General features: G+C 42.1%; 1 protein-coding gene and 1 long non-coding RNA gene across 4 annotated transcripts; one reads left to right on the plus strand and one right to left on the minus strand.

Annotated features, from left to right (window-relative positions):
• The first annotated feature begins 8,433 nt into the window (after positions 1–8,433).
• On the plus strand, positions 8,434–90,128 carry TNC (tenascin C). Of its 3 annotated transcripts, XM_058672448.1 has the most exons (30): positions 8,434–8,878; positions 28,423–29,003; positions 30,976–32,385; positions 33,629–33,892; positions 34,855–34,970; positions 35,747–35,903; positions 39,143–39,412; positions 41,161–41,346; positions 41,611–41,700; positions 44,090–44,353; positions 49,802–50,074; positions 50,595–50,867; positions 51,477–51,749; positions 53,898–54,170; positions 56,400–56,672; positions 57,892–58,164; positions 60,866–61,141; positions 65,516–65,788; positions 67,470–67,742; positions 71,691–71,813; positions 73,150–73,293; positions 75,330–75,449; positions 77,742–77,885; positions 78,607–78,737; positions 81,925–82,057; positions 83,702–83,853; positions 84,600–84,696; positions 85,900–86,061; positions 88,312–88,475; positions 89,982–90,128. In XM_058672448.1, exons 2-30 carry the CDS (start codon positions 28,547–28,549, stop codon positions 90,090–90,092), a joined length of 7,155 nt encoding a protein of 2,384 aa, XP_058528431.1. In that variant the 5' UTR covers positions 8,434–8,878; positions 28,423–28,546; the 3' UTR covers positions 90,093–90,128. The 3 variants fall into 3 exon arrangements, with proteins under 3 accessions (XP_058528431.1, XP_058528432.1, XP_036352577.2); XM_058672449.1 differs by lacking the exons at positions 57,892–58,164; positions 60,866–61,141; positions 65,516–65,788 and having other exon boundaries at positions 8,439–8,878; XM_036496684.2 differs by lacking the exons at positions 49,802–50,074; positions 50,595–50,867; positions 51,477–51,749; ... (4 more) ...; positions 65,516–65,788; positions 67,470–67,742 and having other exon boundaries at positions 8,452–8,878.
• Positions 89,994–114,625, minus strand: LOC131481881 (uncharacterized). Its single transcript, XR_009246615.1, has 3 exons — positions 114,395–114,625; positions 113,938–114,029; positions 89,994–90,365 (listed from the first exon to the last, which is right to left on the minus strand). It is a non-coding gene; the product is annotated as an uncharacterized LOC131481881 (long non-coding RNA).
• Positions 114,626–144,179: the final 29,554 nt, after the last annotated feature.

Raw genomic sequence — 144,179 nt, forward strand, 5'->3', positions numbered from 1 at the left:
GAAAGTCTCTTCTCTTTTCAACTTGACAAAGAGTGTTGTGGGTGAACTCTCTGAGTTGCAGAGGAGCAGGTACACAGCTAAGCCTGACATTTGTTGGGGTTGATGGACCCTGGAGAGATAAGGATGAAATGTGTACACTGAGAGTTACTTTGCCCTGTGGGACAACAAAGCCTTGGCATCAATGTGTCACTTCGGAGCTCTCAGGACAGGGTTAAAGGTTACAACTCCAATGTCCCTTTCCTTGCCTTTCCTGTAGCCCCATGCAAAAACGCCACATTAAGAGAGTTGCAACAAACAAAACCTATTTGAAACTATATATACATAGATTTACATTGTAGAACTATATAGAAATGTAGCTCAGTTTCCAAAGGAAGTTAAATGTATTTCTCCCCGTGTCTCACAGAAAAGTAAACATTACCATTAATAAAGCGTTTTGTACACAATAGTACCCCATTTAGTTGTTACATGAGCTTTCTATGACTGCCTTAACAAATTGCCACAAACCTCATGACTTAGACAAAAGAAATCTATTCTCTTACATTTTTACAGACTAGAATTCTCAAGTGAAATTTAGTGAGCACGGACCTGACGCAATAGCATAACGGCTAAAGTCCTCGCCTTGAACACGCCAGGATCTAATCCTGGTGGCTCCACTTCCCATCCAGCTCCCTGCTTGTGGCCTGGGAAAGCAGTCGATGATGGCCCAAAGCCTTGGGATCCTGCACGTGTGTGGGAGACCTGGAGGAAGTTCCTGGCTCCTGGCTTTGGATGGGCTCAGCTCCAGCTTTTGTGGCCACTTGGGGAGTGAATCAACGGATGGAAGATCTTCCTCTCTGTCTCTCCTCCTTTCTGTATATCTGCCTTTCCAATAAAAATAAATAAATCTTAAAAAAAAGAAATTTAGTGAGTTCAAATCGAAATGTCAAGATAATGTGTCTTTCTGGGGACTCTGACGAAGGGTGTCAGCTGTTCCTGGTCTCTAAGCTTCTGGTGAGTTCTGGCATTCCTTGGCTTGTGGCCACATCACTTTAATCACTGTTCCTTTCCCATATGGCCATCTCCTTCTGGGTAACCAAATGCCTCTCTGCATTTCTTTTATAAGAACACTTACATTTCTTCTAGAATAATCTCCACATCTCAAAATCCTTAACTTAGACAAAATAGTAAAGCCGTTTCCACAGGAAACAATATCGTCTTACATGGATTAGAAGACTGAAATCAGAAGGGGATTGTCATTCATTCCCACATAGTTCTCCTACCAACCCCGTGTCGCAGATAGGCCCACTCTGCTCTTTGGTATAGGCATAAGATCGGACTGACATAAATGAAGGGATCTGAAAATTATTGTGTGCTAATCAATGCCAGAACAGTGAACCCAATTCTGTCTAGCTTCACACCGTGAGCTTGTTTTATTACATTACCAGATCCCATAAGACTGATGAAATAGATTCTTTATAAATGGCGCTATGATTTAGAGAGGAATGGCCCCAAGGTGACAATATTAAGCAGTGCTGGAACTATTAAGAGGTGGGGTTTATTTGGGATTCCTTAGGTCAACTAAAGGTATGTCCTCAAAGGGGATTTTGAGATCCCAATTTCTCTCTGGTTCCTTTTTGCAAGATATATTCTCCTTGCAAATGATCCATCCACAATGTGATATAGCCAAGAAGGTTCTCAGCCAAACTGAACCAGTGCCCAGCACTGTACCCTTGAACCTCTAATATTGTAAGCTAAAGAAACTTCTTTATAAAGTTAATTAAAGTTAATTCATTCATTAATGAAAGTACTATCATGAAAGTAGTTAATGTAGCTCATGCTATGGAAATCAAAGAACCCAGGAACTTGCATATAGGGAACTCCTGCCTATCAAACCACACATTGGCTGAGTGATCTAAAGTAGGTATCTTGACCTCACCTACTCTCTATTTCCTCATTAGTAATGGCAAGGCCTGGTGTGGGAGATTATATAATACACAGGCTCTGTAATGTTATTGTCAAGTCTAACTGGGTATAACCACTACCATTTTTGTTATTGGAAGGCTGTGGGGTGGGTCATAATGGAAGTAAGGATTGCTCAATTAGGACAAGGAGACAGCTCCAAAGAGGAGTGTGCCTCAAACACCTGCAATGTTCCTTCAAAAATGTCATCGAATTCAAGATTAAAAGGTAAGTCAATTTTAATGCAAAACACTTTGGAATTCTTGCAGTTATTTCATACTTTACATTTTCCATGAAGTTATGATGTCAGCCCATCAACCTCTAGGCCCTGTCAATGAAAGTTCTAGCTTTGAATCAATTAATGCCTCCCAACTGATGCTAAACAGAGGAAAATTTTCCTCTGGAAAAACAGAATGTGCACTATCTTGGAGAACCATTCAAGAACAAAGCCCTTCTTCAAAGTGTGCTAGTGAACAAATGGGTAAATGAAGGGCCACTTTTCACACTAAGCTAATACTCTTTCTCCTAGAAAAGTAGCCTCTTGGAGCAGCAATAAGCCTCCATTCAGGACAATTCTCATCCCAAAGACTGCATGCTTGTGCATGGGGTGTGTGTGTGTGTGTGTATAACAAGAGAAATTTATTGAGGAAGTCTGAGTAAGCAGAATGACCAGTACAATTGATCAACCATGGAATCATATGGCACATCAGAAAGAAAGCTATTTTTCACTTCCTTTTGCAGTTTTTATTGACCTGCCATGTTTTAGTGAGCACCTTTTTGGATTATAGTTCTGATACTATGTTCTCCATCATTAATACATCAGAAAATAAAGACTCAGACTGGCATAAATAATCAAATATAGTAGCCAATGGCCTCATTTCTTAAGTTACTTAGAGTGTGCAAATAATAATATAGACATTTGATCAAGTGTAGTTGCCTTAATCCGGAGCAGAATTCCAAGATGCATCATTTATCACTGTAGCTATTTCCAGAAGAGAAAACTGTGATGTGAAAAGTTGGGTAATTTTCTCAAGGTTGTGCTCCCTTTCAGAGCTAGTGAGTTGAAGGTTATAACTGAGTCTATTCTACAGTGTTCCCCAGTTACAGTATCAACAAACACAGATCTTCCATTGCTCTCCACTGCCACGGCCACATCCCCACAGCCGTCCCTGCCTTGCTGGGTCTTTGCGCAAACATACCATAACTCTTCAGTATGGTCTGTCTGGTTCCAAGAATGTCATCCTTACCTTTGGGCAAATATTAAAATAAGTGCATTTTAAAATAACCCCCAAAGCAGTCAAAAAGTTGAGAACTGAAGTGCTGTTGGTGAGTTAGCATCCTCTCAGGGCTTTCTATTACTTGTCCCTTTTTTTTTTTTTTTGCACACTTTCTTAACCTCTTCCTACCTCATAGTTCCCATCTTCAAATTGGGAGTAGTGAATAGGACCTGTCCAAGAGGCTCATTAAACAGATTGCAGAACTTAATACATCCTAACTGCCCATATAGTACCTCAGTCACAGAAATACTCGATCAGTGTCAGCATCGGCATCCTTTGTTGTCTACAAAAGAAAGATAAGAGAAGTCCAGGAAAGCAACAAGAGACAACACTTCCTCACCAGTGTTCAACCCAGCTGTGGAAAATCAAGCAAAGAAATTTAGTCTGCACTAATTTCAAAACTGTATATTTCCCACTGTGACTTGCGTGAAATTCAAGATGGTCTGACTCACATGTATTCATCGCCACAGCCTGGGCTCAGACCTGTAAAGATGACTAAGACAACCTCATCCAACCTCTGAAAGGAAGACACAACTTCAGATCTTGCAACTTGACTTCTGACAATGCTTGTTGCAAAGCCCGCCTGCTCTCTGGCCTCCAGTTAGGAGGCAATCTCAAAATGTTCACAAGACAGGACCAGGTGGCTCCTACTCCCTCTCTCCCACCCCCATCTCCTCTTTCCAACTCCTACAGAGCCCAGAAATGTTTCAGACAGAAACTGGGACTCATTCCTGCTTTCATAAAATAAGCACAGATATTCAAACTGTGACCTTTCTTCGGAGACTTAAATTTTAATTGCATGGGAGTTGGGGGTGTGGAAGCAAGAGAACTCTACCAGACCACAGTTTACTTGGCACTTGCTCTTCTGCCAACTTACCTGATCATCACTTGAACTCCGCAAGCTGCTCAAAGTGTGGAATTCTATTTTAGTCTCATGAAAGAGGAAATGGAGCACTCAAGAAGGAGCGTGTTTTTGCTCAAGGTAACTCACATTCCAACAGTCAAGCTGAATAGAACCTGAGACTACTTTTGCCAATCTTATGCTTTTCCCATCGTGCAGCAATCAGGTGGCCTCTCAGTGGCATCGTAGGATCATTAACTGACAATCCAGAGCTTTGGATATGTGGGCTTCGAAAATGAAGTTCTTATGATCAAATAACACTCAAAAATCAGTTGGAGGAGGGGATGAGGAAATAATTGATGGCAATGAAGGACTCTAATTATCTAACAAGTCATTTAAAAATTATATTGTTCATCCCTAAAATAGCTTATGCTCCAAAACTATACTAGAAAGTTGAGATATCCGTAAATGATGCTCAAAATAATTAGCAAACAATGTGGCATCTTTACCAGCCACAGACAGATGCTGGTCATCCCAGATCTGCTAAGCAGGTGGAAAAGCACCGAGACTTCTGTCCAGTGTCCTTGATCTAGTGAGGTACACAGGCAAGGGAAATTCAGTGTGCAACATGCTAAAAATGAAAACTGATCAAACATGTGAACTCAGAGACCAGGCCCTTCTCTTTTAGTATGAAGATCATTGAAACTTTCTTGTAAGTATTTTGAAGTAAATTTCGAAAAAATAATCATTTGTCAGATGGATAAGGCAAGGGTGATGTAGAGAATTAAATCAGTAAAGATGCAGAGGCTTCGAAACTATTTCCCTGAATTTTTTACTGAAAGGTTTTCAGTTGTTTATATCCTGAGGAATTGTCCACTTGGGCGCCAGGACACCGAGGGTCAGGGAAAGGAAGGCATTTGTCCAAAGTCAAACAGTAATTTGGTGCAACATTCAAACAAATCTTTTCCTTCTCTGTGGTGCTGTCTTGACAATCCACTCAGCAGTTGAAGGTGCAGCTGTTTCATCCTGTCCCATCAGACAAGAAAGTTCCCATCTGTCTTGCCACTCATTCAAGTAAATCTTAACTTTTTGTCTTCTGCTGTCTAAGAATAAGTGAGAAGAGGTGGAAACAAGAGCTTTCAACCAGAATCTGCAGATAACAAATTAGGAAACATTTATTGTAAACAATACATCTCGTTGAATCACTAGCCCTCAGCATTGGATCAGAGTTCCTTCATTGCTCGGGAGACATTCCTGGCAATTAGAGTAACAAGGTGCTTTTGGACAGGAGTCAGAACACTAAATGAATTCTCCACAAAGGTTAGAAACAGGGAAGGTGTATGTAATTGGAGTAGAAAACAGGATCCTATGGGGAAATGAACTCTTAACTTCCCCAAATAGGACTCATTTTGGCCAATATTTCACTTGCTGGTGGGTCTTTCTGGAAGTGAAAGGGGAAAAAAAGCCTTGCAGTTAAGTTTTAAGGAAATGGGGATGATCTCACCTGAGGCAACCCCCAGGTTCCCTCTGGCCTCCAAACCACAGCTTCCACCACCAAGTCATGAATGGGGAGCTCTGGCAAGCAATAACAACATCAGGTTTTGGCAGGGAGCTCTGTGCAGAGGTGTATTTACAAGCATTCACTCTGCCTTCTCACCTGGGAAAAGATGTGCTACAGGACAACGGATACAGCCGTGAGAGCAGATGCCTAGAGGGATGACAGCCTCTGCCAAATAGGACAAACGGTGTGCAATGTCCATAAACACCTCTGCTGTAATGTCTGGGATGGGTTGATTGCTCAATTTTGACCACGATGGCCTTGTCTAAGGACCACAACCTTAGTGGCCTGAGAAGTCATTTCTCCTCTCTGAGAAATGAACGTATTGGCCACACTAATCCAATATTGTTAGGTTTTACAGGTGGTAACGGAAGAAAGGCATTAGGAAACACAATCTGTCAAGCGTCCATGTGTTTCTCCACAACTTCATTCATTCAGCTAAGATCTCTTGAGGTTTTTATAAAGCCAAAGGTCCTTGCTATGCACCAAAAAAGCAAGTGTGGTCATTAAGCATAGGAAGTCTAGAATCTTGGCTGGGGTTGTAGAAAACTAGACAGACACACATATAATGATACCTTGCAACAGCCACTCATGGCAAAACAGTAGGTAGCATGCTGTATACATTTCTTGCAGAAGAAATCCATCCAGGGAGCCTCATAGCACAGGTGGGTCAGAACTGACTGAGTGGGAGTTGCAAGGAGACAGAAGCAAGGATTCTAGGTGGAGCATAAGCCAAGGTTCAGGAGAGGAGACTCCACAGCATGTGTGAACTCATCTGCCTGGAGACTAGGTTGCAAAGGGTGGAGGGTTGGAAAACAAGTCCTTGCCTAGGCCATGCTTGTTCAAACACCAAGGCGTGGCTCACGATGCCAAGCAACTCTTTGGAGTAAACTCCCTTTACAAGTGATCTCTTCCTCAAAGGTAATCATCCCTCTATGTTATCAGTCAATACTTGCACGGTAATGGTGAACTGAGCGTACGTTCATACTCTGGTCAGTGTAGTCACCTATTTCCTGCCATAGGTCCAGCCTGGCCCTACATGGTTTTATGTGCCCTGTGATTGGCTAAGCCAATTGTTGCAGACACTAACCAATGACCGCAGGATTCTAAGCTGGTGAGGGAGCAAAGAGAGGGGAAGTTTGGATTTTGAATATTTCAAGAAGAAAACCGTATTTGTCATCTAGTTTTCCAGGATGCTCTGTGGCCTTATAGGTGTACACATAATTAAAAGTATATACCGATTATTTGGTATATGTAAATGTAATTTCCATGCTATATGATATATGTGATGGACTAATATTTCACTGTCACCAGAAGATAAAGTCGGAAGACCTAGAAAAGCCAACAGGCATGGGAGCAGTGGTTACTGCTTGACGGGCAGCCGCATGCTGCTGAAATACGCTTTGGCCGAAGCACTGAATTAAAAACTTCCAAAATAACTAGCATTTGAATCAGCCACAATGGTTTAAGAGTTCAAATGAACTGTTTTATGATGTGACTGTTTATGGACTGTCTTGCTGTCTGGGAAGGTCACATTAGCAGGGAATTCTAGAAGGCTGGAGCAGAGGCAGCCCCCAAATGAGCTAACCTTATCAAACTGTTTTATGATGGCAAAACTGAAGCCACAGCCGAAGATATCATTTAGTCTCCAAAACTGGTGGTAAATTGACATTTTTAAATAGTAGTTAATGAAAAATATTTAAGATCTTTCCCAGTTAGCTCAGCAGGACGAAAATATGTATTTCCCATATGCACGTATGTAACTTTTATATAAATACTGTAATATTCTAATAGGATGTTAGACTGTTATCACACAGTTTTCCTAGACAATCCTGTATACAAGGAGGACTTGCCGAGCTGGATGCTGTGAACAATGCTCCCCAGGTGTCCTCCTCTGTGAAATCATGGGATTCTATGAGCCTCAGTTTGTGCATCTGTGAAAAAAAACTTGTACATCTCCTAACCCATAGTTGCAAAGTTATGGTGGAATACTGTTGCGCGGGCTCCTGCACAAACCTGGCTTCAAAGGGGGCAACAGGTGACATGGTGCTTCCTTGCTCTTCACCATCACAAACTCCTCCGTGCCACAAGCAGCCCAGAAATCCTCCATTGTGTGTATTCTGCTCCTTCCGCACTCCCTCCAATGCCCCTGTGTGCTCTGTGGCTATGCAATGCATGCTAACAGCCAAGAGAACTGAATGGATGACTCAGAGCTGGGAAACAATCCACCAAGGCTGGAAAGGGAGGGCTCAGCTTGTGGCCACAAGCTGATTAAGTTGCTACCTTTATCTATAATTATTACTTTCCCTTTAAAACGCTGCTGTGGACTTCGTTCACCTGAGAGATCCTCCCCCCGCCCGCCCCCGGAGAGGCTGCTGAGAAACGTGTGCCAAACCTAGGCAGGAACTATTACAAGAAGGTGTCCCCCTGGAGGACACAGGGTGGGAACCATGACTCCTCCAGGCAGCTGGGCAAAGCTGGCTCCCACTTAGAGGCAAGCACGGCAGATCTGGGCTTCCCGCAGTCCCCACCTGCTGAGAACTAATCCTGACTTATCTGTGGGCTGGCCCAGAGAAACCTGAGACGCCCCGGCTTTTGAAGGGCTTTATCTGCTCTTTCCAGGAACTCTGACATCTGGAGTTGCCCCTGAGCAGCTGCTGTCCTGAGCCCAGGGAGCCCCAGTCACTGGTTTCAGAGCCAGGGCTGCTAATCCTGCTCCCTCCCTCTCCACCCTGGCTTCTGTTTCACAATTAGAAAGCCCTTTTGGGGAGCTAAGCAAAAATCACACTTCACTAACAGCTACTCACTGGCTGTCTGGGACAGGGGAAGCGGGAATTCCTCCTTTTGCCATAAATTGTATGCAAATGGGTTCCTTCCCTGGCTCAGAGCCTGGTGGGAGTGTGTCTTTCATGAGCTAACCCTGTTCCGCTGGGAGGGCTGTTCCTTTAATTCACCAACTGAAAAAGTGGGAAAGGATGTCTGGAGGCGAGGCGTCCCATTACAGAGGAAGGAGATTGCTATATAAGCCAACCAAAGCTGGCTGCTCTGGCCACAACCTGCCTACTGTCATACGCCATCCTCTCCTCCGCCAGACACAGGAGCACGCCTCTGGCCTCAGGTCTTGCACGAAGACAGCGCCCCGGCTGGCGGGCGGCTGGGGGACTGCACAGCACGTGGGAACCCCACTGCTGCTCACGGCCAGGTACTTCTTCCCGCCGAACTGCTGTGCACCCGCCAAGACCTGGGTCTCTCCGCTGCGGAAAGGTAAGCCCGTTGCACCGCGTCACAAGAGGCTTCAAGTTGATTGCTCCTCGCACCGTCTGGGTCCTGGGGTCTCATTACAAAACCTTTGCTTTATTTTCGCCGCTGCCCAAGAGGGCTGTGACTTGGTAATGATATGAACACACCTTGACATCGCTCTGTCCTGTCTTGGATATTTGCTGGCTTTTCATTCAATGAGGAGTCCCGGTAGAAAAAAAAACCTTTTGGGGTAGGGGGCAAGATTTTATTTCTGGTGTTCTGTAGAGATTTCTTTTAAGCCTCTACCTAGCCGATTCACCTGTGGAAATTTTTCTTAGAGAGGCAGGGAGCAGCGTGTGCCCCTGAAGTGCCTTTCTCTGGAGTGGTTTTAGAGAATGACTGGTAGAAGAGTGTGGTGGGGCGTTACAGCTTTTAGACTTAAGCAGTAGGTATACTTTATAAAGAGTTTTGCAACCTATTCTCTTACTCAGTGCTCATGATAGCCACTCTGTGTTCCCAGCACTGAAAAAGATGAGAGCTGAGGACAGGAGAGAGGAGGTGACTTCTGGGACCAGATTAATAATTATAGATTGCAAGCCGAAGTTCCATTCCTGAGGGCGGGGGCTTCTTGTGAATGCCTCCGGCTTGCCTGAGCCTCAAGCAGCATACACAAGGAAGTTTGGGGTGCTCTTACCCAGCACCAACCCCATTGTCTATGTCTCCCTCCTTACCCACACCTCCTCCCCTGCAGAAGAAGTTTCTTTACCCTGGTAGGTTTTGGTAAGAACACAAAGATTCATATTTATGGTGTTGGGAGAGGATTAAGATCTCAAGTTTTACAGCCAGAAGTAAGTTTTGTATTTCTACCATCACTGGGAATATGGTAATGAGAAAAAAATATGTGAACTGATTGAGCCTCAGTTTGCCCTTCTCTAAAATGGAGCTAATTAGTTCTACTGTCATAATAGAAAAAAACAATGAAGTACAGAGAGATTAGCAATGACTGCTCTGTAACTGGAAGTTTGAACAGTCACTGCCATTGCCAAAAACTGCCATTGCTCTGGAAGTTGAAAGAGGCAGTTAGCCAAGGCTGAAATGCTTCTGGTACCTTACTCACTCCCCCGGCCCCCCACCTCTTTAGTGTGGCTCACCAGCCTGGCGGGTCAGAGACTTGGCTTGCACTTAGAAGCAGGAGGTTGTGTTGGCACAGGTTGGGACGAGAGGTGGCAGACTGGGTTGGACTGAACTGTTGAGTTCTGCTTCCAGAGTGCCAGAAGGTTTTGCGTTTAAGCACTCGCAGATTCCAGAGCTGCAGGCTACAAGGTGTGGTGCTGCTGAGGCCTCAGGCAAGGCAGGCCAGGGAGCTCTGCGTCAAGAATGGCTGCCTCTGTTTCATGTTTTCCTAAGCCCACTCTCCCTTTTCATATGGTACTTTCCCATATGTGCTTTAGAAACAAAAACTCTACCCACCACAGCCAGTTTTCCTTCTTGTCCTGGGATGTGTATGACAAGCCCCATTTAGGACTTGCAGAAGGTTTACCCTGTCCTCAAAACAGTGGGGAGTTTGCTGGCATCCCAAGCATCTGAGCTGTCTGCAGAAGATGTGAGGCAGGACAGTGACCTGGTACTTCAGCACGTGACCTGAGGTGTCTGGGGAAGAAATGGGGTCCACAGTGAGGAATATGTTCTGCTTTCTTCAAACTCAGTGAGTTCAACAAGGACTGAAAAGGATACTGTCAGGCTCTGTGGTCATTCAATGTATTCCTCTTTGGGTTTGGTTTTAGAAACCCAGCTCCCCTCACTCATCCACCACCAATTCCCCACCCCTACCCAAGAAAAGGACTAGTTCTGTAGTCCTTGACTCTATAGCCCATGCAAATAGGATGGTTTCCTGTGGTGTTTAAATAAGATACTACTTTTTGACGCCACACATGGCAAGTCATAAGAGTTCAATACATGAAGCCTTTTCTTGGTTTTTCTGCTTGTGAATTTACAAGGATCTGTTCAAGATTAATGTTCTAAAATAACAGTTTTCAAGCTTAATTTTAAAAATGGAAACATTTCTTCAATAAATACAGTGTAAACCCCCTCCCCAGTCTATGGTACGTAGATATGGGCTGCTTTCATTAGAATGGAATCATAGATTCCAAAACTCTCTGCATTGTGCTCAACCCCCAGGATGACACAACACAATTGCAAACTATGAAGCCACTTGATGTACACTGCGCTTCAGCAGAGCTTCCCTTTGTTAACATCTGTGAGGGCAGTGACATCCATTTCCCAAATTGTACAACAGCTAGCAATGAGAGTAACACATTTAAAAGGGCTTGACAAAGCTTGATTATTTTAACGAATTGTAAAAGTAACCACAGCCAAAATGTACTCTGAGCCTAGGTTCGAATGAGTAGGTCCCCCTTGAGCACCCTCTCACTAAGCATCCTCAGCCTGTGCCTGTACCCATTGGAAAAGCAGAAGACTTGGAGAGCAGAGAGATGCTGCAGGCGTTCTCAAGCCCCCAAGTCCACAGTGATGGAGCCGGCTTGCAAACCCAGGTTCCCAGGATGACAAACTCAGAGACGCATTCTAACTGTGTTCCTTTTGAATGCTTCTGGTTTCTTGCACTGCCTTTAGAAGGAAAATGCTTCCTTTCTGACTAACTGTGACCCTCCAGGCAGACTGTGGCCACCCATAAATACAGCACTAGCCTGATCAAATAACCAGAATGGAATTTGGAAAGAGAATTCAAGCTGACAGAATGAAAAACATACCTCCTGCCTTTATCCTGCTCTTTCTAATGGTTACAATTGACTACACACACCTTTTTTCCTTCTCCCCTTGGATTTCTTTAGACACAGAGCCATACTTTCTTAAAAAAAGAAAAAAACCAATAGGTTAAAACACAAGCCCCGCAAGACTGAAGTCACTTCAATTTGAAAAGTAAAAAGTAGGTTACAAATATTTGATCATTGTGAAATCCACAAATATTTTGTGATGAAAACACAGACACACACAGTTACATAAAATAGTGAAAATTACAGGCCGACTATGTATAACACATAGAATGGAATGATTTATCTATGGTTTCTCATCCAACTCTCTCTAAACCTGGAAGTAATGAATTACTCTATCTTGTGGATGGAGAACTTGAGATTGAAGGAAGTTAAGTGACTCATTGAGGTCCTTCCATATGTAGGGAAGCATTGGCTTTGAACCCAAGCTTTCTAACTGTGGCTCTTTCTCCTCTGCTGGGTTGCCTCTTCAAGTTAGGCTGGCTGAGACTCAAATGATGTTTTCCAGTGGATGGCCAGCACAGTAGAGCCGCCCCAACTGGCACTGATGTCCACTGGTTTCACAGAACAGTCCTGCATATATCATTTTTCAGAAAAGGTCAGCCCATGATGATGCAGCTCTCTGCCTGGAAACTGAAAAAGTTCAAATTTCAGCCCTGGGAGAGAGAAGAATGAAACCAGAGGTAGCACTTAGGTCATTACCACTGATTTTCAATCCAGAAAACAAGTCACACACTCTGTGTGCTCTATGGGGGTGGGGGAGATTGGATCCAGAATGTAAACTCTACTTCAATCCTTTCTGAGAGCCAGGTGAGCCAAACATCTGGTTTTAAAACAGTTGAATGAGAGATAAAGTGAAATTTGCACGCCCCAACCTTGGCATGGAACATCCCAGGGCAACCGAGAAAAAGTTGTAGGCTTTGAATTCAGACAATTTCAGAAAGAAACATTACAATCCATGTGCCTCTCACTCCTGGAAGATCGCAAGGAATCTCCTTAAATATACAAATTCTGAACCCATTGAACACCTGCAACAGGTGGGAAGCATTTGATGAAGGGTCCTTTCCAAGAGGGAAAACCCCTTCAAGGTGTGATGAAGCAAAACCTCGTGCAAATTCCAGGTAACACTTCTGTTCAATACAGAAGACAAGCAGTGGCCTGACCTACCAGAAGGGACCATGCACACTCTAGGACTTCTGCAAAGGAGGGAAGTCTGCATACTTGTCTGTTTAACCCTGGGGACCATGCTGTTTGCAGCTGTGTCCTTAAATCTAGAAATCCTTTCATGTTTCTTTCCCCTTAATCTCATCTTTCAGTGAAGCCTGAATGTCTATAGACTCACCTGCCCAGTCAACATCACAGTGAGAATAAAAACCCAAAACTCCACTGTTCCTTAGTGCAGACCTCCACTGTACTCTTAGCTACATGACATCCATGATAGGAATCAGACACAAAATAAATTTTTTTTTGAAAAAACAGAATGCATCCAGATAAGGAAGCTATGGCTATCAATCTAGGAAGTAAGGCAGTTTGGCAGTGCCAAACACCTGCTGCGCGTTACTAGTAAGAGATAGTCTATCTACTGGGAAACTTAGGAAGGCAAAACTAGGCCAACAATGGCAGATGCACTGCCAACACAGTCCCCAAAGGGAGTAGGCTGATATCTGAGATGCCCTGGGCCATGTGACTGTCACACAGCGTTCCATGTAGGGGCATTACAGAAAAGGGCTCCAACTTTTAAAAACTTTACTTAACAACATAAAATGAAGCTCACTGGATCCTCTAGACTGTTGAAACAGCACATCTCTCATCTATGAGCTGACATCCTGGTTTTGAAAAGGCTCCTGAGAAGTAAATTGAGAGCTGCCATGAAGAGCTTGGGAGGCCAAACAGGGGGCTCCAGTCAAACTTATTTCAACAAAAGCCACTTTATTTCTATCTGTTTTGTCCACTGAGCATCCTCATGAAATTTCATTAGATGAAAGAGTTCTGTGGCAAAAAAAATGTTTTTGTAAATTTTTGGTCTATTTTATCATCCCTCATTTTTAAAGATGGTGAAACTGAGACATGGAAAATGGAAAGGTCTTCCTAAGATCTCACGCCAGTTGGCAACAGAGTCAAGACCAAATCCTGGTCTTCCAGCTTTTGTTCTTAGAAACTAGAGACAACATAAAAAGTGGCAGAATTAGCACATTTTGGAAAAAAGAAAATGAACATTCATAATCTCTGGGCTCCCAGAGACAAGGATAACTAATTCTGATGTTATTAGTTATAGTTGTATATTCAATTACCATAAAAGAGTAATGGTTTATAAATAAAACATTGATTGATTCATTCCTTCTGTGACTTAAGGATAACTCAACTGGATTTTCTGATTCACTGGGCCTAAAAAGGCTACCAACTCAGTGTTGGCCTGGGTTGGAATTTCATCAGAAGTTTCAACTGGGGAAAGATTATCTTGCAAGATCACTAATGGGGTTATTGGTTGGATTCAGTTCTCAAAGGCTATTGAGTGTGTCAGAAGTGGCCCTTTGGATAGAAGCAGACAATGCTTGAGATATGGAAAAACTAGTACCAAGGACAGAGGTGGCCTGTCACAGGCTGTGGGATTGAGTCACAAGAGCTGGCTGAAAATCTGGGAGTTTGTTTAACAAAGATAATCCAAGAATCACTGGGAGAACTAAATGGCTTAAAGGACAAAAGGGAGCTCTGTATCGCAGAAAACAAGGAAGTATATCTTAGGTGTAGGAATGAATAACAGTTACATGGATTTGTGTTAGAAAACTCTGTATTGAAGAAATATTTGCTGGCCAGGTGATCTTGCTTTAATTAGTTACCTTTCTCTAAGATTGGTTTTCCTGATCCTTACTATAGGCGAAGTGCTAGTACCTTTGTTAGGAGATAACTGTGAACACAGATTGCTTAGCACAGAAACTTGCACTCAACATAAATGTCTTATTGTCACTATTCTCACTGTTGTTTTCTCTCATTGAAACGGTGCCTGGTGACAAGATCCTGCTAGAGAAACAGCTGCCAGAAGTGTGTTCTGTTGGAAAGAATTATCAGGAAATAATCCTATGGCCAAATGAGTTTGAGGAACATTTGAAACTGTGTCCCATTCTTGGAAATGCAGTTTGTATGCCCATTCAACACCTAATCATAAAACCTGGTGATATAACATACAATATAGACCAAATGCTTTTTATGGACTTCACAATAGAGTGAAGTTCTTTAGTTCATATGGGCTACTTTAACAAAATGCCATATACTAAGTGCCTTCTAAACAACAGAATTTTACTTCTTCTGGGTTGAGATGCTGAGATGTGTAACATCAAGAGAGTAACAGATTTGTTGTCAGAGGACAACAAAGCCCTTTTCCTGATCATAGATTCCTTCTTCCAGCTGTGTCTTTCCAGGGTCTCCTTCTTATAGAAACTTACTCCATTCATAAGAGCTCTTTTCTCTTGGCTTGATGATTTCCTCCAAAGCCTCCCCAGGCAATGTTACCACAGTGGTGATTAATTTTCAACACACAAATCTTGGAGGGGTTATAAGCATATACACTGTGGCATGTGGGAAGCTAAACATAAAACAGAATCAAATAAACATATCACTAAGTCTCACATGGTGTATTTGCAGAGAAGAAATATTAAATCAGGTAAAGAAATAAGCAATGCCTAATGCTTCAAGGTCAAGAAGACATCTCAATGAAATAGGGGTCAAGTGCAGCACTCAGCAGCTAGGAGTTTGTGTTTCATGTGGAATGAGATCAGAAGCCAATGGAAGATTTGGGGAAGTTGAGTGTGTGATCTGAGATATCCCGCAGCAATTAATCTGTTCAACTTTGGTGTTCTCAAAATCATTTGACCATAAATACCCTTTTCCACAGCATAGTTGCATAAAAACATTTTGGAAAAGAATCTGAGATATTTTGTACTGGAGTAAAAGGCTTTGAGGGTTTGAAAGGGATTGTAAATTTGCTCTCACTCTTCCCAATGTGTAGTAAAATGCCAAGGAAACCACGTGGGCCAAAACAGGCATGCCCAGGGTAAGAAATCTATCTCTGGAGGTAGAGACATGCAGGTTGTCACTCTAATTAGCAAGAGTTTTTGGCTCAGCTAATCAATGAACCCAGCCAGATCTCAGCAGACACTGGAACCACATCTCCAGCCAAAGAAAATTTGCCAACATCTACCCACAGGCTAATAAGCATTTGCAAACAGCACACCTTGCCTTAAATGTTCTCCAAAGAGGAAGTGTATACAAATTGGGCTCCAGCCAGAGGTTTTTTTGAGAGACAAAGGTTACATATTTTACTGCTGACATGTGACCATCCACCAAAGTGCTGGACATCCAGGAAATAGAAGGTAAAGATATAGGATGGATTCTCTTAAGGAAGCAGGGTGAATTTAAATTTCTACCTGATGTGAACTGAAACAAGTTGCTTAAGGAAGCAGCCCAGTGTACCTCAGTATAGTTGAGTGTGAACTTACGAGAGTCAGGATCCAGAGGCTGGCTCTCTCTCTGGATCTAATTGTTGCATTTCGTTGAGCGTTTCCAAATCAGCATAATAACACCTATCTCCTGGCAAGCTAGAAGATAAATAACAACATGTATAAGAAGCATTTAACTTAGTTTGGTTCAAAGCAAGTGCATAGGGGGCACTAAAAGAAATATTGATTTCCCCTTCCTATGCAGTTTAATGTATATTTAGTTTTATAACAGAAACTGCCATTTATGGAGTAACTACTACTGAGATTGAAAAAACTATTTATAAATAGAATTTTATGGCAGCATAACAACGTTTATGTATTCTCTAGAACTGTATTTTCTACAATAGTAGAACCAAGTATTTGTGACAGACGATCTTGTCATTTAAGATAGTGTTAACTGGCAATGTTTGGATCAGTGTTTAAGACACCTACATGCATCCCATAGCAGAGTGCCTGGCTTTCAGACTCTTCATACTTCCAATCTGACTTCCTGTTGATGTACATTCTGAGAAAGGTGATGACTCAACTATCTGGGTCCCTGCCACCCATTGAGAGATCCAGAAGGCGTTCTGAGCTCCTAGCCTGATCTAGTCCCAGGTATTCAAGTAGTAAACCAGCAGATGAACATTTTCTCTCCCTCTTTTCCTCTTTCTTTCTCTCTCCTTTTAAAAGAAAATATGTGAATTTAAGAATAAAAGTAAAGGCATGACTGACACCTGCACATTGGCATATTAGATGTTTATGCATGATTTCTAGTCACCTAAACTTGGAGAGATACTATTTTACTTATATTTGGGTAAGTATACACTTGCATAAGTATATACATATATCAGTAAAAGACTTTAGGAAAGATAAAATTAAGCTTCATTTAGTAACTTTCCCTCTAGGAACACAATGCCAAATTCTTCTGAAGGAAGCTTAGAAGAGCGATGAAAAGGTTACTCCTTTGTATGATTCATCTTACATTTCTTGACTGTCCTGCCATTACGGAATTAAATGATCCTGTCTAGAAGGCATGTTTCCCTTTTCCTGATTTGTTGCTTGCTTGCTCATACATGCTCACAGTTTCAGAAACAAAAGTTGTATTTTCCAGACCTAAATGTTACTAAACTGTTCTCATGCCTTGACTGATTTCTTGGGAGCCATACTTTTTTTCTTCAGAGAGTACAGAGTGTAAGGCCAAAGTTTCCAGAACTGAAAGACTTTTTAAATCGCCCCTGTCTGCTACTTCTCAATTTATCTTCCTCTCACTTACTATCCTCCCCGGGGCCACTGATGGAGAACAGACTGTTTACTGAGGACTTCACAGGTTTGCCTAACACAAAAAGACACAGACGGCCTGCTCTCAGTCAAATGTGCAATCTGCAAAGTTTATCTCAGAGAAGTTGAGAGTAGAATAGTGGTGACTGAAGGCTGAGGAGAAGAGAAGGCAAAGTGGATTGGGGAAAAGCTGGCCAAGGGATGTTAAGTTAAAGTTCTGCTCTGCTATTGCACAGCAGGCTGACTATAGATAATGATAACTCATAGAATGTTTATTTAATAAGAACTAGATGAAAGGATATTGAATGGTTTAACTACAAAGAAATAATAAATATTTAAGAAAACGAATATACTGATCTTGATTTGAATACTGCACAGCATATACACATACAAAAGTTACATGATATCCCAAATATATTTCCAAAAAATCATAATAAAATACTTGCCTGAGACCTAGGTGTGATGGAGCAGATAGTCTTGCACCCTCCTCTTAAGTCCAAAACTAAGTAATCACGTGCACACCAGTTCTCCAACATCACACTCACACATCCCATTTCAGGAATGTAACCATTCGATTTCCATTGATGATGATGGGATTCCCTCTCACTTTGTTACATAAATATTAATCCCTTAGATTGAAAAAATGAATCTTGCTACAAAAGACAATTCAGAGTGGCAAAAAGGGAACCCCCGTGGTTTAGAATTACAAGACAGGATTCTTCATTCTGATTCAAATACTTACGGACAGGATAACTTACATCTTATAGACTCTTGTGTCCTTGCCAGTTAAAGACAAACGATGTCCTTCACTCCATGGCATCAGGAGTAAATGGCATTTAGAAGGTACCAAACACAGGATATGTGTGACTTCACTTGCCTCACTCACACCAGAGCCTCCATCCAAGGGCTTCACATGTAATCACAGCCCAGTTACAGGGTGATGGGGCATGACTCCCACCTCCCACGAGAAAATGAGGGTAGCAGAAGAGTAGGATTTCCTCTGCCCCAGCATTTTCCCCATTGTGTGCCATCAAATCTACTCCTGGGACTCGCTTCAAACACCAAACAATCAAGCAAGTTTGGGAAACACTCTGTAAACAGTCAGGCTCCTAGAGCTTTCCAATAAACACGAACACATAACAGACCCTGGAAAATCTTGAGGTAAAGAAAGCTGTGCAATTTGTTTGATTTAAAAATAACATTTGGTTTAAAATAGCATTTTTCAAACATGTGTACATAGGAAATATTTTCGCTGCATCAAGAACTATCAGCATATTGTAGATTATACTTCAGAAACTTTTCCTTAAAGTTACACAGTTAAATTCAACCCAAGTCAGATTGAGAGACATCTCCATCTTCCATGCTCTTCTGCGACCCCTTTCTCTGACTGTAAATCATAGACTTTTCATCACCAAAATTTATTCTGGATGCTGACCACTGAATCCTTTTGAAGTCAATTCTTTTAACTTAGTCATGTAAACCAGCATTAGACATCATTAAACCACAGCAGCAAAGGAGTCTCTGACCCATGAGTCAGGCCAGCTATATTAAACCACTGCTCCCCCCCTTTCGGGTGAGTGATCTTGAATGCTGTGAGCCTCCCCTTCCTTATCTGTAAACCAAAGAAAACAAATAGAATGACCTCAGAGGTCTTAGAGTACTCAATGAGAAAATGCACATCAAACACACACAGAAATATCTGCCACATGGTGTTCAATCAACATTAGGTATTATCTAAATGGTCACATTTTCAGAAAGGCAATAGAGATGAAGTATGTTTCCCTTGCTGGCTGTCACACAAATTAATTACTGGCACATTTCCAGTTTTGTCCAGCAGTTCAGTCTTATGCTTCTAATCTTCTAACAAAACCTATCGAACTGTATTGAACTTGGTTCATAAAGATTGTTTCAATTGTCTCTGGCTCCATTTGGCCCCCTCTGAAGCAAATCCCAGTCAAGTCAAGCAGAATTCTATGACTTTGAGTATCAGCATATCGGACTGAAAAAGATTTGAGAATCTGTGTAGTTCTGTAAATCCATCAGAACGCCTTTTCGCTTGAATCTGAGCAGGGCCACAGATATTTCTTCAAAGTTCCAGAAGGTTATATCAACAAACAGAAATTAACACATTATCATCACTCCAAAGCAATTCAAACTCTTAATAAGTACTCAAACCACCTCTGAAATATGGTTCTTTCCATTATTTTTTATTGAGAGACAGAGTGAAAAGTAGAGGAGAGAGGAAAAGAGGGAGCAAAAAAAATTTTTAAAAGAGAATGGAGAGAGAAATGGAAAGGAAATAATGTTCCCAATAACTTATTCAGCACCCCCAAATATCTGCTATGGCTAGGGCTGGACCAGGTTCCAAACTGGGACTGGGCCTGGCACTCAGTCCAGGTCTCCACTGTGGGTGGCAGGAACTTGAGCTAGTATCAGTGCCTCAGAGGGACTGCATTAGCAGGAAGGTAGAGTTTAAGCTGCAGCCAGGAGTTGAACCGAGGTGTGCCAGTGGTGGGATATGAGCATCTTAATAGGTGTCTTTGCCACTAGAGTAAACATTTGCCCATGCTGTCTTTTTAAAAATACGTTGACTCCATTTTGTTTACTGATAAGGATAGAAAAGAAGGAAAAAGGAAAGAATATACTAACACCTGGGTCATGTGTATTATTAATATGCCCAGCATTTCTAGTCCCATGTCTCCACTGACTCTGTCCAAAAACCTTGAAAAGCTTCCCAGGAGTCACAGTTGAGATAATTATAAGATTTTTATCCATGACTCCCTCGTAGGTAAGTTATATCTTATGTCTTCTCTGTAAATGTTACATTCTTTTTCTCCGATAGCACTGACTTCTTATCAATTTTCAAAACCCTATGGGACTTAATCTGTGAAATTGCATGACTGTTAGTAGTTTCATAAAGGGTGCTAGGCCACAGAGTTCTTTTCAGAAATTCTCTTATTTACGGCTCAGGTGTGAATCAGCCTGCAATCTTTCCCTTGTTGATCACTCTAACTTCTTACCCTTAACTCAAGGACTCAAAATCTCTCCCCAGTATGCATGAAAGAGCCAACTGTATTTCTCAAAATTCTGGATGAAGGCTGAAACAGAAGAGGTCATTGTCCTATTTGGAAACGAATTGAAATCTATGTTTGAATTATTTTCCAAAATTTTATAGGAATCTATATTATTGCTCCCTGGTCAGACCCACTTTTTATTTTTATTTTCTGTCTAGGCTAGAAATAGAAAAGAAAAAGCAAGTATTCTGCAGAAATTTTATTTCAAAAATTAAAACCAGACCCTACTAGGTCAGTTTGTGGTCTGAATGTATCAATGCATCCAGTCATAATTCGTCAAAACTTCTCTTAGGTATACTCAACCACAAATATGAATCTCATTATTGGGTCTAGTCGGAAATATTTTATGGATTTGATATTTGTGGATTTAATTTGGCTGGTAGTGAAGCTTCTGTTCAAGGGGTGGGAGAAAGGAGGCAGCTATGGAGCACCACCACGACCTTAAGCCAAGTCACTAAGAAAAGCAGCAGCACTTAGGAGCTTTGTTTGATACTGACCGTTTGACTTTAAACTAACGTGGAATCAAAATTAAGCCCTACAGAAAAGTTGCCAAATTAGCCATGAACCAAGGTTACTAGAACCAAAGAGGTCCTGGAGTGGGAGTCTATACACAATTGCTTATTTTACAGGGAAAACTCAAATCTAAAAAGTGAATGTGACTCGCCCAAGGTCACACGGGGAGTGATCGGCCTTAACTTCTCTTGCAGCTGCTCTATCTCTTGTCCTTTGTATTGGAGAGCCTCAAGTCTCCTGGAGCATAAAGTTAGTAATGAAAAGTTAAAATTTTGGAAGGAGGGAGGTGATCTGATCTTAAAACGGAGGCTTCCTTCACATCAAAACCTGAGTTTCACAGCAGCCCTGCTCAAGCCCACCTCCTGGTAGTGCAGATGATCTTGCTCGCATAGAAAGTTTGTCTCAGAGCAGATAGCCCTAGGATTTCTAATAATGCTGTAAGGATATTGGCGTCATAGAATCTCATGGGAAGAAGACAGGACTGTCTGATTTACTTCTGTAATCACTACACTTAGCATAATGTGTGATACATAATCAGCAATCGCTACATAACTGAGTGAAAGATAATAAACTAACTATAGACTTCAGAATGTGATGAATTTCTTGATAACATTTTGCCCTAGAAGAGATCACAGGAGAACTGCTAGTATTAGAGCCACCAAGAAGATAAAACCATTTTATTCCTGCACTGATTCCACAAATGTGAGAGTCTTATATGTAAGTTCAATCAGAAAATGTACTTAGCTTTATTGTATTCATTTTTGCAACCTTATTGTGCATTTGCTATATTTTATACACACAGTGTTTGGTGTTCTAGGTTCAGGAAACAATGTCTCAGATGTATGAGAGGACTCCAAAAATTCCATGAAACTATTTCATTTTTCTTTCATTGCATTTTAGTGAAGTTTTTGAACCCCTCAAGTTCCCTGCCTACCTGGATCTTATAGAATGAATACAACCTAATTGCATACATACTAATTGCTTATAATATGGCATAAATACACAGCAACTTGGATAATTCTTGAAAGAGTTAAGGATACATAACCAGCTCAACCCCAAGTCCTCCTTTCTAATAATATATAAGGGAAATAATATCAGATCACTTACTCAGTTCAGAAGAGAGTGTTGAAGTCATCTGACGAAGTTTTCCAGTGATTTTTTTTTCTAGCTGTGTCTTGAATGACAGATAGATTTGTTCTTTCAAGGCTTTCTAGAAGCTTCCAATGCATGTTGTTACGTCATCTCTACAACAGCATCGTGTCTGTTTAGAATTTGTTTTGATTTTGCTATTATTAGTAAACTATCTCTGATTTTCCAAGACCTGTTTATCCAATATTTGGATATCCCACATTTTTATTTCTTTCAGGATGCCCACCACAAACTTCCTAGGTCATCATATGGGGCCCCAGAAATGTGTAGTTATTGAGTAGCAGTGCCTACCACGTGCAACAGAATGTGTGTGAGTGCTAGATGTCCTTTACTCAGTGTCCTTCCACAGTTGCCTCTAAGCTCTGCTCAAGCACAACGTTAACTCTACAATCTGGTGTCTGTTTGTGTCAATGGAAAGTGCTGAGAAGGTGGGCCAAATGTTTCCCATTATGAGCACAGCCTTGAAAGACTAAACCACAGGCAATGTGTTCTGGAGAAATCCCTGGCTCAAGAGTACAGACAACCATTCCAGTAGCAGCACTGTGTCTGAGAAACCTTGGCCAGGCTACTGACCTCCCAGAATAGAGCTGCACCCTGGCTCATTCACTTGCTTTTCCTGCTACTGAGTCTAAGTAGATAAGCTAGGGGAGAGACCAGGGCTATAGACACAGCTTGTCTATTCCCGGAAGGATTGCAGGGTGTTCCTGTTGCTTGACAAACTGGAGCCCTAAGAATTATACACTTCCATGGAAAAAAGCATCAGTGAACATGAGGGGATTTCCCAACACTCTTTTATGAATTTCTCTTCCTTCCAACATGAGCCTTCAGCTGTCTTTCCACTGAAACGTTACAAGTAATCATACATACCAGTTTCAAATGGCTCCCTCCTCTCAAGTGTTAGCTCCTGAGTGTCTTACATGTATTATCTACTTTAAACAGTTTTTTTAGCTTGAAAAACTGTGTTTTGCTGTTCAGACTAGTGTTACCACTTTACGTATGAGAAAATTGAGTCCCACGGGGATAATGTTATACATGCAAGGTCACAGCTGCTAGAAACCATATGGAGTTGCCACTACGCAACCATTTTTTTTCTCTTTGAAAAATGGAGATACCATATGGCTTAAATTAATACTAAGTGGCATAGCCAGGATCTAACAGTATTTGACTGAGTCTGCAGCAGAGAGTCTCAAACACTTCATGTACTCTTATGGGGTATTCGTTAATGTTATCACTTGTCATTCTTCCCAACAAGAATATTTATTTGTCTGCTTCCCTTACTGGATTGAGGATTCATTGAGGACAAGATCTATCCATCCGGGCTCTCTGAAACATCCCCCACCACCCCTGGACTATCCTTTAGGCTGTTCTAACATTTACTCAGCACATCTCCATTTAATGTAAGAATAAATAATCTTCAAATGAATTGATCCCCAGGCCTCTGAGATGATTGCTAGCCCCACTAGCATCCTAACTGAGAACTGAATCAGTCATTGTATCACTCAAATGTACAACTGCTACACAATGCTAGAATTTGAACAGCTAAGGTTTGGAGTAAGTCTTTGGTTTGGCGCTTAGGGTTTTCTCAGTTCTTTTACGACACAGGTTGTGCTGGATCACTCAACTTTGGGGATCAGATATCCACGGAAAAAATCCACACTGATGGCTGTTTCCTGGCTCCTCTTTCTTCCTGACACATTCCAAGAAGGAATTTATGGGTGTTGGGAAGGACAAGAAGTGAGGAATTTCTAGAACATCTAAGAATGCCCATGTAAGCAGCTCCATGGTTGACTAACTATGCACAGTAAAATTCTCTTGCCTGTAAGCGAGAAGAAGAATTTGGTATAAGCTGCCTCGTGTGTTTCCAACACAATGTGGAAACAAATTCATCTGGATTTCTAAACGGTAGGAATCCTCTTTGTCCTCCTAAACAAAGACAGTTCTCATCCTGCCCAAGTCAACAAGATTAAAACATTCCATGAGATACTAAAAATGAAGTCATGAGTAACTAATTCAGAAATATGACTCTAGCCAGTTGGATAATTTTATTTATCTAGAAACAAAATTATTTTCTCTCCAGCTGTGACCAGGGCAAAATTCACGGAGTGTGGATTCCTTCATGTAGCTATCATCTTTGTCCTGTAGCCATGTGCCTAAAAATAGCTGATAATTTATTCCATGCTGATTTCCAAAGCCTACCTACCAAACAGCTCTCCTGGGGGAAGACATGAAAGATTTGACAACTAGCCAAAGAACTCCAGTTGGGGTTCAGGTGTCTTAACCAGCATCTTAAACAATAAGCTAAATTCCTGTCCAAATATAATTATAGTTTTAATAACCATGTATGGCTAATACTTACAAAATGAACTCAAATTTGCTAAACTTTCTCAAACCGATCTCATAGGCAGCCAAATTATTAAAGAGAAGTAATTGATTTGGCTGACAGTTTCGGAAATTCAGGTCTGATTTTGGGTAGCCCACTGCTTTTGTCTTCTGGTAAAGGCAGAGGATGACAGCAGTGTGTCCAGGCATGCAGTTTGATCTCAAGCAAAGAGAAAGAAGGCACAGTTCCCTTCAATGACCTGAAGACTTCTCACCAGACCACATCCCCTAAAGGTTACACTCCAGTGCTGGGACCCCAAACATTTAAAACATTCTGTGCCACATTTAACATCCAAACCATAGAACGCAGATTTTTTCCTCCATGAGACATAAACATGGATAAAGACACCTAGACATCTCACTAAAAAGAATTTTGCAATTCATGGTTATTCATTTGGCTTTAAAAGTTGATCCACACATGGGTAATTCTGCATTAGGCATCTTTTGTGAGGCAGGCAGTAGAGCTTAGATATAATCCTTTGCCTGATATGAGACCAACATCTGTGTAAATGCTATGCCTCTTCATGACACCCTTTGTCACCTTCTCAAAACATCCTTTTCTGTTGAGTGACAATTCCCACCTATAACAAATCTTTCTATTGAGCTGAAATTTGCCTCCTCACAAGCAATCGTCTCTCATTGTTCATCTCTCTCTCTCTGTCTCTCTGTCACTCACACACACACACACGCACACACACACACACACAACTGGCACTTATTCTGTCCTATGGAGCCACAAAAAGTAGAATCGGCTTGCCCAGCATTTTTGCCTTGTAACGTTTCCTCAAGCTTATTTATTCTCAACTACAGGAAAAGTATGCACAGGTTCATTGGTATCCCTTCCTCCGACAATGTATTTTCCAGACCTTTCATTCCTGAACACATCCTGTAAACACAATAACCTGCCTGTACTATTTTAAGAATCTCAGTGGAATAAATTACTTATCCTGAAATTCTAAAAGCCATATTATCAGAACTTGATTCTTTATGTCTAACCTGGTATCTCAAACCACAAATTCAACTAATATTCCTTAACTCTATCCTCATAGGAGACAAACCTACAAGTTGTCTGCTTGATAACATTTTATATTCTTAAAAATTATTACTCTACCTAGATCTTGTCCCTCTCTGGTGGAAATATTTACAGTTACAGCACATTCATCTTCATACAGCTTACCTACTCAGCCCTAGGTGATTCTGCACCTCTTTGATCTGGAGCCAAGTTGCTGCCAAATTTAACATTGCACTCAAGAAGAAGGTCAAGCTCAGATGTCAGTAAAAGAAAGGTATTAGTATGCTATCTCACTAGGTTTTGTTCCTGAGGACACAACAAAATAGAAGCTACTATTTAATGAGTACTTACTAGAGCTTAACACCATGTCCTGGGCTTTCTGTACAAATCTGTATTCCTTAATTCTCTCTGAAATGAATTTTATTCCTAGTTTATAAATGAGATCATGGCCTAGAGAAGATAAGCAGCTTGCCAAAGCTACAGGACTAATGAATGGCATTTGAATCCAGGTGTGTCTAATTCCGAAGTCTAAGCACTTCCCATAATTCTGATGATACCATGGGTTTTCCCAAAGCACAAAAGTACTCATTGATCTTCAGACCACCGTGAGTCAATGAAAATACACAACATTCAAGAATAATATATCCCCCCAAAACAGTGCAACATTGGCTGTATCAGCACCCATCTCTTAAATACAGTGGAAATTCCTCAACCCACCCCACATTCTGGTCATTATACTCTAAACTCATTGCCTTGAAGCCTCAATCAACAACTCAAATACCTTTTTAGATGGTAATTTTAGCCATTTAATAGCTCACAAAAATGTGTTGGGTAGCAGTCCAAAATCATTTCATGGAGCTTGGCCCATAGCCCTTTCTCAAAAAAGAAAAAACTAAATAAATAAAAGCTCAGAACCAATGAGAAGAAAAACTTTGTGAAGGCAAAGGGAGTTAAAGCAATTATCCCAAAAGAGTATGCTTTCAATAAATATTTGCCCAGTAAACAGATGGGTCAAATTGGTTCTAGAGAATGGTACATCTCAAGCTTTTCTCTTCATACTAATCTTCATTCTGTGGCTTTACCTACATCACAGACCCACAAACTCTTATTTAGAACACTAATTTGAATAAGAATAAGTGCTGAGAAAAGAGCATTTCACTCTCCTAAACAAAGACAAAATGCCCTAAGTAGACACTACATGGAGAGCTGGTCAAAGCCAGTATGTAAACAATTGGGATGTGGGTAGGACATTCTTGATCAAATGTGCAGTTGTTGTCTTCATCTGCAGACCCCTGCTCAGTTGTGCAGACACCGTGCTCAGTGCGACTTTGCCTGCCACTCTCCCTGTTCTGCCAAGCCTTTCTATCATTGTGAGCACAATGTAGATGTATTCCATCCCTGGGACAAGATCTTGCTGGGGAAAAAACTTAGAAATCTTATAGGAGAAAAGATCTAAATACCGCAGCTAATAAGCATAAATACAGGTAACAAACAGAATATATGAAAGAAGAATAACAAAGATATAGGGAAACGTCCCTTTCAGAAACGATTACTGAAGACCAAGTAGTTTCTCAGTTATTTTAAAAATGGCAATTCTATTTCCTAACTAAAGAGGAGCACAAGTGACTTCACAAACATAGGGACTGTTCTCACATAAATCTATCTTTACTCAATAATTTATACCAATCAGCTTCGACATCCCTGATTCTTCTGCTACCTGCTTGCACCCACAGTTGACTAACTAAGAGACAACTGAGTAAGATGGCGTTAGCAGAACGAGAGGTGCTTCACAGTATTACGTTCCACCACATACTCTGTGTCCATCTGAGCTTTCTTGTCATCTAAGGCCCAACTTAAATTCCATCCTTTTGGATAAGCCAAAACCTATCACTTTTTGACAATGAATTTCTTCTTCACATTTTATTCTATACCACAGCATTCATCACTTATACTCATCCTTACCTTATTCTCCAAGCATGGAATCAATGATCTCATATTCTTTTATTGCTATGTTCTCTGAGAGTAGACATTTGGTCTTTATCTCTGCTACCCACAGAGCTTTGATGACTGCTGCGGTCATCACAACGCACAGTCTAGCAGTTCTTGTTGATTCAAGAAGACTTGGGAGGCTCAAGTACAGCTTTTCTAAGTTATCTCTTGCCATGGATTTCACTGTGGACAACTCCTTCAGGAACACTCTTTGGCTCTTCTGAAAACTGGACTTTTGAAGCTTTGGGAACTAAATCAAAGAAGGGCTCTGGGGTGTAGAAAGATAGACTGTTATGCTGACAGCCACATAACTAGTAAGATTTCAGTTCAGTTTTCCTTCTGGAGTCCTTCATTTTAATCTCTGCCTCCTATGACAGAAGAGAATTGGCAGATGGTGTTAAAATCACTTTGAAGGATCAGTGAGGGGCTGGAGTTATTGTAGACTTCATGCCATCTGAATGACTCATTCAGGAGCCTTATCTAGTAAATATTGATGAAATCAATGACAGCAAGAATAATTTGTTCTCACTTTCTCACTAATGTCACCCTGTAGCCCTGCCACTAGTTATTAGGATTTTCATCACATAGAAAAAGAAGTAAAGCAAACTTGCCCAAGGGCCTAAGGTTACAGCCAAGACACATTCCTAATTCTGTCCTGTTTCAGCACCGAACCACTTCCTCCATGTCTGCCATCTCTTTGGGTTTCCAGAAGTTTAACAGTGGTCAGAATTGCTTCTTTAAGAATGCAGGTTTCTTTGACTCCATTTTATATTAGCACTAAAGTATATAAAGAATTAATATTAGCAAACTTCAAGCACAGGAGATATAAAAGCAATATTCACTGTAATTGTGTTGATTCCAACAGTAACAGGTACTAACAAGTTTGTTCTTTGTTTTCATTTACTTCTAGAAGATAAATTTTTAAAAGATCAAGGACGACTGATTTGGATTCTGTCCTGTGCTTCAGATTCTATAATTCTACTCCAGTGAGACGCCCTAAAAATCTTAAAACTCTAGCAACCCCCACCTCTGCCATGGGGGCTGTGACTTGGCTGTTTCCAGGCATTTTCCTGGCTTTGTTTGTCCTATCTACTGAAGGCGGTGTACTCAAAAGAATCATCCGGCACAAGCGACAGAGTGGAGTGAACGTTACCCTGCCAGAAGAGAATCACCCAGTGGTGTTTAACCATGTCTACAATATCAAGCTGCCCATGGGCTCCCAATGTTCAGTGGATCTAGAATCAGCCAGTGGCGAGAAAGACCTCGCTCCAGCACCTGAGCCCAGTGAAAGCTTCCAGGAACATACAGTAAATGGGGAAAACCAAATTGTCTTCACACATCGCATCAACATCCCGCGCAGGGCCTGTGGCTGTGCCGCAGCTCCTGATGTCAAGGAGCTCCTCAACAGGCTGGAGGAGCTGGAAAGCCTGGTGTCCTCCCTGAGGGAGCAGTGCACCATGGGAGTCGGCTGCTGTCCCCAGGCTGCTGAAGGTACAAGCTGGTGGTTGATCTGGTCCCTCACTGTGTGATGGGGAGACATGATGAGCATGGCCAGATACACCAGTTGCTTCCAAATTGGGTTTCCTGGGAAATTAGCCTTATCAGGCGTTCATTACAAAGAGATTTTATGATTAAATAAGAATCACCTCTCTCCTGTTCTTGGAGAAGTTATGGTAGAAAATGTTGCTCGGGGGATATTTAGGTCTTTGAAAACCACTGCCTTAAAAAAAAAAAAAGGTTGTTTCATTCTAACTCGCAGAAATTTATTTAACCATGAATTCTAACCCAATCTCTACCCCAAACCCTATAAATTTACAATGAAATTCATGTCCTAAATGGCATTCTTAAAAAGCTATTGTTAAAATCTCATGATCATTTCATTGTACAAATAGGAAAGCTGACAAGGGGACCCTCAAAGGTCCTTTGCATAGCTGGACTTAAGTCACAATATTCCACATCTCAGCATTCTTCCAAATGTTCAACATTGTATGAGATGATGCAGACTGTGTGGGCATTAAAAAAAAACTGTCCCAGTTTAATGGCTTGATGATTATGATGATAATAGTGAATTAAGCATCGCACACTGCAATTATTATTTCATTTACTCTTCCCAGCAACCATTTGAATAAGACTGAAAACCGCTTCTATAGATCTAACAATTGAGACCCAAAGAAACTGAACTATTGCCACAAGAAGGCACGGCACATAGTAAGGGATAGAGGCTTTGAATGTGTTCCTATGTTTTCAGAGTCTACACTATGCCACTAGTATTTTATCAACTGTAAGAACTTTGTCTGCTTTCCAGTTGCATCTTTAAATCCATTCCATAAGGTTAATAGAACTACAGGCATTTTGACAGCTTTAAATCACAGATAAAAAAATCTCTATTTTGCTACTCAAAAAAGTTTATCAGGAGATACTTTGGTAATTATTTCAATAACCAACTTAATCACTAAGCATGGAATATGCATGAGGACAAACTGCAGGTTTCTAAGAATCACATGTCGTCAGCAGCCACCAGAGTGGACATAGATTCTAACTACCCACATCTGTCATAATGCAGATAAATGTATTAACACAGAGTGTATCCAGGTGCAGAGAATGTAGAAGCAAGCTGTATTTCTTCTCTGTGGCCTCCTTGAAGATTATGCCACTATTCTTGCAAGTTGGTCCAAGACACTGTTTAGTCAGATCAGCTCTGACTCTGAATTTTCAGATCAGCCCAGCATGTCAGCCTTTAGGAAACTTAGAGGAAAACACTGAGGCACATGAGAGTTCTGCAGAAAAAAAAAACTGAAAGATGTCCTGAGCAAGTTAGAAAGTTTTAGTCATTAACTTACACTTGAGTCAACCTACCAAAAAAAAAAAAAAAAAAGGATTTGGAAAAGGAAACAGAAAATTCCAAGTAATACACGAATTAGTTCTTAATGTCTTTATTTATAAATCCCAGTGAACTTGACTCTTGATCCCCCTGACCAACAAGGAAACTGAGCTCCAAAGAGATTAGATTGTGTTATAAGCCATTGAGTCAGAGTAAGCATAAGCCAGTTCCACAGTTATAGAATGAGCATCTGTTAAAGTCCTGTCCTTGACAGGGTACCAGAGGAGCAGAAACCTAGCTGATCACCTTGCATGCCATAACACAGGGACTCATAGTCCTTTGGGTCATGGGACTCCTTGAAAATGCAATTCATACTATGAAGCTTCTGCTCATAGCTAAACACACACACACACACACACACACACACACACACACACACCTTTGCACTCAAGCATACAATTTCAAAGAATCCAGGTTAAGAACTCCTACCTGTTGTTGGATATGAATCCATCAGATTACATACACTAAGATGTTGATTTTCAATGCAGGACGTGCCTGAATTTGGGTCTGAGTTTTGTGGATAGACACCAAAAAAAATTGCCACTTGAATTCAGCTAAGAGCCTTTGTTCTCTTCATTGCAGGCCGCCTGGACACCAGGCCCTTCTGCAGTGGCCGGGGCAACTTCAGCACTGAAGGATGTGGTTGTATTTGTGAACCTGGCTGGAAAGGACCCAATTGTTCTGAGCCTGAATGCCCAAATAACTGCCATCTTCAAGGCCAGTGCCTCGACGGACAATGTGTCTGTGATGAGGGCTTCACTGGCGAGGACTGCAGTCAGCTGGCTTGTCCCAGTGACTGCAATGACCAAGGTCGGTGTGTGAATGGGGTCTGCATCTGTTTTGAAGGCTACACTGGCACTGACTGCAGCCAGGAGATCTGCCCAGTGCCCTGCAGCAAGGAGCACGGCACATGCATAGATGGCCGGTGTGTATGCCAGGATGGCTTTGCTGGTGAAGACTGCAATGAGCCCCTGTGCCTCAACAACTGCTACAACCGAGGGCGGTGTGTGGAGAATGAGTGCGTGTGTAATGAGGGCTTTACAGGTGAAGACTGTAGTGAGCTCATCTGCCCCAATGACTGCTTTGACCGGGGCCGCTGTGTCAATGGCACCTGCTACTGTGAAGAAGGCTTCACTGGCGAAGACTGTGGCAAACTCACCTGTCCAAATGACTGCCATAACCAGGGCCGCTGTGAGGAAGGGCAGTGTGTGTGTGATGATGGTTTTGCAGGTGCAGACTGCAGTGAGAAGAGATGCCCTGCTGATTGTCACCACCATGGCCGCTGCCTCAATGGGCAATGTGAGTGTGATGATGGGTTCACAGGCGCAGACTGTGGTGAACTCCAATGTCCTAACAGCTGCAGTGGCCGTGGCCGCTGTGTCAATGGGCAGTGTGTGTGTGATGAAGGCTACACCGGGGAGGACTGCAGCCAGCAGCGGTGTCCCAGTGATTGTCACAACCGGGGCCGCTGTGTGCAAGGCAAGTGCATATGTGAGCTGGGCTTCAAAGGCTATGATTGCAGTGATATGAGCTGCCCCAATGACTGTCACCAGCATGGGCGCTGTGTAAATGGCATGTGCGTCTGTGACGATGACTACACGGGAGAAGACTGCCGTGATCGCCGCTGCCCCAGGGACTGCAGCCACCGGGGCCGCTGTGTGGAGGGGCAGTGTGTGTGTGAGGACGGCTTCACTGGCCCCGACTGTGCAGAACTCTCCTGCCTGAATGACTGCCATGGCCAGGGACGCTGTGTGAATGGGCAATGCGTGTGCTATGAAGGTTTCACGGGCAAAGACTGCAAGGAACGAAGGTGTCCCAATGACTGTCATGGTCAGGGCCATTGTGAGGATGGCCACTGCATCTGCCATGAGGGCTTCACGGGTGTGGATTGTGGGCAGCGTTCCTGCCCCCGTGACTGCAGTAACTTGGGCCAGTGTGTCTCCGGCAGGTGCATCTGCAACGAGGGCTACACCGGAGAAGATTGCTCAGAGGGTGAGTGTCCCTGTGCAAATTAGCATGATGATGGCTGCAGTGACGTGTCTACCTGGTGTGAGCTGCAGAGTTATGTTTATCTATCATACAGACTCTTTCAATATCTTAATATATTAGGTTAAATACACACATCTTAACTCTTGGAGGGAGACCTATTAATTCACTGTGACAGAGTTTCCTGGTGAAGAGGCTCAGAAGGATTGTGTCTTTGTCTCAGTGACACATAACTAATGCATCATAGACCTAGTGTTTGCACATGCCAACCTTGAATTTCACATCAAAGTGCCCCAAGGTAGTAGATGAAGTAAAACTTTGTTTTTGCCCAACACTCACCTCCTTTCCTATTTGTTACTGACACTGAATTAATAGCAAATGAAATTCTTCTGTTTGGATGGAAGCAAACGCTCAACTACATTGAATCAACAGTGACATTACATAAAGCAAACTGATTTAAATGTGCACTCAGCTAAAGACTAAATTGTGATCACCTACAAGGTAAACCTGTCTCTGAAACTGTCTTCACATTATCATCTTAGCTCAAGCAATGAGAGCAGTATACCACGGGCATGGCACAGAATGCGTGTTCAAAAAACATGCTTGAAAGGAAAGCACAACACAGATGGTGACAGTTGGATTTGCTGAGTGCCACCTTCTTTCTTCATGCTATTTGACGTTATCTGGAGAATGTCTAACATTGACAGGCAGGAATAAAAAGATGCCTCTGTGTTTAAGATGGCACAGGAAAAAACAAACACTAGGCTGGCAGGGAGGAGCAGCAAGCTCCCAGACTTGATGAGGCATGCAAACTTGGGCAAGTCCCTTTGCTTTTCTTGTATCCAGAAAACAAATGTTAAACCAGATGAACCTAAAAATGCCCTGCCCGGGCTAATGATGTATTACTCACAGTCCAGAGTGGGGAGCCAGGCCCTGACAGCACTTCACACGTCAGTATAAAGTGAGGCCTAACAAGAGGTTAAGTTAGAGGAGCCGCGGCAAAGATCACTGGGGTCACACCCTTGAACTGGAACTTCAGCATGAAGGTCATGAACAAATGGATGACCAACACAGCAGCTAAATATGGGCCACAGAGTGGCATCCTTGGGGGTTTCTATAATTTGGAGACAATGAAAATTGTGTGTCCAAGGGGGGAACTTCAGATTTTTGTTGCTGACAGTAGAAAAGATACATCAAGGCGGCGAAAAGGTATGATATTGACTCCAGTGCTCTTTCTTATTCTTGCCAGTATCCCCTCCTAAAGACCTCATTGTCACAGAAGTGACAGAAGAAACTGTCAACCTGGCCTGGGACAACGAGATGCGGGTCACAGAATACCTCATCATGTACACACCCACACAAGCAGATGGCTTGGAAATGCAGTTCCGTGTGCCCGGGGACCAGACGTCCACCACCATCCAGGAGTTGGAGCCCGGTGTGGAGTACTTCATCCGTGTCTTTGCCATTCTGGAGAACAAGAGGAGCGTTCCAGTCAGTGCCAGGGTGGCCACCTGTGAGTCAGTGGTTCTCCTTGGAGACACTTCACCTGTCCCACTGTGCTACCTTCCCTTTAAGTCACCACCTCACCTTCACCCCACAGTTCTCTAATTGTCGTGGGATGATTATGTCTGTTTAGATTCTCAACCTGCGTAAGCCCATCAAATGTTTCTTATAGAAATGCCTCATTCCCACCAGTTCTTTCCTTGTTTCCCTTATGGCGTTCCTATACCGCAGGTAACAATTATCTGCCATGGAAAAAAATCTTTTAACCACTGTTTATAGTAATTCATTTAACACAATCCAGTAAGGAGTTTTTCTTCAACCCATTTTATTGATGAGGAAGGTGAGATTTTGAATAGATAAGTGCCTCAACCCAATTCATAAAGTTCATGTATACAGAGACAAGATTTGAATCTTAGCAGCCCTGGCTGAGGCATGCTGTTTGTTTCTATGGAACTTGTACTAATTTTTTTAAGTAGAAATGTTAAGTTTCAAGTTGTTCTCTTAAAGAGTAATGCAATCTTCATTATCTACAGATTTGAAAAGTAAGCTGTGGCTAGACACTGGCTCTGTCGTTGATTGAATGTATATTGTGTATCAGGAAACAGGCTCTGCAGCCTGCGTGCAATGTGTCACTCAGAACTCAAGGCATTCCCAGAGGACAGGAATATTTACCTCGTCCAAGGGGAAGAAACCAAGATTGAGGTCATTCTATCCAACTTTCCCAAGAGCACAATGCTTTTCATCATGTAACTCAGATTCCAGCCTGTCTGTCAAACACTGTGTTTTAATCAGGTTCATTCATAATGGTAGTTTTACTGCCTCACAGTAGAAGAAAAATCCGTAAGATTTTTTAAAACAGATTCCAGCTCTAGGCTTCAGCACCTGACTGTAACATCCAATCTGGCATCATGGCTGTGTGGCCCCCACCAGACATCCATCCCATCCTTATATTGTTTGTCTTGTTCCTTATAGACTTGCCTGCTCCTGAAGGCCTAAGATTCAAGTCTGTCAAGGAGACATCTGTGGAAGTGGAATGGGACCCTCTAGACATTGCTTTTGAAACATGGGAAATTATCTTCCGGAACATGGCAAGTAGCACTAAGAAGCTAGTAGAACTAACCTCTGGAAAATAATACAGGATGCTGTAGACTTTGATACTTGATTTCTTTACATCTTGTATGTCTGCATCTATATTTTGAATCGCGTTGGTTTTTCCTTAACTTCATCTCAGTAAGTACAGTGTGGAGAGCTGAGATAAACATAACTAGGGTTCAGTTACTCCTTCTACTCTTGCAAATCTACTCATAGGCAAAGAAGAGAAGAAATGGTATCTCTCTCGCTCAAAATGTCTCCAGGCATATCTTGCCCCACATCATATAATAAGTGATGGAGAAGGGATTTGAACCCTGAGATTTTGCCAGAATTCTGCTCTTAACCCCTGCACTGTGAGCAGAGTTTGAGCACCCCTTTTCTGCAGGTGTTGAAGCACAAGTGAGACATAGAAAATAGTTTCTGAATTTAAGCCTGGGCTCTGTTACCAACACTCCACATGACCATGAAACAGTCTCCCTGCTGTTCGGATATTACCAAAGGAGGGCTGACCTGGGCTTTGGAATTCCCTGGACTCTCACATTGTGTTGCTTGATTTGCACTTCAAAAAGAGGTTTATGAGAAAGCAAAGCAAACTTGAGGAGCATGCTTACTAGGTCTGTATCCTCGGCAGCTGACATCTTGATCTGCATATTATGTGCCCAATGAAAAATAAAATGAAAGAGTCAAAGAGGAACAGATAAGTATAGACTGTCATGTGAGTGAAGGGGCTGGCACCTCCTCTAAGTATCACTATCATGCCTGTATCTTGCAGAATAAAGAAGATGAGGAAGAAATCACCAAAAGCCTTAGGAGACCAGAGACCTCTTACCGGCAAACAGGTTTAGCTCCCGGGCAAGACTATGAGATTTCTCTGCACATCGTGAAAAACAATACCCGGGGACCTGGCCTGAAGAGGGTAACCACTACCCGTGAGTATCAGTAAAATCTCCACACTCCACAGCACCCTTGGTTGACAAAGTGTTCTGTGGCATATCATCTATATCAATTAGCTGTAGTTGATTCTCAAGTTTGGGATTGGAGCTGGGCTCCATGCAGCAATGTGTCTGTTCTTGACTGTGTTAACTCCTGAATCTGAGTGGGACTGGGGCCAGTTGGCTTAGTATAGCAAAGGCAAGATTGGTTCTTCCTGTTTTACATGGTCAACCTTTGCCCAGGATGCTAGCCTGGGCCTGTTCACAAGGCTACCAAGCAGGATGAAAACTGGCATTCCATCACTTCCATCAAAGTACATCCCAAAGCCTTCACAGACATGAGGAGTGGAGAAACAGCCATCTCTTGATGAGAGGAGTTTCAAAATCACAAGGGACACGAAGACATTAAGATAAATAATTGAGGTCACTGCAAACTATCTCACATCATCTAATTTAATCCTCGATTAGAGCCATGCCAAACACAGGACAAAAATTAATGCTATTATATTTCGAGAGTAGAAACTAAGATTTAGAGAAGTTAAATCACCTTAACATCATTTAACTAATACTATCAGAGCCACAAGTTTAAGCCAAGGTTGATTTATAACTCTTACCCCCTTATCACTAGCATTTAGTCTCTGGTTTACACAGAATATTGATTGCATATCTTCAACAAAACCTAAATAAAAATTCACAAAAAGGGCAAGATATGGGTAAAGATGTGGCTTATGATGCTCTACATCTCATATTTGAATGCCTGAATCTGCTGATCCCAGAATCCTACTAATGCCTCCTGGGAAGCATCAGGTTGTTATTTAAGTAGCTGAGTCCATGCCATCGATGCAGGAGACCTGGTTGCATTCCAGGTCCCCAGCTTTGGCCTGCTCCAGACCTGGCTATCATGAGCATTTGAGAATTGAACCAGCAAATGAGAAGGTCTCAATCTTTGTTTTTGTCTCTGTCTCTTTTCTTTTTCTTTACCTTCCTCCTCTTACTCATTCCATCACTTCCTTTTGCCTGCCTCCATCCTCCCATTACATATACATTGAATATGTTTACAATTGTATTCATTACTAATCATATCAAATATTCTTGGAGTAGGATTGGGCATTATTAAGACCATTTGGTGGGCAAAAATTCTGAATTTGGAACTCTTCTACCAGAAAGCAAACTTAAAAAAAAAACTTTCGCATTAACATTCAGGAAAACTTCTGTTTATTTCAAGATAGCATATGGGATAACTCTTTAAGAAATTAATTCTTCTTGGCAGGGCACTGTCGGAAAAGTTAAATCTGTTGACTCATGACACCAAAAAAAAAAAACTTACATTTAAACATTTGCACACTTTGTCTAAATCAGAGCCAATTCATAGAATCATCTCCTTCATAAGCAAGTGTTTTCCACCGTCCTGACAACATCTCTCTGCTGTAGGTAATAGACAGGTAGCAACAGGAAAAATCATTAGATCACCAAAAAGGCACAGGAATGATCAAGCACATTGGAGTCAGCACAATGAAAATACAAAGGATGTTTCTTTCTAGCCTAAATTTAAGGATTGGCTGTTTTCTTTTCTTCTTATTGCAGGACAAACACCCCAACATTTGAAGTCTTATGATCATAAATACCAACAAGAGGGGGCAGATATTTACCTTTCCATTGTGTTGGCACACCTGGGCTTTTTCCAGATTTAAAGGCCATAGGCTTCTGGTGCCAAACATGTGTAACCCTCCCTTTCTCTGACATCTGCATCAAGGTTGAGCTATAACTATGATTGACACATGAGGATTTTTAAAGATAAATTAACATATGAGCGCAAAAGTGTGATACGTTTGGATTCAAGGAGTCCTGAATTGGAGTCCCCTCCTCACCGTTTACTATCACCTTGGAAAAGTCTGCTTCTTTATGTTTTAGGTCTAACATCTGAAAGATGGGTTTACAGCTTTAGCTTTTTAAAACTGTCTCCAGAATTAAGACATAAATACCAAACATATGATATAAGCACAGAACTATGTTAGTCTTCATTACTGAGGAGCTCAAAATCAGTGTCTTTGGCTGAATCTTCTTAATGAAAGGGGAACTAAGGAAGGTAGTAGGAATACTTTGGGTGCCTACTGGCAGCTGTAAAGGATGGGCACGTTCATTGTCAACTTGAAGCAGCATTATCACTGTGCATTGTGAGTTAATTATCATTGATGTACTAACACGTAGATTTCAAAAATAAACTCTGTAGCTGCCTCATAATCAACAATGAATTATTTCTCATTCTCTGAATAAAACCAAATGTCTTTCATGTGATATTGTCTATTCAAACAATGGCAGAAACATGAACTTAACTATTTTAAAATGTAGAAGAAGGGAGTGTTTATACTTAGAATTAATGCTTGGTATGTATACATAGTATGTTCCTGCTTTGATACTGGAGATTAAACAAGGTCCAAGATCCACTGTTGGAATGAATGACTAACCCCATCTAAACTGATTCACACTGTAAATAAATCCATCAGAGAGCAAGGAGAAAAGAGAGACAATGAAATGTTCTTTCAGGATGGACCATTGCAGCCATAGGAAGCCAGTGTGTGTTTGCCTATTGCAGAAGGCTAGAAAAGGTGGTCAGGAGGTGGCATGCATGAGGTATTTTGAAGGGTGCATGCAAGATGTTAAGTGGGAGAAGGGTTGGTATCAGGGAGAAAAAACAAAAGATGAGCTTGTACAAAAACCAGGATATTCCCAGGCTCTGAGGAGCAGGCTGTCAGTGAAGGAAGGAAGTAACAAAGGACGGCAAGAGAAGCATACAAAGACAGGCAAGGCTTGGGGTGGCAACGAATTCTCATCAACAATAGCCTTCCGTGCAACTATCCAAGCAATCTACTGCCTCGCATATATACCCAACACTTCTGATAGAAAATTCATCCATCAAGTCAATTGTTGATCAAGTAAGTAGCCCTCTGTGTTCCCACCATGTAAGAATAGAAACAATAATAACATTCACAAGGGAAGGATGTCCCAGGCTCTGTGCTAGCTACAGCACAAGTCTTGTCTGCACTAGTATTTGAAACAAGGTAGAAATCATAAAGGCAGCCATCACTGTCACCACGTATAACGTCTCAAAGAGGAAACTGGGATTCAGAAAGGTAAAATAAGATCAAACTGTCAGCATCTTATCTACCTGAAGCAAGGTCCCTTCTCTGCACAGTTCTTGACATTGCCCCTGTCTCTGTGTCTTCTGCCCGACACAGGCTTGGATGCACCCAGTCAGATTGAGGTGAAAGATGTCACAGACACCACAGCTCTGGTTACATGGTTTAAGCCTCTGGCTGAGATCGACAACATTGAACTCTCCTATGGCGTCAAAGGCGTGCCAGGCGACCAGACCGTTATCGAGCTCACACACGATGAGAACCAGTACTCCATCGGGAATCTGAAGCCTGACACCGAATACGAGGTGTCTCTCATCTCTCGCAGGGGTGACATGTCTAGCAACCCGGCCAAAGAGACCTTCACAACAGGTAACAGGCTTTCCCCTGCTAACAGGTGCAGGAAACAAAGGATTGCAACATTTCCATTTGCCTCCATGTAGGGTGTTGCCTAGGCTCAGTTGATGAAGAGAAGTGGAGGGAAGAATTTCCACTCTTTAAATTTCACTTTGAAATACTGTAACAATTATTTACTTTTCAAAGAAAGAAAAATGTCCCCAAATAATATTTCAAAGTACTTTTCTTTGCATACACATGCATGAGTCCCTCAGAAGGCTCATGGAAAAAAGTTAAAGATTTGGCCTAGCATTTAAGAGAACCCACATCCTATATCCAAGTGCCTGGGTTCATTTTTCTGCTGCACTGCCAATTTTAGCTTCCTGTCAGGGCGTACCATAGGAGGCAGCAGGTGGTGGTTCAAACAGCTGGACTCTTTCTACAGCTATGGGAGACTTGAATTGAGTTCCTGGCTCCTGGTCAGTCATTGCAGGGATCTACGGACCTCTCCCTGTCCACCGTTTTCTCTCTCCCTCTTTCTATATTTTCCCCTCTCTTCAAAATAAACCAAGTACATAAATAATATTTAAGATTGATTTATTTTTAAAAAGTGACAAACAGATAGAGAGACATAAAGAGATCTCCCACTCATTGGTTTGGATCCCGCATTCTCAAATGGCCAAAATGGCCAGGGTTGTGTGAGGCTAAAACCAGGATCCAGGAACACCGTTTGGGTTTTCCGCAGGGGTGGCAGGGGCCCAAGTATGTAGACCCTCCTCTGCTGCTTTCCCAGGCACTTTAGCAGGGACTGGGCTCCGAAACAGAGTAATCAGTGCTCCAATACAGGATGCAGATGTCACTAGGAGTGGCTTAACTCACTAAGTCACAATGTCAGACCCGAAATAAAGCATTGTATTTGATACAAAAAATTTTGAAATATATAAATAGTTTTCCTGATAATATGCATTTTTGTGAACTTTCTGAATACCTTCATAGATATTTGTTTGATGTTATCAGACAAAAATTCTGATTAAATTTCAGATAAACAAAATAAAATGTTAAATATATAAAAATGAACAGTAAAGCAATTATCTCAGCTCTTAGCTCTTGGTATTACTTCAAAAGTATCAAGGTATTAATCCTTTACTGAACAAATAATTTTTTAAGTGCTCAGTAAGCATTGTGCGAGTTATTAGAAGCTGAAGCAAGAAGGCACAAAAGACCAATTCTCACATTGGGATCTTATTTGTAAATTTGCTGTTGTTCTTCAAGCACAAAAACTGAGAAAACCACAAATGACTCAAGAATCTCCCAACTAATGAGAATTTTTAAATATCTGTGCAATCAGGGGTCATCATTGTGCTGCAGGGTATTTAGCAATCACATCCCAACAGCAGAGTGTTGGCTTGAGTTTCAGCTGTTCTACTTCGCATTCACTTCTTACTAATGTGCCTGTGAAAGGAGCGGATGACGATCCAAATGCTTGACCCCTGCTACACCTGTGGGAGACCTAGATGAAGTTCACGGCTCCTGGCTTCAGCCCACCATCACTCAGGCCATTGCAGCCATTTGGAGAATGAGCCCATGTGTGAAGGACCTCTACCTCTCTATCCCTCAGTCTCTCCATCCCTCAATCTCTCCCTCTACCTTTTATGCATTAGCTATGGAGACTGAAAAAGTGGGAGCAGAAGTGATTTTGTCATTTCTGTCTAGTGGCAGGCTTCTTTCATAGCTCCCTGCTCTCTGGGTTTTCAGTGAAAAATATTGTTTCTTCTTTCCAACAGGCCTGGATGCTCCCAGGAACCTCCGACGTGTCTCCCAGACTGACAACAGTATCACCCTGGAATGGAGGAATGTCAAGGCAGCCATCGACAGTTACAGAATTAAGTATGCACCCATCTCGGGAGGTGACCATGCTGAGGCTGATGTCTCAAAGAGCCAACAAGCCACAACCAAAACCACCCTTACAGGTGAGCTCCATTTCCTCCATGCGGCCAGCCCATAGGGCCTCAAAGGATGAACACCTGCTCTCACATGTCCCTGTTTTGCAACCATCTAGAGGGAGAAATGTCTTTCCATAGCAATTCCTCCTTAATCTGCAGCAAGTTAGTTTGTAAAACATTCCAGACACTGAGAAGTTATAGCCTCCAGGGACAAGTTCAAGGCAGATTTCATGAGCCTCTTCAAGCTTCTTCAGCTTCAGGCTGCATCTCAACATGTACATTCTCTCTTAGGTCTGAGGCCAGGCACAGAATATGGGATTGGAGTCTCCGCCGTGAAGGAAGACAAGGAGAGCGATCCAGCGACCATCAATGCAGCCACAGGTAAGGCACATTTTAGATTTCCACATCATGGGGCTGTTGCTTGGCAGACCGACAGGGCTGATGAGGCAGACAATGAGCTAGACGGAAAAAGCAGAAGCTCCAGGAAGAAAATGGCCTGTAAATCTATCCTAGGTGTTTAAATTCAAAAGTCACATCAGCTCAGCCTTTCTACTGCTCTGTAACCAAAACGCATCAGGGTTGGGGGGATTCTCTTTGAAAACATTGAACTTGCATCAAGTAGCTTGAATGGAGCAGAAGCACAGCTCAGTCTTGGCTTTTATCCATAGCATCCTGAAGCTGCTGCCTCTGGATGAGGACAGAGAAGTACTACATACCTTGAAGCCATTGCGTATTTGTTCAAGTGTTATTTCTTTTGTGGAAAATTGGTACTGAAAACAAAATCAAACAAAACTCTTTCCTCACCTGTCCATCAGCCTCCACCTGAGCTCTCCAGGTTACTATGAGCAAGGGAAAGGTTGAGGTGTTAAAGAGGACACAGGTGCTGGTACATCAAGGTTCCACATTACGTGGGCCTGTTGCTGGGGCACCCTCGCCTGTGCTTGGCTTTATTCAGCTTTGGATTCTAAATGATTCGAGATTCCCTTGCAGCTATGACACGTCATACAAATTCCTATTCCCTTTTCTGAGTTTTTTCCAAGGGATAGCATCTTTCATTAATGTATAACAGTGTCACAGCTGGGAAGTGCACTTTGTTCAGATTTTACCAATGCTACTTGCACCAATTAGTGTGTGCGTGTGTGTGTTTAGTTCCATGCAATTTTATCAAAAAATTAGCCATGTGAATTCATTGCTATAGTTAAGATGCAGAACATTCTGCCTCTGGCAGAAAAATCCCCTGTGCTACCCTTCAAAGCTACAGTGGCCTCGTTTCTCCTCTGCCTGGCATTTGCTAATCTGTTCATCTCTGTAACTTTGCCATTTCAAGAATTCTACACTAATGGAATCCTATGCGGAATGGCCCACTCTGGCTACCATAACAAAAACACTCCAGACTTGTGGCTTTCCAACAGAAAAAAAATCAGTTTTTCACAGTTCTAAAGACTGTAAAGTACAAATCAAGAGTCCAGCAAATGTCCTGCCTCATCAGGGCTCCTTCCTGGTTCACAGACAGCTGTGATTGCCCTAAGCCCTCCCTGGGATCTCTTTTCTCGGAGCCCCAGTCCCATTTGTGGGGTCTTCTAAGATCCGCACATCCAAATACCATCACGTTGGTGTTAGGTTTCAGCACATATATTTTGGAATAAAAAAAAATATCCAGGCTATGGCAACACAGTGTGTGAACTGTTAAAACTGTTTTTTTTTTCCTTCAATGTGATTCTTTTGACAACTCCAAGCTGCTTTTTGTGTCAATATTATATTTATATGAAATGCTCTTAGCTAAGTAGTATTTTGTAATATATATATAATTTCATTATTTTAATCTTCCAAAAGTCATGCAGCTTATAGTCATGCATCACCTAAAGACAGGGCTTTGTTCTGAGAAATGCATGGTGGGGTGATTTCACTGTTATGGGACTATTATAGAATGTCCTTAAGCAAAACAGCCCCTCAATATGGCCTCCTGGGGCAAGGTTTAGATGTGTAAGGCTGCTGCCAGCATAGCATAGCACAGTATTCGGTACGTAGAGTACCCTCTACAATAATGATTAAAAGCATGCTGTAGCAAACACTTAAGTAGCTTGGTAGCTTATGACCAATGCCAAATATTATACCTTGAACATAATGCTATTGCTGTACCTTCATGCACCTGGCAGTGTGGTTTGTTTACAGCAAGGTCATTACCACAGACACAGGAAGAGTGTGCTATTCTCTGACCTGTCGACAGCTACAGGGTCACTGATCAATAACAATAATTCAGTTCCATTCCATTCTTATGAGTGCACCATTCCTATATGAATTCCATCGTTGACCAAATGTCATTACCCTATACAAGACTGGAATGAACTAAAAAAGGGGCATTTTAAAAAGGTGGAGACAGCCTGGCACAGTAGCCTAGTGGCTAGAGTCCTTGCCTTGCACATACCGAGATCCCATATGGGCACCCATTCACGCCCCTGTGGCCCTGCTTCCCATCCAGCTGCCTGCTTGTGGCCTAGGAAAGCAGTCAAGGACAGCCCAAACCCTTGGGAAAATATACCTGTGTGGGAGACCTGGAAGAATCTCCATTCTCCTGGCTTTGGATCGACCCAGCTCTGGCTGTCGTGGCCACTGGTGTAAATCAGCAGACAGAAGATCTTCCTCACTGTACTACCCTGCAGCCATACAGTCCCTATGGAGCAGACGTAGGAGTCTAGCCAGGTGAGCTGTCAGTCCCAGAGGCAGCCCTGCCTTATAGCCTAATGAATGTTCATTTCTGTTTTATTCAAAGACTTGGATGCCCCTAAGGATCTTCGCGTTACTGATACCGCAGACAACAGCTTGACCCTGTTCTGGAGGACACCAATGGCCAAGTTCGACCGTTATCGCCTCAACTACAGCTCCCCTACAGGTCAATCAGCAGAAGTGCAGCTCCCAAGAGACACCACTTCCTACCCGCTGAGAGGGCTGCAACCGGGACAGGAATACACCATCCTCCTGACAGCTGAAAAGGGTAGACATAGGAGCAAGCCTGCACGGGTGAAGGCATCTACCGGTGAGTGCACCTGGGTCCCCTCCAAAGCCCCTGGTGTCCCCAAGTGTTGTGGCTCCTGTCAGCCATGTTATCCAAAAGGAAAACTGTGCTACCTTCTTTACCCACAAAGCCTTGAAATGCTACTTGGAAACAAACAGTTGGTTGTCTTCCATGAACATTAATTTTTCTCTTGTCAACTAATTCAGCAAATTTCCCCTTCTGGCAAATAGTGATTTTTTTTCCTAGTACAATTTGAGCACCAAGGTTTGTGTTTTCTGTTTTAACGTTTTTGTGTTTCATAGAAAGTTCTAAATAGTTATTTCTCTTTTTATTCCGTCTAACAATTTGGTTTACTTTCCATCTGGTTTCTTTTAGAGACGACAAGGATATTGGTAATAATTCTTTTTTTTTTTAAAGAATTTGCTTGTTTTCCATGAAATATGTCCATTCCAGTCCTATTGCTTTCTTCTAGGTTGTCTCTGAAAACTTCCATATGATCTTTGAGCCTCTGTGGTACCCTTCTCACGTTTTTCTTTTCTCTTAGTTCTTAAAAGGTTAACCCATTTGGTTTTCATGGTGACAGCTCAATCCTGACCTACAGTAACCCTTCCGGTTCATTTGTTCTGCTCACTGAACCTGCTATCACATCTCCTCAGTTGTACATGGACAAGGCAAAGGGAAAAATAATGTCTCTCCCTAAACAGATAAAAATGCATTTAATACTTGTCACCAAATATTCAAGATATGTGTTGGAAAGGTTGATTATTCTGGGTTTGGCAAGTAATACTATTTTCTTTCACTAGAAAATATGTCTTAAAAGCCTGTATACACTGAGCAGCAAGGCACGTGAGCAGAAATGGGTCCTCCAGAAAACACTGTTAAGTTGACTCAAGGGCACCTGCTCATCGTCCTTGGGAAAGAGTAGATGTTAAGACTAGATCAGGCAGAACTCAACTGAGGAAAAGGAATGACTGGAGGCAGTAAGGAGCAAGAAATAAAGGTATCACAGCAGAAATGTTGGCCCAGCTGAAACTTGGTAAGCAGAAACATGTTAAAACAGTGAGCCTATTGGAAATGCCCTAAAACAGTGGATGTCTGCAAACACCTTCACTCACTGAAGAGTACTCTCAAGTTAGTCATTAAGCATGACAGAAGCTGGCTTCCTCTTTCACAAAGAAAATATAGAGCTGCTGGTTCATGGATGGCACACCCCGTGATCAAAGACCCAAGCTCCTTTGACTTTCTGGCTTCCATTCTCAAAATCATCTCAATGTCACAACGTGGTTGCTGTAATACAGTCATTATACCCATGTTCCCAGGAGCATGAGGGAGAAAGAAGCAAAGGAAAAGGACTTGAAGGGATAAGTGCACCTCCCAGAGGAAACTTTCTAGAAACCTCACCAATGGCCTCTCTATTTCATTGCTCGTTCTTAACTGAAAGGAGGCTGGGAGTGATAGTCGTCTAGCTGAATGTGTTGTTGTCCATATAAAAGCATGAATGTCTATTAGCAAGAGGGAAATCTGGCAAAGAGAAACCTACCAAGAGAACCTGAAGTCCAAACAGGTGGTCAGTTCTAGACTGCTTCCCACCCAGCTATAAGCTGATGCTTAAGGATACTCTGAAGGGGTGGTTTAACCAATTGTGGAGGAAAGGGGGCAAAATGGAACCAATGTGCACTAGAGATTTGACAGTCCCAGCTTTATAAACATGAGCTTGTTATTGGTACCAGGGACAACAAATGATTCAACAATACAAGAACAAGTCCTCCTCTTCCTCCTACAGCTTCTTCTTCTCCCCTCCCTACTCCCCCCAAAAACAAAGACAAAATCCTGTTTTTAATCACCTTACTTTCTAGTTAGAGTCAAATTACGACCTTTGTCCAGTAGGGAAGCCCCAGGTTTCAGCAGCTGAAGGAAATGAGCCCTTCCCAGCATACCACAGGCTACAATCCCTTTGCTTCAGACTGAATTCATAGTACTGACATCCCCAAACATAGTCATTTCATTACCCTGCTCCATATCTCCTTAATGCTGCTTCAAAGAAATCATTTTCTATATTAAAAGGTTCCCTTTATTATAAAATGCACCAAATCCTTTTATGGGCTAATCTGCTCATTACCTATAGAGTAGATACCCCTGAGGTTTTATCTGCCCCCCCCAAAAAAAGAATATTTGAGAAAAAGTGAGGAAGACAATTCTTTACCTCTCTTGAGTTCTTTATCTCAAGGTTTTCCATATTCACTAAGTAAATACAGCACTGTAAACATGCTGTAAGCTAACTTCTGGAGTTAGTAGAGAAATGAAGACATCTGTGCTTTCAAGAAGTTCTTGTCTGGTTTACAGAGAGACACATCAATATGGCACTCTGCTTGCTGTAATTAAGTGACCACTGGGTGAAACCAGAGCATGGGAGATGCTGGATCTGCCTCCGGAGCATCAGAAAAGACTTCAAATTGGAAGAGGCTATTAGACAGGGAGGCAAGTAGGACTGTGTTGTAAATATGTAAAGTAGAAGCCCAGACGTACAGCAGCCATTTGGCTATATGTCCTGAAATAACAATAACAGATTGAACCCTGAGAAGAATGGAACTCTGAGCATTTCATCATCAACATCTTAATACCAAAGCCTACAAGGCTCCAGTCATCCTTTGTATATTTTATGAAAAAGATGTGGCATTTTGGGACCCATCTCTCCCTTAGGAATTTCATCATCTCCCCTAGGAGTTTCCAGTATGTAGCCATGGTATCAGATCAGCATGACAGCTGTTTCATTGATGCAGCATTAGATTAATAGTATGCATGACCTGGCACCACCACTCAATCACATTTGGACTCAGGCTCAAAGATTACGGAGTGGTGGATGGGCTGCACAGTGTAGGGGGAAAATAAGTAGCCACTTCTCTGACTACTCCCAGCTTTTCTCTTCCTTCTCTTTCTCCCTCCCCCTGCCCAGTATTTGTATTCTGATTCATCCAATGAAACACTGCTTAAAGTGAAAGTAGTGAGTGTCCTGTGACCAACAGGGTTCATAAAGCACAGGAGACAGCAGAAACACAAGCACAGCAGAGCATCTTTCATAGTAACACCCACACAATTGACATGCATTTTGGAAGTAGAAAGATAAACTTTGGCTTGTAGCTAGAGGTAACAGAGAATGTTCACCATCTTGGTATTCTCATGAAGTAATCAGAAATTTCCTCTAGTACTTATCCACTCAACAAATATTTATTTTGTATCTACCATGGGTCAGGCAAAGATGCCACATAGAACAGATACAATCTTTCCTGTCAAGAAATGATGTGAGATGCAAAAGGAAAGGGTGTGAAACAAAGCCAGTGTTATAAAAGTGTCACTTGTCTTCTAAAGAGGCTTACATGGGTTCCAGGAGCATGGAGGAAAGGAGTTGCAGGAGCAGGGTACAGGAGACTTTTAGGAACATGGAGGCAGAGTTTCTGAGGACACAGAGGCAGGTCTCCAACCCAGGCCTGAACCAAAGGGATAAAGAGGAGCCGAGAGGATTTTTAGAAGAGGGAATACTTGCCTGAGTTCTGGAAAGGATAAAAGTCGTTGCACAAGTAGAGGAGGAATATTTTGAGCTAGAAAACCAATATTTGAAAACCTCAAAGGCATAAGATAGTTTATATTGGTGCATAGAATCTGTACAGACCTGCCATCAGATAAAGCTAGAATCGATCGGGGACAGCCTTGAACAACTATGAACAATGCTAAAGAGCTTGGGTGTCATACTTGACAGGAAGAGTCACTGCAATGTTTTAAGATCAAGATGATTCGTTCCTATTCTCTTATGTCTGTAAGATGAGATGGAAGTCGTCTTACTTACTCTTCGGTATCTTCAGACTTGGCTATGCCTGTCCTCTGCCCCCTGCTGCTGTGGCAGAGTCTCTATTTTGCCCTTAAGTGAACATGAATCTAGCCAGCGCATCTACAGGATGATAAGAGTCTGAAGCTGAGAAGTTGCTACTGCCAGAAATTCCTCCAGACCAGCTGCTCAACCCACCGTGAGGACAGAAATGGGGTTTCAAAATTCTGATTTCCCAGGCTCGCTGACATTTTTCAGAGGGTAGATTCCTGTACACAGCTGTAAGAAGGAGACAACAGCCTTTTCATAAAGAAATGCCAAGAAATTCAGTGTGGAGCTATACAATGGAAACCCTTGGTTTCCGGGGACTGAGCCCACAGCTGTCATTTGGCTATGGAAATGTACAGTCAGCATCTCAGCTATTGTCTAGCATATTTTTATTCATAGTATTCTCCCTCCTTTTATAATTCATAACACTTCCCCTTTCACTTATCTTTTTTTTTCATAAACAGTATACATTTTAGTTACTTCTTGGCATTTAATGTACCCACTACAGAAAGGCTGCAATGTTGTCTCCCTGCATAATACGTTGAAATCAAGTTACCTATGTTCTAATGAAACTTTGTGTATAACACCAAAATTGAAACTTCATATGATCTTTATGTGTCATGAAATAACATTCTTCTTTGAATTATTTTATCTATCATTTATTGATGTAAAACTGTTGCTACATTGGTGACTACCAGATTGGGAGGTAGGCCAGATATGGACCTGCAATCGCTGCTGATGAACTTTTGTTCTAAATCAAACAGAGAGTGAAAGAATTTTTTCAGTGTGAAATAGGCAGGAAAATGTTTTTCAGAATTTGGAAAATTTTTAATTAGAAAGACTCCACAAGAGAATTGTTTCTTCCTCTGGAAAAACAAAAATCCTCAAATGACAAACTAAAAATTTCAAGTTAGAAGCCAGTGTTATTGGACACAAAGGGCTCATTTGAAGTTAGCAGCAGTCGGAGGCATAAATAGGAAAATGATTAGCTCTTTCAAATGTGCTAGAGGAAGATGCTGCACTTGTTTACATTTCCAGAACAATACTTGTTTTTAACTAGGTCATGTAAAGTCCACTTGAGCTCCGCCCTGGGAAAATATCGCTTGTAGTCAAATTTCAATAAGTGAATTTGTACTTTATTGAATTTTGTATGTCCAGAATGTGAAAGAAGATGGTGCATTCAGTTTCAGTTGATCTGAACCATCTCTGTTTCTCCCAGGGCCTTAGATGCTCTTTGTGTCCAACAAGGATTGGGTTTTCAAAGACTCATTGCCTCCCTCAGTTTCGTCTTACCAACACTGCAATTCTTACTGGAATGAATGTAAAGAGTTTTCTAAATTACAGGATACTTGTCAATAGGCAAATGTAGTTTCCAAAAGGCAAGCCCAAGCAGGCATGAAAACAAAGGAAGTATTGTTTCTTTGCCAGTGTTGTTATTGGGAGCAGCACCAGCAGGGGATGCAGTGGGGGTAGTACAACACTAGTGGCTGGCTGATGGCCTTTCTGCATTGACCATGGTTGTCCATTTTTGGGTTCTCAGAAGAAAAAAAAAAACGCATTTTGAAGAGTAGTGTCACTGATCCATCTCTATCCTTATTCAGAACAAGCCCCTGAACTGGAAAGCCTCACCGTGACTGAGGTTGGCTGGGACGGCCTCTCACTCAACTGGACCACAACTGATCAGGCCTATGAGCACTTTGTCATTCAGGTGCAGGAGGCCAACAAGGTGGAGGCAACCCAGAACCTCACCGTGCCAGGCAGTCTCCGGGCTGTGAACATCCCAGGCCTCAAGGCTGCCACCCCTTACAGAGTGTCCATCTATGGGGTGATCCAGGGCTATAGAACACCCGTGCTTTTGGCTGAGGCCTCCACAGGTACCACTTAACTTTCTTACCTCTAGCTTTTGCTTCTCCCCACAGGAAACAACCCAAAAGTAATCAGAGGTAACTTACTGTGTTTCACATTTCAATGTGATAGGTTCTAATAATGGCCAGCCAGGCCATCAGATGACACAACTCCAGTGTGGATGATACCTTAGTGTATTAACCAGAGTCCAACTTGGACACATAGTCTCCACAAGGCCTTCGTAGTGGAGACACTGAACTCCAAACACAGCCTCCCTACCATTAAGGGACACAAAGGCACTATGTTTAAAAGGAAAATAAAACCACAAAATTAGTCCTTTTCTCTATTGAAAGTTAGGATAATTCTTTAACAAGAAAGCTTGTATTTACCCACATTCTCCCTCAATTTCTAAAATTTAGCAAGTTGCATGATGCATGCTTACCTAAAAAAAGTTGCATTTTTAAGTTATCTAAATCTTGTTGTATTTCAAGATGTCTACGAACTTGGTGTGTGATTTGGTCATTAAACTAGTTCTTTATCCTTCCCCAGGAGAAACTCCCAATTTGGGAGAGGTCACGGTGGCCGAGGTGGGCTGGGATGCCCTCAAACTCAATTGGACCGCTCCAGAAGGGGCCTATGAGCACTTTTTCATTCAGGTGCAGCAGGTTGGCACAATAGAGGCAGCCCAGAACTTCACGGTTCCAGGAGGATTGAGGTCCATGGCCCTGCCAGGGCTCACAGCAGCCACTCTTTATAAGATCACTATTCGTGGGGTCACTCAGGACTTCAGCACCACCCCTCTCTCTATTGAAGTCTTGACAGGTATTCCAGCTCAATCTGTAGTTCACTTCAACCCTATTACCTCTCTAAATTGGGTTAAGCCCCTACCATGTCAGGGAAATCCTGATGAATCATCACTGTGTCTTCCCTAATGTCATATCCCTTATTTGGCCACATCCCAGTCCCAGCCCAGTAGCTAATTGCATGGAAAATTCCACCCTCCTCTTCATTTGCAAAAGTGAGAAGTGAACTTTTCTTGCACAGCAAGATTCAGTCATATTTCCTTAGATCTTCTTCTTCATAATGACTTCTTAGAAGAAGTTGGAAAGTACAACTTATAAATTAAAAAAAAAAATCTGAGCTCATTTTAAGAACACCCAAGGACTCTGCAGGGCAGTGCTTGCATGTAAAGTATGTATGTGAAGAAGTTATGAACAATTCCTAAAACCACCTTTGATGCTCAAAGGCTGAGTAGAAAGCCTCTGGCTTTAGTGCCAACAAAGAAAGTGCGTCCATGTGATTATAATTCATGCGTCTGTAATCGACACTTACCAGACAACTCCTCCCAATTTTAGCCAAAATGCCATCTCACCTGAACCCACTGTGCAATTGCCTTTTTTAGTAACTCAGTAACTCTGTGTCCTTACACAGAACAGAGGCCAGAGCTGGGAAACCTCACAGTGACCGAGGCTAGCTGGAATGCTCTCAGACTGGACTGGACCACACCAGATGGGACCTATGACCAGTTTGTCATTCAGGTCCAGGAGGTTGACCAGGTGGAGGAGGCTCGCAATCTCACAGTTCCTGGCAGCCTGCAGTTTGTGGAAATCCCAGGCCTGAGAGCCAGCACGCCTTACAAAATCACCCTGCATGGAGAGGTCAGAGGTCGCAGCACTCGACCCCTCGCTGTGGAGGTCATCACAGGTACCCGCCCCTCTTTCCAGACTAGAGACATTAGTGAGTTGTTGTCATAGAGCAAATTTCCCAAGATCAGGGCCCTCTCTCTCTGCAGTTGACAGGCAGCAGGAATGTTTACCTGAAGAAGGTCTGTGGCTGGAATTCCACTTCACTGATTGAACATTCTAGAATACCCCACTATCCATCTTGAAGCCTGCTTTTGTCACACTCAGATCACAGATAACATCTCTACTGCAGTACACCTCTGTGAACACAGTACTCATCACATAGTATCGAACACTAAGAGCTAACTGTATAACAACAGAAGCATACTAAAAAACAAAACAAAACAGTAAAGCTGTGGCACAAGAATAAGCTCAGATCTTTCTAGAGAACCATTGCTATTACCACCCTAAATCACTATTATTCAACTCCTAGATCTCTTCAGAATAACCTTTGGAAATAATTAGTCATCTTCTGCAGAATCCATCCGAGCCTCTTTCCTATACAGAGACTCAAGGCAGGGACATTTCCAAGGACAGCCCATTCTAGTTCAATGTTCTTCATCCAACTTGAAGAAAACACACGATAGAAAACAGATCCCTGTACAAGAAGTTTCTGAAAAAGCTTCAAATGGAACTGTGAGCAAGGGGCCCATATTTTCAGTAGTGGAATTTTTACGGTGGGTGGATCCTAAGGTTGTTATACCTGTATTCTGATAATGGCCACTCAAATCACCTAATTCAAATAGGCTGTTCTTCTTCTTTATGTTTACCAAATAAATACATTTATTACTAGAAATGACATACAATTTCAAAAAAAATTATGAAAAGGGATGGTGTAATAACAGTAAGGTGGCCAGGCTGCCATCACCCTCAGTTTCCTGGAATAGCTTCAAACCAGAAGAGGGCAAAAAGGGCCTTCTGAGACATGAAATCTGGGTGCAGAATACCGGCCATCTGTACCTACAGTCTGCAGAATTTTATTCTTAGAAAAGAACCTCATTTTTTGCAAATTGAGTCTTTTAAGGAACCCTGTAACACCTGAGGACAAACATCTAACACCCAGCTTTTGTTTTTTGTTTGTTTGGTGGTTGGTTAGTTGGTTTTTTTTTATATATAGAATAGATCTTACATATACTTAACTCTTTAACTTCTAATCCATGGCCATTATAGCCTTATAAAGAAAGGCTGAAAGATCGCAGTTGGCCTCAGGAGTATCCCACAAAGCACAGTTTTCCATGACCTGAAGCTAAATTCGCAATAATTATTACAGTCAGTTTCCTTCCTGAAATTAGGCCATCTCTGCATTATTAACTGAGCAAATGTAGTAACTCTTAATTAAAAGTAGGCGCACACTGCACACACACAGCCTTGCTCTCCAAGGAAGCCATTCTTCTTCACTCAGAAACCAAGTACTTGCAGAAGGCTGGGGAAGAATAACCAAGTGAAGAACATATAACTCTTCCAATCCCTGACAGCTAAGAAAAGTCCAGAGCAAAAACATCACACTTTTTCCAGCCATGAGATGGTCTATACTTTATGAATACAGACAGACGGCACATAGATGATCTCACTCATTTCAAGTAATGAAATGAAGCATGTTATTATCTCCTACAAGACTGAGCAGTTCCAAGGACAAATATCTAGACCAAATGTTGCTATTATTTAAGCTTCCACGTATTAGATGCTTACTCCATATCAAACATTAAGGGGTTGATGAATGTTGTCATTTCAACATCATACAATCCTTCAGCTACAGGTGAAGAGGATGGGAAAAGAAGTCAGGTGGCACACCCCACCTGACCAGTGCTAGAGTTCCAACCAAGGTCCATGTGGCACCATGGTGTGCACATTCAAGCTGTCCCCACCTCTTGTACCCTGACCCAAAGCCCACCTTTTCCCTGTGTCCTTTATTGGCCAGGCAAGCTCTGAATGCTCAGGGTCGTTTGTTGGTGCCAACAACTTTGTCATATCCAAGATGAACAATGGACACATGTTTAACTCCAGAAAAATATCTGTGGCCAAAGTATCACATTCAAATTGCAAATATCCGGACACTAGGGATAACCAAAATTCTGTGTTCCATTTTCTTTCCTAGAGCTAGGCTGTGGGACATTCGGTTTCCTCATTTGGGCATTGTAGAACTAATACTTACCTCTCTGTCCTTCTTCAGAGGAGCTCCCCAAGCTGGGAGACTTAACCGTGACTGAGGTTGGCTGGGACGGCCTCTCACTCAACTGGACCACAACTGATCAGGCCTATGAGCACTTTGTCATTCAGGTGCAGGAGGCCAACAAGGTGGAGGCAACCCAGAACCTCACCGTGCCAGGCAGTCTCCGGGCTGTGAACATCCCGGGCCTCAAGGCTGCCACCCCTTACAGAGTGTCCATCTATGGGGTGATCCAGGGCTATAGAACACCCGTGCTTTCGGCTGAGGCCTCCACAGGTACCTCCTCCATCAATGCTTTCTTTCCTTAGGCTCCCTGCTTTTTCCCCATTAGATCATGCAAGAAGTCAACTCCTCTCCATGCCAAGTCCCTTCTGTGTGCCCTTCAGCTGCTGCCCTTGCATGCTCAGAGACTGCCTGTGCTGTGGGCTGTGCCTTTGCCAAGACACCCTGGCCGTCTCAATGATGAATGATGCAGATACTGCCTTCCCTGACCCTCTGCCCCATAGCTTCTCCTTCCCACACTTCATCTGGCCAATCCTCACAATGATGAATGATGGCTTTTTGTTTTAGGAATCAGCCTGATGGTTTTAATTCACTTCTCTAGTGTTGGGACACAAACGGAAGCCTTCCTTTCCCATGTGTGCCCTGGAACACAGATTATTTACTTTCTGGGGTCTTTTGCTAGTTGAAAATGGTGTTTTAGCATCTTCAAATCCCTCAAGGCTATGGGCACATTTAAGAAATATTTCACAAAAATGGACTGGGTATAATAAGAGAACTGAATTACCCTCCTCCAGGCAATTCCCTCAGATACTGAGTCATTGTTAGAACATCAAATTAGCAAATAGCTAGACCAAAAAGGAAAAAAAGTCATACTATTATGACTGGAGACTGTACCAAACAGAAATCCAGTAGTTCACAGAACTACACACAGCAGCACTTGGAACAAGGAATGTCTCGGGCTATGAATGTCAAGGACTGATAGCGGTTTTGTTCTTTTCATCAAGAGCTGTTCCCTGGAGTATTGGCATTTGGATGGCAGACTCCCAACCCCGGCCCCAGCAGGGTGTGTCATGGTTAACTCATCACTTTATAGTCCAGTTCCAGTGTGGTCAGTGCTTCCTCCTGGAGCCTATTAAAGTAGGAAATTTTCCCTAGCATTGTTTTCTACTCCTCATCTTCAGGATGAGCCTCAGTTGGTCTGCAGCTCAGTTTCAGAGGCTGTGCTGTTTCGTTTCTCATAGTACCATCTTTTATGTAATTACTGCAACCAAACTTCCATGGTAAATCTGCACCAGCCGATTGATTCTAGCAAAAGCATGGTTCTGGTTCTAGCCTGGGTCATCTCAGTAACTGTCAGAGTTCTACGTAAAATGTTACCAAACCCTTCCTAGATGGCAACCATGAAATGCCTAGGAATTCCAGATGAGGCTTCTCTAAATGTTCCCAGGAATCATCTGACATCCGCAAACCACCCCATTCCAGACGGCAGGGAAATCACCTACCACTTCTGATCTTTTTTCAGATCTCGTGGTTTAGATGCCATTAGTATTTGTGCATGTGTGCATGTGTGGATACGTATATTTCTTTTAGTTGCCTCTGACAAGTTGTCCTGTGAGGACAAGTTTTTTCTGAATAACCTATTAGGATGGTCAGAGATCAGGAGACGTATTCCTTGCTAAAGTGACAAAGTGTTCCTGCCTGCCCTCTGCTGTCATTCCTGTTTGAGAAAGCACTGACAGGACCATCACAAAGAGAAAAAGTTACATCTTGGCTGAAAAAAGGCCTCCCTGAACAGGCATGTCTTGGCTTAGCCCTCTTGGTTGGCAGTATAACCTCAACCTTCTTGGCCTACGTAGAAGGCGTCAAGTGGGTACATCTATTTTACCAGAAAATGAGAAAAAGCTGACTAACCCTTGTCTAAAGTATGCAAACATATCAAAATTACACTGAGAAATTCACAATTCCTTTTAAATCACAAAATTAGAAGCCTCTAGCTATTGCCTTGGTAGGCTGAAATTGTTAGAATGATTCAAGCTCTCTAGAACTCACATGCCAAAGGATTCTACAGGAGCAATGCAAACAGTCCTTGTCCTTGCATGTAGTTCAAGAGCCTGGATGCTGCCAGGGTTCACATCTGCTGACCCATGACCAGCAGCTCTGAAGTGATGTGCCCAGAGACAAGTGCAGCAAGGGCACAGAAGTTTCTAGGGAGATCATATACTAGGTCTTCATCAAGGGATCATGGCCAGAATATACTCATGTGTGGTGATTGTCGAGTAGTAAAATCTAATTGTTATGCCTTCCTTTTCAAAATAATATTCTTTTAACAAACTCCCTCTTCTCTCACATTGGCATTGATTGATAACCTTGCTTTATTTATACCATCACCCCAAACTATCAAACCTTTCTCCCTGGCAATGGCTCTATTAACAACCTGAATCTGGAAATACAACCAAATAATGACTCAAGTTTGTTTCTTCTCTCTTACCCCTCCTTTTTCAGCCGAAGAACCTGAAATTAGAAACTTAACTGTTTCTGACATAACTCCTGAGAGCTTCAATCTCTCCTGGACAGCCACTGATGGAATCTTCGAGATCTTTACCATTGAAATTATTAATTCCAATAGGTTGCTGGAGACGATGGAATACAATATTTCTGGCGCTGAGCGAACTGCCCACATCTCAGGGCTAACCCCTAGTTCTGATTTTATTATCTACCTCTCTGGACTTGCTCCCAGCATCCGAACCAAAACCATCAGTGCCACAGCCACCACAGGTACATGTGCATTGTGTCATGGCCAAGAGCCTCTCTCCGCAGTCTTGTTTGCAGGGTGAAGCCACTCCTCCCCTTCCAGGGAAGTGCAAGCCACAGGACATCAAATCTTTTAAAATCTGGGCTGCAGCTATATTTAACATGACTCTTTTTCGACAGTAACCACAGTGGTGGATTTCCATAAAGCTGTGAGCTGATTCATCACTGGCAAGGACATGCGTATCCTAAAATGTAGTTTGGTTCTGATTACATTGCAGGATTTGGAGAAAAGATTGCTCACCTGCAACAACTTGAAGGCCATGAGAGTGGCCCTGGCCTTCGAAAGATGCCTGCATGAAGTCTCAAAAGTCACATTTGTGTTACCCTCGTGTTTCTGTCTTCCTAGTGCTTTGATTTTTTTTATAACCAGACATCTCAATGGCTTAATGAGATTATGTTGATTTTTTTCTAAGTGGGGAATTGAAAAGAAAGAGAAAAGATTACTCACTAGATGAATAGAGCGGGTACCGATGTGGATTCTAACATCATCTCCAGGAGAAAATATTAGATCACATAGCTTACACCTAGAGCAGTGGATGATACACGGCAAAATAAAGTTAGAATAGTCAAGTTCAAACAAGATTTTTAAAAGAGTGAAGTGCTCACACTTTAAATCTCTGGTGTCTTTGGTATTTATATCAAGCCAGAAGCTCTAGATCATGTAGCATAAAAGAACCTAATGGGAATTTATAAAGGAGAGTTTTGTCCAATCAAAACAGCATTCTTAGCACATTTTAGATAATGCCTTCTCTTGACAGGTAAACTAAGACATCACAAACAGGGTAGAGAGAGGATTTTGTGGCGCAAACAGAGAAAGGGGTACCTGTACTCTGGAGAATGCAGGACAGAGGTTGACATTGTGGCGTCAAAATGATCTCTCATTTAGGTCACCCATTGTTGAGAAACTGTCCTCAAACTAAATGAGACAACAATTGCTATTTCAGTGACCCAAGCAAAAGGCAGAGCCAGCATGAAGTACTCCCTATCTCAATCACATTGGAGAAAACCTAGAGCGAGAATTAGTCAACCATACATATGTGGCTTCAGTTGGTTTTCAACAAAGGGCAAGTCATTTTCCCAAATGTAAAGTCTAAAGCTTTTTGGATTTAGTCTTTTGTGTTTTGCTTTTGAACCTATACTGGTTTAAATCGACATGATTTCATATTGTTTCTTCTTGCTCTAGTAGCTGAATCTCTCATCAGCCACCTCACTCTCTCAAATGTGACCTGGGGCAGTATGTTCATCTCATGGAAAGCGCAGGAGCCTGCTTTTGATAGTTTCCGTATACAAGTTAGTAATTCTGACAACCCCCAGGAGACAGTGGAGTACTCCGTGCCTGGGGCATCTCGCAATTCTGTCATCACCAACCTCAAAGCTTCTTCTAATTACACTGCCTACCTTCATGGGCTGATTGGCGGGCAACGTGCTCATACTCTGATGGTCCAAACAACCACAGGTATTTCCCATTATGGGTTCATTGCTCTCTACTGAACTTCTGCAGAGTACCATTCCAAAAATCACCCACCAAGCACTCTTGATCTTCCTGAAGTTTGACAGAGCCAGCCAAATCAGAGCTTGAAAGCTTTTAGATAGCTCTCACCCCAAATTAAAGGCCTTTAGTGTCAACCTATTTTTCCTAAATATCTACTCACATCTGGAGTTGCTCTGTTTATTTATGTAAAGTGACTTGCTTCGGTTGAATTTCTAAACCATCCTTTCATCTGATCTTGAATAATCTTTTCCATTACCACTCATTATCATCAGCCTGTGGTCTTTCTAATCAAAGTTGCCTGCATCATGTTCAAAGAGGTGTGTGCATGCCATTTTGATTCAGCCAGAACACTCTAGTCTCTTTCTCCCTACCAGGATTTTAAATAATGATGCCCAAGCAGGTGATGAAGGAATTTGAATCACTCCCTCCCCGCAAGAAGTGCATGCAAAGTTTGATGATATCATCTTCATGAGACTTTCTTTTGTCTGGACTCCTTATGAAACTGCTCTGTTTTGACACTGAGTCTGTCAAGCATGGTTTCTCACCCACTGATACCTTCCATCAAGCATCTAAACCCCGTTTCCATTCATCATATTGTCCAAATCTTGGTGCATGTGGTGGGCAACCAGATTTAGTTTTAGAAAATCTCTACATTCCTAGAAGCAGACAGCATGTCAAGGAAGTATCTGAACTTGTTATAAGTAGTGGGAGATGAATGTTACTTGTTTGCATGGAATATTGCCCACATTTTAACTACCATTCACTTTCTCAGTGTTTTCTTGCATCTTAACTTTCTGGCTTGATTGCACCCCCCTGAGAGGCAGCTGGAGGTCAAGTTGACCTCAAGAACTTAACCTTTACTCTGCATGATGAATTGCCAATCTTTGGTACCAACCTGCATCCTTCACTGGAGATAAGCAACAAAATATAGAGGAAGCACAGAGTTCCACTTGGAGGATTTTATTTTTTTGTGTGGCTGATGAAATTTGCCAATACTGTAGCTGAAAACAATAGTATCATTGGTTTCTCAAACTAATTGACAAGTAGGAAATCCCATGTCACTGCTTGTGACCACATTCTGCTTCTGAAGCAGATTCTTTTTGTCCTTTAAGACTGTGTGGCATTGAATCATGCTGTGAAGTTGTGCAGTTAGAGTTTATCCGTATGAACTTCTTGTTCCTTCAAATTCAGAAACCAAAAGAAAACAACAGCCTAGTCTTTGGAAGAAATACTCTGCCTCCTCCCAACCCCAAATCCTGATCGGGCAATCCACCAGGAAACTTGCCTGTCTCTAAGTCAAAGTCTACAATGGATCCATTTTAACATTAGTATTAGTTGATAAAAAGAACATTTGTGGGCCAGTCCCAAATACACACAAGATTTTAAGTTAGCCATATAAGAGTTTAGCATTAAATAAGTTGATTTCATCATCAATGATTTAGACTTAAGGCGCAATAAAGAATTTAACCTCAATTTAACCAAATTATCCAATAAGTAAGTTTCTTAATCAGAAAATGCAATGTTTAACTTAGTTTTCTGTTAATGTTTGAATCTGCCATTTGATCTTTAAATGCTGCACAGAATTTCTCTTATATGGATATTAATCTTTAACTTACACAATCCATCAACACCAAAGGAAGACTAAGTAAGAAAAGCTAGAAAAGTAGCCAGGACTAAAGCATGATTGGTGGAGCACAAGCTTTTTGAGATATCCGAGGACTATTCCCCAAAGAACATATCTACCTATTGATGGATAAGTTTGTGAAGCACTGGGCTAAAAAAGATATAAAGCCATTTATAGAATATGTCAGTTAGAGCCTTTAAACAGCTAATATACTTTGTGAGTATCTATGATGAGATGTAACTTTCAGTGTTTACCATGTACTTTACACTGTGAAGTTGTTTTTTTTTTTTAAGATTTATTGATTTTTATTTGGAAAGTCAGATATACGGAGAGGAGGAGAGAGGAAGAGAGAGAAGATCTTCCATCTGATGGTTCACTCCCCAAGCAGCCACAATGGCTGGAGCTGAGCCAATCTGACTCCAGGAGCCAGGAGCTTCTTCCAGGTCTCCCACTTGGGTGCAGGGTCCCAAAACTTTGGGCCGTCCTTGACTGCTTTCCCAGGCCACAGGGGAGCTGGGTGGGAAGCAGGGCTGCCAGGACTAAAACAGACGACCATATGGGATCCTGGCGAGTTCAAGGCGAGGACTTTAATCACTACGCTATTGCGCCAAGCCCGAAGTTGTTTTTTCTTTAGAAATTTTACAGAGGTAGTGCTCCAATGAAAATTTGAGGAAACAGAGATTAATATCAATTACATTAACTCTGTCTTCTATCCAATGACTTGTTTACTTTTCTTCATACACAATCAGCAAATACTTGTGTTTATATCTCAAAAGGGTACTCACAAGCAAATACATACATGCCTGTATATGTACACACACACACACACACACACACACACACACACTGCTGAGGAAATGTGTGTGAATATATGTATCATATATATATATCATAATTAGTGCAAGGGTAGACACAACTTCCATTTCTGCAAATATTTGGAGATATTGATGCTTCAAATTCTGTTGCTATATTCTGCATAAATCCACTGCTTCCTCTAATAATGTCTCTCTTTTTCTCTCTGCCCGTGTTCCTTCCCTTCAGAACCAGAACCAGAGTTGGGCACGCTAATCTTTAGCAATATTACTCCTGACAGCTTCAACGTTTCGTGGACCAGTCAAGCTGGGCTTCTTGCAAAGATTGTTGTCAATGTGAGCGATGTTCGCTTGCTGCATGAGGCCCAGCATGTCACAGTCTCAGGAGATGCACAGCAAGCTCACATCACAGGCTTAGTGGAGAACACTGCCTATCACGTTAGTGTGGCAGGGACCAGCTGGGCTGGCGACTCCACCAGACCCCTCACTGCCTTGGTCACTACAGGTACTCCATCAGAGGTCCTCATGGATCTGTTTAGAATTCTGACACAGGGGGAAAGGGAGGAGACAGCCACTTCAAGGGAAAATTCAACTCCAAGTAGTTTTCACTCCAAATGTACTGTCCTTAATGTTGTTAAGTGGCAAATAACAATTAACACTATATTGATGGAATGGAGTAGGCTGCTTTGAAATCTGTATACATTCTGGGATGGTTAGCTCAAGCCAATTAACATCCATCCCCTCACTTGCGTTTTTTTAATATGGCAAGAATGATTACATTTTTCTCTTTCATATTTTGCAATATATATTATTGTAATCTTTGTACATCTTGTACAAAAGATCACTGAAACCTATTCCTCCTGTCTAACTGAAGTTTATAACCTTTGGTCAACATTTTCCTTTCCCTGTCACCTAAGCCATCATTCTACTCTGCTTCTATTCAAAATCTTTCAATTCTACGCAGGAGTGAGATCAGCCATTCCCTGTACCTGTGTCTGGCTTATTTCATGATACAAAGCATCCTCCAGGGACATCCATGTTGGCACAAATAACATAATTCCTTTCTTTCATAAAGTTGATACCATTTCTTTTTGTGAATGTGCCATATTGCCTTTATCCACCGATGGCACTCAGGTTGCAATGCAGCCTTGTTCAGAGCTGCCAAGATATTGAATGTAAACTTGCAGGTAAACAGGACAGATGTCATAGCAAAGCAGAGGTCATTTACAGCAGCTCGTAGAAAATGGAGGCCGTGTTCTCAACAGCTGTATAACATTTTCGGGGATTTTTGTGCCTAATGTTTTAGGTTCTGACTAAAAAAATGAATTCTTAGTAAAGACCTAAGACAGGAATTTTGTCCAAAATTCATGCTAGGTAAAGCAGTAAACAAACTACCTATTCCAGAATTGTAGTAGTCCTTTCCTTGTTTAACAAACAAAAAGGTTCTTGGGTGGGTGTTTGGCCTAGTGGCAGATGTGACAGCTACATCTCACTTTGGAGTGTCTGGGTTCAGTATCCAGCCCCAGGTCCTGACTCCAGCTTCCTGCTAACGCAACCTTAGAAGGTAACAAGTTGGCTCTCTTGTCATCGCATGGGAGAACTGGATTAGATTCTCAGCTTCCAGCTTTGGCCCAGCCCAGTTCAATCCCACTCTGCAGGCATTTGTATAATGAACCAGCAGATGGAAGTCTGGGCTCACTCTCTTTCTCTCCCTCTCTTTCTTTCCTTCTCTCTAAAGCACTTCCTTTAAAAAAAAATTCTTAAGACTAACAACTACAACAGACAGAAGCTCCAAATTAGTAATCTGGTGGATAAATTCTTAGTTTAATGGTATCTCATCCATTCATTGACCTTGGCCTTTAATTTTCTTTGATTTCCATAAACAATGGTTATCTTTTCTTTCCTGTTATTATCCTAAATCATAACAAATGGTGTCAATTTGCCTAATCTATAGCATGAAACCTCAGAAAATAGTTACAAATCTCTTGCCTTTCACTAATTTTTAAAAGACTTTGCCATTTGACTTTCACTTTGAACCAAGTCTCCCCCAAAGTTTAAATTGCTATTAATATGTTAATTTTGTTAATTAGATATTTAATTGAAGACACTATAGTATACAGAAAGAATGAGTATTTTTAAATTAAGCCTACCTGGTTTCTAAATTTCTCCCACATCTTTCTAGTTACATAACCTTAACAAGTACTTAACCTAGTTATTTTGTATTGAAAAAAAGATGCACTCCAGCACCTAGAGCAACCCTCTCAGGAACATGCAGGTTTGCAGAAGTGACATCCAGTATCATTTTATAGATTCTGGATCCTTTCTATTGCCCCTCAACAGCATAAGCAAAACAATGTTCTTAAAAATACCCCAAAAGCCTAAGTGCCTGTAGAAATAAAATTATGCAGTCACAACTTCCTTACTAATTTTATTGATGAGCTCCTCATTATGTATTAATATGAGAGAGTATGAAGCAAGCAGAGAAACAGACTGCTCCCAGACAACTGTTTCACTCCTCAATTGCTTCCAACAGTCAGGACTGCACTAGGTTGAAGCCTTGGACTTAGAATTCAATCCAGGTCTCTCCCGTGAATGACAGGAACCCAACTACTTGGAGCATCACTGATGTTTCTCAAGATCTGCATTAGCTGAAGTCAGACATCAGAGTCAGGAGTCACGCTCAAGCACCAAGGGGGACATGTGTGTCCTAACTGTCAGATGAAAGACCCATATCCAGATGTTTTAATGTTAGGTTAAAAAGTAATTAATTTGTTTCTGCCTAGTTCTGATGTGAATTAAATGGTTCACGGTCATTTTCAAAGGCAGAATCTGTGATTCCTTAACAAGAAAGGGAGGAATAGGTTATGGGATGAGATCCACACTGCCCAGGAGGGAAGGAATGGCCACAGAGTCCATTAGGCCCTTATTGTAGTAGCCTCTTGCAGGACCTCCCACAGAACAGAGGGAAGGAAGGAAAGCTGCTTGAGCTGGGCTCGGGCATCTAGGATGTCTTTACAGCTTTGTCTCAGTTAATCGTGCTGTGAAAAGATTCTGCATTTTAAAAGAGGCATATAAAAAGAAAGTCTAAACAAGAAAGGACTCTAAGAAAGAAACCATTGTGGACTAATTAGCCTAAATACCCTCATTTTCCTTGGAAGCCTTGGCATCTTCGGTGGCTGGGAGGTTCCTAAATAAGGCAGCCATCAAGATATGGAAGTATTCATAATGCTAAGAAGCTGCTAAAAACTACTGAATTGTATACTTTAATATGTACTTCATTTGAAAGGCAAAAAAAAATAAATAAATCAAGATGTTAGCAGGGCTTGTCCTCACTAACAATTCCAGAAAAAAAAAAAAATAAGGCAGCCATCAAAGAGAGGCTCACTTAGCTGAACAAAACCCTGCAACACAATTTGAAGCCCTTGTCACTCAACCCAAGAAAGACTAATTACACTGTATATGTGATTTCATGTTTGCCTTTGATAGAGTTTTAAGTATCTTTACAAGGAAAAAAAATAAACACCAAATGTTTGAAAACAAGAGCAGGAAGTCTCATATCACAGCAGAATTAAGTCCCTGATAGGCGGATGAGGACATTCAATCTGCCATTCTCTCACCAAACCCTTCTTTCTTAAGCATTCTTTTTCTTTAATATCCTATAAAACGAGACCCTGGACATTAGTTAAGACGATTTATCTTTTTTGAAAATTTCCATTCATCTACAATGGAAAAGAATGTTCTCATCTCGATCAGATTTGGCCCTGCAATTCCCATCCCTAACCCTCTGTGATTTAAGAAAAAAAGGAATACTTTTACCATTATCATGTGCCGTTTTACTGCAGAAAAGGTACTGAGCCTTCTCCACTCATCCTGTTTATGACTCAGGGCTTAAGAGCACTGATGGGCTTCACTAATTAGATGTTGGCTTAGGGTATGAAACGAACATGGAATTTGGAGACAGGAGATCCGGCTGTATCCCAGCTTAGCTGCTAGTGGGTGTGTGACCATGGCTAAGTCATGATCTCTATTTCCTTAGCCATCACTGTGAGGATTAAAGAGGATAATGGATGTGAAGCCCTATCACGTAAGTCATTATTAACCGGAACTTGGCGGTACAAGCTCACTGTATATTGGAAATTCCAATATACGAAATAATTCTTTGGCAGGTGAGAAAAAAGAGTGCCTAGGATACAGATGTTTGGTGAATGAATGAGCAAATAGTGATTGCAGACCTTACTGAAGATGTAGACATATCCTTGTTTTCCAATTTTATCCAGGAAAACAGACAAGTAAAGAATTAGCAACTCTTAGCATCCTTTCATGGGACATAATCATAGAGTATTCATTTCAACCTATAAAATGATTTACCTTCATGTCAACTTGTGAGGATATTGCACTAATTGGCCTAACCAACCTGATCCAAAATGTAAATTAGAAGTAGGGTAGAAGTATACCAGCAAGGATAAAAGAAAGTTGCCTTATTTCATGATTCAATCCAGTAAGAAATGGAGAAAGGGGTCTTAATCCAACCTTAGATATCCTATTTGTATCAAACCACTGCTTCAGATTCAGATGCAGTTAAAAACTGTGCTCTGTTTCACAACAGTTTGACTTTAGCCAACTTAATCTACCTCCTTGGAAATCAGTGTTCTTACCTGCAAGATTGGACAAGTTCCTACTAGATAGGCTTCTTTACTATATATATATACACACTAATGCTATCTTGGCAGCCGGTAAGTTCTTACTAAATACTCACTTTTTAAGTATATAACACACCGAATGAATGATTAGATATCTATTTGCGTTCTTGGAAATGGGTATTATCCTGGCAAAGTCAGTGCTGCTAACCTGCGTTATTTTTACCCTTCCCTTCTTTCAGAGGCCCTGCCCCTTCTGGAAAACCTAACCATTTCCGACATTAACCCCTACGGGTTCACAGTTTCCTGGATGGCATCGGAGAATGCCTTTGACAGCTTTCTAGTTACCGTGGTGGATTCTGGGAAGCTGCTGGACCCCCAGGAATTCACCCTTTCAGGAACCCAGAGGAAGCTGGAGCTCAGAGGCCTCATAACTGGCATCGGCTATGAGGTTGTGCTCTCTGGCTTTACCCAAGGGCATCAAACCAAGCCCTTGTTGGCTGAGGTGGTTACAGGTATTTCAATTCAAGTCAGCCATTCTCTCCTCTTCCCAGTCCCCCTTCCATGTAATCTGTCTATAGATCATCATGATTTTAACATCTTCATCAGTGTTCCCTACTTAATTCATAGATGTGACCTGTTTTTTTTTTTTCACATCATCTCCACATTCCCCAGTCTTATGTCTCTGTTGAGTAATCCCTGCTGCCACCCTAGCAATGAAAAGGTCGAAATGTTTCTGCTTGGTGTCTTAAATCCTGTAGACCATGTCTTGTCCATAGCTCTTGTGTAGTTACTCCGTGCCACTTTCCCTTGTGTTCATCCTGGCTGGTCTCCATCAACATTTCAGCCTTCTCAGAGAAAATGTACTGATGAGCATATTTTGAAAATGTATGCGATACCTTTGCTCTCTAAAGAAGCCTCAACAGTGATCTTAACAAGTTTATCCAGAGGAGTTATCACTGTAAAACCATGTGTAAGCTTCTATTGGCTAACGCTAACTTCAGAGAGAATCTTCAGCACAGACTAAATCCATGATTTTCACAAGACTGATGAGAATTCTCAGAGAAATATGGCATTAACAACTTTAATAGAAATCTGTATTTCCCAAAGTCTCTCCAGAAATGAAAAGTCCTACTTGATAAGAATTCCAAGTTCATGTTTCTAGTGTCCTGTTGGGAACGTGGAGATAAACAGAATCTTTGACTATAAAGCTATCCAGAATATCTTAATATGCATTGTGTTGTCTCTAGGAGGGACTTTTCCAGGAAGTATTTCTCATATCTGATAATGGTTGACTTCTAAAGAAAAAGATCAAGTAAGAATAGTTTTCTTTGAGCCCACTTTGGGAAACTCAGTTCTGAATTTACAATGAAGTAGTTTTGTCTAGTTAAGGCAATCCAAGATGAAACCTCAGGGTCAAAGGTCAAGGTGTCTTCAGAAAGTTTATGAGAAATGCGAGCTATGGCAACAGTGCATGGATCTCTGTTTTCACACCACAATTTGCTTATCTTTAATTCTACTTTTGCACAAACTTTATGAAGTACACTCATATGTGTCACACAAGGCTCAAAGCCTTCATTCTACCATTTGAACATACATGTAATGAGTAAAATGGCAAGGAAAGAAAGTCGATGAAGAAAGAATGGCAGGAATTAAGAGCCTTCTTGTGTTGTCTATCAGCTCCAAGAACAAAGGGAAAAGACTGTAGCTTTTTCAAAGCAATTTTGGTCAAGTTCAAGGGAATTATAATCAGAAGTGTCATCATGGGCAACTCCACAGATCATTAATGCTGCTTTATTTGTCTTTTTAAAAAGGTCTCACAGAGAATGGGCACTCAGCCATTGGAAGACAGAGAGCAAATATAAACAAGTTACTGCCTTTGAACTTGTTTAATAATGCAAGGGAGGGCCTAATGCTGAGTCCAAATGTGGATTTATAGAATTGCTTTTAGACAAAACTCACATATGCAAACGCACGTGTAGCCAGTATTGGCTGTATTAACCCCATCTCCCTGTCTCCTATCCCTACTAGACTTTGTTCGTGTTGAGTGACTTTGTTTTTGGTATCTCAGGAGACTTCTGTCTCTGAAAACTGGGGCATCATTGCATTCTGATACCCCAACGGAAAGAGCATTGCACAGGCTGCTAAATGTCGTTCTTCCTTCCTCCCTTCCCCCACTATTTTTTTTCTCTCTAGAAGCCGAACCGGAAGTGGATAACCTTCTGGTTTCTGATGCCACTCCAGATGGTTTCCGTCTGTCCTGGACAGCTGATGAAGGGATGTTTGACAGTTTTGTTCTCAAAATCAGAGACACCAAAAAGCAGTCTGAGCCATTGGAAATAATCTTGCCTGCCCCAGAACGTACCAGGGACATTACTGGTCTCAGAGAGGCCACTGAATACGAAATCGAACTCTATGGAATAAGCAATGGAAGGCGATCCCAACCAGTCAGTGCCATAGCAACAACAGGTACCGTAAAAATCCAGGACAAAACCAAGAATCGAGGCTTTTTTTCCCACAGGGGTCAGTAATCATATGAGCATTGGACACAGCCAAGTTTGCCCTCAGACTCTAGCTTTTTCAGTTATTGATAGGGTTGCTTTGGGAAATTTGACAGTCTTTATGGAAGAATATGATACATATTACCTAATACAATTGTATGAATGAGACAAAATAATTAACATAGCTGGAAGTGACAGCTATTCACATTATTACAATATACCATCATTATTATGATCATTACATTTTTTTAGATTCCAAAGACTCTTGTTTTCTATCTAAGAAGTAGTTAATGAAAAATGGATCTTGGATATTTTTGGTGTAAAAATTTTTAAATCCATACAGACCATGGGTCTTCAAAAAGTTTATTAAAAATGTGCATTATGAAAACCTTTGCATAGAGTTCAATGTGTTTTGTACACCAAAATGTATCTTTTTTTAAATTTTCCATCAACCTTTTAAAGAATGCTTCTACTGTTCCTTCATATTTAATCCAGAAATAGTTTTTTTTACTATGCTTTGTCCAAAAAAATGAAGCTTTACCAAGTGGAGTTAATAGAGAAATATTATTGTACCTGAGGAGATTAAATTACCTGAGATGTCATGTTAATAATATGACGTGGAAGAAGCAGGGAGCTCAAGACACTACCCACATTTATAACAATTTTAAAAAGGCACTGAGAGGGGAAAATGAAAAACCTTTTTCCTTGGGAGCTGTCCCAAGGAGACTAAAGTGATGATTAACACAGCTCTTTTCTAACAGTAATAGTAAGACTAGCATGCCTTCCTAGAGAGAAGGAGAAAGGCAGCAATTGGGACGATTTCCTTCTAGACAGCTTCTTCAAGGAGGAATCAGAAGAAAGGATCACAAAGGCACAGGGAGAGAGCAAAAGACCTGAGAAATGATGGGACTTAACATTTTGTTTGTGCATGAAAAATGCAGTGCCCAGAAAGGTGCAGCGACTAGCCTAAAGCCACACAGCTAGATCTCCAGGAGAACCCAAAAAGCAACTCATTTTAATACTATTTTATACAAGGTAGACTGGATGAAAGGTAACCAGTGACATACATACTTGCCACCTCTGACAGGCAGAATGGGACAGTAGTCCTAACCTCCTCCTCTTCATCTGATGATAGGTATTTGACTATGATAAATTCCAATCTATTAATTCCCCCTGACAAAGAAATCATCATTAGGATTTGCAGAAGGAGAGAAAATGCTGAGAACCAGGCAACAACTCAGTGAGAAGAAAACTTCCCTTTCCTGTTGTCAAGGACAGACTATCTGAGAACAGGTTTGAGGCGCCCCCTTCCTTTGGCTGCCCAACAAAAGCCTTGAGTTCAGAGACCGAGCCAGATTTTGACCTGGTTTTATAAATACCACTCTTCAAAGTTTACATCTGATCATTGGTTTTGTTTTGCTGAATTTTTTTCTAGAAGTCCTGTCGTTCCAAAGCACAATGAATAATCATGAGTTACCATTTTTTTAAGAACAAAAGAAAAGAAAACACAGACTCTGCTCGTTTGCCCTCTCTTTGATTTCCCTTTCTGGGTTCCACATAGATTACAGCCAAAGGAAGAGACAGAGAGAGAAACAGTCACATGTGTTTGCATACTTTTGCTCCAAGACTGGGAGAGGGGATTTGGCACAGCAGATTTCTAATTCCTATATTCACCTTGTCAGCTCTGTAAAGCTTCTATTTTTCAATTCTTTCTCCTCTTCTCTCCTGTATAATGTCTATTTCTGCAAACCCATCTCCACGCTGTCCTGTCCCTCTTCCATCTGATGAGAAACTGCTGTGGCTCCTGCACGAGCTCACAATCTCCTCTCACCCTATCCTGGAGCAGGAGCCCAAGCTGCCCACTCTTGAGTAGCTGGGCCAGCAGAGAGGACAGCAGGTGGGAGTCAGTGCAGCCTGATGGCTAAGCCAGTGCTCTCTGGACAGACTCATGGCAGTCTTATCATGGCCTTACCTGTAACCAGCTGTGTGATCTTGGGCACATCTCTATTCCTCTGAGTCTCAATTACCTCATCTGAAAAAAAAAATTGGTTTTTAACTCAAAGATCTGCCTTCCATGAGGTTTAAATAAAATTATGAATGTTGAGTGTTTAGCAGAATTTTCCTTGGAAAGATATCGTAGCATCTGAATAAGGCAGTGTTGTCCTCTTCTGGGGGCTCCTATAGCCTATGTCATGTGTGCACTCGGGAATACAGAGTGAAGACTCAGAAATGTATCTTGAACCTGTATAAACTCCTGGATGTGCCATTCCCCCAGGTTTTGCATAGCTGTCTTCCCACTGTCACTTTTACCAGTCACTTCCCTCAGGAGTATAATGGATGAGGTCACTGACTCCTCTCGTGTATAAGATGGGGGCAGAAATTATTGCCGTTTTGAGAAAACTGGATCTAAGGGCGAAACCTTTAGCTATAAGCTGTGACAGGGTCTAGAGCCAAGAGATTTTCAGTCAAAGCAAAACCCAGAGTGAGCCAAGTTGGCATAGGGAAACTTTCAGGCTGGAGCTGATAAACCTCAGTAAGGTTTTTTTCCTCACCTGGACTCATCTATATGTTTTCTTTGGATATAGAAACAAGGGTAACCCATGGAAGAAAGCAAATAGAAGGTAATCATCTTTATGGAATTTTCCCAGTGAGCCAGATGCCGTGCCTGGGGGGTGGTTATATTCATTATGCCTGCTAATCCCTAAAACATTCCTGTGGATGGGTTCCACTTTCCCCTCTGGACAGAAGGAGCAACTGGAGCTCGCAGAAATGAAGGGATGTGCCCCAGGTCACCCAACCTCTCAGTGGTATTTGGACAATCAGGATCCTGTAGGCTGCAGAGATCTTGTGGTTTCCAAAACTTTCCATGGAGAGGGCAAAAACCTAGGCAGCCACAGAGTCTAGGGGTGGCCCCCAGGTCACAGAGGAAAGCTGCAGAGGGAGCTGTCTTAGAAAATAAGACATTGGGGGGAGACTAAAGCTCTCTAAATATCTGTGGGTTTCAAAGCTTAATGAGCAGCGTGGGTTAGAGAGAGGAAAATATGAGGAAGGAGATCCCTTGAGCCTGAAAATTGTTTCCTGAATTCTCTGGTTAAGCTTGGTCAACTGAACTAAGCCAAAAAACACAGAAGATGAGCCAATAAAACTGGCTTTGACAGAAGGTATTTGGAGAGCTGAAACTTCCTTCCCTTGGGCATGGCTTCCCCAACAGGTAGCCCCAGTATCCATTGATGTTGGCTTTGGGGAGGATCTGGGACTTCTCTTCTGGGTTGCCTCCCCAGCCCCTAGTCCTAAGAATAGGTATGTCAAGGTCATTTTCCACATTAACATTAGTTTCAGGATTCTGGGCTGTGCTTGAATCTGCTGACCAGACCTGGAACCTAGAAAGGCCACATCTCACACACACACACACACACACACACACACAAGAAAATGTTCACTGGAGAACAAAGCATGATGTGGCTCTCTGGAAAATGGCTACAACCACACCTTCTCAGGGATCTCTGTGACAATTAAATCTTGCAAGTTCTAAAAAGCTGGTAGGTTTGTAAGTCTTGGTACTGTTTGAAAAGAGAACTCAAATGCAAAAATATTTGAAAAAGCACTAAAACCAAACTAAAAAGATAAGGCAGCATATCCCAATCCAGAAAGCCACTATCCCTCACTTACTTGGAAGTTGCTGACAGTGTTTACAATCTTCCTGAACAGATGAACCACTGCTCTGCAGCTCTGGGCCCTGTACCTGGAATGAAGGAAGAGCTGCTTCTATCAAGTGTCAACTTGAACAGATCGCCACTTCTTCATCCCATAGGCTTGACTCAAACATGAAGTTGTCCTGCACAAAGAATCTAGGGAGAAAACATTGGGAATGGTAGCTAATTGCTTCGTTGTTTTTCTTGTGCTTTCTCCTTGACAGCCATGGGTTCTCCAAAAGAAATCATTTTCTCAGACATCACTGAAAACGCAGCCACTGTCAGCTGGCTGTCACCCACTGCCCAGGTGGAGAGCTTCCGGATCACCTATGTGCCCATTACAGGAGGTAATTGTCTCAGGGGTTGGGGTGGGAGTGGAGGAGGAGCATGGAAGGTTCATGTTGAGTAGTAACAGGGACCCAGACAATCTCCACTTAACATCATTGCCAAAGAAAACCATTTCCTTGTTTTTGAGACCATTTAGAAAGATCCCATTTATAAATATCCTAGGAACAAATTACCTAACTGCCTTGTGAAGTGTCATCTTTGAAGACCATTCAAGGCCTTGAAATTCTAAATTCCTTGAGAAATAAAGTTCAGTGAAAAAAATGCAGCAATAATGTTTTCATGCAATGACAAAAGATTAACTACACACGTCTTCCCCCTTTTGAAAACACTCATCTGAAAACCTAGTCTTTCATGTCAAAATCCGTTTCAGCATAGGATACAGACTTATGCCTCAACAGGACCGCAGGTTCTAGCTCAGAGTGTGTGGGCTATAAATATGAGATGGCTTCAAGAAGTTCATGAAAAGGCAATTAAAAGATAAGCTTAATTGAATGCCAAAAATATTGAAATCCATGTAGATAATGAATCTTTTAAAAGTTCGTGGAAAATGTGTATTTTGTAAAAACTAGCCTGAAGTTCAATTTTTGGCCCCAAAGAAATTTAGTTTCACTTGCCATGTTTTTAAAAAAACACGTTCTGACGGAGACAGCAGCACAGTCAAATTTACCTGAATGCACTCTCGCAGGCAGTGGGTTCCCTGTCCCATAAATGTGTAAAGAGAAGATGCTTGATAGCCTCTTGGGTGGGGTGCTGTAGCTTTCCTATGAGGAGTCTGACCAGCTCATATCCAAGTTCTACATTAATGTCGCAGCTCTTTAAAAAAGAAATCATTCACTTGTTAATACACAGAAGAATACAAACTTGGTTATGATCATCTTTCCCTCTCAACCAAAATGTTTGCTAGTAACAGAGACTGCATACTCTTACACCAAAACAGAGGGTCAGATAGATCAGTCATGAATCACACAGGAAACATTCCATATGTTTTGTGGTTAAAAAACAAAAAAAGAAGAAAGAAAGGAATTAAAACTTGCACAACATGCCTACTCTCTGCTGAATGGAAACTTGCCATTTTTAGTATGTTGTGACTTCATGTATTTTCCTCTACTGAACTTCTTTTTTGGCTTCTTCACCAATGGAAAAACCATTATACAAAAAGTAAAACCTCTTTCTTTATGCAGAGGGTAGGACTAATGAAAAGAAGTTTAAAAAAAAAAACCAAGATTGGATAAATATGCTTTTTCATTTCCAAATCAGATACACCCAGCCTTGGGGTAACAGTGAACACACTTCAGTAAAGTTCACCGCTCACTATGTGTTTGTACTATGTTTCAGGTCCACCGTCCACAGTAACTGTGGATGGAAGCAAGACTCAGGCCAGGCTGCAGAAACTCATCCCTGGCATGGAATACATTGTCAACATCATTGCCACCAAGGGCTTTGAGGAAAGTGAGCCTCTCTCAGGGTCACTCATCACAGGTGTGTGGAGTTTTGCCTTTTGCCTTTCAGAGCTCTTGTACACCTACTGTATTGTTTCTTACCTTAAGATGGATGGTTTGTGTCCTGGAAGATGAAGGGAGCTTTTCTTTATGCAACTTTGGTGGAAAGTGAATTGGATTTAGAGAGCCAAAGCCTCCTTTCTCTGGCCCATCCCCAGCCCCTGGGGAGCAGGGAACCTTACATGAGTCTTTATCCTTGCTGGACCTCTGTTTCCTGAATGATTGCAGAAGAAAGAACTCAAGTGTGGGGGTCAGACTGAATTGGCTTTAAATCTTAGAACTGCCAGTTATTTTCTCTGGAGTCCACTTTTCTTCTCCCTGAGTTGGAAACACTCCAGCGTTATGCTCAGGGCCCTGGAGGCTCTGTAAATGTCGCCGGCAGTACACTCTCATTCACCACCTCCTTCCTTTCTTTACCCGTAGCCTGGAATCATTATGAGAATCCATTAAAGCAGGTGCTTCACACAGTTAGGTAATAGTGACAACTATAAAGGATCCCTACTTGGCATCTATTCCATTTAACACGCTGTTTGTCAACCCTTCACATTCAATCCCCTCTATGGTCATCATCATCATTTTACACACGACACAACTGAGACCTGGAGAAATGAAATACCTTAACTAAGGCCACACAAGTAATGAATACTGGAACCAAATTTGAGCACTAAGGGTTATTTTTCCACTATAACCTGATTTGTCGCTAAAGAAGGGGATCTAATGAACTACAATGAAGGAGAATGAAGTGGAACATTTTTCTTCAAGCAGCCATGTCTCCTGACAATTTACCCTTTGAAACATGAACAATAACCCAGTACGATGCATTAAGGGATCCAAATAATAGTTCTTACAGGAAATGTTTTAAATATCCTAGTGACCTAAAATAATTGATAAAGTACAATTTAAATGTCCCAGCTGAATCCAGAGCCCTATTTACCCTTCTGACATGGGCTCTCATGTATCCAAAGAAATCTCTCATTTACTGATTCTCCTTGGCAAGAGATCAGAAAATCGGGGAGCATTTCCCCTCAAGGCCTCACTGTCATCACCAGTGAAAAGAGATCCTTTACATGCATGGGATGAAACTGGAGCAACTCAAGAGTAGATGAAGTGGGCCCTCCAAATTATTCCACCATATCCTGACTCTCAGGTTAGTTATTTCATCTTGACACTAGAATGCCTGCTCCTTGAAATGAACTGATGAGAGCTGAACTCCATCCTCCTCCTGCTGCCAGGGAGTAATTATTATGTATTAAATACAAAAGCTAGGAGGACACAGTCATATCCAGGTTGCCTTCCAAGAGAGGGCTATTGGAGAGTGGAAGTGGACAGTTCAAAGAGGCCAAGGGGAAATAGACCGGAAATGTCCATGCTTTCTCAGGACAAGCTGTTTGGAAATCACAAGCAAGACTGCAGATAACTTTAATAACAATTACAATCACTGAGAATTTCCCTGAACACATTGCACACACATTATCTAGATGATCTTTACAGCTGCCACCCTTTGACAACTGAAGATGGCGATGTCGGTAGAAGGGAAATGAATTTCCCAAGACACAAGGCAAAGGAGCCACAAAGAACCCAGTCTGCAGAACGTGGCTTCACAATATCTGTAGATCAGTTAACCAGAGATGCAGCCTTGAGCTCTTTTAATTCTGTCAGGTCTCCTCTGTTTTTATAAAGTCTTTCCCTGGGGAAAGGTGCCATGAACTGTAATGATAATCCTTGTCTTGGGATCAATCCTTTTCAATTTATACAGAATTTCCATGCAAAATATCCTGTGAAAATCAAGCAACAGCAAAAGGGAAAAACAGCAGAATTAATATTCCCATTTTATAGGTGAGACTGTGGAGTCCCAAGTTAACATAGCCAGCAAGGGAAAAAGCCAGATTCCCGGCTTACGACTCCAAACCATCTCAGTAGATACTATGTCCTAATTAAGAAGTATAGACAACAGAGCAGCTATGGTCCAATGCCCTTCCCTCTGACTACACCCTCTGCCACCATTTTTCTTTGCAGCTCTGGATGGTCCATCTAACCTGGTGACAGCCAACGTCACTGATTCGGAAGCCTTGGCCATATGGCAGCCAGCCATCGCCACTGTAGACAGTTATGTCATCTCCTACACAGGAGAAAGAGGTAAGGTCATGCCCAAGACTCCACCCAGAGATTCCTGTTGCAAACTCTTCCTCCATTCCCTGTGGTGTTTGGTACAGAACTAACAAGGGGCATGGGTAGACTGGAAAGGTCAGTCATGCCCTTAGGACCTTCAACTGCAACCTCAAAGGAGACCAGTAGACCACTGAACAACAGCAATAAGAAAACAATGTCTATCTGCAGCCTGAATGTGTTTTCCTAGCCTGATCCTTCTTCCCTGCTAGTTGCTTTGCCTAGCAAAGAGTGTGAGACAATTTCTCTGGCAAGCAGCTCTCATCCTTTACAAAGAATAAGCATAGAATTTCAAAGCTCAGACTACTTCAGACATCATTGGTATGCCCGTGTTAGTGGCCCCGGAAGAGACCTGTTGAAGCAAAGCTGATTGAAAAATCTGAAATTCTTTTTCTTTGCTTTTGCAATCAACTGTGCCAATTCACCCAGTTGGCAAATTAAACAATTGGTTAGATCACCAGTAGAACATGACTATCGCAAAATAAAAGTCAAATAAAAATGAGAGGAGACGAGAGTCCTGTGCAATGAATCCATCCATAATTTTATAATGAGCTATTCTAGAAAGAACTCTGTGCTTTCAATTTCCTAGCATACATCGGTTTTATGGCTCAATAATGTTGTATTTGCAGTGAAAATCAGAAGGCACCATAACCTGTGCCTGGGTCCTCTGTACGCTTTCCCTCAGCTCTAGTGCGTGTTCTTTATAAAGTCAGAGCAAAGGCAGGCACCTTCGAGTTATTTGTTTACTCCATCTTATTTCTCTGAGCGATTTTTCAGATGTCAGGCGTTTTAGGTCTCATCTAAAATAAGTTGATGGGAATCATGGAAATGGTGTGTTTAGGACTTGGGCTCACAGAGGACAAGTTCGCTCGGAATTTTCCTAGTATTCACACTAAAAGTTCTCCCATGAAACCCATCAGGGCCTTGTAAACCAGGTGATTGAGAGCCTATGATTAGGAAATATCAGACACACCTGGGCCCTGTGATTTCATTTCCACCACCAGACATGATGCAGTGAGCTGGACTGTGGTCCCTTTATTTAGCCATATTCGGTGAATTGTAAAAGGGTTTGTAAAAGCTTCAGAAGAGATGGGAGTGCTGACACATGATTTGATCATTAGACCCCATGTACATGTAATACATTATACTGTTCACCATAATGTGTACAATTAAAACCATTTTTGAAGGTTTGTTTATCTTACTTGAAAGAGGTAATAGAAAACCAGAGAGACAGAGATGGAGAATCTTCCATCCTCTGATTCAAGCCCCAAATGACCCCAAGGGTCAAAACTGGACCAGCTGGGCCCAGCGCAATAGCGTAGTGGTTAAAGTCCTTGCCTTGCACGTGCCCAGGATCCCATATGGCTGCCGGATATAATCTCGGCAACCCTGCTTCCCATCCAGCTCCCTGCTTGTGGCCTGGGAAGGCAGTTGAAAACGGCTCAAAGCCTTGGGACCCTGCCCACATGTGGGAGACCTGGAAGAAGCTCCTGGCTCCTGGCTTCGGATTGACTCAGCAGCAGCCATTGTGACCGCTAGGGGAGTGAACCATCAGATGGAAGATCATCCTTTCTGTCTTTCCTCCTCTCTGTATATCTGACTTTCCAATAAAAATAAGATATATATATATATATATATGTAAAAATAAACTGGACCAGTCCAAAGTCAGTAGTCAGGAGCCTCCTCCAGGTCTCTTACATGGGTGCAGGGGCAATGCGCCATCCTCCTTCACCTTCCCACACCACCAGTAGGAAGCCAGATAGGAAGTGGAGCTGCCAAAACACTGACTTGCATCCAGGATATCAGCACCACAGGCAGAGGATAGACCTACTAAGCTACCATGTTGGCCCCTACTAAAAACACTTTTAAGAGGACTTGTGAGTAAATGACATAGCAGAGAGAGTAAGCAAATGAACAAATTAAATTTCAAGGGCACAAGGCTGGGGGGAGTGTTACCTGGCAACGCTCACCCCTCCTTGTGTCACAGCCTCAGATTAGTCACCACAAGGAAAATAATCTTCTGACCCCAGGTCCCCTTCCTTCTGATATGATGCCTGGGAAAATCCAGACTCCATATGATCCACCTGTTGTATATGAGGTGAGAGCCCATGAGAGAGAGAGGGACATGAGTCATTCCGGAGATCAAACCTGCTTTTCCGTGGGTCACTGGAAGTGTTTCCGTGAGGGGGTGTGTATGCTTTGCCAAGATCACTGATGGCTCAGGCAGGGAGAAGTAACAACCTCACTTTGCTCCATGTCCAGGGCCGGAAATCACACACACGGTATCCGGGAACACGGTGGAGTATGCGCTGACGGGCCTCAAGCCTGCCACGGAGTACACACTGAGGGTCTTCGCTGAGAAAGGCCCCCGGAAGAGCTCCCCCATCACCACCAAGTTCACCACAGGTATGGAGACCCCAAAGCTAAAGGCTGCCCTCTTCTAGATGCCCACTCATTCCTGTCCCTTAGGCAGTAACCCCTAGCCAGCACTTCGCTCTTAAGTCAGGGCCTTGCAATGTGATGACCTCAGCATTGGTTAAACTCACCAGTGCCCACTCAATCAAGGCCTGAAGAAACACACATTTCCTTTTGAGCTGAAATGACCTCAGTCTCCCCATGGGTGGGAAAAAGCTAGCAGGAGGGAGACTCAGTAAGTGGAAAAACAGACCCCACCGGCCCTAAATCTGGCCCTTTATGATCCATATTCCAGGCAGGGAAAAATTTTTAAACAGACAGGCAAGTTTTCCTAGATGTCCATTGAGTATTTATCCTTTGAGACCTCTTTTGTAAACCCCAGCTGGCAGGAAAACGGCCTCATCCCTGATGAGTCCTCTTACCCAGAAACAAGGGGTGGAACTGATGCTTGTAGCTGTGTTGTCTCCCAAAACCCACCCAGTAGCTTTCAACAGCATGCTATGCAAACCTAGCCCTTAGAGTGTGGTGGGCTATAGAAAATCTGTTTGGCGGTCACATGGTTCAACTTCCTCAACTGCAAAAAATGGACCTTTCCCAAGATCACACCATCAGTGGTAATGAAGGGACGGCCATCATTGCTCTAGAAACCCAGCTGAAATGCCTGTCCGTCACCTGCTGACCTGTGAGGTGTTCACTGTCCTATCTTTTCCAGACCTCGATTCTCCAAGAGACTTGGCTGCCACTGAGATTCAGTCAGAAACTGCCCTGCTTACCTGGCGACCTCCTCGGGCATCGGTCACTGGTTATCTCTTGGTCTATGAATCTGTGGACGGAAAGGTGAAGGTACGTTGAGAATGTAAATATGCCGCACTGCTGATCGAAACATATTCATGATCCTTAACATGGGACACAATTCCCCGATGCTGTTTCTATAACCCAGCAAACAGCAAACAAACAAACAAAAAAGTTGTGGGGACCAAACACAGTGCCAGGCCTTCAGAAGAATACCACGCAGCCTCTGTCGTTCTAATCAGACCCCAGCTCTGCCACCAGCCAGTCAACGGAACACCACTTCTTTCACTGCCAGAGGATCTTACAGAAGCTAGAGCAAAAGCTGCTTCTGCATTTCTGCCAAATGTAGAATCTCATCACATTATATATTGCAGTATAGTCCACATGTTCTCATAATATCAAGTATTAATAGTGTGTATATTGTTAATATATTCTTTCTTTGTAATTTATGTGTGTGTGTGTGTGATGCTGCTATACTTCCCAAATGCCTGCAACAGCCAGGGCTAGGTCCAGATGCTGATCTCTCATGTGGATGCCAAAGACTTGAGTGCTTGAGGCATCATGAGCTGCCTCCCAGGGTCGGCAGCTCAAGCAGTGGCATTTAACCTTTCCACCAAACACACAGACCTCCTTTTAATTTAAATAACCGTGGCTCTGCATTCAAGTGGGAAAAGTTTTTCAAATTTAGCTTCTGAATTGATATTGAATTTTTGATTTCAGTTAGCACGCTTGTTTATTTCCAAGATATTTTTCTGATTCGCTGCACATTCATCTTTTTCTAGCATCTTGCTTGTACTTTGTGTGTCATCTATCACAGAAAATACACCTTGATGATATTTTATGCTCCAACTAACAGGTGCTCCTCACCACTTCCATTTTTCTCCATTTTACTGTTTTCGTTTGGTTTGGATTTAGGTCTCCCTCTTTCTAGTCATTCACCCAGTATCTACTGCTCCTAATTTATCCTTTTGTGCTTGAACCAAGAATGAAGGAGCAAATTGGGAGTTCTAGTTGTACAGTCAGGGTTTGCCAACTGTTTGGCGAGTATCTGGTAGTTTTATCAGGATGTTCCAAACAGCAGTACCATAAGCCTGCATTCTGACTGTGCACAACCCTTTAGGGTTCATGCTTCCAGGGTTCTGACTCAGCCTCCCCCACGTCTGAGTCCAGTAGGTTTGAATCCAGAGCTGCTTCTGCGGCTCAGCTTCCCCACATGCTAAACCGCAGAATTCCATCTGGACAGAGGATAAAGAGATCTGCAAATGTGTTCCTTATACAAACCTTTGAAAGAAATCAAGCTTTTGTCCAACTACACCCTACGCTAGCCATCAAAGGCATCTTTGCTTTTGTACATCTTGTATTCCCGAACTTGCAGAACCCCATGGCATCCATCAACTAATGTCCGGTTGGCTCTGCTCAATATTGTTTCATTGCCCCAATATGTCCAGTCTGTCCCTTCTGGAATCTCTGAACCCCCTACTTTCCATCCACCAAGACTCTGTTGATGTTGTGCCTGTGGCCGTATTTCTTTCTTATTACCTTGCTCTTGGTGGATTTGTATCTTATATCCCTTTATGATGAGTATCTTAGTGGGCATCCAGAAGCAAGTTAAATGAGTACACAGAACCCACACATCTCTAAGGTCTTCTTCCGGTCATGCCTCTAAGATTCTCTGTGCACCTGAATCATGAGCTTCCATTCAATCTGCCCTAGCAGCCTAGGAAACAGCTGCACAGCAGCCTGGAGAGCTGACTGGTAATTGTATCCCCAAGTAATTCAATGAGCCCAGCTTTGTATCTGACAGGTGATCCTTTCCCCTGGGGCCAGAGTTGGGGCGCTGCACCAAAGCTGCTGGGTCACTGAAATAAAATAGGCACTCACCCTCGTTGCTTTCCCACATGGCTAGCCCCACCTATATGGGTCTCACTCAAAAATATCAAATCAGTGTAGGAGGAAAAGTCCTGACAAGAACCCTTTGTATCATCATCTTCTATTTATCTCTAAGAATGTTTATAATTGGTATATATTTGGCTACCTGCCTAGTTTTTTTCTTCCAATTTTTTTTAATCTGTTTCATTGTTTTGGTTTGATTTGACTTGGGAAACCAGGAAGCAAGATTATCTGTTGCCACCAAAAAATCATGGAGTGGGAACAATTCTTCTAGCCTCTCTGAAGTTCATTTCTCCCTTGGGCAGAATCAAGATAATGCATGTCCCCAGTTCTCAGGCAGCAGGAGATAATTGCCATACTCATTCATTGCAGCCTAAGCCCAGCTGGCATTGCCTGCAAATGCAGAAAACAAGGCTTAGTTTACCCAGAATGTATGTGTATCTAATTCCGATCCCAGATACCAGGGTCATTAACTTAAAGGAATTGGAAACTAGAGAGAGGATGTTTAAGACTCGGGTTCTCCAGCAGGGAGATAATACTTACTATGCACAGTACTTTACGGTACTTACCGTGCATAGTGACTTGAGCCAGATGCTTCCTCTGAAGAGTAATACAGATACCAGTCACAAACGAAAAGCATTTTCAGAATGACCGCATAACAAGGGACTCGTGGGAGAGTTCCAGGCTGTGCCAGCTCACCGATCGAGCATGCCACGTCTCCAGAGTTCTTATAGTCACCTCGGACTAACAGGTCTCTCACCTGACTGCCCAGCAGAATCATCTGGGAAGTTTCTTATACATGATTCCACTTCTTTGTCTGAAGACTCGGTTTTGGAGGGGGCCCGGGTACCATATTTTCTTAACACTTCCCAGAAAGCTTCGCTAATGATTCATGCTCGTGCAGCTTGATAGTTCTGGTCTCATTGACCCTCACTCCTTGTACAATTCTTCTTACCACCAGATCAAGCTCCTGAAAGCACAACTGAATTCATGTGCTTTACTTGCTCAAAGACCTTTCAGGTATCCCCATTATTTGTGATGATAAACTTCACGTTCCATAGCTTAGCACCCTGTGCAATCTGCTTCCTGTCTTTCCTGATGTTTCTCTACCTAAAACCTGGGGTGGTTGATGTACATCTCTTGGTGTTTTGTTGACTTATCAGCCCCAGGATCTTTGCTCATGCGGCACTTACGTCATTCCTGACACTACAACAGGGCACAGGGAGCCTGGCATAGTGTATTTCTGTTGAATGAATATATAAACATGTAAGTGGAGGAATGACTCCATCATCTATACCCTGAGAATGTCTGTGGCCAAAAGCTACTCAGATCTTCCTTTTGTCTTTAGGAAGTCGTTTTGGGTCCAGATACCACCTCCTACAGCCTGGCCGACCTGAGCCCATCCACCCACTACACAGCCAAGGTGCAGGCACTGAATGGGCCTCTGAGGAGCAAGTTGATCCAGACCATCTTTACCACAAGTAAGAGGCCCAGGGGGCAGCCACCTTGACATGGAACTCGTGAGACTTAGCCACACCTCCACTTCTTCTTTGACTTCGGCTTTAATATTTTTTCAATTTGATTTTTATCAGTTTCTTGATATGATCTGAGAGTCCAGGGAACATGGGTGTGCAAAATTATGGATATCCAGTGGAAAGAAAGAAGGGTTGGCAATAAAGCCACCTGGATTCAATCCCCATCTTGCTGCTTGCTTTGTGTGCCTTAGTATGTCATTTCCATTCCACAAGCCTCAGTTTCGAAATCCCTGCCATGGGGTTAACAACCGTCCCTTCCTTAGAGGGACCTTGCTTGGGTTAACAAGGTTTCATAATTAGTTGCACCCTTGGTGCAATGTGTGACCCACATGACTGAGTGGCCCTTTCATAGGCAGGCCTCAGTATACCTTTTCTTCTTCAATCAATTGGCATTTACAAAGTCCTCCAATTTCAGACTAGTTCAGTGTACCATGATTATTGTGCCCAACCTCCTGGAGCAGGGAGCAAGACTCTGAAGACTAATTGACCTGCTCAAGGCTATCCTGAAAGGTGGTGTCAGAATCAGACTAGACCAATCCAATGCCAAGAAGTCTCCCCTGCACCTGCACCTGCCCCTGCCCAACAGGTAGCCATCATGCAAGTTGTTCTGCTCATAAGAGATAGCATACATTCACAAGGGAAGAGCTGTCACTTGGACAGCCCTGAATTAGGAGCATCTGAATGCATCCCAGCACTGCCCTCTGCCCTCCAGACTTCACTTGACAGTCATTCTGCAAATACTTTCCAAAGATGATGCATCCTCGTGTTCAAATCTTAGACCAGGTGCTTAGAACACAATCTATAAGTATGCTCTAAAGGTACTTTAAAACTAGGGCCCTGAAATAAATAGGAAAACAGCTTCTAATTCAACCTCAAATGAAGGAAATGTCCCATTAGGCTTTGATATTGGATCAGAATGAAGGAATTGCTATGACCATTACTTCTCTGGCCACCCACTAAGCACATGGCCCCTTTCTATCAAATTTGCTTATTTCTGTATCACGTTAACACATTGCGGAATTACCCAGGCACTCCTGGGTTATTCCCCCTTGATTCCAAGCCTTAGATCAATGCAGTGACCTCTTGAGTGTCATCCAGCAAGGCAGCAGCAACTCTTCTCTCAAAATGCTCTGAAGAGTGAGAAATCCATGTTGTGGGTATAAATGTATTTGTCGGAAGAGATCAAAGAGCTAAAGCTTTTTATCAAGCTTTCAAAACAACCTGCACCCTAATAGGGTGCCCTGATCCATTATTGAGCCACTCACTTGGCTAGTACCTGTATGTACAACAGGTGTTAGCCGGGTGTCCCAGGGAAGTCCAGGTCAGCCTGACACATGCCCCTCATAGCAGCTCTGCTCTCCTTCTGCCAACAGATGGCTTTCACCACTATAAGGGCATGTCATGAATCTCTCATGTCCATAACCTGTAACCTTCCTAGCACTCCCACAAAGTAGATTGCATCTGTATCTTACACAGAAAAGGAACAGACTCGGAGAGGCCAAGTTGCTTCCCCATAGGAATCTAACCAAAAAACAGTTGAGCTGCAACCAGTCCCCTTCTCTGAGCTTCACGTTCCTCCTCATCTTGCAGTTGGACTCCTGTACCCATTCCCCAAGGACTGCTCCCAGGCAATGCTGAATGGAGACACAACGTCTGGCCTCTACACCATTTACCTGAATGGTGACAAGGCCCAGGCACTGGAAGTCTTCTGTGACATGACCTCGGATGGGGGTGGATGGATCGTGAGTATCACCTTATACTCAAGAACCCTCATGGATGGGCATGAACAGAGAGGGCCCAGCAACAGAGGCAGGGCTGATAACCCTCTCCCAGTGAACCCTGGCAGCTCAGTACCTGAGCTTTTGCAAAATGGCACCTGTCACAGAGCAGTATACAGAAATAGGAAAGAAACTGGGGATTTCCTTGTAATTCATCTCATCTGATCTTGCATCAAACAACTCGGTGATATATCAATGACAGAGACTGTCAAAACTGTATTTGTGCATGTTGGCAACAGGCCGAGCAGCTACCGCCTGTTGGATACTGTGCTAATAGTTTTCCACGAGGGATTTCAACCCCACTACCACATAAATGGGATAGGATTTTTTTCATCAGCAAACTTTACTTGGGGGGACTGTTTTTGGTTCCTTGTGGAGCTGATCAGAAAGCAGAGTTCTCTCCTACCTCCTGTCCCCCGACTCATACACAGAGTCTCCCCCAGTGTCAGCCTTCTGCTCAAGAGTGGGGTGTTTGCCACAAAAGACAAATCTAGAGTGGCACATCTCCAAAGCTGAGTAGTGCTTTCAGTTCATAGTTTTCAGGTAGATTATCATGGCTGAGGGAAAGAAGGTGACTCAACAAACGTCCCAGGGCAAATTAGTGACACAGCTGGGAGCAGGTGCTCTCGCTGTCTGACATTTCTTCCTCTTGGGAAGATTCCTGCTGTTTGTTTCTTGTGTGTACCCAGAGTCATTGATTATGTTCCTAGGTGTTCCTGAGACGCAAAAATGGCCGTGAGGACTTCTACCGGAACTGGAAGGCCTATGCTGCTGGGTTTGGAGACCGCAGAGAAGAATTCTGGCTTGGTAAAGCAGCCTTGAACTATCTGGAACACCCATTTCCACTCTCCTTGTCATTATTCCTCACCCACAGTGACCACAAGGGAGAAATGAAATAGGAGGGCAAAAGTTCCAGTGGTAGAGAGAATATCATGCTCTGAATGGAAAACATCATCTAAATGCTCTGGGTTATTAAAACAGAGCTCAGGGGAAATCCAACAAGCCGACCTTGAGGGTGGGTGTTTGGCATGGTGGTTAAGAGGCCCACGTTCCATATCAGAGTACCTAGGTTCAAGACACAGTTCTGCTTCTAATCCCAGCTTCTCTGATGTGCACCCTGGGAGATAATAGGGTGATGGTTCAAGTAGCTGTGGCCCTGCCACCCACATCAGAGATCTGAATTGATTTCCTGTCTCCTTGGCCCAGCCCCAACCGTAGTGAGCACTTGAGGAATGAACGAACAGATAGAAGAGTCCTCTTGCTCACTCACTCTCACACTCTCTCTCTGGCCCTGTTGCCTCTCAAGTGAACAGGTTTTTTTTTTTTTTTTTTTTTTTAAAAAAAAGGAATTAACATGGCTCCAAGACAGCCAGTGACCCATTTTGAGGCCTTTCGTTCCTCACTATTCTCAATGACTGTTTTCTTGTAAGTCCACGGGGAATCAGATGATTCTCTTTAAGCTATAGCTGCCAAATGTTCATCTTTCACATGAGGAAAAGGAGCTTCAGAGAAGTTGAGTAGCTCGCCTCTAGGAATTCAGCCACCAAGCACTGAGCCGCCATTTCAAATCTCCCAGTGTAACCCTGCAGTGTCATCATTTGTCCACTTCTGCATCCATACCACTCACATGTGTCAACAACCACCTACAGAGAGCTTCATTCAATGCATCTTTGCCTTGTATTGATGCCACTTCCGTTAGTATCCATTGCCTTATGTCTGTAAAGTACTTTGGATTTTAAAAGGTGCTGTGGTCACCACAGCTCCATTGATCTCCTAATACCCAGGGTATTGGAAGAACAAAAATGTCAACCCGCTTTTACCAGAGGCTCAAAAAATATCACTATATTTACTTGCTGTTGTACTAGCAAGGAGCAGGTCAAGTTTCAAGTCCAAAGCTGTGTGATAGGAACCTCTTTCATACACATCCAGCTACTGCTCTTGAAAGGGCAGAATAAAACCAATAGCCTGAGACATTTAGGCTTCTCACCAAACCATGCCTGTCATCCACAGGGCTGGACAACCTCAGCAAAATCACAGCCCAAGGACATTATGAGCTCCGGGTGGACCTGCAAGACCATGGGGAAACAGCCTTTGCCGTCTATGACACGTTCAGTGTGGGAGATGCTAAGACTCGCTACCGGCTGAAGGTGGAGGGTTACAGCGGGACAGCAGGTATGCAGTAGCTATGCTCAGAACATCCCAAACCACAGAAACCTGGCTGGCAGTGTCTACCGGGCCCTCTGTTGCTTCCTTTGTTCATTTGATTATTTATGTCATCAACAAAGATTTGAGTATCTGCTAGCTGCTAATACGGAAGAGCTTTAATTGAAAGGATTGCATAGGTATATAAGAAAGAAACATGGTCCTTAGGAGTTGACCATTTAGGATAAATTTTTAACTACCTTCATTCAAAAACTAGGCCTTTTGTATCCACTTATGAGCATCAGCTCTTTACAGATGAAGGACCAGTCTTTTGAAGTCTTTAACATTCAGCTAATCTGGGACTTCTTGATTTATGGTAGATATATGACCAATACGGAGTGGGCCTGGGATGCTACATTACTGGTGCTTCTGGTGTTGCATCTCTGTGAACTGCACTTTGAGTAGCAAGTAATCCACTCCATCATTCAACTACTTGAATCTCCTCTGAAACATCCCTGCCATGTGGTCATCCAGTTCATCCTGCAGACCCCATGGTCCGATGCACATTACTTCCCAAGTGACCTTTGTTCCTTGACTGGTTCATAATCCTAGGCGAGGGTTTGAAGATTCCTTTGGCTTGAAAAAGCATTTTTATGGTTTTTCTGGTTCTATATTTGAAGAGAAAGAAATAAGGAGATAATACTATTGGTTACAGGCCTACTGGGAAGCCTCTTCTTTTGTAGGTAATTCATTTGCATCGTCTTAGCATGTTCTTCATTAAAACCATTTCAGTAGCATGCTAGTGTTATGCAAACCAGGAATCAGGCTCAGAAAAGCTGCTTGCCTTGCCCAAGGTGACCCAGGTCACAGAAAGCAGTGCAGGTGCCTGCAGAGAGCTGTTGACAGCTGTGATCTTGGCAACAAGGAGGAAACAATATTGAAAGTGGGGACCACCCATGCAACCCATGCCAACGTTGGGTGGCTTTCTTTTATGTTTATGAAAGCAGAAGGGACAGATGCAGTGGCATGTTTCCAACCTCCCTGAGCCTTGAAAAAAAAACATAAAAGGAGAAATACCTGGATGAAGGCCATTGCCAAAAGCTAGCCTTCCATCTAAGCAGGCACAAAGTTCTATTGATACGGAAGAAGTTCGGTGGTCATGAAGGAAAAAACCCAGGGGCAAATTGTGTCTTCTTTCTTGCATTGTTGAAAACCTCTGATGTTTTATTACCTGATCATAAACACGTCTGTGCTTGAGGTGACTTTAGGTGAGAAGGATATTGTTACACGGAAAGAAAATCTACCCAGCAGCAGGGATGTGGCCTCTGTCCACCTCTCTCTGTATTTCCAATGACGGAATGAGTTTGAATGTTTCCCATCAGTAAGACAACTCCTGCCTTTTCCTGTGTGCTGGCTACAGCCAGCCCTTCCACAAGACAACCTCCTGTATCCTCTGTGTCTACCAGATATTACCCTGCTCATCATTGCAGAAGGAGCCTGAATTGCTTTGGTAACTGTCTGTAGAATTCCTCAGCATCTTGAGTGTTTGGTGTACTTTGACTCCTGTAGGGAGTGAGGGGACCTCAAAAGAAATGGGGCATATTTAATTTAGTACATTAATGCAAACCAGATTCCCAAATGGTGCGATATATAAGTGAGTTTGTTGTCTTTAAGAATAAGAACATGGGTCTGGTACATACTTCAAAGACATAACTGTTTGACAACATCTAATATTTGAAACAGTTCATTGTAAGTAGAACTGGAAATACTTATATGTGGGAGGAAAGTGTTATTAAATGCAGATCTCTCACCTTATATAAGAAGAATGAAAGAAAATCACAAAATAACTAACATTAAATAACTATTTGCATTCCACTCTCCCTGCTTAGAGTTCACTTTTATGTTCACGACACTTTTATGTTCATGACAGCACTGTCATACTGAGGTAGATGGAGTCTGTATGCCTGTTCCATTTTGTAGGTATGAGAACTTTGAGCCAACTAGAGGCTTGAATTGTTCAAGGTTGCAACCAGCAAGTAATAGCTGGGACTAGAAGCCGAGCCCGCCAAAGCCACCTGTGGCCACCTGTACACTTTTTTTTCTATCACCCGTCCTGAAGGTGATACTCATTCCTTGTCCCATTCTGTGTTCAATCTGGATTCTGGGCCCAGTGTGTAAAGACCTCGCTGTTGTCACCTGGGACTCTGCCCTTCACAACCTTGAAGGGAAATGCCACTTGGGATTTCTCAGATCCATGCCTGCTCTCTCTCTCTCTCCTAGGTGACTCCATGGCATACCACAACGGCAGGTCCTTCTCCACTTACGACAAGGACACAGACTCAGCCATTACCAACTGTGCCCTGTCCTACAAAGGGGCTTTCTGGTATAAGAACTGTCACCGTGTCAACCTGATGGGCAGATATGGAGACAATAACCACAGTCAGGTAAGAGGACTATGAGGGTCCAGGGCTGGCAAGGGTTGGGGAACAGTTGGAGAAATGAGAGGGCAACCCAGCCCCTCCCTCCTGGCTGACAGAAGGAGGCAGCATCTAGCACAAGGTGCTTAGCACACTGAAGATTTGGCAAAGGAGAATAGTGGCTGCTAACCTTTGCACATCTCAGGAAGAATCTTTGTTCAGATAGACCCCAAAATCAGAAAGCTTTTTCCCAGCAAAATCTCTGTCTAAACCCCAAAGCAGGCCACTTAGCTAAAGCAGTGATGATGCATAGCCTGGGGGTGTCCTGGCCCACATCTACCATCAGAACCCCAAGATTTCCTTAAAATGAAGTCTACAGACTTTTTGTAGGCACTGAGACCTGCAGAACGATAACATTGCTGAAGTCCCAGAGTGAAACTGGAAGCCAAGCAAAGTCTTACTTTCTGCCCAATCCTATTCTAAGCTACATACAGTTCCTTCCTGACTACCTTACCTACCTCACAGAGGCAGATTTTTAAGATTCTCTTTAGAAAGATAGGAGAGAAAAAACAAATCCTGTAACCCATTGTCTGCTGAGCTCTGCCTGCCCTAGCAAGGACCAGAAAAGGAAGCAGAGTCAAGTGGGAACAGCTACTTTGTCATGACTAAGACCCTGTCCTTGTCCTTTGTCAGAGGCTCATCCCACCCCAGAGAGAAGGCTAGAGGCCCTCACATGCCACACTGATCCCTGATCCTCAAGGATTCTTTCCTTGCACTCCTCAGGATCCCAAGCGGCTTTATAAAAATGCAAAGAGGCAATTCGACCTGACATCCCCAGAGAGTCCCACCCTACACTCTCAGCTGGGATGCGGTGGCTCTCTTCTTGATTGCTTGTATTTTCTGTTCCATTGTGGTTTTGTGAGGCTTTTCCGCTAGGCTCCAGGGATGACTCCTAACTTGTAGCAGATGTTAGAAAGTGCTGCTCCCTGTTTCCTGTCATTCTGAAAGTTGTGTTGCCATGAGTCGACTGCTAGCAAGTGACACCTGTGGCCTGAAATGCAGACCTGACCCTGACAAGCTGGCTGATTCTTTTCAACACATGCTCATCTTCTCTGTCTTATATGCTTTTCACCACGTGAGAGAATCATTACCAGGCTTTCCATGCTAATGTGACAGAGAAGACAAGAGGCAACTCTTGAAACCAGCCCAATGGTCTTTCTATTATCTTTAGTTGCCTCAGTAACATTTTCTCTGGGAGGTTATTCTGTCTGTTTCTTTTGCCCTGTCCCCCTGACACCAATAGAACCTAAAGGCCTTCGAAAGCAAGTGAAGGAGCTACATGTCAGCAAGGAACTTTTCTCCCATCCTTTCATATAATTTCAGAAGGAAAGAATGATGTAGAAGGTCACACAGGAGTCACAGGAGCTTGGTACCAGCCTGGGCTCTGCTCAGGATGCTGTGTGTCTTCTGTAGAGCATCTTTTCCTCTCTGCCTTCAATCTCCATACCACTATAAGGCTGCTCTTTCTTACAGGGTGTCAACTGGTTCCATTGGAAAGGCCACGAATACTCCATCCAGTTTGCTGAGATGAAGCTAAGACCCAGCAACTTCAGAAATCTGGAAGGAAGGCGCAAACGGGCATGAATTCCAGGGACAACTGTGTGAGGAGTAGAGCCCAGAGAATGGAAAGAAGTTTACCAAAGCATCAGTACCACCAGTCCAACCAGCAAGTCACAGCTGGGCCTTTGGCAAGGGTCTGAGCTGCCAATAGAACGCCGATGCACTGGTCTGAGCCACTCTGTGATCCCTTCCTCGGCACCAAAGACCACAGTCTCCAGCAGCTTTCTGTTTTGTTGTTGGATTCAGCAATAATCCTCCAGTGGACACCACGATGGTTTTTCCTTCTCTTGGGTGGCTCTGGGAATGGGAAAGGGGTGGGTTGTACAGTGGTAGTTTGTTTTAGAACCAGTTGTATTTTCCACAAAGCTGTATAGTTAATTATCATTATTTTTATTAGCAAAAATTACATGTGTGTCATTGGAAGCTGTCGTCCCTCCTGATGCCCCTCTTTTTTACATTTCATACAACAGAAACCAGAAAAGCAATACTGTTTTGATTCCAAGGATATAATTGATATTGTTCATATAATAATGATGGTGATGTAAACTAAAGGTTTTTAAGATCTTCCTTTCCAAACCACATCTGGACAGTACCTGATTGTATTTTTTTTTAATAAAAGCACAAGTACTTTTGAATGTGGCTGTTATTTTGCTTTTCTCAATTCCACCAAAGTCAATGCATCTGAATAAAAGCAGTCATGCTAGAGAAGTGTGGGAAGGGGTGGGGAAGAAGCACAGGGGAGACCATAGGCTGGAAGAGAATATAGCATTTGCCATGTAAAGGTTGGGGAACACCTATGATTTGACACGACCTCTTGCTTGGCATTCATGAGAATGATGTTTTAAAAGGTGTTTTCAGGGGACGAGGTTTGACACAGCTGTTAAAATGCCCCTTGCGATGCCCACATCCCACACTGGAACCACCTGCTTCTGATTCCAGCTTCTTCTTAATGAACAGTTTTGGGAGGCAGCGGGTGATGGCTCAATGAGCTGGGTTCCTGAGGTGGGAGACCCAGATTGAATTCCTGGCTCCCAGCTTAAACTTGAATCAACCCTGGCTGTGGCAAGCATATGGAAAGTGAATTAATGGAAGAAAGATTCAGTCTCCTCTCTTTCTCCTTTCAACAAAAATAAACAATGTTTGCAACAAAATCAAAGGTGCTTTCAGATATATTTTCTGATGCAACCTCTTTGAAATAGTAAGCACTATCATGCAACAGTTAAAATCCCAGAGGCCGACTGACTGGGTTCAAATTTTTTTCTTTTTTGATTTTTTTAAGATTTATTTTATTTTTATTGGAAAGGTAGATTTTACAGAAAGGTCAAACAGATCTTCCATCTGCTGGTTCACTCCCCAGATGGTTACAAGAGCCAGGGCTGAGCCAATCCATACCCAGGAGCACGGAGACCCTCCAGGTTTCCCACATGTGGGCAGGGTCCTAAGGCTTTGGGTCATCCTTTGCTGCTTTCCCAGGCCACAAGAAGGGAGCTAGCTGGATGAGAAGTGCAGCAGCTGGAACACAAACTGGCGGTCATATGGGATCACAGCGCTTGTGAGGGGGGGATTAGCCAGTTAAGCCATTGTGCCAGACCCTGGGTTTAAACCTTGAAGCCACCCTTTCCAACTTTGCAGTCTCTCATGCCTTAATTTCCTTTTCTCATAGTCACACTTATTATTTTCATTAAAGAATAAAACGTGCCATGCATACAAGGCCTTTAGCAAGCCACTACACATAAATTAAGCCTAAACTAAGAGTTTGCGCTTATTAATATCCTATCATACAGGATGGACTGGGATTCATAGAAATACACCAACTTGGCTATGGTTGCTTGCCTGAATAATAAGGAAATAGAGATTCACTCCCAGGCTTCCTGGCTGCAGCGTTCCTGCTGTCTCCAGGCCCCTGATGAAGATCGCTCCTTCTCTTGGAAACGTTGCCGTGGCCAGAGTGCAGGTTGCATCTTGAAGTCTATAAAGGGGAGTTCACTGGGATCTCTCATGTAGCTCTCTGTAATCCTGAATTCTTAGAAATAATATCTGTTAGAAATACATGTTGCCCTTTACACCAAATTTCCCCAATGGGGAGAGAGCCCAGGGTTCTCCAGCCTCGACACACAAATGACAGGTGACTCATTGCCTCCCAGCAGATCTGCTGGTCCCCAGCAAATAGGGTGAGGCAGGACCCCCTAGGGCGTGACATCTTGGAGAACAATCCCCAAATTTATTCTCTTAGGCTTTCCATAAATTGACTAATTTAACAGAAACATTTGTGCTGACGAACCTCACTCAAATGGAATGCTTGGGCTCTGAAGTGGAGATCGGAGAAGTCTACAGCTCCAGCCAGATCCGTCACTGTGGAGTTTATCTTGCTTTAATAAATGCTGTCTTGTTATGTACACAATGCCCTCTTCCAGATCATGAGACCTGTTGCTTGCAATTCAGCCATAGCAACACTGTCCTGGCTGCTTAAACTCAAACAAATGCCTCTATCCCCCGGAGGAACCAAGCCTACAGTGAGAGAAATAATTCTCTAAGGACTGTAGACTTGGGGGTTCCTCAGCCTGATTCTGACTGGCCCCCAGAAGAGTAGACATTCAGGCTGCCAACATATACCCCAAGATTCCGGCTGGTGACAAAACCTTATTGAACAGAGGGTGGCACATGACTCCAAATGAATACTCAGGAATCTGACTCCATGGCATTCAGAGCTCTCCCAATACCCTGAAATTAGGAGCTCACCAGTTCTCAAACTCAGCTTCCGACCTAGATTCCCTGGCTTATCAGGATTAACTCCTTCACCCAGAAAGCTCTCTTTACATTCCATGCCATCCTACAGACCCAGGTTGGACCCCATGAGGCAGGCAAGCTGTCTCCACTGAAACATCATTGCAGGGACCAGCAACGAGCGGTTTCCCCTCTGCCTCTATCCCCATCTTCTGCCCTCACCTGCAAGCCCTGTACCCTTCAAGGCCGTACCCTTTGACTTATCTCAATGCCGCCCCTCAGAGCTCCAGTTAGTTCAGAAAGTGGGGAGCGTCAGTGGGACATTGAATTGGAGAAATGAGCCTTGGAGGGGAGTTGGGCATGTACTTTCCCACCACTTCCACAGCATCACTGTGAGCAGAAGGCATCCCCCAGAAGAGGGCGCACTGTGATGGCCTCCATGTCATCCTCTCTTTTAGTTTCAGTAATGGCTCCCCCCACCTCTCCCTTCAGACCCAACCACGGCCTCTGCACCACAGCTGTTGCTAGTTATGAAAAGCTCTGCCGCCCTCCTGTCTCCTCCACAGTGCCCACACCTCAGGGATGAGTCCCTTTACTTATACTCTTCTTGCAGACCCTTACAAACTCGTGCTTTCTTGCTCCGCTTGGGCACTGGGTGCCACAGTTGTAACTTCCAGCTTGCCTTGTCCATTCTCTCTATTCCAGGCCTCTCTCCTGGTGGTCTTTGGCATCCAGTGACTTTCCAGAGTGTAAAGTTGTTTCTACTTTGGGAGAATTTCCCATTGGTTGAGTTCTTGCTTCCCCATGCGGAAGCCATGGGGAAGATCCTTTTTCTTCCTTCCTTGGCAACCAAGATGCTAACTTGGGCTTCGCCAGTTGAGTACCTACAGAGGAACTTGTGACCTTGAGCAAGGAATGCAAAGCAAAGCATCCACAAGCCTGGCTTGCCCATAGCCTTGACCCACAAGCTATGCATCATGGGTTCTGATACCGGCATCATTCTCATGGCGACAGCCATTTTCACCAGGGACAAAGGTACTCCAGCTGATGAGCCCTGTTACCTAATACTCTTAGATGCCTGAAAATTTTCTAAGTCTTATCTCTGACTTCCTCCAAATTTCATAGCTCCCCAATATCTTTCCAGAAAACCCCCTTTCTGCTCAGGTAGTTCCAGGGGATTTCTGATGCTTGCAACCAAATGCTTTGACTGGCAGTCTCTTTGCCCGGACCACACGCCCCTCACACGTATTGATTCTCCCGCATGCCTGGCACTGGGTTTGGCATTTGCAAAATGTGAAGTCATCTCAGCATCACTGTAGCCTATCAGACCAGTTCAGTTATCATCTATTTCACACAGGGAGCTGAGTCTCAGAAAGTTCAGGTGACTTGTCCATTATCACGCATTTGTGTTCAGATCCAGATCAAAGCCAAATTGCCTGATTCTAGAATTCAAGTTTGTTTCATTTTCATTTTATTTCTTTGTTTCAGTGGCAGAAATACTGAGAAACAGAGAACTCCCATCCACTTATCCACTTCCTGAATTCCTGCAAGAGCCAGGGTAGGGCCAAGCTGAAGCCAGTGCACAGGAACCTAATTCGGATCTCCTCCATGGATGGCAAGAACCCAAGAACTATTGCTATGCTGGTTGCATGCTAGCAAGAACCTGGGAGTGGAAATGGAGCCAAGATGGAATCCAGACACTCTGCTAAAGAACGTGGCTCTTAATTGCTAGGTTATCTGCCCGTCTCCAAACGCAAGTTCTTTATCATGAGGCCACTTCCTCACTTCAGCACACCATCCTCAATAGAGAACAGCACTTCACTCATGCAGCAAGTGCTTGCTCAACATCTTTCACACGGAACAGATTCAACTGAAACAAAGAGAAAACGACCTCCACCGTGGTGGAACTTTGGTTTTAACAAGGAGCAACAAGCAGTGGACAAAAAACAGGAGTGGATCAAACTATCTGCTGAAAGGTACAAGGTGCTGTTGACAAAGGGAAAGAGTAGTTCAGGAGAAGGAACTGGCAGGCCAGGGCAGGTGGTGAAGGAGGAAGTGATGAAGGCTTCTATATTAGCTGCATTGAATAAGTGATCGATGTTCTCATATAGATGGAGCAACGTCAGGCTAGGCAAGAGCTGGGGTTCCCCAGATACCACAGCACTTCAGCAGTAGATCATGGCAAGATGTTAGGTCACCTTGCTCCTGCTCTAAGGCGTCCTGACTGGCTGTCCTCTAAAGGAAGTGAAACATGACAGGTTTTCCCTCCCTAAGCCTCTGAGCCTCCTGAGTTCCAGCCCAGTGCTCTGGGACTTCCACCCCACCTCGTCGCCCCTCTTTTCAGCTAGACCCACCCAGCTCTTCTCCACCCCATCATACATGGCCTAACTCCAAAGGATCTGGAGAATTGCTGGTAGGCTATGTTGAATGGGCTTCCCCCAAGATTCTCATTTCTCTGTTCCTTTAAACATCAATGTTGAGCAGCCCATCTACCCTGCCACACACACCTTCCACCCAGGGCACAGGGAGCTAAACAACCACAGTCTCTGCCTTGGAGCAGCATCTAGGTGAGGAAGAAATGGAGGACAGCCATGGGATGACCCAGCAGGTGGGTAATCACAACCTGAAAGCGAAGGCTGCTGTGGCCAGCAGAGCTTTTCTGCGCAGGTCTTTCAGGATCACAATGAGGTTTCTGATGACTTCCTCAAATGCAGTGGAAAGCTTTCTAAGTTTCAAGCAGGGGCATATTACTACATTCATGGCTGTTGCTTGAAAAACCATCTTGTATTGCAGTTAAGCTTTGGGTTGAGGTGCGAGATAGGAGAAGTTTCAGGAGGAGGCTTCTACAAGAGTCTGGCTGGCTGGGTTATGCACACAGAGCCTGTGGTTCAGAGAGACATTCAGAAGGCTGAAACCCTGACACTTGGGGACCCTGGCAGCTTCTCCATGTCCACAGGTCTGTTCTGAGCTGCCTCAGTCCTCAGAGGGCACTTTTCCTAGGCACGGAGGTCAGGTTGCGCTGGCTCAGCCGAGTTAGGGAAATAGGGAGCTGGAATCAAGACCCCTTTAGCACTGGAAGCTGGTGAGGTTGCGGCACTAGAGTGTGGCTTTTTGGAACCCTGGCTGGAAGGATTCCCCCAAGGTAACCTTGATTAAAGCTAAGCCTGGTGCCAAGGCCAAACCAAGAATGGTGATTGGACACAAAGGGTGTTGGCAGTGGGAAGCATAGAAGAAAAGTTATAGGGCCTTGCCTTGAATACTGGATGCCCTCCCAGAGCAGTCTGGCTCAAGGTATTTAGACAGACACTGGCATGATCAGCATGGCTCTTTGAAAAGTACACTTCCCCACTAGGCATTTGTTCCATCTCTGACCTCTCTGGCTCCAGAGGGCATGCTTTTCTCAGGAGCAGAGCATTCGCACATGGTCAGGGTATTTCAGAGGCCAGCAGAGGGCTCACTTTCCAGCCCTCCATCCTTCCCAAGGAACCCTACAAAGGAATCTAGCAATAAGGCAGGAAGAGGCTGGCTTGAGAACCCCTCCAGTCCCACCAGGATCACAAAGCAGAGTTTAATGCCAAGAAAATAAGTTGCCCAGCATGTTTGCAACTGTAGGTAAAGAAACAAAGTCCCCACTGAGTGCCCACTGAGTGTCAGGGATGGGACTTCTAACGACAGCCACGCTGCCCCTTGGGACACCTGTCTGTGCGATTACTCCCTTTTCTAAGCTCCACAGGGACACTTGGAAGCCTATTTTTTGATTCCCTCTTTATACTTTAGAATTTGCAAAGCCAATGTGGTCATTATAGTTTTTTTGAAGTGATCATCTTAGGGCAGGCATTGTGACAGAGTGGGTTAAGCCACTGTTTGCAATGCCAGCATCCCACGTCAGGGCACTGGTTCAAGTCCCAGCTTTTCTGCATCACATCCAGCTTCCTGATAATCTGTCTTGAAGGAGGCAGGTTATGATCCCAGGTCTTGTGTCCCTGCTACTTGTATGAGAGACATACATGGAATTCATGCTCCTGGTTTGGCCTGGATGAGCCCAAGCTGCTGTGGGTATTTAGAGAGTGAATCAGCAGATGGGATCTCTCTCTCTCAAATTAAAAATTTTTAAAAATCTTCAAAATACAATCTGTAACAAGAGCTGAGCTTGAATCCCGGTTTCCTCATTACAACATTATCTTGATCTGATCACTTAGTTTTTCAATGGGTCCCTTAGGATAGAAATGAAAAATACCTGCCTTGGTAAGACTCTGTGACCGTTTAAGCGAGAATGGCAGTACCTGAAGAAACTGCAAGCAAGACAGACTGGGTAAAAGCAAGTCAAAACAGCTGGGTAAATTCCTCACATTCGCCAGCAGGTGGCAGTCTCCACCTGACTTTAGAAGGGTTGAATCTCCGGTGCTCCTAGTGAGTGACTTTGAGCCATGGGTGGGGCTGATGCCTGTGGGATTCCAGGTCATAAATACACCTTAAGAAAACAGCCCATCACCCCGGTCTAGTCTTTCTCATCATAAGTGGTTCAAACCCAGCCTGGAGGCCAGCAGGAGCACTGCAAGCCGTCCTTCCTGATCTTCCACCCCAACTGCAACACAAACCTCCTGTCAACAGCCCCAAATCGTCCCAGCTATGTGCACATGTGTACTGTGTGGTAAACAGGAGAGGGGATGGTTCTGACCCCCTTCCCCGTGTCCAATCTCCATTCAGATTCTTCATTCCTGATGTTTAACAGGATGTTTAACAGCTCCATTGTAATCCACATCCCAGGGTTAATTTATTTATATTCCTGAAGCCCTCCTTGCTGGCTGAGATAGCCAAGCTCACACATTCTCTGTTGCCTGTGGCAGTTCCTTTGGCTGCTCCCTGATCCCTGAGCTGCAAGTCTGCTCTTCTCTGGGCTTCGTTAACCACACAGGGCCAGACCATTCCAAGTCAGGAGCTTGCTTCTGCTGCTGTTTCTTCTACGATGTATTTTCTATTCCTCTGTAAAGCCTGGTCTAGGGTTTGATCCCTGTGGATTATCTCGAACACTGAGGAATCACCGAGAACAAAGGCTGCTCCCGGCACCTCGAGCCAGTCTGTGGCCCCAAGAGCAGAGGTGACAGGTGGAACCCTGAGCCATACCCGCCTCTCCTGCTCAAGCTGCCCATTGCTGGCCTGCAGACAGGAGAGTACCCTTCAAACCCTCTCTCTCTGGGCACGCTGGCTGCTCCACTGCTCCAAGAATGGCAGCTCCTTCCACTGCTCACCCTTTCCCTGAAATGATTTTTGCCCAACACATGCACAGTTCATTTTCTCGCTATCCTCTGGCATCCCAAAGTCATGCTTCAGTGAGATCTTACTTATCCTCGTATAAATACATGCACATGTATGCCCACCCAGGCAACACACATGTACACGTGTACACACACACCCTCTCCATGCCACTCTGGCTTCTTCCCTCTGTTTTTCTTCATAGGATGTGCTTCCTTCCAGCACTCCTGGTTAACAAGTGGCTTCTTTCTACAAAGGAACTTCAGGGCAACAGGAACTTGGCACATGTGTCCCTGCCGGATCTCCAGTGCCAGGCCTGCACTGTCACTTCTCAGTTAGCACTTGTTGGGGTGATGTTGACCTGGGAGGAGAGCTCAGAGGTCCATGGTAGCCTCATTTAGGATCTACTCAACTTGTTTACTTCTGGCTGTATTCTCAGATTGGCATTTCACAGCTAACACAGACAGGATGGTCTTTTTCCCACAGCCACTGTGTCACAGCGTGAATTCTAATTCGGTTCCCACTCACTCACACCACTGCTCCACAGGGAGGAACCTAACAGGTGAGCAAACGAATCAGCAAAGCAATTGCTCTATCGAAATCCCCCTCGACTCAACCTCCCTACGGAGTCGGGCCAGTGGGCTGAGACTGGCCGGTAATATAAAGACCAGCAGGATAGGTAGAGGGAAAACGCATATTAAATATCACTCATTTCAAATTCAGAGGCATGACAGGGTCTTTGGGATGGGTGTTTAGCCTGGCAGTTGAGACGCTAGGTTTTAAGATGCGCATGTCCTATATCTCAGCCCCTATACCTGAGGACCGACTCTGGTTCCAATGCCAGCTTCCAGTCAGTGGACACTCTGGAAGGCAGTGGGATGATGGGAGTATTTGCATTTGATCACCCATGTGGGAGGTCTAGACCTCAGCCTCAGCCGAGCACTGGCCAGTTTGAGAATTTGTGGGAAATGAGCCAGCAGATAAAATAGCATTCTCTCTCTCTCTCTCTCTCTGTCTCCTCTCTCTCCTTCTCTCTGTCTCTACCACCCGTTTCTCCTCCCTTTCTCTCTGACTCTGTGATGTCAAATCAACAGATTATTTTTTCCCAGAAAAAGCCTTCCACTTGGTGCAGCTTTTAGTTTGTAGAAAGCAGGTTGCAGATTCTAAAAGGGCATGGATTGCCCTACTGTGTCTGGCAGTGCCTCCCCGATGCTTCATCCCCAAGGCTACAGCACTTGAACATGGCATCACACAATAAAGATGTGTTTGTTAAGATATCAGTTTAGAACAACTGGCTGGAAGATACTGAGAAAGATCCAGAGATCACCATCAGGCCAACAGATGGGGCTGGCAGTCAGTTAACAGCTGCCGGATTAATATGTTTGCCATCCTTGAAATGCAGCAAATGCAGATCACCAGGGCAGTTGGAAGATGGAAAGAGGAAACAGAATCATGAGCTAAGATTTGTCTCAAAGTCATTGAAAGTCTGATGCAAACAGGAGATAGCAGGATCTGCTGCCAAGGTCAGAAAGGAAGAAGAGAGCCCACAGGAGAGAAACCTGCAGAATACAGACTATGCTAAAAAAAAGAACTTCAAGTGATGAAAGCTATCGGAAGTATGAATGGGCTGTCATAGAAGCCGGGATGCCTGATGCTAAAACGTTCCTACATCTTGGTGTGATTCAGCTATTGAATAAAATGGCATTGCAATGCATCCTTCCTACACACACACACACACACACACACACACACACACACACACTGCCCACAAAGTGCACTGGTTCTGCTCCTCTGCTTCACCCGGTGTTGAAAATGTTTTTGCTCCAGGCTTTCCATCTCCATCCTGGGTGTCAAACTGCAACCCAAAGAAGGCACCTCCAAAAACTGAGGCACCCCAAAACTGAAATACTATCCTCAAGAAGGTGGGGGAGACAGAATACAGAAGAAAAAGAGAAATGGCCACTGTTTCTCTGCTCAGGCTGAGCCCTTCCCCCTAGAAATGCACTGCACAGAATCCACACGGGCAAGCTGAAGAAGCCCTGAAGCCTTTTACAAAGTCTCAGTTGAGTGAGTTTCTCTAAAGCGGATGCATAGTGGAAGAGAAGCTGCAAGGCCAGCGTGCACTGCTGTCAGAGCCTCTTGGTACCTCCCTTGTTAGCATAGATTCTGTGGTAGGTCAACCAGATCCAAACTTTACTTTCAGGTGAGTTTGAGTATGATTTGCACCTAGGAAGTCAGAAGGAGTCTTGCTCAAAGACCAGGTTTTTCATAAATAGACCTTCAGTAAAAAAAAAAAAAAGTGTGATGTATAATTCAGCTAGCTCATTACCACTTTAGTCCCAACAAAATTGGACCATAAATAGCTTACAACTAGTGTATCTACTGTAATTCGCCTTTCTATACGATGCCTTCAGATTGGATATAACAGGATACCTGGACACAGAGTCAGAAAATTCTCTCCCCAGCCACATTGCAGCTTTATTGGAGACATAAAACATTTCTTGGCATTCTTTGCATCAGCAGTACCAGGCAAGGAAGACAACAATAGGCCAAGCCAATGAATGGTTAGATCCGCTGATGAGAAGTCCTGTGTTTGCTACAGTCCTGTGCCTGCGGCCTTGGTTGAGCTCCGTACCTTCACTGAGCCTCAGACTGCTTCATCTATAAGTCATACAGAAGAGCTACCTTGCATGACTGTGACAAGCACAGCAATGTGTGCTCCGTGTCCAAGACAGCATCTGGCATAGAGCTGGTACCCAGGAAACAACATCTCCCTGGTGTGTTTCCCCCGCAGTGCTTCTTCACACACACACACACACACACACACACACACACACGACCAATAACCACCCGACTGGCAGATTCACAGATGAAACTAATTCGTATGCTGTCAGTTCTTTTAGGAAGAGGTTGACAGGTTATGTCAAGTGCCATCGGCTGTATGTCTGCTTATGGAGGAAACAGGATGGAGGGGAAAATGTGATCATTGAGTAGCTCCATTCTCAGTGGGAGAGCATGCAACACTTGCACGTATCTCTCACATACACTGTGACTTCTGTTTGGATATGTGAGCTCCATAAATCCTTGCATCTTCCAGAGGATCAAGTAAGGATCACAACTTTACTAGCCAGCTAAATACAGGGAAATGATACACTGTGTCCCAAGGCACCCATACCTGACATTCCCACAGATAACTGTTGCACTAGGTTTTCCCCTCCAAAGAGCTGATTCTTGCAAATGGATGAATGTTTGATACTGCAACCAGGAAACGAAATATGTGGCACCCAGCATATTCCCCAGCTTCCTCGTTTGCCAGAAGAGTGAGGACAAATTCATTGGCCACTTATTTTCAGTTGCGTGGTTCAGTCAGTGGCATAACTTACCTGCTCAGTTACTTCCGCTTGTCTCCGTTCTCTTCCATCCCGATGATCCTGGTTTTCTTTCCGCTTAATCCATAACCCATTTCAAGTTCCTCTGCAAAAATGTAAGATAACAGAATATCAGCAACACGATTCCCACTTGGCGCATGGATTCCCACACATCAATTGCTCTCTCTGACTCTTTTTCACTATATTCAAGCAAGTGATGATAGCTAAATAAATAAATAAAAGATAAATAGATTTTAAAAACCTCTACAAACACATCCAGCAATTTTTGATACATGCCAGGCCACTGAGGCACAGAAAATTTTGGAAAAGCCACAAGATACAGTTTAATGTGGTCCAATGCAATGAGGACTAAAATGGAATGCTTTTATTTATCTGTAAAGAAAACTATGAACATAGCACAATGCAAATGAAGGCAAGGACTCCTTTCGCACATTCTAGACTCAAGACAATGCTAATGAGGAATAAAGTTTGTAGTAACCTCCACAACCAGGACCTGCAAAACCTGAGTACAGCGACAACCAAAATCAAGAGGTTATTTATTGTAACTCTAGTTTAAGGACACACACTCTAGAGCCCGGCACAGTAGCCTAGTGGCTATATTCCTCACCTTACATACACCAGGATCCCATATGGGTACAGCTTCATGTTCTGGCTGCTCCACTTTCCATCCAGCTCCCTGTTTGTGGCCTGGGAAAATAATAGAGGGCGGTCCAAAACCTCGGGACCCTGAACATACATGGGAGACAAAGAACCTCCTGGCTCTTGGCTTTGGATCAGCTCAGCTCCAACCATTGTGGCCACTTAAGCAGTAAACCAGCAGATGGAAGACCTTTTTTCTCTGTCTCTCCTTCTCTGTAAAACTGCCTTTCCAATAAAATAAATAAATCTTTTCAAAAAGGACACATACTCTACTGTTCTTCCCTGCTTACAAAACAGACACAGCATTCTGCAGCCTCCTCTTGCAGGTCCAAGGTAGCTTTGCTGCTGTGAGGAGACAATTGAGACAGGCATCACACAGTAGTTACAGGAGCTGCATTCCTGCCTCCTAACCACAGCTTGAAGGGTGACTCATGTGTATTCATATCATCTGATCTGCCAAATGGGTTGGATCGAGCACTGGCCTGTTCACCTAAGGATCAGAAACTATGGTCAATGGAAGGTTCCACCAGGCACGCTGTAGTACAATCTCCAAAGCTCCAAGACCCACCAAGGAGAGGTTATCAGATGCCATTTTATTTTAAGGCTAAGACTCCAAAAGCAAAACTAAACTTCTAGCCAGGTTCTAGATTTCCATCCTCTTCAGAGTTTTGAACCAACTACGAGATGGACACATGATTTCATCAAGGGATAGACTAAAGGTCACTCCTCCCAACTTCCAGGCTACACTAAAATGGTAGGGCAGAGAAGGGGTTTTAAATTGGCTTAAAACAGGACCAGAAGGCGCATGTCCATTCCCAAGGGAGCCTCCTGCCAGCTCTGTGCCATGTGCAGAAAATAACACTGGGTCTTGCTCATTTCCTGGGCCCCTCTTTCATGCCACCTAGGTTTCCTCTGACAGTTGCTCCCTGGCTCCCTGGCTCCCTGGCTCCCTGTGCCTGACTCTTTGGAGTTTCTTCGCCTCACCTCCTGAAGCCTCTACACCAGCATGCGATGATCAACCAACGCTTCAATTCTCCCTTTGCTGTCGTTTCCCAGATAGGCACTGGTGTCTTGCCCTATTTCTTCTGTAAAAACACCAGTCTGGTGCAGGTCTTGCTTGAACCTTGCTCTCAAGACCTAGACTGGCCAGACTGCAATAGAAGGTTCATTGAAAGACAAAAGTATGTGATGTAATAACCACAGGTTATATAGGATGTCGAGAAAGCTTTCTTGCAAACAACAGACACATGAATCTGGCCCTTCAGTGCGATTCAGTGCAGAGTACTCACAGACTGCATGGGAAACAGCCTGTAAAGGGTACCTAGCAAATAATTGTAATGGTTCCTGTATTCACATTGTCTCGACATTCAATCACATCCATTCAGGCAGGCTTCTCTTCAACCAAGCGCTTCCAAGCCTGGCTTATTCCATCTTGAGGTTTGTTCAGGAGCCCCAGAAGCTCACAGGAACGCATGCTTGAGTTTCCTGTTCTGCACTAGAATACATCTTCTCAGAGGGACTTGGTGGGACCGAGCCATTGTATCCCAAAGAACTGACTAGATATTGTTTTTTCCTTCCCCCATGTCCAGCCTTTCCCACTCCCTCACTCCTGTTCATAAGAATCACCTGTCAAGCCCTTATCTCAGGCTCCACCTCAGGCCTGGTAAGTCAAGGCAGGGGCTCACTGTGGTTGGAACACATGAAAATCAGGGGTACTAGGTGAGATCAAATCAGTGAGGTCATTCCTGACCCAACAGTAAAGAACCCCTGTGAAACTCTAGATTTCAGATTCCAGTGTCAGAGTAGTCAAGAGGGTGGCCCAGCCTGGGGCCAAGCAGACAGGACTGCAGGCAGCAATGATGGCCGAGGGCAGGGAACAGGATCTTGGTTCACAAGAGCTGGGGATTGTGTATGGGACTCAGCTACAGCGGATGAGGTTTTAGGCAAGGAATTGGGGCTGGAAGAGCCAGACAGATGCTCAGAGAAATAAGGCCAACGGAGAACCCACAAGATAGAGGTCTGACTCAACCGTTAGGCAAGTGCCCAGACCTCATTTCTAGCACTTTGGATCTGGCATGAAAACAACCACAGTTTTTCTGAGTGGGGCTTATTTACTTGAAATCTGTCTGCTAAGCAGTTTTCATAATGAGCTCATTGAGACCTCAAAATCTTATAAGTTATTCTGCCATTTTATAAACGAAGAAAATGAGGCCACCTCATCTCTGAAACTGTGATTCAAATGCTCTGGTCAAAGTAATTGCTCTGCCAGGATCTGATGGTATTACAACCAAGTTCAAGGACAATGACTGACCTTGAAGAAGGAAGGTTAATGGTTACATTTGGGACAGGCAGGGAGAGATTCTCCATATCAAAGAATACATACAGAGCAATGGTTCCACCAATATCACTTGCAAGGTGATGTACCTTGCAGCACAAACTCACAGCAGGTGGCTGTGTCTTGCTGGGTCACATTGCAGTTGTCCTTCCATTCACAAGGAATGTGTCTCAGACTTCACATCCACTTTCAAGACAGGACGGGAAAGGATTCCAGTCTGGGTTGGGCAGGAGGCTTGGTTTCTTGTCCTACATCAAGGAAAACACAGCCATTCCTATGAGGTGCCTACTTATAAAGCATATTCCCTGAGGTGGGCAGAGCAGACCTTATGATTACCATTTCAGAGAGCAGTAAGCTGAAGATCAGAGATGCTGAGAGGGAAGGTGGTGTAAGAGAAATACTAGTTGACAGCTGGGAGTGTTGCTCTAGCCCAAGCACTGCCTCACCTCTCCTTACTTTCACTGGGCTCCCTGCTCCCCATTGGCACTGACCTGCAGGCTGTGTGTTGGAGAGGGAAAGCGACCGAGTCGGTCCACTTGTACAGAGCAGACACCAGCTCGGTAACCCTGCCCCATGATGTTTTCAAACAACACACATTAACAGTGTTGTCTCATTGAAAATATCGGGCTGTTGGTTATAGCCGTTAGCTTATTGTGACCAATCCGTGCCTCTCCGTTAAGTCTGCTTTCCCCTGGGACCCCAGCTCACCATATTCAACATCCTTTGGAGCTTCCGTCTAGCTTTTCTAAGATGGAATCCCCTTATAACACAATCCTGGGTTTCTGTGCTATCCATTCCCAGTCTCTAACCCTTGCCCAGTGTTTTCCTTTATTATTTCTAGAATCAGTAAGAAGGCACAGCCACACACATTCCGCACTGCTTCTAGTTGGGGGAGAGCCAGCCCCACAAGCTAACTCAGAACCCTGACCGACCCAGTCACAGGTGACCTGAGAGTGAGTTCAGTGTGGCTTCTCCTGCCCTGTGTCACCCTATACAAGCTTTCTCAGCTCCACCGCTAAAATTGAGGGTAGGACTTATGAACACAAAGCACCCTGTGCATAGTTTAGAATTCTAACTTGTAGATCCAAAGCACAAGAGAGACAGATATAGGCCATTTATTCCAAGCCGCAGGGTAATTAAGATGATTTCCTCAGACAGGAAGGGGGAAAATCCATTAAAGGAGACAGAATTACTGAAGCTAATGTCATGTTTACAGAGACCTTCGCATGGAGAAATGCCCACTATTTCACTGATAGCAAAGCAGAGTGGCGAGGCCATAGGTCTTGGATTTGGGCAGACCCCAGTTTAAATCTTTACTCTAACCAGACTATTAGATGGGAGGAGTTTACTTCGTGTTTATGAGCCTCAGTCTTATTACTTGTAACATCATGGATCTCAGAAAGCTGTAGTACTAAATAAGATGAAGCTGTGATGGAATTTTCTTTATTCTCATCATGCTAGGATTAGAAATGGAGCTAGTTAGGAAAGTTAGCGGGAGGGAAAGGCATCTCATTTGTGTATTAATTCATGTTGCAGATACTGGCAATACAGAGATGAATAAAACACACCCTTTGACCGCCAGAAACTCATCATCTGAGTGAGGAGACAGGCTCATAAACAAGTTATTGATCCCAAAGTGTGATAATTGCCTCAAACAAATATAAGAAAACCAGCACGTTTCCCTTCTAGAAGCTGAAAGCAGAGAGATATACACAGGTGTCTATGGAAACATCAACACAAGTGTACACTTTGCAACTCTGCATATAAATTCTAAAAGTAGAGAAAAATATCCATTGGGGCAAGGGTTTACTTAGTGATTGCGCTGCCAGTAAAGACATCTGCATTTTGTATTGAAGGACGGTACTTGTTTCAGCTCAACTTCAACTTCCTGTTAATTGCAGATGACAGTGATGATGGTTTAAATGGTCAGATGTCTGCCACCCATATGGGAGCCATGGATTGAATTTCCAGCTCCAGTTTTGACCCCAACCCAATTCCAGCCGCTGAAAGTGTTTGGAAAGACAGCCAGCAGAAGATAGTTCTCTCTCTCATTAGATTTTTTTAATATAAATAAAGCATCTGTCAATTAGAAAAAAATTAAATTTAGTGATTAAATTTAGCAGTTTACCTCCAAAGTTAAGTAGTAGTTAAAATGTAGTGACACTACATGTGTGTATGTATATGTGTATGTGTATATATATATATGAAGAGATCTTGAAAATGTATATGAAACATGTGTGTTATGAAAAAGCATGAATTAGATTTCTAAAATGTTTGCACAAAATAAGCTTATTTTTAAATTCCATTTTCTATGAAGTTTCTAAAACACTCTCATAGAATTGGTTACCACTAAGTTCTGAGACACATAAAATATTTCATGGCTTAAGAATGCACGCAATTATTTCTGAAATAGAAGGATCCACATCAAACCTTTGAACATGATTACTTGGAAGACATGTAAGGAAAATGGACATAAGACCAAGGCTCGAAAGAGACAAACATCTCATTTGCAACGTGTCCTAGATGGTTGAAAAGCAAAGATAAATATATGATGGATATTTCAATTTGGGTTAATTTTCACAGAAACAATGTGTGTGATGTTCTTTTATATCTTTGAGTATTGTATAAACGAACGTATAGCATTGGGTGTAGTGTTGAAATGGCCTCAGTATAAGTCCCATTAAAATAAATCTTAGAAGGCTATGGCCAGAAAGTAGAATTAAGTCCGAGAGGAGCTAGCCGGGGGGTAATGGAAGCTCGGGAAAAACATCGGAGGATCATGCTGATCTTGTCCAGGATACAGCACAAAAGTTGAATGTGAAGCAATATACACCCAGTTTGCAAAATCAAGAACCACTTGCTAACATGACAGGATTGCAAATAAAATATTGTAATATGTATTGCCTCATTAAATCTAACTCCAATTACCAGGAAAATGTGAATTTAACTTTTATCAATTTACACTTAATTTAGCCAGTACTTTAAAGCAAATTCCCTAGATTTGTTGAATATAAAAAAACAACAACCAAACAAGTGCAGTATCAAGAACAGTGGTTCTTGTCTGCTTTTTCCAACTCCTCCCTTAACAGGTGGGGGGAGGGGGCGGAAACATAGAATCTCCAAAGCACAGTGCCTGTTGGGTGCTAGTGTGAGAAGCACTAGCTTGGTCTGCAAAACAACTCCCTTGGCCTACCAAAATGCACATGGCCCTGCTGATAGCAGGTGAAACTTCAAGTCAGCTCACCTGTTCTCTCTCTCTTTATCCATCTCTCCTTTACCCTTCTGAGCAAAGTCCAGGTGTTTGCTATCTCAATACCCTACTTCTAGATCTTTCTGAAATCTAGCTGTGAATCCATTTGGCATCTGTCCTATTGGCTTTCTGTATCTTCAAACTTCTATACAAAATCCCATTAGCCCTGCTATGGTAAGAGCTTCTGATAAATATACAGTTACGCCTAGGTCTTGCACACAGCACATGGGAATCAGGGACAAGTTGCAGCAGCTAAACTTTTATGCACATCTTAGCCTAATAGGCACCTCACTGCCACACTTATTTGGTGTGTTCTGATTCAGTACAGCATCATGTGAGGTGACCCTACCTGGCAGTAATTCAGCCAAAGTTAGAAGCAAGAACCCTTCTGTTGTGGGTGTTGTGTTGATTTACTTGAAGTGCCACCTTTTCTGAGTGAAATGACCAGGAAGTAACAAACTTAAAGCCGTGATTGTTGGATTCTCTACTTCTTCTCTCCCTCTTGTCCTCTCCATAAATTCCTCGTTTGCTGTCACAGTTCATTTTCTGTGTTAACTTGGTGACACCACAGAGACCAGATGATCTGCTCAAGCATCTCTGAATGGTGTAGTGCAGTCATTCTTTCTTCTTATTACTTATTTTTATTGGAAAGGCAGATATGCAGAGAGAAGGAGAGACAAAGAGGAAGATCTTCTGTCCACTGATTCACTCCCCAAGCAGCTGCCACAGTCGGAGCTGCACCTATCCAAAGCCAGGAGCCTGGAGCCTCTTCAGGGTCTCCCATGTGGGTGCAGGGTCCCAAGGCTTTGGACCATCCTCGACTGCTTTCCCAAGCCACAAGCAGAGAGCTGGATGGGAAGTGGAGCTGCCGGGATTAGTACCAATGCCCATATGGGATCCTGGAGCATTCAAGGTGAGGATCTTAAACACTAGTCTACTGCACCAAACCTGTGTAGTTATTCTTCAAATGAGATTATCATTTAAATTTGGAGGCTCTGAGAAAAACAGACCACTCTCCATATTGTATGTGTTGGGGGCAGGAGGAAGCTCATCTATGTAGTTGAAGACCTTAAGGAAAAAATCGACTTTCCCCAAACAAGAGTGTGGTCTGCCAGCATTTGCCTTCATCCACCCACTCTTCCCTTGGTGTCCACCTGCCTGCTCACACTGAAGATTTGAGACTTGCCAGTCTCCACAGTCTCTGTCTACCTTCCTCTCTGTCTCTGTCTCTCCAGATCTCTCTATCTCTCTTTTTCTCCTCCTCTTCCCTACCTTCTTTGCTCCTCATTACCCTGTTGGTTCTGCTTCTCTGGAGAATTGTGACTTAAGCAAATCTCATTCTGTACTGTCTATAATTAGCCTTTAGTATGAGAAATACCAGATAAAAAAGCAGTAAATCATTTTCTTCTCTACAGAAGCCAGTGAAACTGGTAAATCTACCTTGGCAACAGGATCCAATGCTATGATACACTAAGAAGCAGAATGTTGGACTAGTGACTGTTGTCAAAGGACTATACTATAGCAATAATATGGGGAAAACAGTGGGGGGGGCAAGGGAGGGGATGAAGAATGGGATCCCTGTGCCTATGGAACCATATCATTAGAAAAATTTTTTTCAGAATTTTTTAAAAGGAGCCAGATGGAGCCCGCTGAAATAGTGCAGCGGTAAAGGTCTTGGCCTTGAACACACCGGTATCCCATATGGGCACTGGTTCTGATCCCCGCAGCTCCGATTCCCACCCAGCTCCCTGCTTGTGGCTTGGGAATGCAGTCGAAGATGACCCAAAGCTTTGGGACCCTGCACCCGCATGGGAGACCTGGAAGAAGTTCCTGGCTGCTGGTTTCAGATTGGCTCAGCTCCAGCCGTTGCGGCTCCTTGGTGAGTGTACCATCGAATGGAAGATCTTCCTGTCTCTCCTCCTCTCTGTATATCCGGCTTTCCAATAAAAACAAATGAATCTTTTAAAAAAAGGAGCCAGATGGAAGGTAAAGTTATTGCTAGCATTTTGCCAGTGACAACTGGATAGGGTGTTTCGGGCCGTTGGGATCATAGCTGATATAATCATGACTCTTACTCTCTCCTCCTTCTCCTACCCAAGATTATGTGATCCTACTACGCTTGTCTTTGATCCAGCAAAAGGACAGTACTGCAACCGGCTTTCACATTTGCCCTACTGGGTGAAGAATAAGCATTCAGGCATCTTCAACCATGGAGTCTGAGAAGGCAGGGAAATTCCCCTGGAAGTCCAAAGTGAATTTAAGCCAAGTTCTGGGCTTTTTCTGAGCAAACCATCTTGAAAGAAACTGAAGTGGTGATGATGTAGAAGAGCTACTGGGGCTGTCCCCTTGCATAGAGGCAAGGCTAGTGAAAACACAGGGATTAGCACAGATGAATCATTGCCGGCTTGCTCCCCAAGGGCGTCTGCTGGGGGTAATTCAATAAATATCAGAGCCTGAAAGTATTCGGGGCAATTCAACAAACACCAGAACCCTGAAAGTGCTGACATTCACTGACCCGGCCTGGAGGTTAGAGAAATCACTTCTGAAATTGGTGGGAGGAAGACATGGAGGCGTAGCCCTCTTCCAGAATTCACCTTCCTCCCTTCGGTAAGATTATTTCCTACTCTTTGAGAGGTGTGGGTGACTCCAGAATCTAGATGAATATGCCTGCAATTCCAACCTTTTCTCAATTGTTGTGGGGTGGGGGGGCGGTAGGGCTTTCTGTCCCTCTATGGTTTCTTCCAGTGACAATAATTATGAACAGGAAGGAAGATTGACGGATGTGCTGCTTCACACAGGATGAGCGTGAACAGAGCCTTGTAGCAGCAGTCTATACCTTCTGGCACTGTTCTATCCAGTGGATATATGAACTTACAGGTGGAACAACATGCATAGAACTGACATGGGGAGAGACGGATGAGTTCAAGAAAATCCCAATATCCTCATCTCAATGTTCTACTATACTACAACTTATAGACGTGATGGTTTCCAGTTTGTTGCAAAACATAGAATTTCATTATTTTTTATATCTGAGTTGTATTCCATAGTGTATATATATCACAACTGGAAACCATTAAGCTTAGTGAAACAAGCTAATCCCAAAAAGACAAATACCATGTTTTCCCCAGTCTATGGTGACTAATGCAGCAAGCATAAAAACCATGCAGTCTGTATGTTAAGATTTGATTATTGTGTTCAGCCTGTGTCTTGAGGAACTGCAGGGGGTTTCTCTACTGGCTATTTCTTGAAATCTTTACCCAATGGGATGTTAAGCTTGTGATTGTGAAGTGAAATCAAAGTACATCAGTGTAAAAAAAAAATACAGAATGAGAAATAATAAAAGAGGAGAGCTGGTGAGTAACGTGGGCAGGAGCGAAGGATAGGATGGTAATATCCCTATGCTCTTAACTCTATATTGTGAAATATGTAAAATTGGGTCACTTTATTTTTAAAAATGTTCAGAGGGCCCGGCGGCGTGGTCTAGCGGCTAAAGTCCTCGCCTTGAAAGCCCCGGGATCCCATATGGGCGCCGGTTCTAATCCCGGCAGCTCCACTTCCCATCCAGCTCCCTGCTTGTGGCCTGGGAAAGCAGTTGAGGACGGCCCAATGCTTTGGGACACTACACCAGCGTGGGAGACCCGGAAGAGGTTCCAGGTTCCCGGCATCGGATCGGCGCGCACCGGCCCGTTGCGGCTCACTTGGGGAGTGAATCAGTGGACAGAAGATCTTCCTCTCTGTCTCTCCTCCTCTGTGTGTATCTGGCTGTAATAAAATGAATAAATCTTTAAAAAAAAAATGTTCAGAAAAATCAATACATAAAGTTCTAAAATATATAAAAAAGAAATAGTACCATGGGGGGAACATAAAAATGGCATGTGAATTCACTTTTCATTTCTTTTTAAGAATGATTTGTTCATAAATAATTCACATGTCATACAATTAATCCACTTAAACTAAACATTATAGTGTATTCACAGGGTTGTACATTCATTGCCACAGTCAATTTCCAAATTTTCACTGTCCCCCCAAAAAGAAAAAAAATTCATACCTGTTGAACAGCACACATCAATCTTCCATCTCCAACACCTAGGCAAGTATTAATACACTTTTTTCCTCTGCAGATTTGTCTCATTTGACATTTAATGAAAATAAAATCATAAAGATATGCTCCTTTATGACTGACTTTTTGGTTAACATTCATAGTAGCAAACATCAAAATTTCATTTCCTCTTATTGCTCAGTAACAGTCCATTGTATGGGTACAGCAAGCTTTATTATCTAATCATTTGATGGGCACTTGGATATATCTACCTTTTGCCTATTACAGATAATGCTACTGTGAATATTCATGTACAAGCTTTTGTGTGAATATATTTTCAATCCTCTTGAGTCTATACACAGTATAGTAGAAACGTTGAATTATATGATGACCATTCATATTTTTGACAAACTACCAAGCTGTTTTCCAAAACATCTGCATGATTCTAAATCACCAGCAACAGGGTGAGAAAGACCGATTTTACCATACATTCATCAACACTGGTTACTGTCTTCTTTATTATAATTATCCTAGTGGATGTGTATTGATATACCATTGTGATTTTTATTCCCATTTTCCTAGTAGCTAATGAGGCTGAATAACTTTTTCGTGTGTTTTTAGGCCATTTGTATATTTTCTTTGGAAAAATGTCTCTTCAAACCCTTTGTTCCCTTTTTAATGAAGTTATTGATGCTTTTATTATTGGCTTGTATTATTTTTTATAATTGCATACATATCTACAATTATCTTAATAAAACTTTCAGTATTCTTTTTAAAAAGATATTGGGGAAATGGAAGGGAATTAAATTTATAAAAACGATTTTAACATAGTGTTTTGCTCAAGAGAAAATACAGATGGCATTTGCGCACATGAAAAGATGCTCACTATCATTAGCCACTAGGAAAATGCATATTAAAACTATAATGAAATATAAGTATATACTTCTCAAAATGCCTACAATAAAAATAAAAAACTATCAGTTAGTATGCAGAGAAATAAGTCACTCATACTTAATTAGCAGGGAGTAAATAGTGTAATCACTCTAGCAGCTTCTCCGGCAGCTTCTTCAGTGTCTAGGCATGCAAATACCATACAACCCAGCAGCTGCACTCATGGACATTTACCCCTAAGAAATAAGACTCATGTTCATGCAAACACCTATATATGAGAGTTCATGGTAGTTTAAACATAACTGCCAAAATTGAAAGCAACTGGGTGTCTTTCAATAGGCAAATGGTTAACAACTGCCATACATGAATATCATGGGACATTGCTCCTAGTAAAAAAAAGAACAGAGCCCTGCGTGGTAGCCTAGGGGCTTAAGTCCTGCCTTGCATGCAACAAGATTTCCTACTGGCACCATTTCGTGTCCTGGTAGTCCCACTTCCCATCCAGCTTTCTGCTTGTGGCCTGGGAAAGTGGTTGAGGATGGCCCAAAGCTTTGAGACCCTGCACCTACATGGGAGACCTGGAAGAAGTTTCTAGCTTCTGGCTTCGGATCAACTCAGCTGCCTCACATCAGTTGAGGCCACTTAGGGAGTGAATCAGTGTATGGAAAATCTTCCTCTCTATCTCTCCACCTCTCTGTATATCTGCCTTTCCAATAGAAAAATAAATCTTATTTTTTTAAAAAAGGAACAAAGTTGCATAAATATCATCTAGGGAATTTAGCTGGGAGAGAACAAGTCAATCTTAAATGATGATATGCTATGATTACATTTGAGTTATATTTTTAAATGACAAAATTATACGATAAAAATTTGGTTGTTGCTTGCCGAGAGTTAGCACTAGAGGGGTGTGGGAAAGAATAATGGGTGCAGCTATAAAAGGGCAACACCAGAAAATACATCCACAGAGCATTCTGAATTGTGTTGGCATCTATACCGGTATCCTATTCCTGCTATTCTATAATTCTGCAAGAAATGACCAACGGGGAAATGTGGTAAGTTCAAGCTTATACCCAGTTTCTCAGATATCTTTGTATTGTTTCCTATAAGAGCATGTGAATATATAATTATCTCAAAATCTTCAACTTTAAAAAGAGAGTTGTTTGCCCTCATGACTCTAATTATAGCTCTACGAGTTGTTTTGTTTGCTTTGGAACAAGTAATATTGTCTGTTTTTACCTATAAAATGGCAATGAAACATAGTCTTATAATTATGACAAGGATCAAAAGAAACAAAAAGTGAAAGAGCTTGTAACTAACGAGAAAATTACTGCCGCTGTTACAACCATTACCGGAATACGCTCTGTCCCCAATTCCTGTGGATGCCAAGGTGTCAGAAATCTCCATTCATCATCATTGATGTCTCCATTTGATAATGTAGGTGCTGTGACAAACGAATCAGAATGCATCAATCCCTACTCAAGTGGGCTGATAGAGAGTTGCACACATGAACACAATTAGAAGCACTGAAGGGTTCTGGATGCAAGGACATTAGTCATGCTCTCGGGATCTGTGAGGGCCTCCTGGAGAAGAAGGGCAGCAGACAGACCAAGCTGGAAGCCAGCCACGAGTTCTGCAGACTTTCGGTACCTCTCAGTAGAGCCTTGGACCCTTTGAGTTTAAATTTCCTTAATCTTGCATCCTTGGGAAGGCCACTTTCTATTCAGTGTTTTCCCTGCCTGCTAAACAGGCAGGTTAATACAAGGAGCACCCACATGAGTAATGTAACTCTTCACACAGCATTCACACCTGCGGCACTGTCCTCGTTTCTGCCAAATCCATGTAGTGCCCAATTTGTCACTTGTTCACGTTTTACTTTAAGTCACTTCTCTTCTTCACTGAGATAACTGTATGTGTTAAAGGAAACAGAAACAGCAGTGTGTTTCTTCACATTTCAACAGTTTTGAGAGCAATATATTTCTTACAATGAATGACTCATGATGATTTAGTAAGTAGAATTTTTCCTTCTAAATGGAATACATAATAATGATATATAATCAGTAGTAGTTTAGATTCTATTAACTATAAAAGGTCACTTCTTTAAATGAAAAACCAGCTTTCCTTATTAAAAATATAATCATTTAAGTAAATGTATTTTGTTGAATCATATTTTAATTAAGTTTCCAACATAATTAAATTTCAGCTAGAGTATGTTGTCTGCAAATACTTTGGCTCCTGATGTATTTAATAACAGGAGGTTTAGCAAACAAAGTAAATAATGTTTTAGTAACAACAAACTGATAGCTCCCCGGATGCAATCAATATATACATCCCTGTCACTAATGGGCACATTAGGAAACCCCAAAACTATCTCCATTAGTTGTGGAGATATTTCCTAATAAATTCATGCTAGTAACTTTCTATCACCACCCTCTGCCCCCCAGATGGGTTAGTTTGTTCTGTTATCAATTCTCAGGGTAAGTGCATTATCGAATGAAGTAACAAGTGGTTGCTTTTAAGCAAGGTGTAAAGTCCATGGAGAGACACACAAAAAAGTATGCACACTTGTAGGGGCTGAAAGTTCAGGCAACACGCAACACATGCTAAAGAGGAGAGAGGATTGCGAGGTAGTGGCTACACATCGCAAGACATTATGCAGTAGGTAGGAAAGTCAGGTAGATGTATACCTGCTGCTGTGGACATATTCTGAAGTAAATTGGAAATGAAAGGAAAGAGAAATTTGATGAGCTCTATGGGGAATCATCAAAAACACATAATACACATGGAAAGTATGTATTATGAAAAATTGTAGAAGAATTTAAAAAATATTTGGCCCCAATAAAAACTTGTAGCTTATAACTGTAATGAAGGACTATATTGCTTTGATAACTTGGGGGAAATGGTGAGATGGAAACTGGGAGGGAAGGGGAAGGGAGGAGGGAAGGAAGAATCCCTATACCTATGAAACCGTATCATGGAAAAATTGATAATCAATACATATTTTAAAAGAAACATTTTACTGATAAAATAAAAATAAAACAGAGAGGCTGTTTGGATCAATTATAATAGTGTTCCCTGGCATACTGGATATGGATAACGCATCTACTCATGTAAATATAAAAACACAAATACAAAGCTCTTGACAACAGCATACAGGTATAAATAGGTACTCTGTGAATGGCAGCTGCTTGCTTCTGGAACAATACGCAGAGGCTGACCTTGATGTTTGCGAGAATTCAAAATGGTATGAAATCCCCAGTTACCCTCCTTAGGTAGACATCACATACCCTAAGCTTGCTCCTAATATCCTCTCTGCATAAACACACATCATCACTCTACAGTGCAGGATGAGTCATCACCAACAATCTCTCCCAGCAACCGCAGGGCGTTGTGAGCTGAGCTAATTCTCCTAAAACAGATTTACAGACCGTCATGCATGGATCCAGCTGCAAACTGCTCAGGTACCAAATCATTCCAACTCCTGGTCAGATAGGAAACAAGGCAGGAGAAGAGCTGAGACTCAATGGAATTGCATAGGAAGAGGCAGATCCATACCAGAATCAGGCTATTATCCTTCCACAGGGGTATTCATCCTTCTCCTCTCAATGTACAACTTAACCTTTTTGGATTTACCAATAATAAACCAGAAGCAAAGCCACTGACACAGAATTTCCATGCTTGGTGGTGGGTAGATATTCACATTTAGTGTGTTGCCCATCAGCCACAAACTATTTACTACTGTCTGGGAACCCATAGAAGATGGCCCAAGTCTTTGGGTCCCTGCACCAATGTGGGAGACCCAGAAGGAGCTTCTGACTCCCAGTTTTGCATCAGCTCAGCTCTGGGCATTGTGGTCGTTTGAATAGTGAGCCAGTGGATGGAACATATTCTCTCTCTGTAAACTCTGCCTTTCAAATAAAAACAAATAATTTTTAAAAACTGCAATTTCAAGACTCTAGCTAGAAAATAACAACTGATCGTGACGACACCTTAAGATGAAAGGACTCCAATTATTTTTGCCCACTGTGTCTCTTCTTAGCAGCAATCAAAACCCTAAAGGTTTTGTGCTAGGCCTCAGACAGGGCATCACCAATGGCCATCTAGGCGAAGGTTTGTTTTTCATGAAAGAATTCAGACAACGCTGTCAAAATTGGGAAAAGATATGTAGGTTACCAGAAGGAAAGAATATCAATTAGACCCTGAGTAGACAGTGCATTTACCACCCACTCTTCTCTGATTTGGTTCAAAGAGCCAAAACACACAGTTTAAAATCCCCCTGCTTCCCAACCACCAGCTTCTTTACATGTAGGAGTTGTTTATCTATTTCATCCATTGAATGAAGTTCCCAGTAACTTTGCCACTTCGGAAAATCACTGTGTTGCCTGGAGGAACAGTATCCATACATAACATGACCTGAAATTGAAAGGAGAAGGCTGATTGGCAGAACTAGTTAGTCAGCAGAGACTTTGAAGCTCAGGCTGTCTGACTTGCGAGCCCATGTAACAAGGATCATGACAGGTGTGAGCGCAGGAGGTTCAAGAAGAATGTGGTCTTCCATCAGAAGGCAGACACCGTGGCTCTGTGCAAGAAGCCTTGATTGACCCCTAGAACAAGGCAGGATATCTTCATTTTCTAAGTGTGTGGCACACAATTGTTTTTCTTTAGAGTAGTTATCACAATCATTTTTGCCACTCTTTGTATAATGTCTTATTTTCGAGCAAACTCCAAGTTTTTCAATGGCCATGACTCTATCTACAACCATATGCAAACCCATACCTAGACACTTTTCTGTATGTGTATCTAAATTTGAATCTCCATCTCCGTATCTGTCTCTATCAACCCATTTACCTATATAAAACTTTTTATGTAATCCCCCAAACAATGCCTTACAGGAGTGTTAGCAAAGCAAATGATTGATTGATTGAATGAACACATTGAATTAAAGCAGTGAACTGAAATGATTCTGGATCTTCCAACACCTTTATTTTTACCAAGAAAAGCAATACATGGATTAGCCATTACTTTTAAGAACACAAATACCTTTTAAAGATTTAGGGATGGGTATTCAGTGTGTTGGTGTCTCTAGGGCCTTTCTCTGGGCATTTTGTGCACACAGATCACAACGGCGTGTCTGATTCTCTCTTCGAGAGAGCAAAGAGCTTTGGTGGTGAATGAGGCTGTTTCCACCTTCAGACTGGGAATCACCTGGACTGTGATTATTGAAGTTCCTGCTCTGTGCATGGCCTTCACGGACCCTCTCTGACTGTCACCCCACCACTACTCTGCAGACTCAAGGAACAGGGGCAAAAGGCAGCACACCATTCCACGGCTCTGATTCAGGCCTGCTTGTGTGTAAAGCACTGTCAAAGCCACATCAAAGGCTAACTTTGGGTTGCAAGGCCTGTGCTGAGTGGCCTCAGGAGACATACATCAGGAGTCAGGGGCTCCGGAGGCAGCTGTCAGCTCCCTGGGGGACCAGGTACTTTCCTGAAGAGAACACATCATTTAGCTCTTCCTGTGCTTTTACTGTAAATTCTTGGTTTGTTATGCACTTAAGAGGAAGGACGGAACAACAGAAAGAACATGACAGAGACAGAGATGCAGATATTTGATTTGGAAGAAGCACAATAGAAACACATTCTAATAAGCTGTTCAGGTCCAAATTTCAGAAGAAGAGACTTGTCCCTGATCCAATTAGCAAATCAGGTAGAGATGAAACCCCAGGCATATTGAAGAATGTTTCTCTGTTACTTACTGTGATATCTTTTCCTGATATCTCTTTAGAACCCAGGAAAAGGGAAAGAAGCTATACAAATGAAGTCGCAAGCATGTGCATGGGACAAGGCTGTACTCAGTATCATCCATTTAAATGTGTTAGTCCCTGCATGCTAGAAAACACAGAAAGGAAAAACTCTGGGGGTCCCTGTCCCCACAGAATGTTCGGTATTGTGGAAGAGATAGACTCATACTCAGTTCCATCTAACTCTTAGTACACAGGAGAAAGTGTATAGTTCTTAGGGAAGGATCTATCGGTCAGGATGAAAGCAGTGCTGTGGGAATAAGCAAGGATTCCCTGGCTTTAACAGGTGGTCATGCACTCCGTAGAAGGAGCAAAGTCACCAAGACAGACAAGAAAGGCCTCAAGATGCAAAAGTCCATAGTAATATTGGGATATAACCCTTGTGACCAAGGCTCAGCTTTTTGTTAGGGGACAGCTTCAGAGACTTGACTGGGAAGCTAATTGCAAACACAAGTGAAATCCTAACATTAGGATCCAAGACTTGTTAATGCTAGGTCTAGAAAAATTGTGTTCTTAATGAATGGCAGTGAGCCTAACAGTCCAGGCTGAAACCTCTGGGTCCTATTTAAATATTAAAATATACCAGCAACAACTTTCTTTTTTAAAAAAATTCACATTATTTTCCATGATACAGTTTTATAGGATTCCACCCTTTCACCTTGTCTTCCTCCCTCCCCACACCCTTTTCCCCTGTGTTGTTACAATAGTATAGTACTTCAGCAGTCACAAGTTCAATATTCTTCTACTTGAGTGTATCATAGCATTGTAGGTAAAAGACAATGGTAGACAACCTAGTAGCTAATTATCAAGGGAATCCTTTTGTTTGGGAGTAGAAATGAATTCTACAATGCATCTTCTCTTCTTAGTATGAGAGTCTCCATTATACAGTTCACCTTATTTATCTATTTATCTTGTGTTTTGCATGAAGGTTGCCTTATTATAGAGAGAACATATGACATTTAAACTTTGGGATTAGCTTATTTTACTCAGCAAAATGGTCTACAGTTGGGACTATTCTGTTACAAATGGTAGACTTGCACTCTTTTTAACGGCCGAGTAGCATTCCATGGGGCAGATGTGCCACGGTTCTCTATCCATTCCTCCTTCAAACACTATCCGAGTTGTTTACTTGTCTTCACTACTGTAGATTTTGCTGCAATAAATACAGAGATTCAGATTATTTTCTCATATGCAAATTTCACTTCTCTTGGTTAATTTCCTTAAGTGAGATAGCTAGGTCATATGGTAGATCGATTTTCTCTTTCTCTGTTATGTTTAGCTGGCTTTGGCATTTGGGTGATGTTGTTTTCACAGAAAAACTTTGGAAGGATTGCCTCCCTTTCTGTTGTTTTCAATAGCTTGTGGAAGATTAGGGTAAGTTCTTGAAATATTTGGTAGAGGGTGTGGCACAATAGTGTAATGGCTAAAGTCCTCGCCTTGAACGTGCCGGGATCCCCTATGGGCACCAGTTCTAACCCTAGTGGCTCTGCTTCCCATCCAGCTCCCTGCTTGTGGCCTGGGAAAGCAGTCGAGGATGGCCCAAAGCCTTGGGACCCTGCACCCACCTGGGAAACCCAAAAGAAGCTCCTGGTTCCTGGTTTCAGATTGGCTCAGCTCTGGCCATTGCAGCCACTTGAGGAGTGAATCATTGGACAGATCATCCTTTCTGCCCCTCTTCCTCTATGTATATCCGACTTTCCAATAAAAATAAATAAATCTTAAAAAATAAATATTTGGTAGAAATGATTAGTGTGTTGGGAAGGATTTAATTCTGAGTCAATCTCCAACCTGGTCGTAGGTCTATTTTGATTTTTAACTACCTAATGATTTAATTTTGGTAGATGTTATGTGTCCAAAAATCTATCCATTTCTTCTAGGTCTTCTGATTTTTCAGCATATAATTGCTAGTAACAGTTCACGATTAATCTAAGTAGGTCTGAGGTATTCATTGCCTATTTCCATTGTGATCTCTGATTGATTTGTATCTTTCCCCTCCTTTTTTGATTAGTTAGCTTAATGGGAATCTATTTTGTTGATTTTCTCAAAGAATCGGCTCTTTGATTCATTGGCCCTATGTGTTATTCTCTTGGTCTCTGTTAGGTCTATTCCCTGCTTTATTTTGTTTATTTATTTTTTACTATTACTCTTGGGATTATTTTGTTGCTTTTCTAGTTCCTTCAGATGCATGGTTAGCCCATTTACTCAATGCCTTTCTGATTTCTTGACATAGGCATTAATTGAAATGAACTGTCCTGTTAACATTGCCTTTGCTGAAAGCATTGATTGAATGAATAATACCTTCATTCATTTCAAGCACTATTTTTTTTTCTTTGATTTCTTCTATAACCCATCATTCATTGTTCATTCTCCAAGTATTAGCATATCTTCTGGGGTACTTTGACTTGTTGCTCTCCAGTTTCACTCCATGATAATCTGAGAAGATGCATGGTATGATTTTGATTTTTTAAAATGTGCTGAAGCGTCTTTTGTGATTTATAATGTTCTTGATTCTGGAAAAGTTTCATATACTGATGAGAAAAAGTGTATACTATGTCTGTAGGACAAAAGGTTCTGTAGATATCAAGTAAGTCATTGTTCTATTGTTTGGGTGAGCTCTGTTGTTGTCTTGCTGATTTTCTGTCTCATTGATCTGTCCATTGAGGTTAGTTAGGTGTTAAGGTCTCCCCACCATCATTGTATTTGAACCCATTTCTCCCTTCAGATCCATTAATATTTGTTTCTTACTGTTAGGTGCCCAGGCATTTGATGTGTATATGTTTATTATCATGACTTCTTCCTGCTGAGTGGATCTCTTGATCATTATATAGTGTCCTTCTTCATGTTTTTAATGTTTTTGTATGTCAAACTCTACAATTAGCCATCAAATTTTATTTATTCATTTCCATGCTTTTTTCCCCTAAAATACAAAAGGAATGAATGATAAATACAAAAATTTTGAATTTAGGAAAAAGGGAGATTTCTGTAAGTTTGCCTCACAACTCTGGTGGAAATAGGAGGTTAGATACATGAGGTAGAAAGAGAAGATAGAGAATCACATTGCTTTGAGATAGCAATGATTCAGTCAAACAAGTGGCAACTGGAAGTCAGACATCAAAGATCAAGTTGTTCCGACTTGCAACAAGTTACCTGTCAAGCTGTCAAGCAGTTGTCTCTTCAGGGAAAAGATTTAACACTTCATGTTAGTCACTCTTCTATTTTCATATGGAAGAAAAAATGACCTGGCTAAAATATTTTCATGGTCTCCTTGAGTTACAGAAATGTATGTGATGGAGGGAAACCAAAAATAGAATCATATCCGTGTCTGAGTTGCTGTTTTCTGAGACCAGTGTTGCAAAGAAGTTAACTAAGAGACGAGGCAATTAATGTAGAGTGTAGAGTATGCTTATTTGTTTTTATGACATTTCAAGTATGTCTCACTCAGTTAACATTGGAAATCAAAATATGGATAGTAGCTGAGAAAACAGACAGAAGGCATTTATTCCTGGAAATGGTTCACTTCTGTGATTTAATCATTTTGCATAATCACACATAAATTCACTCTTCTAGCAGGGAGCAGATAACATCACTAAACATGAAAATTTCTAACTTTTGCCTTCTTTGCCCATAGCCCTCTTGCCACCTGTAGTTGATATGATGATTAAATTGTAAAAGGAAAGAAATCCATTGTCAGGGGCTGGTGCAATAGCTCATTGGCCAATCCACCACTTCCAAGCACTGACATCCCTTATGGGTGCTGGCTCTGGTACTGGTTGCTCCACTTCTCATCCTGATCTCTGCTTGTGGCCTGGGAAAGCAGGAGAGGGTGGTCCAAAATCTTGAGAGCCTGCTATCGTGGAAGAAGTTCCTGGCTCCTAGGTTCGAAATGGCTCACTTCCAGCCATTTGTGTAAAGGATCAGCAGATGGGAAGAGCTTTTTGTCTGTTTCTCATTCTCTCTATAAATCTGCCTTACTAGTGAAAGTAAGCCAATTAAAAAATAAAAGAAAAAATCCAAAAAACAAAAAAATCCAGTTCCAATGTGGTCCTACCCCATGTGGCTAATCAACAAGTCTAAAATTCAAATAGCAATGATTCATTCACACAAATGATTAGATAAAAGTAGAAAAATTAGATGAAAAGTAGAAAAAATTAAATTTAAACATAGCAGAAAAAAAATTAGACGAAAGTAGAGAAAAAAACTGATGCTGTTGGGTGCTCTGGGCCCAGTGATCTGAGTCACACGACTTACATTCATGGTCCCTATAAATGGAAATCCATAGACTTTATACTAGCAGTGAATTTTGATTATGAGGTAACATTTACAAGAAAATTGAATGTGTTTAACAGTGGATAGAACTGTTCCTCCTCATTCCTCTCATTCTTTTGGCCCCACCCACAACATTTAAAGTCAAATCTATATGCTAGGCATGAATGTTAATGAAGGATGGTAAGCATATGGAGCAAGCAATCCTAAATATGCCTAAGTAGCAGGCATACCAATACCCACACAGCCCTGGGGGAACCAGGTCCCAAGTTTGGGGCCCCCGGCCAAGGCCCTGATGCTTTTCCAGGCCAAGATGCTTCAAGATAAAGTGGAGATCCCCAAATGCCTATAACTCTACCCCAGACAATATCTTAGAGTTAAATAGATCCAGCAATTAAACTTCATATAGGCTGATAATCTTAGTCCATGTTAATCACAGAGGCATTTGAAAAACTGACAGTGTCCTATAATAGCACACAAGGTTTGCTAGACAGGTACAGGATCTCACTTTAAGAAAAAAAGATTTATTTATTTTTATTAGAAAGTCAAATACACACAGAGGATGAGAGACAGAGAGGAAGATCTTCTGTCCGATGATTCACTCCCCAAGTGGCCACAATGGCCAGAGCAGTGCAGATCCAAAGCCAGGAGCCTCTTCTGGGTCTCCCACATGGGTTTATGGTCCCAAGGCTTTGGGCCGTCCTCAACTGCTTTCCCAGGCCACAAGCAGGGAGCTGGATGGGAAGCAGAGCCACTGGGATTAGAACCAGTGCCCACAGGGAATCCCAGCACATGCAAAGTGAAGACCTTAGCCACTAGGCTACCACGCAGGGCCCCAAGATCTCACTTTTTTAGTGAAAATAAACTTCAGGCAGGAGTTTAAACTTTTTGGTTACAGTTACCAAGTTAGTTTTAGGTGGAGTTGAACCCAAACTCAGAGTTTGACACTATAATGACTTTCACATATACACTCAGCGTGGACCTCCATCCATGTTCCTGGGTCTACAACAATGTAATTTAGTTTAGTACCTGGTTTTTCTTTCCTGTCACATACCCAATAACTTACCTGTTCCTCTCATGGCTCAGTGCATATGTTAGTAAGTGAAAGATTACTAATGACATTAGGAGTTGCAGAAAGCATAGATAATTACAATGGTCCATTCATTCATGACTTGAGGGAGGGAGGAATTTTTGTGAGTAGTGTGTTGACAAGCAAGAGGATTTCCCAGCTGAGTAATCTATTGCCTTCAGGAAGATGGTGTTAAGCTGGCATTTGTTCCTGGCGGAATAAGTGGGTTCCCACACTATCTGAGGTTAACAATGAAAGTGTTTACTGACCACAGTGTCATTTTCCTGGGCAAGAGTTTTCTGCAAAATGTGATAAAGTTATATTGGATATCAGTTTCTAGTCCTGATAACTGAAAATTGAGTGCCATTATCTCCATTCATACTGAGCACCAGAGGATAAACCACAAGAGAAAAGGCCTAGGTATACTAGCAGTCCTGTTCCTATTATGGTCAGAATTCCAAGGAAAGAAATGCCTTGTGTGTACCTAGACTGAGCTGCCCTACCAATTAATGTCTGTGGCAAGATGAACGAATTAAAACATATCTTAAGGGTGGGGGAAAAAGACAGATGAAGAAAGCCAGGTATATTTCTATTTTCCTTACTTCAATGACAAAAAAAAAATCACCAAGTTTGGAGAATCACCAAGCTGGGATGAGGAGTGGCTTAGCCTCCAACACTAAGTAATTTCTGGAGACAGCTTTGGTTGTCTTATTTAGGAGGTGGTGGCAACTGACATGTAGTAAGTAGAAACTAGGGCTGCTGGCCGACATCTTACAAGGAACAGGGAAACCCCCTCTCGCCTCTGCAACCAAAGATTACCCAACCCAAAATATCAACAACATATGAGGTTAAGAATCTGCAACCTACAAGAACTATTGTACAATTACTATGAGAATGCCTGAAGAAAGAAGAGGAGAAGCAGGGACTGGAGGATAACAAGGTAATCAGGCCCGTGAGGGCATTTTCTTTGAAGGAACCAGCTTTTTATAAAAGAGGATTGGGATTGAGCACAGGACAAATGCTATACTGTAGGAGTGAAGAACAGGCCTACATAATTAAATATTTTGGGTCACTCCTATTTGATTAATTACATCCTCATATGTGGTTGAATCAAAACTTTTTACTTGTGCCTTAGTTTTTTTTTTTCCAATGGAAAGGAAGGATGTATTTTTATTTATTTATTTTTTAATAGTTTAAAATATGCTTTAATCACATAGGATGTCATAACAACATTAAAATTATAATTAGGAAGCTAATGTATTCTTTGGCAAACAATTTAAGTAGACAAAAACAGAACAGAAACAGGACTTGTGACTGCAGAATATAAAGATGTATCCATTCAGTAAGAATGTACTAAGCAACTATTATGTGCAGGTCTAGTGTTAAGATAAGGTACACAGATCCTGCACTCACGTTTCCAATCTGAAAGGAATAAAGATATGTAAAAGTAAACACTATAATATAAAACACTATAATATAAAAGTACTGTAGTGCTATTCCAAAGTAAAAATGATTATGTGACTTAGTAATTATGTGTGCTGTTTTAAATACAGAAAAGCTATAAAGAAAAAACCTAAAATCGGTAGTACCAGAACTCACAGATCATCGTTTAACATACATTTGTGCCTTAGTTTTCAAAGCTAGAGTACTCCTCATTTTCTGGAGGGAGGTATCGGCAATATAGCAATGAATACATGTATACATAGGACTTTGTTAACATAATATTGTTTCCTTTTTTTTTAAAGGTTGCATTTACTTATTTATTTGAAAGACAAAGTTAAAAAGATAGAGGGATAGGCCAAGATAGAGAAATATTTCATCTACTGATCTCCATCCCTAATTGGCCAGGGATTTTCCTGCTTAAAGTCAGGAACACAGAACTCCAGCCAGGTCTCCCACACAGGTAGCAGAGGCCTAGCCATTGGATCATCTGCCTTTCCATGCTCACTGACAGGGACCTGAATAGATAACAGAGTAGCTGGAACTTAAGATGGCACTCTGATGGTCATGGCCAGTGGTGCATGTGGTAGATTAGCCTGCTGTTGCACAGTACAGGCTCAGATCATTTTCTTAGATTCTTTGTAGTCCAGGTCCCTGCCACCCACACTGGAAACCTTGATTGAGTTCCCAGGTCCTGGCCCACCTCTGGTTGTCATGGGCATTCTGAGAGTGAGTCAACTTATGAGAGATCTCTGTTTATGTATCTGTATTTCAAATAAATAAATCAAAATTATTACATGATGGTATGTGCACATTTTGTGTCTTGTTACATGTCATCCAACTATTTTCCAGAAAGATTCCTCATCATATGAGCACACTTTCATCACCAACAACAATCTCCCACGGTGTTTTGAAATTTTTTTTCAAAGTTCAAGCTAAGGTGTCCCTCACTACCAGACAGATGTTTCTAACTGATCCTTCCTACCCCTTCGCACCTCTGCCAAGGCTGTGTCTATTTAGAACATTGCATTTCTATGGCAGTCTCTCATTTCTGTTTTTCAATTGTCTTCTTAATGAGATTTTTTTGAGTAGTTGGAAGTTGAGGATGCAATCATCTCCCAAGTCATATCCCTGAAATGTGAATATTGTAGTTTTATTCTAATTTCAAGTGATTCCATTTGAAAAGAAATAAGAGAGGTGGCAAGCATCTTATACAACTAAGCCACTTGTCAAAAGGAAAATAAGATGTAAGCAGAAGAATGAGAGGAAAGTAGAAACTTCATGTTCTTTGCTCTTCACCTGATGCCATTTCTGCTGAGTCTAGTTCCGCCCCCCAAAATATATATAGCTAAAGAGATATCTCAATACGTGACATCCTTACATGAGGAAATTGCTTCTCAAAGGGAGTGAAACAGTTTACTCATTACAACAGAGCAAGGAGGTGGCAAAGCTAGATTCCAGTCAGCTCTAGGTGACCTGACTAATGAATGCTGGCATTTGATTAGATCTCTGAAAATACAGAAAGTGAATAATCTATGGTTAATTATTCATAGGAAAGCCTCGGGTGAAAAGATGATAGCATTCATATTATACATTATTGTAGACTATAATCCCTCATTAATTGTGAATTATTTAGTTATCAGAGTCAAGCCATAAAAAAACACCTGATGGTACTATTATTCTGATAGACACAGGCCACAGTATTATAGAGCACTAGACATGCAGCTATTGCAAGTTGAGATATGTTGAAAACATAAACTAGAAACTGAATTTGGGGAAGTTGGTATATAAAATGGAATGCAAAATATTCTAACAACTATGTCATTAAGTTATATAAAATTAATTATTCTAGTTTATCTCTCTTTTTGCCTTTTTTTTGCTTTGGAAGAAATAAATTTTTTAATTACTCTGTGGTTAATATTGTGGTTCTATTTTCAGTCCTGATGTGAACTACTGGGTAATTCTGTGATAAGGGGATCCTGTCACCCAGAAGACAGAAGAACGCTGTGAATAATGGGTGATTTGACAACAGGTCATCCAGAAAATGAACCACACCTAGAATCATATGTCTTTAACCTGGAAGGAAACTGCAGAAATCCACTAGCTTTCTGCAATGTCCTTTCTCCTCTACTCTTAAAATGGTAGAATCCCAGTTTTTAGCTGGTAAGTAACAGCAAAGAATGAATACTGTATTACAGTAATTCTGACTCTTCTTTGGTGCTTAACTGAGACTATGCGACACAGTTCTGCCTGGTGGGAATGGAAGTTGAAAAATGGTATTTGGGGCCCTGCATGATAGCGTAATGGTTAAGGTCCTCGCCTTGAATGCACCAGGATCCCATATGGGTGCCAATTCTAATCCCAGCAGCTCCACTTCCCATCCAGCTCGCTGCTTGTGGCCTGGGAAAAGCAGTCGAGGATGGCCCAAAGCCTTGGGACCCTGCACCTGCTTGGGAGACCCGGAAAGAAGCTCCTGGCTCCTGGCTCCTGGCTTCGGATCGGCACAGCACCAGCCGTTGCGGCCACTTGGGGAATGAGTCATCGGACAGAAGATCTTCCTCTCTGTCTCTCCTCCTCTCTGTACATCTGCCTTTCCAATAAAATACATAAATCTTAAAAAAAAAAAAAAAAGAAAACTGGCATTTGGCTTCCAAGTTACGTGTTAATCAATTGAATGAATGATGTGCTTTTTTTTTTTTTTTTTTTTTGGTTCTCTACACTTACTTCTTTCTCAAAACACATAAAAGGATCCCTTAGGGTTTCTTGGAATAAAAACACCCATAGCCTATCTTGGAGTCCTCTCTATGAGAAAAAAGGGCATTTCTCTTCTAGTTAAGTCATTGTTTCATATAACCAATGTAGTCTTAATATAGACACTAGAGGTCATTTTGTTTAATACACATATTACAGCGTAACATTTACCAGACAGTGCCAGAAACGCACATCAGAACTTGGTATGAGAGCTGGGCCTTGAATTTAACTGGCTCCTAACTTTATTTTTCTACATCACACATTTCACATAACTAGCACATCAAATATACAATGCCTATACAAATACGTAGACAATCTATTCTTCTATGGGCCCTCGAGGTAATCGTATCAGTTTGGTCATGTAATTGGTGTATTAAACTTCTTTCTTAAAACAATGATGTGTGTGAATCATCCTTGATGCAACCACTTTCTTAAGTTAGAGACAGATGGCCATAAAATAAACTTCACAATGACACTTTACTGAAGGCATCAAAATAATAGTTGTATTCCTGATGTCACGTTCTTCCCCTGGTCCTTTCAAATCCAGACAAGGACAGCTCTAGCCAGCAGCTCTATGTTCCGTGGAGAAGCAAAGCCTGCAGATTGCAGGAGGCAGTAGAGTGTCTTGTGTTCTGCTCCATCTAAATCCAAGTTGCTGACTCTACAAATGCTATTTATTCCAGCCCTTCTTTAATTTCTACACATGTGCATATATACCTCACACTAAGAGCTTATCAATAAAATGTCCTCTCTTGGAGATTTATGTAAGAGCTGGGAAATTTACTGTTTATCACAACTTCAAACTCAACATTAGGTGTCTCCCTGGTAAAGCTGATCTTTGACTGCTATTGTAGAGCAGGCTGCCGTAATAAATAATAAAGCATAATCATTTACTCTTTCATTGGTTCCAGAGAATGGGAACAGTTCAAGGCACCAAAATGATGGTGTCTGCTGAGTGTAGCTTTCCTCATTTTGTGCCCTCACATGGCAGAGGGGACAAGATACCATGTGTCTTCTAATTTTTTATTTTAAGATTTATTTTTATTGGAAAAGTAGATTTCTGCAAAGAGAGGAGAGACAGAAAGATCTCCCAACTATTAGTTCACTGTCCAAATAGCTATGTTGGCCAGAGCAGAGCCAGGAGCTCCTGCAACATCTTCCATATCAGCACAGGGTCCCAAGGCTTTGGACCATCTTCCAAGGCTTTCACAAGCAGGTAGTGGGATGGGAAGTGGAGCTGTTAAGACACAAACTGGCACTCTTATGAATGCCGGTGCTTCCAGGTAGAGTATTAACCAACTGAGCTATAGTCCAGACCCCCATCCTTTATTATAAGGGCACTAATCCCATCATCAGACTCTAATTCATACTTTTATATAATTATCCCCAAGAGGTACCACCACCAAATAGAATCACATTGAGAAATGGTATTTCGGCAAATAGATTTTGTAGGGGATAGCCACCTACCCACAAGCCATGGAACACTTTTCCCAGGGTCCCCATCAGGCCATAGGGACAGCCCCTCTGAATTCTGGAAGACCCAGGAGGGATTACAGTTCAAGGAAGAGAACATTGGCCTAATTTCAGCAGCCACTCCTCTAAGCCTGCCAGTTGGAGTAATGGCAACTTGCACAGCCATACATGTGGTGGCTCTAGCTCTATCCTGTGAAGTCCTCAGTCATAGACAACCTCTCTAGACCTTCTTCCCCTCATCTCTTTAGGACCTGGTCTCTCCTATCCCTCATCAGCGTATAGATAGAGACATATGTATGAATTCTCCTTTATTTTCAGACCAAACATTTTAGCCACTGTTTTTCTTTTGCATGAGTTCCTATAAATCCACCTGGCTGCACACACGGTCTCTTTTTTAAAACATAGTTTTATTTATTTGAAATGCAATGTTACACACAGAGAAAGAGAGAGAGGAAGAAATCTTCTATCCACTGCTATACTCTCCCAGATGGCCACACCAACCAGGACCAATTGAAACCAAAGCCAGGAGTTTCATCTGGGTCTCCCACATTGTTAGGAGTGACACAAACGCTTGGGCCATCTTGCACTGCTTTTCCCAGAAAGCTGTGCTGAAAGGGAAGCAGCCAGGTCTCAAACCAGTGCCAATCTTGAATTCCAGTATTGCAGGAGGGAGCTTTACCTGTTATGCCAGAAAGTTGGACCTTCAAATGTGTCAATACAAATAACAAGTATCATTGCTATTGTAGGCTGAATGTTTCTGCCCTAGTCCCAAAACACATGTGTTGAATTAAAATCCCAGTTGCATTTGAAGGTGAAGCTTTGGAGATCCAATTCAATAATTAGGGTAGAGCCCATGGAAGGGAATCAGGATGTCTACCAAAGGTCTCTATAGCCTCCCTTGCCCCCTTCTCCAAGACAGAACACAGCAAGCAGATAGAAGTCTATGAATCAGGATGGGGCCCTAACAGACAACAACATCTCTGAGTACCTGGATGTTGTTCTTGGGAAGTATGAGACACCGATGCTTGCTTTGTATGAATCATCTATTCTATGATAGCAGTAGCCCAAACAGGCTTACGATAATTCACAGATTAATTATGGTATCAGTTGTTATTAAAAATCTCTCTAGCTTAGAAGTGAAACTATTCAGTACTTTCTGTTTTGTTTTTCAGAGGGAAATACACAAACACTTGTATACTTCCCTGGAAACCTGAGGCTGAGCCACTCCTTCAGAAAGTAGAAGAATATAAGCTGCTCTCCAATGCCCTATCAGATAGCTGTCTCTTCATTAATCCATCATCAACACACAGGAGGATGGAGAGTTGTACCATTCCAAGGAAGATGCAATCTGTTCTTGTTACCACTGGGCCTTGTTCTATCATAGGATAAGAGAAGCTCTGATATCTTCTATGGCTTCTAGATTATGTTAAATTTTTATATGGAATTTATGACTCTTTACAGCTTAGAGGTCACCTCAATACACAACTTCTCCCTTCCTCACTCTCACGTTACCTGTGTTTCAAGCCCCTGACTTTTGCATATGTTGCTCTTTATGCCTAGAACTCCTTTGTCACTTTTTTAAACCTAGGAAAGTTCTTTTCAGCCTTAAAATTCCTACAACTTTCCAAGTAGAAGAGTACAGTTATACTTTTATTGTTCTGGAGCTCCCACAAACCTTTATTGTGTCACAGAGCAGACCATATTGAAGACTTCATTAGGTTCTCTATCTCCCTCCTACATATGTCAAACTTAATCATCTATTTCTACAGCACTTAGCAGCTTAGCACAATCCAAAGTGAATTGTGAATGTAGTAAATAATATTTCTTGGTTTGATTTATTGCACAATTGTAATCTCTCTTCCTCATGATACCCGTCAAACACATGAGAACAACAGCCTTGTCTATCTTGAGTCATCCCTTTCTAGGACCTTCCACTGGTCCTTTCACAGCAAGATCCCGGGCCTTTTGTCAATCTTTGACTCATTTACCCAGATATGTTGCTATTACTCAAGTCAGTGTGACAACTCTCTAAGGTTATGCCAACGGACAGCTCTTCAGGGCCCCAAGAACTCTACCTGGTTATATTTATGTAACTCTCACAATACAGACTATATTCTCTTAATAGAATAGATAATAAGAATAACTCAGATAAGGGAATGACAGACTCCCAGGCCTTCCCCAACAGATGAGGGGACCATTGAATGTGTGTGACACACAAATGACATGCTACACAATCCTCAGAGCTCTCATCTCTGTCCTGAACATTCCACTTTCACAACTGCAAAGGATGGTCAATGGTGTCACAGATATTCTTAAGTGGCTAATAAATGTGATTACAGAAATACAAAGGAAATCTATCATGGGACCTGGAAAATAAACAGAGCAAAGGCAAAACCTCAGCATTGGCAAAGACACTATGCACATTTGAAGATGTATCTTTCCAGACCCTTGTTCTATACAGACAAAAAGATCTTCACATTTCTTTCATGAAGTTTTAGCACCCCATTCTTGTCATTCATGTCATTCTGTAAACTTTTTGTTCAAAAATATGCTATTCCTAAAAACCTTTCCTGATGGTTAAAAACACATCTCACATAAGGATTACTAATACAATGTCCTATAGACTGGCTTCAGGAAATGGAAGAGGCATCGTGAAATTGCATGTCAACATAGATTATGTGTATACGTGACCTTCTGAAGGGACAAAACCTTTGGTTCTTAGAACCGCAAAATAGCCCATAAGTCAAAAATTATTAAGAACAAATGACTAACCATGACTTCATTGGCTATATAATATTCCACCATATGGATGTATCATAGTTTCTTTCCAAAGATAGAGTTAGTTAGCTAGTTAATTATTACTCAAAAGATAAATCAATACATGGAAAGAGACAGAGGAAGGGGAAAGTAGGGAGGGAGAGAGAGAGAGAGAAAGAGAGGAGTCTTTCATCTACTGCTTCAAGCAAACGAGCTTCTGCTTCACTACCCAAATTACTCCAACAGCGGAGTCAGGATAAAGCCAAACATAGGATCCAGGAATTCCACCCAGGTATTACAAATGGGCGGCAAGGTCCCTGCTCTTTGGGCCATCAATTTTTTCCATCCCAGACACATTAACAGGAAGTTGGATCAGAAAAAGTGTCTCCTGGACTCAATCCTGTTCTGAAATATGTGATATTTAATCTACTGAGCCACAGCCCTGGCTCCACCTTTCATACTGTAGTTCTAATATATTTTATTATTCAAATCTAGATGGTTTCCACTCTACCAACTTGCCAGAAGTTCTACTGTAGCTAACTTGTGTATATGTGTACTGATATTCATTAAGATTTCCTTCAGATTAAATCCCAGAAGAGAAATTCATCATCTCATAGTTAAGGAACGCTTTTAGGGCACTTCTCTGGTTTTTCTTGGATGTTCTAGTCCTCAGTTCTCTAAGTGTAACTCCATAAATCTCAACCTTCACCCTGACGCTCTCCCCAACTCAACAGATTAGTACATTTTGAGTATGCCTTCTCATGCCCACCTTTTCACTGACTACCCAGAACCAGCAACTGCAGAGCAGGCTCCCCCTAGATTCCTTTTTTAAATAATTGCTTATCTGAGGAGCCAATAGATAGAGCTCCCCTTCCACTGTTTCATTCTCCAAATAACCACAGCAGCGGGGGTTTGGGCTGTACCAAAGCCAGGAGCTTACAGTTCAATCCAGGCCTTCCTCATGGGTGGCAAAAAGTCAACTACTTTAGACATTGTCACTGCACACATTAGCAAGAAGATTAAATCAGAAGCCCAAGGCAAATGTCAAGTGCAGGCACTCCAACATGAGATGTGGATCACTTAGCTAATGGGCCAAAGCCCAGCAAGAGAACCTCCTTCAATGGATCTAAGAGAGTGCTAGACTTTGACTCCAAACAGTTGGGTTCAAGCAATGTTTCCTTTAGAACTGTCCTAGGTTATTGTGGGCAATTCACAAGTACGTGAAGTGACCAAGGCCACTCTTGCCATAATTAACAAGGCGTACCTCATGTTAAAAGCAAAAACAAAAATAAAAAGCAAACAAAAAAGACAAAAAATGTTCTAACCTGACATGACTTAACCAGAAAATAACCTCACCACACAGGGCTACACACGGACAGGTGAGCAGTTAGAAACAGAAGCATCCCCTGGAGTTTCTTTATGAAGATGCTATTTTTCTGCTTTCCACCTGAAAGATAACAAGATGCTTCAGTTTTCCAGGAGCATCTAATGATGTGAAACTACTTGAATGAGTCACATACCCACAAGCTATGGCATTCTGGATATACAGGCAGAAGAATAATTTCCAAGTTTCTCAAAAAAAGAGAAAGAAAAGACTAATCATTTTCAAACTGAAACTTTTAGGGAAAAATTTCTGTGTGCTCCTCCTTGTCCCCTTTTCTGTGCTGAGCTGCATCTGCAAAAGCACTAAGTGAAATCGACAGGTTGAGTTTTGAAGCACATATAGTACGTCTCCTGAAACATTAATCTCAGGTCAAGCAGGTGAAACTATGGCTCTCTGAGCAGTTTCATGCACAGTGTAATTTCTAGCCTCAGCTTAGACTCTAAACAATTTAAGATATTGATAGTATTTAATGTTTCATGACTGAACTAAATAGATCGTAGGCTTGGCTGCGGCAATGAATACTCACCAGTGGTTAAACACAGCATGTTGTTTCTCTTTCTAAGGTTTCTCTGGTGCCTCTATAATCATTAGGGATCTACGGTCTGTCAACCTTGTTGTTTCATCCTCGTAAATAGATGGCAACTAACCATTGAATAGTTGTTCCAATACTCACTGTCAAGTCTGCATTCCAGTTAGCAGGCAGAGAAAGTGCGGAGGGTGTCTATCTTTGTATAAAGTGCTTAATCTAAACATGTATGTCTTTTCTGTGCAGCTGTACTACCCAGTGCTAATTGTATGCCTACATGTACCTGCAAGAAAGGTGAGAACTATGTATGGATGCACTTCTCTTTTTTTCTTAGCAGTTATATTGAGAGAAGTTTTAGTGATAAAAATGAAAAAAAAAGTCATGTATCATTTACCCTTCAATAGAAAAAAGGATAAACAAACTATGTATAGTTATAAAAAATGGTACTACTAGTCAGCAACAAAATAAACAAACCATGGATACAAAAGTAAATTTATACAGGACAGCATGTGATGTTATCTTCCATTTATATTAAGTTCTATGATGGTCATAATTTGTCTCTATTACATGTCGTTTGGGTTCCTATTCATGCCACCTTATTTGTTTGTGTTCTTAGCAGCATCACATTCACTGTCCTTGAAGAACCACCTGTGGTTTGTTCCAACTACAGGTAACTCTCCAGAGATGTATGCATTTCTTAACATTGTATAAAACATCATTATGTATAATATACAACATACCATTATATGATTTTGTTGTCATGTGAGATGTGAGCTTAATGTGTATTTACCTAAATTAAGGTGACTATGACATCACAGGGTGACATAACCTCCTTGGAACACTCTTCTATATGAAGTCTACTCTTTGCTAAAATGTCATAATGTGGCATGTGACACTAGTCTTATTTTTTCCAAGGTCTGCTGTAGCAGAAAGCTAGAGTTAGGAGCCAGAGTCATGAATTGAACCCAGGCACTCTGGTGTGGGTATCTTAACCACTGGAAGGAATAGGAACTTCTTGGAGGTTAGCACATGCAGCAATACTGTAATGGCTTCATTCATTTTTTATTTTATTTTATTTATTTATTTACTTTTAATTGTTTTTATTCTTAATTTTAGATGATGATAACATAATTGGTCAGCGTGGGATGCATCAAGGGTTAGGGAAAAGTGGGTGTGATCATTGTTTCCAATGTTTCTGTTTGTCTTTCTTGTTTGGGGGGGCAGGGATTGAGGTGGGATAAGGTGAGAAGCCATACCCAGCCCCCCAATCTCTCCGGTACCCAGGGATTGAAAAATGTTCACCCAATATCAAACCAGGGTCTCAACGTGCCACACACTCCGAGGGTTCTACCCAGGTGGTTTCGATAATCCTGAAATGTTGTCCATCTCACTGATCCCAGGATGAGGGATCCCTTTCAATGTTCATTGGCCAACATAGCAGGCCTCAGAGTCTCCATTCGCCCAGATATTTACTGTCATCCTTTGGCTGGGGTTGTTGTCCAATTTGTTCTTCTAGACGCCTTATAGGTCCATACCTCCAAGTACCCAGAGCAACCCAAGGACCCTCCCCAAGAAACGGTTGAATTTATCTGGCCAATAAGATGCTAGACTCTATGCATGGTACATGCTTGCTATGAAAGAAGCATGACTGGATTTGAACTGTAATATTGCAATAAGGTGGAGTAATCCACCATGGGAGAAGGGTACGGGGAGGGGTTGGGGGAACCTCAAAGCCTATGAAACAATGTCATAAAATGAAATGCAATTAAAAAAAAGATCTGTCTTGATTTTTCTTTCAGTTCTATTCCTTTTAATTTCATGTCTGAAAGCTGTTAATTGTGTGCAAATTATGGCCATTATGTTTTTTGATGAGTGATCCTAATAGTGTTATTACTCTTTAGTCTTGGTAATATTCCTTATTTTGAATTTCATTTTGTCAGATATTAATATATAATATCTACTTTTGTTGGGATTATTCTGTCATAACTATTCCAATGCTTTTAATCTTAATATATGTATGAACTTATATATAATGTAATTTCACTACTGGCAGCAAATAATTGGTCTTACCTTTTTACAGTCTGACAATTTCTTCCTTTTACTGGGAATAGAGTATTTTTGTATTTAATAACAGCATTAGCATAATTGGTTTTAAATTTATCTTCTTGTTGCTCTGAAATTATATGTTCCTAGTTCCTCTTTTCCTTTCCCATGATTTTTATAATATTGTTATTATTCTGTTTTAATTCCATTGTTGAATTATAAGATTTTTTTGTGTTTTTTACTCTAATCCATTAGATGTATCTTTAGCATACAATTATCTTTATTCAATCAACATGGCACTACCTCACACATAAATGTAAAACCTTGTAATAGTATGCCTCCATTCAGTCCCTTACATACTTTATATTACAATACAATTTACTTAACATGGGCCAAAATGCACAATATATTGGCATAATTTTTATTTTAAACAACAGATCACTTTTAAAATTTTAATGATAGAAATTTATATTTACCATCTCTTATTCTTTAGTATGCTAAAACTGCTTATATACCTCCATGTAAGGCCAATTGATATGTTATAACACATAGAATGAATATGGTCCCTCTTGGTCCCTCCTATCTGGCACTTAGCTATTGCATATGAACAGAATAATTAAGATATGCCTTTTCAAGAGCATTCCTATAGTCTATTTCAGTCACATTTGTGTGTAATGATATTAGGTTTGTTTAATTCGTCCAAATGAGCAATACCATTGCAAAACCACTCCTTGAAGTAATATTATATTGAATTCTCAGCATTATCCTCAAGAGCTAGGAATAAAAAGGAAGCCTCAGAGGGACCTTAAATTAAATGTGTAATTGAATCAAATGACTTAATTAACATTTAATTTAATCAAGGGGACTAATTTTTTTGTGGTTAAGAAAACTGATGTTCAGAGAGAAATGGACTTATTCAATGCCTCCTTCAATCCTTTCATTTATAGAAGCTCATATCTATGTGAGCCCCACAGTCTATTGCAACCCTAAAATTCAAGAAGTAAAAACAGAGCTTCCCCCTCTGGATTCCTAGCTGCACGTGAGTCATAGGGAAACTCCCCTGACAACAGGTACCAAACAACAATCTCTGTAAGAATGAAGCTTGCTAGACACCTTAACTTCTCATCACTAAATGGAACCAAGCCCACCCAGACTTCTGAAATACCTTTCAAACCAGTCTCTGTACCTAGAAAGGAACCAGTTATTTGTGTATTCTGGGCTTCATTCCCAAGCGCTTAGGTGTATTGGCTGAGTGTTCTTGAACACATTGCTTACCCTATAGCGTTTCAAATATCTTCTCTCTCACTTGGGGATGAATACATCCTAGACATGAAAGAATGGCTTCTTCTTAGGCCAAAGTCATATGATCACACCCAAGTTTAAGGAAATGGGGACGAACAATCATCCTATCATGATATCGAGACGGGAAAAATGTACATCTTTAGAGAATAATGGTAGTGATCACAGTCTGGTCTTCTGGTCAGCAGGCATTTGTTCCATTGTCTTAAATGTAAGATGTGCAAGGGAGACAAAACCATGATCCATGCAGTATCTATAATTAGTTAGACATGTCAGATTTCTAGGGGTTGCTAAGAAACCTCTCCACCAAGTAGGCTGTGTCTTCTTTATTATGGAAACTTGTAAACTCGAGCAAAAGTTTCACATCTTGCCCCACCAACATCTAACATGCACAGAGAATGAATCTGCTCATTTGAAAAGAAAGAGAGACACTTAATATTTTATTCTATTGCAGTTTGAAATTGAAGGATATATGTCTGGCTAAAGAATAGCTGCTTATATGAAAGCTAAAGAGTAATTTTCAGTTAGCTTTTCAGTTTAAAGCTCACAGGGTCTCAGAAACAGAAAAGTGACTTTAAGGATTGGGACAGCATAGCCTGCTGAAATTCACTGTGTGACTTGTGGTGCTCATGAACCCTATAAAATCTCCTAGTATCTGATCTCATTCACAAATGCATCCCTTTATTACTTCATCCACTGGGTTACAGGTACAGGCATTGCGTGTCACCATTGTCATCTCCCTGGATGGAACTAACTGCCATGTTCACTATGAAAAGAACAATAAATCCAGAACCATGCCCTATAACACATATAAAAGGTGAACTTTGAAAGAATTTCTAAATATGAAGGTAAGAGTTGTAGCCACTGGAAGAAAACATAAGAGAATATCTTTGTGAGCTAGGGTGGGAAAGGTAAAATTTGAAATGCTTATCCTTCAAAAAACAGCAAATGTGATTATTGGTAGTTAAGAACTTGCATTTAGGAAAGATAATCACAGGGCCACTCCTGTGGAATAGCAATTAAGCCTCTGCTAAGGACCACTCATCTTATACCAGAGTGCTCAGTTTGTTCCTGCTAATACACATCATGGGAGGCAATAGATGATGGCTTCCAGTACCTGAGTCCCTGCCACCAACATGGGAGACCTAAATTGTGCTCCAGACTCCTAGCTTCAGCATGGCCCATCCTTAGCTATTGCAAGTATTTTTGGGAATCAGCTAATAGAGGGAAGATCTCTCTTGGCCTATCTCTGTCACTTTTTTTTCACACAAAACACACACAAAAAAATTAAATAAAGATAATTATGGGCAAAGACAGCAAATATAAAGGTGAATAGGAAAAAAAATATACCAGTAAAGACAAAATCCACAAAGGTATCAGTACAGATCATTGGGATAAATACTAGCTTTTCCAACAGGAATGTGGTTAAAGAATGTGAACAGGCAACCTAAAAGAAGTGGAAGCCTCAAAAGCAAACAATTTTATGGATAGATTTTCAAAATCATCAGCAACTTAAATACAGATGTCATCCTGGACTCAGGAACAATTAGAAAAATTTGCATTTGTCAAAATCATCATACTTCTTGGAAAAAGATCTAGATGGGTAAGGAAGTGGTTATACAAAGATCACCATGCTTATGCTGGATTGTCTTGCAGGGCAATCTAGAAGGTGAGCTGTCAATGTGCAGGTTCATTATAGATGTATAGCTTGGCCCTATTTCCCCAGGAATACAGCTTAGTCCTCACAGAGATTCATTGGAGGACATGTCTAGAGATGTTTGTTGCCATATTTATTTTTTATGGAACAAACATGTGAGAAGAGATGGCAAATTTTTTTAAAGATGTATTTATTTATTTATTTATTTATTTATTTATTTATTTATTTATTGGAAAGGCAGGTTGACAGAGAGGAGAGACAGAGAGTAAGATCTTCTATCTGCTGGTTCACTCCCCATGTGGCCATGATGACCAGAGCTGAGCCAATCCAAAGCCAGGAGACAGGTGCTTCTTCCGGCTCTCCCACAGGGGTGCGGGGTCCCAAGGTTCTGGATAATTTTCTACTGCTTCTCTAGGCCACAAGCATGAAGCTGGATGGGAAGTGGAGCAGCCAGGACACAAACTGGTGCCGATATGGGATCCCATCAGTTGCAAGGCAAGAATTTAGCCACTCAGCTACCACCCGCTCAGTAAATAATTTTAAAGTACATTCCAGAGAGAAGGAGCTGGCAAAAAAAACGGTACACACCTTAAAATGTCACCAAATATTAAACATGAATTCAAAGAAATGACTTAGATTATTCTCATAGCAACGTAGATGATCGTTAAAAACATTGCCATCCATGGGAAAAATGTAAAACAATAATTTATATTATATTACACTAAAACTGCATGCCTATAAAATGATAGGCATTTTGACAGAGTAATGTAAAAAGAGAGATGTAAGCAAAATTGCATTTCTTGGCCTCCTTCCTCCCACACTCTCCACACATCTATAATTTCCATGCCAATGGTACTGACTGAGCTGTTTATAGTTCCACAAACTCAGCACACTCTTGCATTACTTCTGCCCTGGTATATGTTGTTCCTGCCCCTCACTGTACCATCCAGTTCACTGAGGAATGGGCAATGAGTTCCTGTTGAAACTCTGAGCTTAAAAACCAACTTTGAGGGACAAAGTATCTGCCCAATAAATACTGTTGACTTTAAATTCAGTCTAAAAAAGAAACTTTTCAGCACCAAAAACACCTTCAGTCCTCTTCCAATCTTTCTGTGTAGTAGCTAGAAGTTAAGTGCCTTACAAATCCCAGATTAATGCTATCATATGCAAGCATGTGCAGGGAGGTCAACATTCTGGGAATTCAATATATAAAGACGACTAGGGATGTAAAGGTTTATTTCTTCACTTTTATTCAGTACTCCCACTCAATATATGCAAGGCACTTCTTTTTACACCAGTGCCTGATGTTTACCAGTCCAGAGTTACCCTTCTAACTTGGTGTCTGCAGACAGCAAACCTCCAGCTAAATACTGGGCATAGGAGAAAGGATCACAGACGCACTGGAAAGGTTAAGATCATGCTTGGCCCTTGTCTTTATTCTTATTACTCAACCCACTCTTTTCATTCTACCCTGTTTAGAAGCTCTAGAATCCAGAACCTAGAGGACAAGCCTACTTACTCTTCTGCTTTTTTTTCCTAGCTTCTGCAACAGAATTTTTCAGTTCTGCTAAAGACAGATGGAAGACTTGTCAATCTGTTTTCCAGTTTTCCATGTCCTTCTCATATCTTCTAAACTTTCTGTGGGTCTTAAAAGTTTATTCTGAGGAACTGTCATGATGGCTCAGTGGCTAAATCCTCTCCTTGCAAGTGCCAGGCTCCCATATAGGCACAGGTCTGCATCCCAACTGCTCCATTTCCCATCCAACTCCCTGTTTGTAGCCTGGGAAAGCAGTTGAGGATGGCCCAAAGCCTTGGGAACCTGCAATCATATGGGAGACCCAAAAGCATATCCTGGCTCCTAGCATCGATCAGCTCAGCTCTGACCATTGTAATCATCTGGGGAGAGAATCAGCAGATGAAAGATCTTTCTGTCTCTCCTTCTCTCTGTAAATTTATCTTTACAATTAAAAAAACTTTTAAAGGAGTTTATGCTGAATGTAATGCTGAAAATTCAGTTACTTGCATGTAAGATCAAACATAAATATCTGTACTGCACATATCATCTTTAACCCTAAAAGCTGCTCATCTTTCCACATTTTACACTATGAAAAACTTTCTTCATTAGAGGCAAAATCAGCACCTTGGTAAGATCCACCTCCTATTCTTGTCTGAACAGAACTGATACTCCATTATGGAGAGCATCTTGATGTCCCTCTCATACTTAATTCATCTCTTCTTCCAACATCCACTAAGACACTTGCGAGCAACAGAAAGCACTCCTGTAGGGGCAGGCATTTGGCACAGTGGTTAGTTACAACTTTGGATGCCCAAATCCTATAAGATGCCCAGCTTGAATCTTGGTGCTTCTTTCTTCTGATCCAGCTTATAGCTGTGGCACACCCTAGCAGGCAATAGGTAATGACTCACCTGCCTGGGTGCCTGCCATCCACGTGGCAGGATTATTGAGTTCAGAGTTCCTGGCTTTAGCCCAACCCAGTCAAGGTGTTGTGGGCTTCTGAGGAATGAGCCAGCAGATGATAGTTCTCTCTGTCTGCCTGCTTGTCTATCAGTAATTCAAAAACAAATAAATGAGTAAAACTATTTGAAAACAACAGGAAGCACACATGGAAAACACGTGCAATGCAGCGTGGCATTGTATGTACCAGAGGAACCCTGTGGCAGTGCAGCTCCCTCTTTCTAGATCAAGGGCTCTCAAGGCACATGCAGCAGCTGCAGCATCACCAAGAGCCACAGAAAAGCAGCTCTCAAGCCCCATTCTGGAGTGGGACCCAGGAATCTGTGTTTAAATAAGAGATATTCATGTGACTGTAGCTGTCTTAGCATGAAGTCTGGTCTCGGGCACAGGGAGCAAAGAACAGACTTGCTTGCTGTGTGGCAGGGGCCATTCCTAGGAAGGGCCAGCTATTTATACTGGAGATGTGTTCAGCTTATTTGAATTATACCCCATACACACACACATGCGCACACACACACACACACACACACACACCCCTCCCTCTAGATATTTAATAGCATTCCTATGAGATAAACAGCTAACTAGGTCAATCTGTGTTCAAAATCACCCCCTTCTGTGTATACTTAATTCTCACGGTTCTGCTTGCTCTCTCTACATCCTGTGCATGGTGTCTGTCCTATGACAGCTGAACCCTTGATGCTGCTCAGTTATAGGGTTGAAAACAGCTTTATGCTTATCATGTTGCTGATGGCTGTCCCAAACAACTTCACTCTCAGGAGGGAGTGCTCTAAGTTTTTTGCCACTTAGAGCTAATATACAACAGAAATGGATAATTTGTCACTTTTGGTTTGATTTCATTCTAGTCCTAAGAACCTCTAAGGGAGATTGACTCCAAAGAAAAAATTCTCAGCAATTTTAGTTGAAATATTGTGATTCAGAGGTTTTTGGAAAGTTGCAGTACAAGACTTGAAAAGTCATAAGTAAAACATAACCCATTTTCTTTAAAAGGGGATCTCTTCTATCCCCTTATTGATCTTGTCCACAGTCCCAGGTGCACACTAAAATGCTGCTAGACCAAAGAACCAATACATGTGAAATAAAATTAATGGTTTCAATGTCAGGGTCTGGTGTGTCCATAACAATGCACAAAATTTTTACATCTATTAGCTAAATTTACTTGAAGTTTTAACATTCTTGAGTTTTATTCACTACCTAAATATAAGCAAATTCTTCATAAGAGTTCAACAGCTTGATCAAGTCTATACAACAAGTTAATGAGGATTCATCTACTCATCTGAAGCATGAATGCAGCAAGCTGTGTTTCAAATAAACTGCATCCCAACTCAGAAAGAATTAGGTCACTTCAAAATAATTCCAGTTCATCTGTCCAGAAGACATCCCTAACCATTCTGAGAGTCTCATCCATCCCACAAATTGCCCCCTTTCCTGTGAGACTCAGCAAAGCTTTATGAAGGTTCCTACCACCACAAATCTGAGTCAGGAACTTACCGCTCTCTGTGGCTGTTTACTTGTCTGTCTGTTCCTTCTATAAGACTTTCAGTTTTTGGAGGGCAGATTAGCTTGATCTTCTGCCTTGCCAGCACCTAGGACAGGGCCAAATGCATAGGACATAGCTCGTAGTTAATGATTAAATTAAATAAAACAGTGGATGACCGGATGGGGTCCAAAGCAACAAGCACATGACACTGGTATTCACTGACAACGTGCTAATCAGGACAAAACTAACTATTACTCTGAAAACACTGGGGCTTAATTCTACTTCACTTTGTCATGTTTTCAGCATCTCTGTCAACTTTTTGTGTCCTTTCATTTCCCTTTTTCCCTTTTCCCTCTTCTCCTTCCTTCTCCTCTCCCTTTTTTTCTCCCTTCCTTTTCCCTCTCCCTCCTTACGCCACCTCTCATTTAACTGTCTATAATATAAAATTGAAATTATACATGATATTTTCATTTTCTGTAATTTATGGTATAGACATAAACAATATTTCCTCATTCTTAATTTCAAAATCCAGTGGATGGAACATTCTTCTAATGTCTAAAAATAAGGTCCAAAACATAAACACCCACAATTCTCTCCCTTGCAGTAGCAACATACAGTAAATTGATTTTTTTTTCTTTTCTTTTGGTGAGTCAGCAACCACCAATAAAGAAAAAAAAATGTTCAATACTGATCAGAAGTAGGAATTAACATGTTAGCATCAAGTATGAGCAGTGTGTGTGTACATATGTGTGTGAAGATAATCTTTTTTGCATTTAAAAGCAGACAATTGAGGCTCAGAGAGGTTACATGTCTGTCTCAATATTACCCACTAAGGAAGAGAAAGGCATGAGATTCAGACTCAGATTCCATGCTTCAATCTCTCCTATGAAATTAAAGAGGTCATATTAGCAGGAGAAAGGAAGAAGAAATGTTCCCAACTGAACACAAAAATAAAGGATTAAGAAATACTTTTTGGAGAGTTTCCAGCTTACTGGACCACAGTTTTGTAATCATGGGTATAGAGCTAACATGCTGACACTGCCGCTGATTCATCTCTGCCACCCTGTTCAACTCTTTACGAAATTAAACCACATTTTAGAAAAGGAAACAATATAAGACTTCTAATTGTTTCTGTTGAAAATCAGATAACATAAACCA

The sequence above is a fragment of the Ochotona princeps genome, chromosome 14, assembly GCF_030435755.1.
Source record: "Ochotona princeps isolate mOchPri1 chromosome 14, mOchPri1.hap1, whole genome shotgun sequence".
In the NCBI taxonomy this organism is placed as follows: domain Eukaryota; kingdom Metazoa; phylum Chordata; class Mammalia; order Lagomorpha; family Ochotonidae; genus Ochotona; species Ochotona princeps.

Excerpts from the sequence above, each read along its gene's own strand:
- TNC (XM_058672448.1), top strand. The coding sequence starts at position 28,547 with ATGGGGGCTGTGACTTGGCTGTTTCCAGGCATTTTCCTGGCTTTGTTT. Across the intron at positions 35,904-39,142 it reads GAAGAGGGTAACCACTACCC|GCTTGGATGCACCCAGTCAG; the intron begins GTGAGTATCAGT and ends TGCCCGACACAG. Across the intron at positions 41,347-41,610 it reads AACCAAAACCACCCTTACAG|GTCTGAGGCCAGGCACAGAA; the intron begins GTGAGCTCCATT and ends ATTCTCTCTTAG.